Source organism: Nesoenas mayeri (genome assembly GCF_963082525.1).
Source record: "Nesoenas mayeri genome assembly, chromosome: 1".
Taxonomy (NCBI): Eukaryota; Metazoa; Chordata; class Aves; order Columbiformes; family Columbidae; genus Nesoenas; species Nesoenas mayeri.
Window position 1 is genome coordinate 144,395,203 of NC_137541.1, and position 121,896 is coordinate 144,517,098.

Below are 121,896 nucleotides of genomic sequence, written 5' to 3' on the forward strand. Positions count from 1 at the left end.
AAAGTTCTAAAAATGAAATATCCTTACCGCACTTTACAGAAAACACGTGCAGTATATGACAAAAAAAAAACCCCACACAGGCCATGTTATTCTAAACCTACTCTGTATCATGGTAATGTTTAAGTGTTCTTACTTGTTAGTCATCATGAAAATCGTTTTGAGAATAGCAAGTATATTTACAGAACTGACTGGTTCAATTTGCCTTTGATTTCCAGGAGTTTTGGGGAAGTTCCCGTCTAAGAATTCACATCATCACGTGGTGAAGTAAGATAAAGCACTTGACACTTTGGATTTTACTACTAGAAAGTCCCTCTGGAGAGACCAGATGATGTGCATTACTCATAGTTTTAGATTTTGAGCATCAGGCTTATTTCATATGACAGCATGTGCTACACATTGATTACATTGTACTGTCAGCCGAGAAACTTGCTGTGTGACTTCAGCGTACTTCCCTTTCTATGCAACAGCACTGCTTAGTCAGACCGAAACAGCAGGAGAATAAAGCACTAGGCTTGAAAGTGCCGTTTCTGGATTACACTACTTTGACGAGGAACCTTTTTGACCTTTAGGGCAGCCGACTTCCAGAAGTGCCGAATGATCTCTCCTTTGCCCTTCCGCGCGTTTCTTCATGCGATGATCAGAGTTGTGAGTTCCTTTCCCTTCCCTTTACCGATCATCAGCTAAATTAGTTAAATCAGATTAATTTGTTTGTTATTATAGTTGATTTAAAAAAAAAAAAAAATTTACTTGAGACAGGATAACACAGAACCCACCACATTTCTAAACACACAACGGCGTTGTTACTACGACTTTGATTCGAAATACTGCCATCCAACACGCATCTCGGGCACCGAACCGGAAAAGAAGCCCATGCCCCAAGTAGATGCAAGGGAGGGGTCGGCGAAGTGGGGCTCAGCTTGCCCCGCACGCCGGGCCAACCCCGCCACCCAGGCCCCTTCTCCGCGGCACCCCCCCCCGCTTTCACAGCGTCGCCCAGCGGGTCCCGGGGCAGCGGCGCATCCCCCGGGCAGCCAGGTCCCCAGCGGCAAGGGCGGCTGCAGCCCAGCTGGGCGGCGGCTGATGCTACCGGCGAGGCTTCCCCCCGCCCTGCTGCCTGCGCGCCGTGTGGGGGGACGGCGGGGGCGGGGGCACGGGAGGGCCGGGCCAGCTCCTCGGCGGCCGCCCGGCTCCGCCTCTCGCGTCGCAGCTCTCAGTCCTGGAGCGCCGCTCGGCTGCCAGAGGGTTGCCACCTGCTCGGGTGCGGAGTCGCTCCTCGCTGCGCGCCGGGAGGGAGGGAGCGAGCAGCCGCTCCGCCGCCCGCGCCCGGGAAGTTACCGCTCCTCCCGCCGCTGCGGGGTAGCTGTCGCCGCCTCCCAGCTTCGGAGGGGATAAGTCGCCGACCCGCTCTGCTGCGAGAGAGAAGAGCCCCCAGGGGCGCAGCGGTCCGTTCCGCCTCTGCTTCCCGGTCCCGCCGCGGGCAGGCGGGATGATGGAGCCCTCAACCGCCGCCGCCTGCGCCTCCTGCCGCCGCCACCCGCTGCCACCGTCGCTGCTGCTCTGCCTCCTGCTCGTAGCCCTCTGCCTGCCGCCAGGTGAGCGCCCGCCCGCGGAGAAGGGCGACCGCGCCGTCCCGGCCGCGCGTAACTTGACGGAGGGGAGGCTGGGGCCGCAGGTGGCGGTGTCCGCCCGCGGCTCGCTGCTGCCGGCGGGGTTTCCCTCCCTCACCCGCCCTTCTTTTACTGGAGCTCCCCGACACCTACTGCGGGGTCCCTGTGCGTGGCCGTGTGTTACTCCCGGCTGTTGGCGCTCTCCGCATCCCATTTTGCCTCGGCGGGAAGCGGGCGGGGGCCGGTCCCCATCTGCCCCCGCCGCCGGCCCTGGGGAAGGCGGCCGAAGACGGCCGGCGAGGCGAGCTGATGCCGCCTCTCCCGAGGGAGAGGCAGGAGCTGTTCCAGAGGTGCGGGCAACTGAGCGGTGGCGGTCTCGCCTCTCCCCGTGGAAAGTGGCCGTGGGGTCCCTCTGGGGCGTTGTCACCGGCCGCCGGGCAGCGGGCGGGCAGAGGCGACGGGGCTCGGCTCGGCGCCCGTTTCACTTCCAGGCTGGGCGGCACGTCTCCGCAGCGAGCCGCCTCCAACTTCGGCAGTACAGCCTCTTCCCCTTTCCTCTTCTTCAGTGCCGCCCGTGGCTGAGCCCGGCTGCCCGCCGCTTTCGCGCTACCGGGGAACTAGCGCCGTCCGGGAGCCGGTGGGTGCCCGGGCATGCCGTCGGCGTGGTGCCGTCCAGCAGCCGGCCGGGTGCGGGGAGGAAGCGAGGGGGAGCAGCCCCGCTGTCGGTGTCCCCTACGCGGGACGAGGCTGCTCCGGCGGATCGGGTTCGCGTGGGTAACTTCTCTCCAGCCCCGGTTCCGTACAGGCACTTTCGAGGCGTTAGCCAAGTGAGAAGGCGCAAGGAGTGCTAAATACCCTGATTGTTCTGGGAGTATTTTGGCCATGAGGTGTTTGTAGGCTTTATTTTGTAAATATTGAGCGTGAAAGTGAAGTCTGAGGGAAAAGCTGTGAAGTGAGGAGTTCTGCGTTCAACGCGGAGTCCGTCTCATTATTCTTGTAGAAAGAGCGTCAGCCTGTGGTAACGTTTTGTATTGCTTTAAGAAATGGCTTTGCCTTTACGTGCCTGCCTTTGCAACAGCGAAGGGTTTGCAGAAGCGCTGGAGTTGGTGGTTTTTCATTTCTGGCCTCTGCCTCGTTATTACGTGCTCTCCAGTTAACCATTTACAGGCAGTAGGTTGTCATTGGAACGGGAGATAAGAAAAGACCTTTATCACTAGATGTATTCATGTTTATTTTATGCAGGCTCTAGTTAAGTAGAAAACGAGCTACAGCAATAAAGTAAGGCTGCCAAAGCTTTAATTTCAATTAGAATAGTAAAAAAGCTCCGAACAGAAGCAAAAGCAATATTTGAACCGTAAGCAATATGTCAGGCTGTTCTCCTAGGCTTTTGCTTTGGGAAATACTGTGTATAATCACTGTAGGACATAAAAAATACCAGTCTTGGTGGCAGTTTACAAAGAATACTGTTTTCTGTCATGTAGAAAAAGTCTTCAGGAAAGATTACTCATTTTAAGAAATCTAAAAGGCATGTAGAGTATCCATAGAGATAAGCACCTCAGCTTCTAAGAGGCACGACTTGTCCCCCATGGTGAGATTTATTCCAGTAAATACGAAATGATCTCACTGATTGTGTGACTGTCTACAGTTTCTCATTCAAGGAAATGTGAAATCATAAAATATTTTATCTCAAGGGTTTTGATGATGGAAGTCTATAAAAAGATGGGACTTAACTGCCCATGATCTCAATAGGTTGGAGGTAAAACCATTTACCCGATTCTTTCTGCTTTTCATATCTTCCTTGCCTCCTCGAGGAGAAGCTCAGGCAAACTGTTCAGAGTGCAGGCAAATGTGTGTGGGGAAGTAACCCAGCCCCACCTCAGCTTAGAGACTTGCCCTGCAGTATTGAAAATGCCTGGAACATCTAATACAGGACTTAAGTCTCTACTTCTCAGTTTATTCTTCAGAGTATAAAAGATAGTTAAATATAAAAATATCTATAAAAAGGTCTTGATATTACTGTGTACTTCACATTTATTTCTCCTTGCTATCACAGCTATTTCAGATGATAGGTAGTTTGCTATCATCCACAAGAAATTCTGAATATATTACTCTATCATGGTGCTTTGCTTTTGGGAGTTCCATTTCAGGTTTGCATATCGAAAGCAATAGATAAGCTATTAAAAGCGTATTAAAAGTTTATGTGCATCAGGTGTAGATCTCTCCAGCAATATTCAAGCTGACTGGAGATCCCTGTGAGAAATTTTGTGTTTCTTTCTTCACTGAATAAACTGCGTAGGAAGATACCCATTGGTGGGGGAAAAAAAAAAAATAGGAGGGCATCCAAGTCTGTATCTGGTATTAGGAGACTAGCTCTAGATCAGACTAAATGAGAATATCAATTAAAATCTCATACTTTTCTAGTGGATGTGACTGGATATGAAAAGGAAGCTAATTTTTAATTGGGACCTAATCATGACCTTTGTAAAGTTTCTGCCTCCCCTTACCTTCTTGTGTATCATAACTAATTTCAGAGCCTCTCATTCCATGTTTTATTACTAAAGACTTGTTACATATTGCTGTATTGCGTAAGCCTAATGAGACTGTAATATATAGTCTTATTCACAAGACACTTACTGTGTTCTCACTCCTGACTACCTGTTTTCCCTGGTATATCTGGTGTGACATTGATCTAGGGAAACAGTTTTTCTATATTAAGATCAGAAAGTTCATGTTTATTTTTTCTGAGACAAAGTCAGCACATGTATTTACCATGTACGTATATTCCGATATGCTATGTGTCTGTGGTGCAATGCACAGGTAGCAAAGTCAGACTGAATTTTAAGTGAGCTGTAAGTAGTTAAATCCTTTGCTTTGGAAAGTGTTTGATATACTTATTTTTTTTTTTTTCCCCCTCTTGGTATGAATATGCTAGAAAAGTCTCACAACATGGATTATTTTTCTTCTTGTGTTCTCCTCTCTGTTGGGTTTGTAGCAATTCTCATAAGGCAGAGGGCAAGAGCAGAAATCATCTAGCTCTGTAAATCTCTGAAATTTCAGCCCATTGATTTTTACTGGGCAAAATATATGTTGTTATGTTCATGAAACAAATATCTCTGTCATAAGTCATATTTAATTCTAAGATATCTTATTTCCACTTTCCAGCCTATGTAAGAGTAATGCCCTTCCTTACCGTACCACCCGTTCTCCTTGCTGAAAGTAAACTGGGATGCTAATATGTAATCCCGGGGTAAATAGTTTCAGCTGTCTTCATAGTAGATGTTAAGCTATTTGTTGGCTTATTTCCAATGGAAAGTTTTGGGAACAGAATCTAAATATTTATGTGAGATGACACATGAAGAGGAAAAATAAAGAAAATAGCATTAAGAGTTTTACATAATGCAAATTACATCTGTGCGATCAGGATAAACCTATCTTCTCTATTTTTTTACAGATATCCTACATCTGTAGCATGGTTTATAATCTTAAGCTATAAGAGTGCTCACTGCAGATTTCCATAATGTCATATCTGATTACATAAGGTGCAGAAGGACCTCATACAAACCCAAGTATTACTGTAACGACACTAGCTTTAATGTCTTGGCCAGTCCGTATCACACCACCACGGGCTTTTCTTAGCTTCCTGCCACAGGGACTTTCTGGACTATTTTGTGTCCAAGTAGTTTTTGGACCAGTTGAGTGAAACAAAATAGATTGCAAGATAGGAAAACAGCTAGGGAGGAATTGGGCTTACCTGTATATGTTTTGAGCCTATTAACAGTTGGGAAACTGAATGTGCTAACTTTGTAAGAGCTCTAAGTTGTAACTGGATCTTCTAACACAGGATGATCAATATTCCATTTCCTCTTTTTGTGACCTGCGCTATGTGATTGTAAGCATGATGGTCACAGATAAGCTGGCTGAAGGTCTGGTCTGCAGTACTTGTTCTACTGCTATTTCACACATGGGAGGGTTTGGGCTTTTTTGGGTTTTTTGTTGTTGGGGGGGGGTGTGTTGTTTTATTGTTGTGTTTTATTTGCTTGTTTTACATATATATATATATATATATATACACACTCACTACCATGCTGACTGTGGAAGCTGTTTTTCATACCACTAGTCTTGTGCAGTTCTGCAGACTCTGGTGGAGGGCTAGACTTTATGTACTGGTTTTCGAGAGCTACTACCGTATCTAAAAACTGTAATCTTCAGGCTCTTTGTTCAGTGCTCCTGAAGGTTCCTCTGGTTTGGCTAGTGTATAGCTTTTTTCTCTTGTAACTCAATCATTTTTTTAATAGAAAATGCATGGAAACTGCAGTACCACACTTGCAAGAGAATTGAGGACCTGTTGCAACATGCTGATTTCTCTCAAGTTCCTCCGCTTTCAAGAAAAATAGTTATGCTTCCATGCACCAATGCTCAAATGAGAGACTCTTAAATGTTGTGGGGTGATAATTAGAATTGTCTCAAGCAGAATGGGATTCTTCCAGGAAAGCCTGAACATTAATGACACCTCTTGATTTGAAAATGTTGAACGTTATCTTCCCTGAAGACAAGGCTTTGACATACACATTCTTTATCTTGGTGTCTTTTCTTTAATAGGAACAGGATGAATATTAAAGGAGGCTGTACATTCCTGTCTTTAGTACACTTCAAAATGAATCTCATCTTTTAGCAAGGAGATTGCAGTGTGACTAGTATGCTGACAATCCACTACCGGCAGTGATCGGATCAAGTTTCTTCCTCTTCCTCTTTTTTTCTCATTTTGTTTTGAGTTTTATTCTTCCCCAATGTGTTCCCATAAGGATGGCCTGAAAAGCAACCAGTCCTACCCTAGTGGATGTTAATCCGCTTCTCCAAAGCGGTGGCTCTTTTGACGAATATCTGCCTAGCTGAAGATTAAATTGCTTTTCTTATCATGCATATAGGTCTCCAGAAAGGCAAATAAATATTTACTTATTAAAACAACTGCTGCTTCTGCTGAACTAGTATTTTTGTTGTTGATAAGAAATGTGCCTCTTTTGGGAGGTAAAAAAGGGGAGAAAGTGATAAAACAGTGGAGAGAGTGTGCCTGCAGCTTTAGGTATGATTTTTAGAGGTTATCAGGGGTTAGAACAGTTCTGTAATATTTGGTTAGAAAGCATTTGAAATGCTTTCAATGGAAGTGGAAATACTAAGCTGTTCCCTTGATAACAAGCAAAAAGCGTTTGGTGATTTAATGAGTGTTTTAGCAGTCTATATATCCATATCATCTGCTTTCAATTAGGTCATACTCTGTATTGTTAACCCCTTATTGTGAAGAAAAACTTAAATGCTTGAGCCTCATTCATATGTTGCATTTTGTGCTGTGGTAGCTCCTTTTATAGAACCTCCTGGCATTGTAAAACATGGGTCACAGCAGTTTTGGTCCTGAGGTAAAGTACTTGAACATCATTCAAATTAAAAACATCTTCTTGGGTCTCATGGACAGCAGAAGTCCCCAGGGATGGAGCCCTAGCAGACTGGTGACACTTCGACATGTGTGAGAAGCTCCGTGCATTGGCTGCACCCTTCCCTCGGCCTGTTCTCTCATGGAGTGTACCTGATGGGTGCGTCTCAGCTCTTTGAACTGCCAAGTTTTGGGTTTTTAACAGAACACTGATGCTGACCGTAGTTGGCATCTTTAAAACTTGAAGAGATATTGGCAGCTAATTCAATAGAGGGAGCTCCACTACCTTACTGTTAGAAGCAGCACATCTCTGCTTCTCCCAGACCTCTGGCTTTAGCTTGAACATAAGTTAAAAGTCTTTGCTGCCTTGGCAGTGTTCTATGGTGCCAGGTGTTGTTTCTGAAAGCATCTTATTGTCATCACAGGCTTTCTGTTGCATGAAAGAGAACGAAGGGCAAATCTGAATCATATAATAGGCAGACTCAAAAAGATGATTCAATTAGAGATATTTCTCTTTTGCAGCAAGGAGTTGTATGTGTTTTAAATTGATATGTTACAGAATCATGTTTTTAAATGTCGTTTCCTTGTCTGGAGGAGACTTCATGGAGAAACACAAAAAGAACTGGAATCAAAAGAAGGTACTTTCCATAGATGAAGTGGACCAAGAGTGGCACTGCATGAAATAGGGTAAAAACATGATAAGGGCATGATTGCACTAGATAGACCATTGTGGTGAGATAAAGCTAAACACGTTCAATAAGATATATTAAGTAGGACCTTTATTTAACAAAATTGATTCTTTCAGCAAGTTCTTCTAGGATCACAAGGGAAAACTGGAATATGTATACTGTTCTGTAAACAGTCTGGATTCTGGGCTATTGTAAAATAAAGCCAGTTTAGGTATGTGCTGGTATGCTTTTAATCCCTTCTGTGTCTCTAATCCAGAAACACATACACACAAAAAGCTGTTTGGCTTATTCTAGTTGTTTTGGAGAGCAGAGATTAACTTAATGGCCTTTACCTACAAAGCCATACATGCAACAGAAAAAGACAGATGAAGAACATGATATTTAGGCAAGATTGGGGGAACTTCAGTGTAGCTGTCTAAGTTGAGAAGAGAGAAGGATTCTGAATTGATTCCTTCATTCTTGATACTGCACACCGGGTTTTCTAACAAGTGCTTGCATGTAGAGAAGATGATAGGATATTAGCTTAAAATTCACTCATTGACACAGCATTATGGGATTTGCTTTCTCAAATTGGGGAAGTTGTAAGTTTTTGACACTGCTAACAAAGTGGTGTGCTGACAACTGGTGATGTAAATCAAGAAACTATTTGCATCTTACACTTGATAGCTTGAAAGGTTAGCAAGAGGGTAATTTTTCCAGCTTTAATTCACAACTGAGATTTTTGTCAAGTTTAACATTACTCCTCAGTTCTCGAACTACTGCACAACTTACTGCTAGTCTTGAACCCTACCTACACACAGGAATAAAGATGAAGTCAGTGTAATGAATGTCCCACCAGCTTCCACTTCATGTAAGTAAATTACATTTCCTGTTGTTCTGTTTCCCCGCAGACAAGTAATGCAGAGCTTGCTATGCAGACAGTTCTGTGGTTTGAAACAGTCACTAATATATAAGTAAATAATGAGAGTGACTTCATTTTGCACAACTACATTTTGCATCTTTGTTGCCAATATGAGTGTCACTTTCTTATTAAATATTTAAAACTTAAGGAAAATATTTTGCTTTAGTACTTTAGATCTTGACATAGCTTCTGTAACAGAGCTTTGCCTTTTGGAGGGGCAACTGTTCAACAGTTTAGCTTGACCTTGCTCATCACGCTGCTGTTGAATGATGCAACAGGTTCTGTCTCAGCTTTGAAGTTTAAGTCCTTAGTATAACCTTTACTCTAAAGGTTTAGCCCCAGTTAATGTCCAGTGCCCCAGAGGAGCAAATTCCTAAGTGTCTATGTGAATCTCTGATGTCAAGTGGGGCTTCTGAAAGTTCACCTGCAGGTTTGGTAAGGGTCAGGTTCTGGTATTTCATCCCGATTCAGTTGTGTCTGCAGGTAATTTCTTGTCGTTGCTTATCACTTTCTTAAGTACCCTGCAGTGTTAAATCCAAAACTTCTGCACAACTTCTGAGAGCAGTAGGGGGAGGAAACTAAAGCTTTTGAGATAGTAGAAAAATAGTGGTATGTTGCAAAGGTCATAACCATGGATGTACAGGAAGCAGGTGAACCATTTTTTTTAGTTGAGGTGCACAGAAGCTATGTGGCATATTCTGTTCATCTTAACATAGTGTATGCTTGCTTTGTTAGAAAGTTATTTACTTATCTCAAAAGAGCTGTAAGCCTTTAATGTCTGCAGACCCAAGGAAGCTCCTAGAGGATTGAGGAATACAAACTTTCTGGCCTATGTATCCAAATGTTGGTGTATCAGAGGGCCATAAGAGGGATGTATTGCATCTGCCTGAGAGCCAAAGGGGTAGGAGTGGTGGGAATGAGAGTAGTGGTTTGTTGTGTTTTTTTTTCTCAGAGGTCTTGTTGTAGCTGGGTGTCAGGGCATGCTGGCAGCATTACGCTCTGCAGAGCAGAACTGTCTGTCATTGTCCCACAGATGGGAACCTGGAGCACTGTGGCAGCCACCATGGCAGCAAGGCTTGGTGGGGGCAGTTTGGAGTTACTCTTGGACAGCATGCAGTTGAAGAGCCAGAGGTCAGAAACTCTCAGTAATGGTGGTCACCTATAGTGGACATGGTAGCTGCTTCCTTTCCACTGAATAAGAAGGGGAGGGAAGGGTCTGTATTCCTCCCAAGCTTGAGAAGTTACCTGCTTTTGCTAGAGCCATACTTCCCCTGTGAAATGCTGCAGAAAAGTATCTGCTTATTTTAGGAGTGTTGATTTGTTCTTCTGCTCTGAATGGTGTGCAAAGCATTCTGTGGATCACTTTTTAATCATTATGTCCATCTGCAAGTACAACAGTGATAAAGAAGGATGAGCTTCAGCATACTCGGTCACGATCTTTGGCTCTCTTTCCATTGCATCAGCAGCACAGGGCACAGAGGAATGAATAACACAGTGTGTTTCTTTAATGAATGCTGAATGGGAGAGTGTGAGCTGCCAGAAGCTTCGTCCAAAAAGAAGCAGGGTGTTGTGAGGGGTGATATCAGCACACAAGGGAGGACATGCAGGTGAATTGCTTTTAGCTGGAATTCACAGTCCAGTTTTATGATATGTGGGAATGGTTTTGAAGACTGAAGTGGTTAGTTCACCCTAAAAGCTTGTTATTTTTTCTGGGCAGAAATCTTGTGTTTTAACTGTTTATTGAAACGAGTTATTGTTGAGATTTCTTATATGGTTACTCCTTAGTGCCACACATAAGCTCCGCATTTGGAAAGTGGTTTGTGTAAGTACATATAAAAACCTCTCCTTCTTGGTATGGTTGGTTACCTTATCTTAGGTGTGGATTCTAATTCACAGAAGCTTGTAAATCGCTTGCTTTTTCTTGCCTCTGAACTGGTCGCTAGTCCTCCTTCAAGATGTCCTCATCTGTAAACAGCAATCATTGTTCTGAAAAGCTTTTCATGTAATCGTGAAAGAGCAGCGCCCTGAGTGTGCTGGGGACCATGACTCCTTGTGAGGAGGCTTTCTTCGTGCAGTACAATAAATATTTGTTACTTTTTTGGACCTAATGTACAGCTGGTTTTTCATACAGTTTTTTCGTAACCGCAGAAGGAGCTTGCTGGCTCATAGTCTGGAAGTTCTGTGACAGAACATGGTAAATGCTACAAAAATCTTGAGGGACCCTGTTAATTGGAAATCAGTAATAGAAGCTTTAAGGGGCAGTATTGTGATGAAAATCTTTATTTTCTTGCTAAAACTATTTGTAAAGTTTGGATGAAGGTATTTTTCTGGTGTGTGTGTGGGCTTTTTTGTTTGTGTGTGGTTTTTTGCTGTTGTTTGTGTTTTTGTGGTCATTGTGTTTGCTTGTTTTTTAAAGACGTACCATGTCTCTATCTTCAGGAAAGGAGGGAAAGATAGGAACTAAAAAACCAGAAGTTTATCCAGGCTTGCATTAATTCGAGGCTTGAGGTTAACACCTAAATCTTCTATCTGCTAATAAAATACATGGCTCAGCAGTTTCTTAGTATCTTCCACAATGGAAACTTAAATTAAAAAATACAAAGTGTCTTTGATTTCCTCTGCTAAAGGAAGACTGAGTACTTGAGGTAGGTTGAGGGTTTATTGTTTGTGTGGTGCTTGGTTTTCTGTTTATGTTGTGGGGTTTTTCGTTTGTTTGTTTTGGTGGGTGGTGTATGTTTAGTTTGTTTGTTTTTGGTTTTTCTTTTTTTAAGAAAAATTATATATGTCATTTTGTGACGGAAGAAATTCATCAGCGGTCTGTGGAGTAAGTCGTGCTATATGGCTTTTCAAACAGTCATGTTTGTAGGCAGAAGGAAACCTTTGTGAACTGGAAATGACAGTGGCTTGGGAGAGCTCTCTTTGCATGTTGGTTCTTTTCCCCTTGGACATACCAGTGCTCTCAAGGTGTCAAGTCAGGGTGGAAGTACCTCGGTATGCGCTTCATGTAAGAGGATTTCAGTGGTCTAACTTAAACTCTGATACTCTGGTGGCAAAATTATGATTGAGTTTTGTTTATTGTGGCATTTGCTCGAGCTAAACTTCAAACATAGCGAGCACCTTGTGGTCTTTGGCTGCTCAGTAATGCTTTAGTTGCAAATGCAAGACTAGAAAATTTTATTTGAGCTGCTTCTGCAGTGGACACACATCCTTGGTGATTGCTATTGCTAGCACGCTGATTGTGAATCCACAGTGCTTAGCCTTGTACAAATTATATTTGCAGAAGTAACAGATGAATTGTATGTTAAAGAGCTCTCTCTGTGTTGGGGGTAGCCAAACCTTGCCCTGGGAGGGTCAAAGGGTGGGAGTTGATGTGTAATCTGAACAGCACTTGACCAAGTCACAAAGCCCAGGGAGGTCCAGCTCCTGACAGGACTCAGAGCAGGGACAGTGATTCCTTTGAGAGGGTATTTCTTCCCTCTGTTATAGGAAAGGACTAGGCTGGGTGTTTGAGTCTCAGGGTAGCCAGGCAGTGTCATCCAGCACCAGCAACTGCAGCAGCTGAGGAGCATCAGTGGCTGTGTGATTTAGCCCTAAACCCTCATGTGGGCTTTAACTGTGTCTTCTAGGTGCTGTATTTTGTATTTTGCCAGGTGTGATCTCTCATACTCATGACACATGTGAGTGGAGGCTTAAAATTTTGTCATGTGAGGTGACATGCAGATTCAAAGTGAAAAATCTACTGCTTTCTGCAATTTTGTTGTGAGTGAAGTCTGAATTTGTCTTTCCAAGATCATAGAAAAGGGAAAAAGATACAAAAACGGAATACTGAAATTCACTGATTTTTATTCTTTTAACATATGATGTTTAAGGAAAAAAAAAGTGTAAGATCTTTGGTTTAAAGAAAACAAAACAACATAATAGAGTCATTTTTGATTTATAAACTGCACTTGAACATCAAAAGATATTTGGGAATGTTTCAGGCTGAGAAATAGAAAATATTTTCTGCTAGCATATTGTTTGCTAAACTTCACTGTGTCATTGACTAGTATATGTCTCTCCGATTTGTAGATTTTGGAGAGTGAAGGTTTTAGAGATGAGAACAATTAAGGAAAGCAACAGTATTTAGAACTGCAAGAGCAGCACTTTGAATCTTTGACAGAGTGTATTAATGTGAAAAGGAAGATGGATTGGTTTTATGCTTAAAAGTTCAGTTTTTTTCTCACTGCTCTGTAAGCTAATGCTTTTAACTGGAGCATGTATGGACTAGCTGAAAGAGAAGTTTGCTGTCAGTAAGTGATGACTGGGCCAAAGACACGGATCAGCATCTCTGCAGGGAGTGGCATACACAAATAAAATGCAGATAGCTTACTTCCAGTGTATTAAACCAGGCATAGCCATAAAGTCTGTGAAAAGAAATATGGCAAAACCATGGGAAGGAGTCTTTGCAACAGAGACCAGAAATGATGGCATGTTGTTTGGGAAGGCCTGTAGAAGGTTGGTGCCTGGACAGGGCACATAGCCATTTTGATGGCCAGGAGAAGCTGTAGCTGGCTTGTTTCTGTGTGTGACTTGCACATCTCACAGGTGTGAGTTTCCAGAGAACAGAGTTCAGTTTCCTGAAGCTGAGGGGAACCCAGCTTTTTGGATCTGGCTGGTCACATCCACATTGGCTGATGAGGCTGTGGGAAGTGGCATTTGCGGTGGGGAGCTGGGGGGGTTTGGGCAGGAGGAAGGAAGCTGAGAGCTCCAGCCACAGGTCTGGGAAGCCAGTGGAGGCTGCAGGGGTGCTGACTCTTCCCCTTGTGTGGCTGGCAGGCCTGCAGAGGTAGAAATCTGGAAGGAGGAGGCGACTCATTTGCATGGTAGTGGCAGCTGGATTTTTGCTTGCAGGTGAAACAAGTTGTAGAGGGAGAACAGAAAACCTTCTGAAGGAGCTGTCTGGAAAATGGTGGGGTTAAGGAGAAGCCTTGGTATAGGAGTATTTTGATGAGAGAGGAGCAGAAGCAAGTAGAAAAGGTACTAGCGAGCAGGGGAAAGTCAAATACCAAGACAAGTAGTGTCTGCTTTTCCCTCTCTGTATCGCCTGCTGTAACGAGCAGCCCACCCTCCTTGGTCAAGACTGTGTACTGCCACGCCACCACACTCGACTTGTCATGTTCCCCTTTTGTCAGCCATATATAATTTGGTGGTTTTTCCTTCCTCAGGAAGACTTCTGCTTCCCCACAGGGGTTTCTCAGAGCTCAAACGCCCCTACCCTGGGCTTACATGGCCTGTGCTTGTAGGGCAACCGCCTGGACCAGTGCAGCCTTCGTGGGGCAACCTCCCCTCTCTGTTTTTGGGTCAGTATGGATAGCCAAAAAGCTGTCCATGCTAACAGTATTCTGGGGAGGAAGGGAGTATTTCTTCTAGTCTGCATAAGAGGCTTGGTGTATGAGGTAATGTGTTGGGGAAAGAGCATTGAATGCTGAGCATAGTCACTGCGTGACCTCAATGTCCGTCTCTGTCATGTTGAGCTGTCAGACTTTCTCAGGAGTAATGCACACCTTACTGTGTGGTTATTCAAGGTGATCAAGAAACTCACCTCTGGAACAAAGCAGCTCATATTCTTGGAATGCATTTTTACCAATTCTGAAGAAATATGTTTGTTGTTTAAAATGTAATGTTAGTTGTTTACTATGAACACTGTAATAAATGTAGCTGTACGACCCGCTGCTGCTGAAATTGCAGCTGTCAACCACTTCTCAAGTCTGACCTTTTTCATGGTCTGTCTGTGACTGATGTGGGGAGCATCAGACTCTGGTATTTGACAGAAAGTGTAAACCTAGAACAGCAGTGTGTTAAGTCACAAAATCCAGAAATTAAGCTAGCGCGATAGTTTTGGGCCATGATCAAACAGCATGTGTTTGAACACCCAGCTTCAAAATTATTCAAGTATTTAAATATATTCTTAAGGACATAACATTTAGGCTAGAGACAGCAGAGTCCCTGCAGAGGGGGCTCAGGAGGACACACTAAGCCATAAGTGATGGCACAGAGGCTGTTAGGATGCTGGATACTGTCTGTGAGTTGTAGCATCTTTCTGCTCCTTGCAGAGGATGTTTGGCTAGCGCAGCTTGCAGAGAAATGGCTTAGGTTGCTCTGCTTCACTCTTCCTGAATATGATGCAAGTTCACCTCTTCAGCTGACTTTTTAAGCCTCTGTTTTTAAATGGTGCACACATGGTTTTTCCATATATAAAATATATGAGAGGATTTATATTTTTTTTTTGTGCCTGTCAGCAGGGAATATGCAGCTTACTAAGCTTTCTTGAGTATAATTTTAAATAGAGAAAATGCTTCTATATACACTGAGATTATCTCATCACAATATTTTTATGATTGTTAATTAAAATTTGAGGAAATCTTTTAGAGCAGATTTGCAGTTTTGAGAGTTTTATGAGATTTAACATGAGAGATCTATTTTTATAGTTATGCTTTCTTATTAGTTTTGAGATTAGGATATGTTTAAATGCATGGCAATCAAATCCTGTGATGATTACTTGTTTGTTTTGCAGTGTGGACTAATTTAGTTATGGTCCCATTAACTGTTGTTGGTGTTCCACTTTTCAAAGAGATATTCTAGTGCTTTATTTTTATTGCTATTTAAAATAAACTCCAAAAATAGTATTAGTTTGAGCTCTTTTTTTTTCCAATATTAACTTTCAGTGAAGCATATTTTCTTATATTAGTGTGAATGATTACCATTTTGGTTGTTGCAATTCCTGGATATCCATTTTCATCAGCCTGAAAGATTGTAAAATGTGAGTAAAGGATCAGCATAACTAGCTACAAGAGACTGAAATAATTTTTAAAAGTCTTGACGTAAGTGGAAACCTGAAAAACCTTGACTTGGAGTGCATAAAACTGTGATTTTAAGTTTACTGGAAGAAAGTGAGAGTTAAGAAACACCAGTGTGTGTGCTCTGTTCTCTTTGCAGCAGACAGGACTGTCAGTGGAAGGTGGTTTGTATTGTTTTTTGGCATGATGCTTTGTACTTTAACTCTTTAGCTCAGGCTCAAGAAAGAATTGGAGCCAAGATCTGAACAGGGTTCCAGAAGTTTTTTTTTGTCTTGCTCTAACTTTGCCTATTATAACATGACAACGTGCATCTTTTGATCACAGGCTCATTTGTCATCTCCGGCAACACCGCGGAGCACTTTGATTGCAGAATTTCCCAGTCTAGGAATAATTAAGACATGTTGAAAAGTCATCAACTGTAAATTGTGAAGGAAGTCTGTGTCCATCTGAAGTGAACGTGATGAGGATTCAAAGACCTCTGCTTTGACCTATTTGTATTGAGTGACCATGTGGAGGGCCTTGTGCTCTAGGCCAGCAGGAGGCTATGTAGAGGAGAAAAGGATGCTCTTCTTTTCTCCCTGTGGGTCATTAAACACAAGCTTAGTTTTGGGTTTTTTTGTGAAGATTTAGAGAGGCAACACATCAGATAAAGTATCAGTTGAAATAATCAGGGCTAATTATCTTACAGATTTTAAAGGGAATATTTTATTAGGGGATCACATTGCTCAAGAATAAAATGTATGTTTCCCTGATGCTTCTATACTGGCCCAGGTGGTAGTGTGAACGTGCTTATGTGAGCAGACTTGACTGTCAAAAGCAAAGCAAGGGAGAGGAAGGAGGAGAGAGAATTGTTTGCTATGCTGGCAGGAATACACATGCTGATGTGAGCTGTGTTTATATTAGCAGGCTATTCTGAGACAGCTAATTAATCAGAATTTGTCTACCAATTTATGCATCAGAGACTATAGTCCTTTTGCAGGTGTTAAAGGAGAAAGCAGAGAATGGGTGGAGTTTCACTGTTGGTGATGTTTAATAGAGGAAATGTGTTAAAGGACTTGTGGCTTTTGTTTTTCTGTAAGCACATGGAGAAAAATGAGAACAGGAGTTGAAACAAAAAAGAAATTAGAAGGGAAAGCAAAGATCTTTTAAGAGAATAAGTGGAAAAAGTAAAGACTGGAGTGTTTTGTGTGTGTCTTCTGAGAGAAAGTTATTGAAAGGTGATGGGGAGGTGGACATCTATCTGTGTCTTGAGAGCTGTGGATGTAGCATACCCTTTCCCTTTTTGGACCTGCCTGAGCTATGGGTGCTCTCACCAGTGGCAGTGCCAGGAGAAACACAGGATTACAAGATCTGCCAGATTTCTGTGACACAGATCTATTTGGGAGACTTGTGGGACTCCTGGATTCCCTCCCAGAAAAGTAGTTCCTTTTATTTTCATTCTTGCACTGGGGAGAAGTTTATTTGCAGTTTTGCTTTCTTCCTGGAGGGACTTTCCCATCTCCTGTAGAGCTTCTACCTATCAAATTATTTTGGTTGTGTACCTGTTGACACAGATTTATGACTGCTGAAGTCATTTTTATCTTAGACCAAGTAACTAACTCACTCTGGAATTTTCTACTAATAGCCATCCTTCAGAGGTTTCTGGTGTAAATTAGTGATGCAGCCTGGTTTTGCATATCCCGTGTAAGAAGTGCTCAGTTGAAAAGGGGCATTTGGGGTGGGGGGTACTTTGCCGATTTTGAGGCGGGAAAGGAAGGCAGTACAGCTGCTATTTTTATTTTCAATTTTTGTTTAATAAAAACAATGTTACACAATATGGCTTATTCTTCTATCTACCTAGTATTAAAACTAGGTAAGAGTAACTTCTGATAACCTTACATTTCATTTTGTCTTGGGTCATTTACCCAGTAATAACACCAAATGCACTGAAGTAGTCCATATCATTTTTTGTGGTGATTTTAGTTCCTTCTTTACTCATAGAGGGAAAGTAGGCAGTGAAACAGATGAACTGTTAGATAAAATATCAGTGCTCCACATACATACCTTCATATCAGTGCAATTGGATACACACTGAAAATGAGAATCAATTATATAGCTGCTGCTTATCAGAAGTTAGCAAATGGTAAACACAGTTTCATTTTTATAATCAATTACCTAGCCCTGGAACTTGTTAGCAAATGTTAGAAGCTGTAATAATTTTCAATAAATGCCTACACATTATCTCAGTGTATTTCTACACACTCTGTTCTGGGGAGATGAGGGAGAAATTTTCTCTTCCCTGAAAACTTTTAAACTGGCTTGTGAAAGATGAGGATCAAGCCCTTCTAATTTCTAAGCACAATTGGCATTCAGCCTATTGTAAAGATTGTGGTATATACCTTCTCATTAGTCACATACTTATTTTTTTTTTCCCTTGTAAGCATAGATTACTTTGAGTTTAAGATTTGTGTCCCTGTGTGGTTAGTTTATCCACATCATCAGTCAGAATTAACAGATAAGGGAGGTAGCAATGAAAGATAGCTCTTTTTTTTGTTGTTGTTTTTATTTTCCTCTTTCTCTACAAGTATCTAAATCCTTTGAGTGCAGAAGTTATTTGTTGCTGGTGACAGGCTATGAATGTATTGTGCCAGAAAATTACCAATCTTCCAGTCCTACTGGCCCATTCAAGACAGCATTTGCTGTTCATACACAAGCTTTCATGTTCCTATTCTTGAAGTACCTTCTTATCAAACACCTTTTTATTTTTGTTCAAATGGTATAGCATCTTTCTTTACTTATTGACTCTACTCTATGATTGTATTTCTGGAGGCTTCTGCAGGCTTTTTCTGTTGCTTTTCTGCTGGATATCCTGTCATAGTTGCACATCTCCGCATTGCTTCTTTCACTGAAGTGTTTTTAAAAATAAGATATTGTGCGCAATGTAACCCTCAGTTCTTTAAAGTTCCTAGTATCTGGAACTGTGGCTACCAGAAATGGTGGGATCAAGTTGCTTTGCTAGCCAGACCAGAAAGGCTGGCATTATTGCCCTTAGGACATTTAATTGATTTGTATTTGTCTGTTATTTTTCTTAGGCTAAAATGAATTTTTGTTGAAATTGGTGGTCTTGTACCACTAAAACTGCTTATTGTGTCTGAGTTTTGCTCATTTTAATTAAGAAAAAAAAATGTCTTTCTTTATGTTAATTTATAGTTATTTACCAGAACTTTTAGTTACCTCTTGTTCAAGGCTAGCATTTGTGGACTATTTAGTTTCTGAATCATGATGTCTTGTGGCCTCTTATTTTTTGATGAACCTTTCATTGACAATAGTCAGGATCTTGTTAACTTCTTTTTCTGTCTCAGCATGATCATATATATATATATATATTTTTTTTTTTTAACTGAATGCTCCTCTGCTTTTAAAACCGATGGATAACATTTATTTGAATATTTGTGGCAATGATGAGTCTATCTAAGCCTGTAGACTGTTGTTTTTTACTTCCAAGTTCTCATTGGGAAACTCGACTGCCAGCTGCAGATTGCAGCAGCAATGAAAATGAAAGCATTTTCTAGGTACACTTCATGTCTTTATTTAGCCAGAAATCTTTATTTAACTGGAAGCAATGCTAAGAATAGCAACCTCTGCTAGCCTGAGTGGCTCAATGCTCATTTAGTTTTTGCTATCTGTATCTAGTGGGGCTGTTTTTCTCTGTTCTCCAGGATTGTGCAAGCCTTCTCGAGTTGCCTCGATGTTCTGCACGAATCACAGTAGGGAATCCAGATCAGAGAGGTGATTTAACAAACTCTTTGGTGGGCAGCAGATTACAGGGCAGGGCAAGTTTCTTCTGGCAGTGTTTTTTCTGGGGTTCTGAGAGCTGCCTGGGGCTGTGCAAAGATCTTTGAACAAGCCCAGTGTCTGGTGTGGTGAGATGGTGGCTGCGTGAGTGCAAGGCTTTGCTAAGAGTTGGTTTGTGGAGGTGCTGCACATCTGCATTGTCAACAAGGGCAGTTTTCCTTCTAATTCTGTTGCTGCCTTGTTGAGCACCAGCTCAGAAGTTCCTGAGATATGCAGAAGCCATTGAAGTCTAACAAGACTCTTCCCCAAAGTCCTGGCTCTGCACTGTAAAGAGAAGGAGGTGAGCGGAGGCTTTGGGATTTTGCTGCAGTTCAGCACCACCATTACCACCTCCTCCTCATCCCACCCAGGTGGGGTTGTCCCACAAGCAAATTTTGCTGCTGGAGCAGTGCTGCTGCAAGGTGGCCTGGGGGAGCAGTAACCAGCTGGCTTGCTTCAGGCCAGGTAGAAGACTCAGTGGCAGTTGTTCTTATCATCTAAAATGACAGAATGAAAGAAATTAAGGAGCCTGTGAAGGACTCTGTTACAGGATGAAAGGACAAATTAGATTGAAATGGGAAAGCTAATGGAAAGGTGAAGGAAAGGCAAAGCAGAGGGAATGAGGGCTGCTGTAGAACTCTTTCATAAATAAAGGAAAATGTAAAAAATCTTTTACAGGCATTAAGCAATAAAGCCTGCAAATAGTTTCTTTGCTTGCTAGTTTAGATTTTGCACAGCTTATAAAAATGATAAACTTTATTTCATTTATGTCTATCAGTACTGAGACTGTAATTAAGGCTTTATTACCAATAAACCCTTGTGATTATGTGTGCAGTGAATATTATTAAACCCCATTTTTGTTATAAATTTATACTGATGATCAGTTATGGAAGTATTTTTTTAATTTAAAAATCAATGAAATAAAGCATTTTGTTGGCATATTTTTTTTTTTTTTTGAGAATGCAGAGCAGTAGAGAGCAATACAACAGAGATGATGATCCAAATACTGCGCCATCTCCTTTTTTTTTTTGGTCTTGTTAAGGAAACAGAAATGTGGGTTTAGGCATGCTGATGGAATGTGTTTTAAACTGTCTCTAACGTTACTACATACAAATGCTTTGTTCCTCAAAAGCTGCACAAGTTCAGATGCAAGGAAAGCAAGTTCTACTAGAGAATTTCGTAAACTGATGCCTACAGATTAACTCGGACTTCTGCAGATGCCACCTTTTCTTGTCCTTAGTTTGGGATACAGGCTTACTTGTATGGGAGGGAGTGATGAAAGATGCTTTACAAACAACTGAATGGCCACCTAAACTGCTTAGGAAGGCAGTCATGCACCTTAAAAGGACAATTCAATAAAAACCACTCACGTTATTGATTTATATAATTTTCCAAACTTTCAATTTCTTTTGACACTAATGTTCTAACAGGCATTAAAATACGTAGAGAGCAAGAAAAATGTAGTTATTGTCTAATGATGACAGTTTGACTCAAAATAATTTCCAGATTATCACCATTACATAAATTTGGAATAGATGCAAAGAAAGAAGATGCAATTGGAAGAATAATAATCTTGGTAGGGGAAGATAACCTATTTTACACTTAAAAGACCCAATGTGTTATAAGTAAGCATAACTAAAATGCAGATATTATTTTAATATTTAAATTTTCATTCACTATAAGGTCACTTTTTGATTCGTGAAATAGTTTTGATGTCATTGTAGACAGCCAAGTTGGAACCAGGAGATAAAATAGTAGTAAGTTACACTATATAAATTTATCCTTTAATCTCTCTGTTATTTGTGAACTTTCTGATCCATTTGCCTAGTTTGTGCTCTAATGTTTTTATAGCATAGCAAAGGCAGAATGACTGACAGAAAAACCTACATGCTTAAGCTCAAGAGCTCTACCAGGAAAAATGTTTGGTGTGGATGCAGTTGTGAAAGCCTTTTGCTGCCGTTATACCTTTTTTATACAATTTTTTTTTAATACCACTTTTGTTTTTTATACCATTTCAAACCTATGTTGAAGCTGTGTCCAGAGAGGAGGATTCATTACAGCAGTGCTCACAGCCTCCAATCTGGACTTGATGCTCTGTGCCTTGTGATGTGCTCTTCTGTGTTTGACTGTAGATGTTGGAAGGTGTGGGGGAGCAATTGTGCTGCTCCTCTCCTGCTGCAGCTTTCCCTCGGGTGTAGTTGTGCTTCCTCCTTCAGGGATTATTTCTATTACCATGTGTCAGAGTAATGCCAAAAGGTACAGTGATGTCAAGGTTTAAAGCAAGGCGACAATAAACCATGGCAGACGCTCTCTGTTACCGCCTCACCCTCCCTCCACCCTCTCCTTTAGATTGGAAAGATGATAAGGAAGATAAGAAGGAAGGGAGACTTAGACTTCAAAGGTTTTAAAGGGTTTTACTAATGCTACTAATAAATATAGAATATATATAAAATATACAAAACCAATCTTGAATGCCAAATATGGAGTTGGCGTCACTTCAGCGGCGGCAGAGCTGGTGTGGCTCCAGCAGCTGCAGGGCAGGCACTCAGAAGTCATGGGTGGGACTCCACAGCAAACCAGAAACTGGATTTCAGGGATGCAGGGCCTGAGACCTTCCAGATCGCAGGCAGACAGACAGGGTCCTGTCTAGATGCTGGCCGTGGTTGAAGAGGGCGAAGACCCTCGTGATCTCCATCTTATATAAAGTGTATGATGATTATGGGATGGAATACTAGGTCAGTTTTAGTCACCTGTTCCATCCACCCCTCCTTCCAAATATGTCCCATTATCAGTTAACCTTTGTTACCATAGTAATAAATCTAAACATGAGCTTCTTCAGCGTTCTGTTGCTCCTCTTATCAGCACAGTGTCCGAAAAACATGCAGGCACTTAGAAGGCACTTAGCTGAGAGGAAAATTCATTAAAAGAGAAACTGGTCTTGTTTTAACAAAGCCAGGACAAGTGACTTGACCATTTTGAACCACAAACAGCAGGTGGGAAGGACAGAACAGCCAGGTCTGTGATGTTGCATATTGCATCATGATGGACTGGAAAAATCTAATCTGTCAGTTGCCCTGTCACCTTGATGTGAGAGGGCATGAAGGGGTTCTGTCCTGCCTCTCAAGCAGGTGAAACAGTCTGTTCCTTAGCTGGAAAGCATCTCTGTGAATGAGAATAGTAGCTTGTTAACTTGGCCTTTGCCTGCAGTTACAGGTAGCTTCTTCCTGAAGTAACCATGTTCCTTCTCCTGTAAGCACTTTGGCTTTCTTAGATGATGGTGATCAGTCGATAGTAAGGCACAGTGTCAGAAATGCCTGGGCGGTTCTCCGTCAGCTCAAAGAGAGACAGAAGGTTATTTCCATGGCCATATTAAGAGATTGCACAAACGGTGGAAAGACAAGCTTAAGTTCTGTTTCAGCTATCAGTGGAGCTTCTCAAAGATCTTCGCAAGTGCCACATCTGGGATAGGCCTCTCACGAATAACTCCTCAGAAACGAGAAATTACTTAAGAAGGTGTTGCTTTATTTTCAGAGTTTTAGATGTTTGACCTCTAATTTTACTTAAAAGTTATCAGAGAGTCAAAACCTACTTTTGATCAAATCAAAAGTCAACTGCGGATCATTTGGTTTTTGATTTATCTGTATAGCAGTCATGTCAGCTACCTGTAGATGTGTAATAGGGTTCTATTGCAAGAAAGTGACTGAAGGAGAAGAAATTTAGTTTCATCTGAAGTTTTGGGTTTTTTTCCTTCTAAGAATAAGGTACCTAAATGCCTGGGGAGGGAGGCAGGGCCATTATACGAGCTCATTCATTTTGCTGTTACCTGCTGTTGTCCAATGAGTAGTTTTATGTGGGCTAAGAATATGTTTGAGCTGTTGGGGTTTTTTTTTTGTTTTGTGTGAGGTTTTTTTGGTGGTGGGGGTTTGGTTTTTTTTTGGTTTTTTTTTGTGTATTTGTTTATTTGAGGGTTTGGTTTTTTTTTTATATATGCTAATAGAAAAACGTGTACATAGGAACTGTCCTCTTTTAATGTGCTCTTCATCTGGTACCTACACAGCCTTCCATGAAGCAGATGTATTCTTGACATATTAATGAAGCTAGAAGCTGTCTTCTGTCTATTACCATACAGTAGAAACGTTATAAGGAGGGGGAAAACGTAGTGGTATGAGTGGACTCCTGATCACTGTATTTTAATGTAGTGCGTGACTTATTTCCTGCATACCTGATGGTACTCGTAGTTTACTTTTGCTGTCTGCATTTTTTATTGAAAATATTAGTTAGATGATATTTTGAATTGGAACTTGACGAAGCAGAACAGACCACTGCACAGCAATGGTTTCTGCGCCAGCATGGTCTGTCCCTTGACATCCTGAGCTTTTTTTTTTCTCCTACAGAGTGACTTGTTACCAAAGTTGGACTTACCACTTTGAAGACACTTGTCCTTAACAGCATACCCGTGCTTCAGACTTTTTGCTCTTTCCCACAGTTTGGGGGAAATTGATAACCGAACTACTTTTTCCCCTTGCCCTTTCCTCTCTTCTCTTTCTTCCCCTCCCAGTCACCAACAATCTTGCTGTCTTATTCCCTTCTTTTAGTACAACTCTCTTACAGCCTTGCCTTGTCAGGCAAGGTAATGAAGAGGCACGTCAGGCTGCTCTCAGGATGCACAGTTTCCAGCTTATTGTGTGCTCTTGAGTTGTCCTCTTAAGAGATTTTTTTTTCCCAAGGTGAGCTATATGTCCCTTCACAGCTGGTTTCAAAGCTGTCCAGTACCTTCTCTTCTTTTACATGCTGCAAAAGTGGAGCATCCTAATATACACCTCATCACTTGGAAGGTCACTTTAGCAGCTCTTCCAATTAAGTTGTCCACATCATTAAAACAGGATATTTTTTTTTCTTTTCCAGATTTTTATTTGACTAAGACTAGAGTCTCTTGTGTCCTTTTGGCAATCATTGTAAAACTTCAGAAAGTGAAGAAAAATAGTGGCTTCCTCGTGTAATATACTGTTCTTTCAAAACTACTCTGATGTCAAATTGCAGGGATTGTTTATTGTAGGTAGTGGTGTCCTTAGTAGAAGTTAGGTGGTGTGTAGCTCTGTCAACTGAAATCAAATCACCTTGCCTGCTGAGGTTTTGCTTGTTTGCTTTGTTTTATTTTCTTTTATGTCCCAGTAAGAACTTGTCTTAATTCCTTTTGCTGATCCTAGAAAGTATTTAATTTTTGTAGCAGTGTGAATCCTCACAGTGGAGTAACTCATGCAAACATGCCAATTAAGTTTCACCATTTCAAATAGTGGGAGTTCTTTGTATTTAGTTGTTGTCGTTGTTGTTCATGCTAAATAAACAGGTAAGTCCCTGTGAGTTTCAGGTGCTGGTGAACTAAATCTGTCCCATTAGAAGGTGGCAGCTCTGCCACCTTGATCAGAGTGGCCTGATACCTGCTTTGTATGTTGCATGTTTAACTTATCTATTAAAACAAAACATTAAACTAGTGAAGTTCTGTACTGGCATATTATACATGCAAAATTACTCTAAATTATAAATTAGTACAACTGTTTCCATCTCTTCCCATCTGACACGAGAGCTGTCCTTTACGTTTTTTAGTCCTTAGAGCTGAATACCCTGCTCTAATACATTCAAGAAAATGTCTTGGTGAAAGCTTGGTATATTTGTGTAAGATTGATCTCTATACTTTGCTCTTGCTCTTATGTTCTTATGAACATTCATTTTAGTTTTGCCCTTCAGAAGTTTTACTAGCCTAGTTCATAAGTGACAATATAGTACCTTAAGTGGGTGTGTTAAATATTTCCAGGTGCTATGGTGCTTATTGATGTTTGCAAGCTGCACTAAATATTGTTACAAAAAAAAAATAAAGCTAAGTACAAGCAATCTTTATGAATAATTGTATGCTTTCAGAAGTGTTATGCTTAGCTTAATGCACACTTTAATTCTCCAGAAAGCACCCAAGCGAAAGATACAATGCAACAAGCTTAAGTTAATAACGTTGCTCCACTTTGAATAATGTATATCGCAGCATCTCTAGTTTTTCTGGTGTTTTTTAATGCCCAGAAGGTGTGTGGAGATCATAGACCCGTGGAAAAAATACGAAGTGTCATACAGGAAAACTTGTGATAAAAGGACAGAAGGGTGAAAGGACATAAATAAGGTGGTGATGATATTGGTGCAAATACATGAAGTATGGGGAGCAGGAGAAGATATCTCAAAGTACATTTATGAAACTGCTGCTTATATAAACTAAAATTTATAGGGCAAAGTATATCTAACTGTTCCGTGGGAAATCTGGACCATATAAAACTCTCTTCCATCAAAGCGTAATTTGCTAAAAGCTTGTGTTTGGTATAGGGTTGAGTTTGGCTTGTGATGGTGTTTGACTAAATAGAAGGCTTTATTTACCTGTTTAATCTTTACCCAGGTCTGTTGATAGATTTTTAGATGATGTAAAGCTAAAATTAGGCTCATGGTGGATGGTAAAATGCCATCCATTCAAATGCTGTATGGAATTTCTTATTTGCTTTTCTGTTTTATGTTTAATCCTTGATCTTTGAAAATCTGCCAAACTGTAACATTAGTCTTCCATGGTTACAGGTCAGCAGAGACCACTGTATTCAAAGTCTTTTAAATTCAGCCTGTGTGTAATACTGTAAGCAGGAGCAAGATAAGTATTTGTGTGCAAAAGGAAGAGATGTATGTATTTTGCTTTTGATTTAGGTGCCCTTTCTGAAACAAAATGACATCTGTATGCTTCCTGCACAAGATCAGAGCATCTCTTTGGGGACCTGGTGAGATGTATCGACCTGTGAGCACACAACCTGGAACAAGATTCACAGATTTTTAGGAGAAGAGGGGCCAATGATTAATTATTTAAGCTGCTGCATTAATTTGGCTTGTCACTGTCAAAGCACACAATACTGTGTTGAGGGAGCTCTGCTGCCCATGACTTGCCTGGGCTACCAGTGGGTGGCATCCGATGAGTGGTGCCGGTGGACACACCTGTGAAACGCTGGTTTAAGTAGGGTGAGAAATATTGCCCAGGAGAGGGCTGGCTTTCTGTGGACCAGCCACCTAACCTGTGGGAAGGATCTGCTTGCTGTTGAGCTGTGGACACCTGCCAGAAATGGAGGTATGGGTTGCACTTCTAAAGGTTTAGGGCCCTTGAGTGTGTTGTGGCACTACTGGGGTGGCTCAGTGTGTCAAACTGCTGCAGAGGCTGCCCAGTTTGGTGCAGGGAACAAGCCTCCCAAAAAACCTTTGACTTGGAAGGAGTGATTGTTTGAAGAATTTAACTCTTAATTAGATGAAATTTGAAAGGTGTTCACAGAAGCTGAGAGCATGAAGTAACTTGGGAGTAGAAGCTGCCATAGTTAAGATTAAGGACCTCTTCTGACCTTCCAGCTACCTATGGTCATACGGGGAATACCAGTCCAATACAAGATCTCTAATATCAGATCATTGCTCTGTGCTGGCATGTGGGGTTGTAGTTCTCTCACTCAGAGGAAAACTCTTCACAGAAAGTGACAAAAATGATCATGTCTGTCGCTTAAAGATGTTCTTACAGCATTTGTGGGGGGAAAAAAAATTCCCAGAGCTCCTCTTTGTCTGCTCTTTTTGTTGCTTATTTTAGTTTATCATATGCATCAAGGACTATGAAGTCCAATTTGCATATGCCTCGTCAGGGTTGGTTTTTTTCTGTCTAGATTAAAACGTAAATACATAAGTATAGGAAAGCATCCATATTAAGAATTCAGCAACTGCCTTGTTATAATTGAGTTTGTGTCTCAGACTGGGCATTTGTGCTTTAGCTAGTTAAATTTGCATTTGAATGAACATGTAGAAACTTTGAATTGGATACCCAGTTAGAAAATGGTATGCAAGTACATTCTTCCTTATTGTGACCTCAAGGAACATGCTATTTATCTGTGTAAGACCAAGCTCTAGATTTCTTATTCAAAATTTAAGGGTTGTTTTTTTTTATGTGTCATTGGAGTTTGGTTTTTTTTCCTCTTACCAATCTTAAATCTAGAATTTCCAGACTGAAATTAGAACTTTGTCCTTTGCATTGATGTGGAGGTTAATAGGTTTGGTATTTTACTTGTTAGTGGTCTTGAAAAACAGTAATATGTGGTATACGAGATATGTGAGTTAAAGCAGAGATGGTGCACTGACAAGCCCCAATCCACAGAATAAAATTAGATTAAATTTACTCCAACTGAGCAAAATAAATGTTTCTTTATATTTTTAGAACATGTAGGAGAAGATACATAGAATTAAGTATTCAATTTGGAAGTTAGTTTAATGCAATTTGGAAGGGGGAGAAACCTTACAGTTTGGCAGCACCAGCATCATTACTAACAAATTGCAGGTGGAAGATGCAGGAAAATGAATACTTGCTGTTAAACAGGCTTATTAAATGCTAAAAAAGTAACAGTGTGTGTGGCTTCTAAAACATCAGTTCAGTAAACTTTTCTTTCAGACACGTATTTCAAGGTAAAGAATGAAGAACAGGAAAGGGGGAGGAGAAGGCAGCGTGTGAAGCATGACCCAAGGTTAATCCCCACCTTCTCAGGCTGGTGGTGTGTCCCCAGTGCAGCATGGAGAAGCACTGGGCTACCAGGCACGTAACGTGCTCCTGGTAGCCTCTACAGCTTCTACTTGAAGTACTACACTAGAGCATGATGTTATAGGCTCAATAAATTCAGAGGGGACAAATAGATATTTTAAACAAGAAAACATTGAAGACACGGGATACAGGCAAAGTTCAGTAGGTCTGTAGTAAATGTGTAAGAGGCTATAGGCAGCAAAGAGTTCCTTATAGGGGAATTTGTTTGAAAATTCAGCAGACTGGAAAATGGAAGTAGGCTCGGAGGAGTCTTAATGTTTCCAGTTCAAGTGCTTGTTGCTAATTTCAGGCCAGAGGGCACGGCGTGTTCAGGCAAAACAAGTGGTTTTTGCCCACGTTGGAATTTCCGTTGGGAAGATTTATGGTGATGTTAGCAAGAAAGAGGTGCATGCTTAAGACTGGAAGGTGCATCTTGAGTCACTAAGTCCATGTCTGCATAGTCACAGATGGTACTATAAAGTCCATTTTTTAATTGACTGACTCTTTTTGAAAACAAACTTTTCTGACATTGCTTCTTCCTTTCAGAAGGCTAGAAAATGTTGCTTGTCAGTACGCAGTGATAAGACACTCAAGTTTTATGGCAGTGTTTGAACTGTAGCTTAAACAGGTCTATACCCAATATGTTTATAGAACAAAGACTTCTTAGTCTTCTCTCATATAATAGACTTTCCCTTTGTGTAAATAAACAGTCTTTTTCACTTATTCAGGTTAAATCAGGGCTTCTTGAAAATAATAGGAGCAGAAATGTGCTGTTGAGATGAGACCTCACTATGGTTGTTATACAGGGAAATTAATATTTTATATCCCCAGATATAATTTAGGTTCCTATTTCTGTTTCCATTGAGCTGTCAGCCCATAGTTGCTGTGTCATTATCTGTCATGCCTAGGTTTGTCTGCTTGTGTAGCACTTCCAAATGAGGAGTCTTGAAGGCCTTGCAATTCTGTAACTTTCATCCCATTTCTATTACTCTCCTCCTAAGGTAATCAAAGATCTTTCCGTATGGTGTTCTCCTTTTTCCTGATGGCCACGTCTCTCCACTCTGCTCAGCCTGTGGATCTTATTAGCACACTGCAAAGAGCATTGATGAGAATTGAAATAAAGCATTTTGGTGTCAAGACAAATATTTCAAGAAGTCCACTGATAACCTCCCATTTGTGATTAGACTTCATTTTCTATGTGATTAACTTAGTGTTCATCCTTGTCAACTTGCTTTGAGAATGGACATTGTGACAGGAGTAGCAGAGCTGTTGATTTGGTTATGCGCTGCATAGCACCATTGCCTTGACTAAAGCTGTGATAATTGATGCAGTGTTTTCTTCATGCCTTAAGTCCTGAAGCATGCTTTAGAAGGTTAGTTCATTCTTCTAGTATCAGACACTCTCTAGTGTAAGTAGAAATATAGTGCGGTTTGTGGACAAAACATTTTATTAGAGGAGAAAAATGGCTGATCTGTGAAAATGTCATGAATATAGCAAGATGTATGTGGATAGGAAAACTTGACGGCTATTTGTTAAGGCACATGGAAGTGCTTCACTTTTGTTCTGAAGACTTAGTTGCATCTGTTTACACATGATTTGCCCTGCAGCTCCATTTGTCTTACAGTTTCTGTTTGTCATCAGTAATTTTTTTCTGCTAGTTTGCATGTGTGCAAGATTACATACTTACTGTAGCTGATTGAAAGGAGCTTATGAATGTACAGCTGGCTTCAGGTAGGAGGAAAGAGTGTCTGTCTTCCTACCCAAAGACATCCTGGGGTCTAGGATATTAGATCTCAGAGTCAATACCTGACACCTCAAGGCACAATTCAGCTCACTGTGTTGATGTTACAGTGTCCAAGATGACCTTTTTTTTTAATTGAAAATGGGAGAAGAATTCACATGGTTGGAGGTAGAAAATATTTTTTGAGCCCAAAGAACATAAAAGAATTTTGAAAGTAGAGGTGTAATCATTTTTTACAGCATTTCAAAAGTAGGAAATAATTTCGTTGCTCTGACTGTATAATTTAAAACAATTTTTTAAAAAAATAAAATATCAGTTATATTAAGGGCTAAAATTAATGCATGAATGTTTTATGGAGTGTAAACTTGATAGCCAAGGTAGCATAGTGAGAGAGATATGAGGTAGGTGAGATGGGAAGTCAGTAAGATGTGGTTTCCTATATTTTACCAGTGTCAGATCTGCTGATTCCATAGTCCTACATACAGCATTTCTGTAGGACAAGAGAAGAGATCTGAGCAGTCTGGAGGCCCAAACGGTCAAAAAAAATCAATTGTTCCTTATGTTGTTGAGGGAGCAGAGCAATGAAGTGCTGCTGTAGGACAGGATGGCTGCATGATTCACCACAAGGAGGCTGGACTGAAGGATGCCCAGTTTCTTGAGGGTCCACCTACTCTTTTTTTTCACAAGTATCAGGATACAAGTATCAATAACAGCTGCTTGTCATTTAAGGAGGGAGAATATTTGAGAAAGTAACAAGACTAAAAGACAGTGAAAGAATATTCATTCCCAGCCAGCATCTTGTGAGCGCAATGACGCTGAATGTATTTCCTCCAACACTCACTAGTTATTTTGTCCTTGGTTTTACTGAAAATACCCAGTCATTTTCCTGAGTGCCAGTAAAGCAATGCCCTGCTCTTTCTCACTTAGCTGGAAGAAAGGTTGCTCATTTTATGTACTTATGAGCCGACATAAAGAGCCAATTCCAAACAGCCAGGGTCTACTCCCTTGTAATTATGAAATTAGGACTAATGGCTTTCCTTTTCTTAACATGCATCGTTTCTTGCTGCTACCCACACAGTCAGTGTAAATGCAGTGATAAAATGAAAAAGTAGGGGAAAAAAATGCTGTCTGCTAATTGATTTAAATATTGGATAAGTATAATTCTTTGGAGGAACACACAGCTAGACATAACTTTTAGAAATGGTATTGTAATGAGAGTCATGCTAGCTTTAGGTTTGCCTGTCTGCAGTTTATTGCAAAATATTTTTTATCATCTATTAATTCTACAAAGTATTAGCAGGCCCTGGCTGTTTTAGTGTTTATAATAAATTGCAAAGGAAGAAATTTCTTCTTCTGGATTTCTAAGGAGAGGGAAAAAAAAACAAGCCAAAACAAACAAACAAACCAACCCCCAAAACCAACCAAGCAAAAGCAACAAAACCAAACAAAAATACAAAAAAAAACCCAACCAAAACAAAACAACAACAACAAAAAGCAAACAAACCCAACAACAACAAACCACAAAAAACAAACAAACAAACACCAAAAAAACAACACACAACCCCAAACGATACTGTAGTTTTGTTGTAAGGCTTACTGCTTTGGAGTTTGATGTTTGACTTGAGTTAGCAATCAAAACTCATGTTTTTTCATAAGACAAAGCAATATAAAAGATAAGTAGAATGTCTTGCTTTTATATTCGTTTCTCCCCAGCAGAAGGAAATTGGTGTTAGGATGATACAGGATAAGGCAACCAGCGATGGCTGATCCTGCTTAAATCTCAGCCTTCTTGGTTGTAAAAGCCAGTTTCCTGCAGTAGCAGGCAGTGACCACCTATGCATGTAGTATTTCTCTCATAAAGCAGATAATGTGCAGTCTTGAAGTGCTAAACTGGTTTATTTTAACTTACCTGTTCGGCATAGTTTTTTGTTGGTTTAATGTGTTTTTCTTAAATAATAAAGGTAACCCTGAAGAAGTGTAGAAATATTTTGAAAATGCTGCACTGGCTTTTCTGAGGCATGGTAAATATCACTCATTATGAATAAAATATGTATATAGTGGGGGGGATTTTTTTTTTTTCCCCCACTAGCAGTTTAAGAAACAAGTCGGGAGAATCCTTAAATCTCTTTATTTTACGTTCAAACACTGAGCTATAACATGAACAGTATAATATGACTTGAGTTTTGGTGAGTAGCTGATAAATTCAGTTCTTGCGTTTTTCCTTGTGCTGAAGTAAATTTTCAAGGAAAGATGGGGTTTATACTGATTAAGTGTAATGTTAATGCACTAAGTTTCCAAATTGTGTTTAAACAGAGCTTAGAAACCTCAAGGGCTGAAACTGGACATCTCTTTCATGTTTAACATGATTGCAGGATTCTTTTTGACAAGTCTTATTCAAATACGGAGATTATAAACTGTGTTTTTATGATTGTGTGGGAAGAGACTGTTACAAGAATAAATAGCATGTCTTGCTGTCTCTTTTCCACTCCCACCTTGTGTGGGAGGAACATGGAAGGAAAGGACAGATTAAGTGATCAAATAAAGCTGGCAGAAAGCACGCATAACACAAATGGGTTACAGATCTCCCTGCTAAAAAGACTATGTCTGGGTGGATGAAGACTTTGGACTTCAGGTATCTAACCCAGAAACTAAAAAAAATTAGAGTTTTTCACCAAAATAAAAACTGATGTACTTGAAACAAAAGTGTGAGCAAAACCAAAGTAAATTACTTAACAAATCACAGAATGTTAGGGACTGGAAGGGACCTTAAAAGATGATCTAGTCCAATCCCCCTGCTGGAGCAGGAACACCCAGATGAGGTTACACAGGAATGTGTCCAGGCGGGTTTTGAATGTCTGCAGAGGAGGAGACTCCACAACCTCTCTGGGCAGCCTGTTCCAGTGCTCTGTTACCCTCACTGAGATGAAGTTTCTTCTCATATTTAAGTGGAACCTCTTGTGTTCCAGTTTGAACCCATTACCCCTTGTCCTACCATTGGTTGTCACCGAGAAGAGCCTGGCTCCATCCTCCTGATACTCACCCTTTATTTATTTGTAAACATTAATAAGATCACCCCTCAGTCTCCTCTTCTCCAAACTAAAGAGACTCGGCTCCTTCAGCCCTTCCTCAAAAGGGACATGCTCCACTCCCTTTATCATTTTTGTTGCCCTGCACTGGACTCTCTCCAGCTGTTCTCTGCCCATCTTGAACTGAGAGGCCCAGAACTGGACACAATATTCCAGATGTGGTCTCACCAGGGGAGAGTAGAGAGGAAGGAGAACCTCTCTTGACCTATTAACCACCCCCCTTCTAATACTCCCCTGGATGGCATTGGCCTTCTTGGCCGTCTGATGATGCTCAGCAATTAGGGTGATTGTTGTTTAGTCTGAGAGGCATGGTGTAATCTTCTGAGGAGCTGGAGATGCAAGTCCAAGTCCCCTTGGCCTGCAGCGTGGGGAGGGAGATCTGAGCAGCCATCCCAGGTACATTCATAAGCATTTGCTGCAGCGGAAACAGAGCCTGCAAATGTCAACACCTGGGAAGCTTCTCAACCTCCAGAAAAAGTCATTGTCCATACAGGAACAGCACATCAACAAGAGACTGAGATGGTCAAGGCTTTTTGTGGCTTTCTGGGCTTGTTACAGTGATGTGCCAGTGTTGCTCTGTCCAGCCAAAGAAACTGAACCTGAGTGTCTGAAACACCTCCAAGAGTTGAGGAAGAAATAAAAGTGTATGCTTTTACCTTTTTGTGATTGGTATTCTTTGTAATGGGCCTGTAAAAAATTGGTGGAGAGTGGGGGCTTTGGGGTGTTTATGTGTTTTGTTTCGCTTTGGCGTGTTTCTTTTTGTTGTTTGTTTGAGGTTGTGTTTTGTTTTTGTTAGTTTGTTGTTTGTTTTGGTTTTTTTTCTAATGTAGCAAAACTAGCAAATTTGGTTGGGGGAGTGTTTACTTGTTGAGTAGGCTTCTACTTGAAGAATCATCAAAGCATGGAACAGCTACTGCCTGGCCCTAGCTCCTCTCTTTCAAACCTTCTGTTTGTGCCAACACACATAGTGCTCTTTTTTCTAAATTGCAGATTATGGCTGTGGTGTTCAGCACGCTTGCATGAATCTGACATGAGAAAAGAGATTTCTGTTGGAAAGCAAGATCCTTGGAGGCATGAGCCCTATGCTTTGATTTTTTTTTTTGTGTGTGTTGTTTTGTTTTTTCTCCTTACTGCTTTTCTGTATGAAGAGGAGAGCATGAGCCCTTGCTCGCTATACTGACAATACAATGTGGAGGCTTCTTTGCCCCTGGGAGAGCCCAAGGAGCCCGTATGTTCCCATATGGAAACACGGTCTGACCTAATATTTGAACAGTTTATTGTAGCCAGTATTAGATTAACAAATTGCTGTGGTTTTCTGATCTATTGCTTCAGTGTCAGTTAATTGTCTTGTCTGTGCTTATAAAGCACAAAAAAGTTTTGGAAGTGTATCAGAAAAAGAAAGAAACCGCTTGTTCACTTTTTTCTAATTTCTTCTCGATGGGTAGGCAAAGACTAATTTTTGGATGCTGTTAAAAAAGCAATGACGGAATGGGAGGATATTTCTTCTCTGCCACCTGAAAGTTAGAGAAAAAGCTCTTTGTAAAACTAAAATCACCACTAAAATCTTAATAAATTGACATCCGTCTCTATTAGTGAGCAAAGGTGGCAGGAATTATATAAAGTTATTTTCTTACTGATAGGATTTTTTTTTTTTTACTCAGAAGCTGCTTAGATTACTCTTTGGAAGTCCAAAGATGTAATCTTTAGAATATATAGGTTGTGGGGTTTTTTTTGTTTTATTTTTTTCTTTTTCTCCATACAGTGGAAATCCATTGTATAAAGGCAATGTCAAGATCCAAAATGTTAGGCTGTTTTTTATCTGAAGTATGAAGTGTTAATACTCATTTTAAAAGCTATTGCGAAGCACCGTTCATATCCCACAAAGGTTAAGTTTTATAGCTTTCCGAAAATGGTGTGTGCTTAGGTTTATAAATGCACTTTGAATTCTCTAGTACCATCGAAAATGTTAGTGTGGTGAAAGATACTGAATCTGAGTAGGTCTTTTCTGACTAATGTTCAAAACAGTGAAATGTAATTTTTCTCCATAGGCAGTTTCTCCTTTTATTATAAAAAAGTAAAATATGTGGTTTTGAAGAGAGGAAATGGACACTGGTGTGCAGACAGATCAAGTATACTGTGTGCTGTGAATTAAAGTACTTGAAACCTTAAAAGTTATATGAATGAAAAATTGTAAGGGGGGAGAAGATTACAGGTGTACACTTGCAGCCTTCTGAAAGATATGCGGTCTGATCCCTCGACATCTGTATCTGACTGAACGGGATCGTGTTGGCCAGTTCTACCTGGTGAATGACTTTGGAATTAGCAAGAAGTGAAAGCAAGCACATAACATCTGGCCAGCAAGGAAGTATTTGTGTATCTCAGCAGTTCTTTTTGCATTTTCCTTCTGATAATGCCTCTCCGTGTGTTTTTGCATAGGGGGTTTCATTGGGGGTGAGCCTTGACCTTGGACAAAGACAAGGAATTCTGGCTTTTGTCACTTGTGCTCCTTATGTTAAGAAATGTACAGCTTTGGCTATAGTTAAGGGATGTGTTTGTGTTTGTTTTTTTTTTTTTTAACTACGTACCTGTGAAAAATAAAGCTGATTCTAGGTGTTTTTGTCATCATTGGTGTTCTAGTATTTTTCCTAGTACATACATATGCAAGATAAATAAAAGAAACCAAGACAAATGTTTTAAAAGCCTGCTGTCTTTCTTGAGCAGAATGTGCTAAAAGCCACAATTCTGGTGGTGGGGTATTGGTCGGGGTTTTTTTGTGTATGTGTGGGGTTTTTGGTGGTTTTTGTTTTGTTCTGTTTCTGTGTGGTGTGTTTGTGTGGTTTGTTTTGGTTTGTTGGTTTTGCGTTGTTGTTTTTTTGTTTCTTTGTTTGTTTTGAAGCACCAGAATGTGAATAGTGGCTCCTGACAACCTACAGAACATTTGAGAAGCTGTGACTTAACTTGTTTTATGTCACTATTCTTCTTGCCTATCCCAGTAACTACAAGTGGCTTTGCTTCTCTAAGGCTGTGCAAACAATTGAGTTTTAGAATGCAAATGGGTAACAGTGATTAAAAATAAAATCTTATCTGTGTGTGCAATGCCTAATTTGATTAGCGAAATTCTTCTTGGAAATGTTACCCTAAGAATTTCATCAGTCTTCATTTAGTCAGCGTTGTCATCTGCCTTGCAGAGTGTGTGGCTGATGATGACTGTGAATGATTAGCCCTTTTGAAGGGCAGGTTAGCAGTAAAAGATGGGGATATTTTTTGTGTCTCTGAAAATGGGTGCATGTAGAATCTGGCAAACTTTGGCAGAGACCAGCAAAGAAACACTTTCTGCTATATAGAAGCAGCTTTTCTGGTACAAAAAGTGTGACAGCTTTTGTGTCCTCTCTTGACCCAAGGCAGATGGGCTGAAGCTAAATCTTTGCGCAGTGAGAGATGTCACTTGTGACACAGAAATAGGGGAGCAAGCCCTCAAACAGTGTTGCTGGGCTTCCAACAAGAAGTGCTGCTCTTAATCCCTCTAACTTTTCTATCCCAAGTGTGTGTTTTTGTTGTTTTATTTTGGATTTTTTTTTGTTAAACTTACAAGCTGTAGATAAAACTTGGATTTAAACTGTCCTGTCACATGTTAGGGAGCCTGCACCAAAACAAAAACAAAAGCCAAAAAAAAAATTAACGGGGCCTGACTTTCTTAAAAGCAACTGTGATTATATATAGTGTAACTACATACAAATGACTGTGAATAACCATCTATTTGAACAGGTTGTGTGTTTGTAACAACAGATCTGTTCTTTTTGTTGGTAACCATAGCGAAATGCCATTCAACTTTTCAGAACTTCAGAAGAAACATGGGAGAGATCTTTTTATGGCTAAGCCATTTGTGTAACATAATCTTATGATCTGAGCAAGATTAAAAGTCATATTTAGCAGCATGTTTTGTGATGCAAAACATGCTCCAGAATAAATTGTTTTGTGCTTTTTGATGGCTGACTTGATGTAAACTAGTATGGTGAAACTTTAAATAATATTAATGTTGTTGCTTTGAACAGATTTGGAATGCCTTTCTATATAATATTTAAAATGAGTGTTGTTTCATAATGGTATGGACTAGTCCAAGCACTGGGAGGAAATTTTCCTAGTTCAGCATTCTCAGATGCCTGCGTTTAGTCACTATAATTCTGTGTGTGATAGCAATTGGTTAGTTACAAGTATATGAGAGCGCTTGTTTTGTTAAGAAAGATGGATTGGTAATAAGCAGACTTTTTTTTTTCCCCCCTATATGAGTCAAATTACAGTAGGTTTGAGAGTTTTTAGTGTTCAGTAAAGCTGTGGGTGTGTTGTGATTCCCTTGTTAAAAAGTGTACAGTAATTAGTAGAGCTACAAAGAGAAGCACTCAAGCAACATAACATTTAGTTGGAATTGTTAAACATTTAAAGGTAACAATATTGGAAAGTGCTGGCAATTTTGTATAATTCTAGAAAATGTGGGGTCACAGAAATGTTTTGGGTTACTTATCTCCTTTTATACTTCTGAGTTTTTAATTTTAGCCCAGTGAAGTATTTTATAGTTCATTTTAAGTTGTGTTGTAAAAGAAACATAAATAAAATGTACTTCACTTTTCATTACATGACAATTATTGTCAAATCTGTAGAAATTGGAGAAAAAAAAAAATCTCTTAGGCCTGTAAAACTTCTCCGTATTAATTTATGCCAAGTCTAGAAGTTCAATAAGCCCTACTTATGGGAATACACAAAGATAAAGTCGTCCTGCTAAGAAGTTCTCACTGTTGTACTTACGAAGCAGTAATTTAAATTGCAAAGTAAATATGTAGATTTAGTTTATGGTTTGTTACAAAAAGTGTAGTTCAGTACATCTACATTTCACAGTTTTGTTTTTTCTTTATTAGCTCTGAACCAACCAGAACTGAAGCCATTTTGTATTCACATGAAAACAGAGGGTCGCTGTGGTAGTGTTCTCAAATTGGATAACACCTATTTTTCCATTTTAAAACTCAAAGACCTGATGGATTATATGACAGCGTGTAGAAGAATGTAAGATTTTTTTAAATTCTCTGAAAACTGGATTAAAACATTAATGTGCAGAGGTGAGGAAGGAGGAGTCTGTTAATGATCCTTAATCTCAAAGATTAAATGTTTGAGCTCTCTTTTCCAGCAATTCACCTCTGCTGTGGTTTAACCCCAGCTGGCAACTGAGCACCATGCAGCCACTTGCTCACTTTCCCTGATGGGCTGGGGAAGAGACTCAGAAGAGTGAAAGAGGAAAAACTTGTGGGTTGAGATAATTTAATAGATATAGCAAAAGCTGCACACACCAACAAAGCAAAACAAGGGATTAATTCATTCCTTCCATTGTCAGGCAGGTGTTCAGCCATCCCCAGGAAAGGTGAGCTCTCTCATGTGTAAAGGTTACTTGGGATGACTATCACTCTGAATGTCCCCTTGTTGGAACGATAGAGGACTCAGCATTCTGATTCAATGTGAATCACGCAAAGCCATTTATTACAGAAACAAGCCTCCTTATATATGCAGCTATTCTCTGATCACGTGTCCATGCTCCAAGCATGCATTCACTGAATAGATGTAGGACATGCAACTAAACAGAATTCTCAGAAAACGTTATTTGAACTTACAGTTTACTTAACAAATCTTGACCCAAGAGAGGTGTAGGACTTTCTGGCAAATACAAGAATTCATATGGTAAAACTTTGTCCTGAATTTGGCATTCCATTGGTCTCAAAAAATGGCCTTTTTTTCATTCTCTCCCATGACCTCAAAAACTAGCACGGTGAATTTACTAAGAAGTCTTCTACAACTAGTTACCACAGAATAAGTCTATTAACAAATTTTTGGTTTAATTTCCCAGTTTCATTAAAACTACAGATCTGCTAGGGATGCCTTTAACTCAGCATTCTGATTCAATGTGAATCATGCAAAGCCATTTATTACAGAAACAAGCCTCCTTATATATGCAGCTATTCTCTGATCGCGTGTCCATGCTCCAAGCATGCATTCATTGATTGGGTATCATCTATGTTCATGAGCTGTCCATGCACTGGAGTCTCACTGCTGATAGGTCCATTGATTTATGTCACGTTGAGACCTTGTTATTGTAGAACTGCCTCTCTCCCACAGCAGATCGTGTTTTCAGCTTTCCAAAGTGACCTTGAAATTCCTTTGGGCCTGGCTGATTCAATAACAAATCTCCATCTAACCAGAAACCCCTCCACATCCCCTCTTCCTTTTACTTCCCCAGCTTTATATGCTGAGCATGATATCATGTGGTGTGGAACATCCCTTTGGTCAGCTGGTGTCAGCTGTCCCCGCTGTGGCCCCTTCCAGCTTCTTGTGCGCCCCCAGCCTACTCACTGGTGTGAGAAGCAGGAAAGGCCTTGGTGCTATGTCAGCACTGCTCAGCAAGAATTAAAACATCCCTGTGTTACCAACACTGTTCCCAGCACAAATCTAAAACATAGCCCAATTCTACCTCCTATGAAGAAAATTAACTCTATCCTAGTCAAAACCAGCACACCCTCCTTTCCCCTTTTTTCTTATTCTCCTTTCCCTAGAGAGATTGTTTCCTAGCATCTGCCTTTCTGCTTCATCCCCTGCCCTCTGTTAGGGTTGGTGCAGTCTTCTCTGGTTTCCTTGCACTCCCTCCTGCGGCAGGATCAATGGTGGCCCATGCAGAGGGCAGGCAGTGGAGCATGGTGTCCATCCAACAGCCAAATATCCTGCTGGGAGCCAAGTTTGCCCAGTGAGGTTTTGCCTGACTGGTGCCTCGGCACAGTCACATTGTGCAGGAGCGTGGGCAAAGCTGCTAAAAGGCACATGGGCAGGAGAACCCTGTGCCCTGGTCTGCTCACTGCTGTGAGTGTAGTCTGTGTAATCTCACCCTACTCTGTCCTAATTTATCATTAGATGGTTACAGCAAAAAGAGGAGGAGATGTCTCCATCAAGCTGTTGTAAAGTAGAAACTTTTAGTTTTCAAAAGATTTAGCCAGAAGGTAATTTCACCTTCGTGGATCCAGTGGTTTTAGACTATCTAGTTTGGATATCACTATGTGACCCTGTTCAAGTATTTAACCTCACACACATGAGCAGTAAGCTGCTATTCAGAAAAATCTTTCAGTTTATAAACAGGTTGGGGTTCTGAGTTCTCACTGAGACCATTGAACACAAGTGTATGAGCTTACTGGTGTGTGTTTGCAGTAGTTACATAGATGTCCAACACATTTTTTTTTTTGTCTTTACAGACCCATCAGTATATAGTCTTCTAAGCATGAAAATGAAAATCTGACAAAAGCTTGAAACTTCTAAAATTTCTCATAAATATGCCTTGTACCTAGGACATTAGGTGTTTTGGAGAGGTTACCCTGATGAACAGAAGTTTCTTGCTCACAGGTACTTGGTTCTAAGTTCAAACTGAAGCAAATTCTATTGGAAATAGCAAGACTTTTGTTATTATTTCAGCCCTCCATTACATAAGATGCCATGTTTCTTTCATTTTTCTGCAACTCCTGTTTACAAGTTACTTTGCAAATTGCAAATACCTTCTAGCTTGTAGTGGGAATCTAGCACCAGTATTAGAGGGGAGGGGAAGGAAAATGGGAGGGTGAGGGAAGGCTAGAAAATCTAGAAGACGCTTCTATTTTCCCTGACAGTAACCTCACTGTTTGGATGAAGATAGTTGTAGGCAACAACAGAAACAGTGTATTTAGCAAATACACAAATGCTGTATAGTTTTGACATTGTGTTAGACATTTTTACCCAAGAGTAATTGCCCTAATCATCTTTATGTAGTTCAGATATTTACTTTCTGAGGCATTCACCCTCTAAACCTACAATTAGAGCACTTAGGCACTTGCACAGGTGCAATTTAGAGATGATACAATAAGGATAAGAATGAAGCTAATTTTGTGTTCAAAGGGTATTTTAAAGTAACTGAATTTCATAGGAAGACATGCCATTCTATCTGTTATTGTCGGGAGAAGGTTTTCAGGGTAGTGCCAGGTTACAGTACACTGAATTCAATGATCCAAGTTTTTGGTCATTTTTGGATAATGAAAACCACAAATCTTGAGCTCATCTGTAGTTTTTTTTCTTAATGTTCTGCTCTTTGTGATACATAATCCATCAAAAAAACCCCACTGCTCTTTTGAAATTGTGTGGAATCGTCAAAACTTTTATGCTTTAGCATAAACAGCCTTACCCGAAATTTTGCCTTTTGATACATGTGAATGTCATCATGAATGTCTCTTGGATTTAATATTTGGGCGTTGTTTTTGGTGCAGAGTATGAAGAAGGTATGGCTTTGTTGAACAACAGTGACAACTTCATTGCTGCTTCTCAAATGAGGATTGTGAGGAGTCTGTTTGTAGTGTTAAGATTGCTGAGATTACTTACACCGTGTGTTTTGTGTTGGTTCTTAAATAAGCAACCAGCTTCTTAACACAAACCCTAAAACTGGGGATTATTTTCCTTTTTTTTTTTTCTGATTATGTGATACGGGGATAATAACCTTTTCAGATATTTCATCAAGAAGCAATGTATAGCTGCTTAATGCTTACTGCACAGCTCTATCTCATTCATGATAAAATGTGCACACAACTTGTTTCTTGTTAGGGGCTTGTCCAGGCAGGTTTGCTGGGGAAATTTAGGGCAAGTCAGTTTGAACAGGTTAGCTCAAGAGCTTAAAGCCATTCTCTGCTCCAGAATAGGAAAAATACATGGAGGTTTGCAGTTGTCTGTAGCAAATGCACTTGTTCAGTTGTTTCACAGTATTCTTCCCCAGGAAACAAGCCCTTGAAAAGTGCTTTGAAACCATGGAGCTTCACTAGGCATTTGAAATAGAAATGAACCACTGTCTGACACATTTTACAGGGGCGGTACTGACAGAGGAAAGAGCTCTGTTCTCCATCTCCTGACTGCAGGTGTACACTCGTGTAGTATCTGGGTATCATTTGCTGAACCGGTGAACTCCTACATGACTGTTCCATGCTCTTGGTTTGGCATGTGTGCTATGAGAACTGTAATTGGCTGTAGGGCATGTTAATACAGCCTTTTTAAAGTGCCTTGGCTTGGCAGTGTGAGTGATTACCTGAAGCCCATTTACTTTTAGTTTGTGCGAATGCTCTGACAAATTCAGTGGAAAGCTACCTGGAAGAATTGTGGTGTTGCAACAGAACATCATAGGAAAGATGGGAAAAGGTGGTAGAGAGTAGTATTAGCCACAGAAATCTGCAAGATAAGTAATGTTCTCTTTTCCTTAGCATATTTTAAAGAACTGCAATAAAAATTGCTACATGATTAAAGAAAGAAACAAGTATGTTTGGTTCCTATAAAATTAGCTTACTTTTCTGTGTCAAAATTAAGGAAACCAGTTAAACTTGCAGTACAACAGTAGCAACTACAATAACAGTGTAGGAGACTAAATACCTATGCTAAATCAATCCGGAGGAAAAAAGTATGGAAAAAAACCCCATATAATCTTTGCATCTGGACTTGAAGCAAATGTACAGTGAGATTCTTTTTTTAATGCAGAGTGTTGATAAATTTCTGTTGTAACAGTGATGGCTGCTCAATGTCTTTTACAAGTAGCTCTTGTCTGCCTTTTGGTTGATTAAATACATTTTCTTTTAGTGAGTGGTAACAGCTGTTGAAGGTAGGCTGCCTCCTTTAGCATGTGCAGAACAGGTGTTCCAGATTCAACCTCCTGTGAGCATTGCATGGGAGGGCAGACTCTGCTAACACTTGGAAATCCAGGGTGGCGAAGAGAACTGTGCTCACATGGATCCAACAGCGGGTTTGAGAGTTTGTGGTTGGAAAAATGCTGTTGGTACGTGAGCGTGAGGTCCGTCTTTACAGGGTTGGTAAATACATGAATGAAACTCAGCGTTCTTTGGATGTTCCCACTGTTCTGCTGTGTGAAAATTGTTTTCGAAAGGAAACAAGCTATTGCACATTTAAAGCTTCTTATGAAAATTAGCCTTCCAAAAGACAGTTCTTCAGTGTTATGTAATTAACCACTTTTGGAAACAAGCAAAGACAGATTTTTGAATGTGTAATTTACACTAATGTCACAGAATCCATAATTCAGGAGATAAGGGATGGGATTGTTTGCTCTTGATTGATTGTAATTGCAAGCAGATTTAAAAAGAAAAAAAAAAGGCAAAGAAAAATTCTAAAGGTGATTTTAACATTTTAAAATAAGACCTTGGCACTAATATAAAACTTGTTACTTTTATCAATATAAATTAACCAAATGTAACCAAATCTTAAATTTGATTACAATATTTAGTGGTGACATCAAGCAGCCTTTGACCTTCTCTCTTCATGCTGATCCACTCTTCCTGAGACTCTTGTGTTTTCAGCTTCCCTGGGCATCTTCAAGAAGTAGTTATTTGAGGGTGGGAGAAGTTGAGTGTGCTGGAGCGGTCAGATCCCATACACACCAGCTCTGTGGAAAAAGCGGGATTCGCGGCTTGTTGTGGATTCTTGTTGCGAACTGGGGAAGATGTGTAGTTAGAGGGCACGGCGTTAGCTGCCACAACATGCTGGAGCCTCTTGTCTTAAACCAGTCTCGTGACAGGGAATCCTTTAAAACTAGTGTAATATAGATGAAGAATGGGTCTGTTTAGATACAGAGGGAAAGTTTGAACTGTCTCACTCGGAGCTGAGAAGAAGTTTAATGGGAGATTTGATTGTGGTTGTACTGGATATACAGTGGCTTATAACAAAAGAGAAGTGCAGGACAAGAATAAACATTTCTACTTGGACAGTTATACTGACTATATTTAGAGCCTGACTGTATTTAGAGCAGACTGACAAAGTCTGCCCATTAAAATGACTAATAAATCTTTCTATGGCACAGTGGAAATCCTGGAGAAAGTACCAGGGGTTGGGTAATGTCATTGGACTTTTTCAGTAATTGTTGCCTTTGAGGCAGAGATTTTTTTTATTCTTTCCTTTTCTCTTCTCCAGAAGAGATGACAGACATAAAAAGGGAAGAATCTTCTCATTGACCTCTTGGTATGAATCAGATAGGGTTGGCAGATCTAAGAGGAGAACTGATGACGTTTCTACAAACTGCTGTTTTCAGTGACTTAGGGGAAAGTAGTAGTGATTCTGGAGTTTCCTTGTTTCAGAACCCTTCCTGAAGCATTTTATTTGCAAGACTTCTCTGAACCATGATAAGAGTAAGTAAACTTGCCCCAGTGCTTACAGGAGATATGGGGTGAGAACACATTTTAGTATTCATCTTTTGATATTGTCAAATGGATAAATGAGTTATGTGATGATTTAGAGGAAGCCATGAAAATAACCTTACCAGATGGAGAAGTGCTGCAGTTTTGGGACTGGAAATTCAAACACTGAAGCAAAGATCCCTGGAATGAGAGATTTGCTGTTAGACAGAAGAGCTTGTAAATTAGAGAAAAAGGTGTTGATTATCTCTGGGTCTGAAGCGTGTCCTCTTATAAAGCTATAGTGTTTAGAGTCGATTGCTTGCTTTTTTTTAATGAAGGCTAGCAGCTGTTTGCAATGCTGAATTAAGCCCTTGGAGGCATGCATTAGCAAGCAATAGTATTCAAAAATACATGATAAATGAAGGTATGGCTGCTCATTCAGCGTATATGCCTATGTGATGGCCATGCATGAAGCAAGATGTATAAGAATACATTTAACTTATAGGGAAAACAGCAAGTGGTCCTGATTACCTTCCTCTCTTATTTATTCAGGTTGAAGTCTGCTGTGTGGCAAGCAAGCAGTTAAAAATAAAACTATGAATAATTGTGTTAATCAGTGTATAATTTATCTTTGTATTTGTTTATTGCCTTGGGTACTTGATTAGACAGCTCTAACATACAATTAATCAGTAACCTTCAGTGTTAACTTCTCAGCACTGTTTAATTAATCGGTTCTGTTGCAAAGGCTCTGCTGGCTAGGAAAGCCAGGAACTGTGCCATGTAAATACTTTTGTTAATGTCAAGTGAAGGTTGAGATATGCCTTATTTTTTTTATTAGCTTAATTGAACTAATCAACCTTTCAGGGCATAGGGGCAGATTCTAGGTGCAGTTGTAAAAAACCGACAAAATACATCAAATGTATGTCATTGTAGTGGGTTGACCCTGGCTGGACACCGGGTGCTCACCAAAAGTATCTGTCATTCCCCTTCCTCAGCTGGACAGGGGAGAGAAAATACAATGAAAGGCTTGTTGGTCGACATAAGGACAGGGAGAGCTCACTCACTAATTACCATCACAGGCAAAAGAGACTCAACTTGGGGAAATTAGTTTAATTTATTAACAGTCAAATCAGAATAGGATAATAAGAAATAAACCCAAATCTTAAAAACACATTCTTTCCTCTCCTCCCTTCTTCCCAGGCTTAACTTCGCTCATGATTTCTCTCCATCTCCATCCAGCGGCATGGAGGAAAATGGGGGTTGTGGTCAGTTCATCACACATTGTCTCTTCTGCTCCTTCTTCTTCAGGGGAAGACTCCTCACACTCTTTCCTTTGCTCCAGTGTGGGATTCCTCCCATGGGAGACAGTCTTGCACAAACATCTTCAACGTGAGTCCCTCCCATGGGCTGCAGTTCTTCACAAACTGCTCCAGCGTGGGTCCCTTCCACAAGGTGACTTCAGGAACAGACTTCTCCGGCCTGGGTCCCCCATAGGTTCACACGTCCTGCCAGCAAACCTGCTCCAGCATGGGCTCTTCTTTCCATGGGGCCACAGGTCCTGCCAGGAGCCTGCTCCAGCATAGGCTCCTCAAGGGATCACAGCCTCCTTCAGGCACATCCACCTGCTCCGGCATGGAGTCCTTCACAGGCTGAAGGGGAATCTCTGCATCACCATGGACCTCCATGGACTGCAGGGGACAGCTGGCTTCACCATGGTCTGTGCAGAAATCTCTTCTCTGACACCTGGATCACCTCCTTCTCCTCCTCCTTCAATGACCTTGGTGTCCACAGAATTATTCTTCTCATGTTTTCTTACTCCTGTCTCCTGGCTGCTGTTGCACAGCAGTTTTTTTTTCCCTTAACTATGTTATCTCAGAGATGCTATCACTGTCACTGGTTGTCTTGGTCTTGGCCAGTGATGGGTCTATCTTAAGAGCTGGCTGGCATTGTCTCTATCAGGCACGGGGGAAGCTTGTAGCAGCTTCTCACAGAAGCCGCCTCTATAGCTCCCCCTACCCCAAACCCAATACAGCTGTACAAATGCTAGAAAGGTTTTGTGCCATAGATTTCATCAGAAGTCTTTTCAAGTGTACATCACATGTTTGTTAAGTACCAGTACAAGGTAAAGACCAAAGTGAAATCATTTGTACTATGATAGTTCTTTATTTCATTAACACTGAAAATGTGAGGATTATTTTTTTTTTTTTAACCTCTTCTAGACATAGAAAAAAGCTACCTGCAGATCTAGTAAGTGTGGAGGGTTTTCATCTTGGCACTGCAGGTAATTGCTGTAAATGGAGGTACTGATCCATTTTGGGTATCGAATCTATGTGAAAGAGATTTAAAAATTCTTCCTTGGGTTTCTAGAAGAGAGTGAAGATGCATTTTCGAGTTCTGAGGTTTTACAAAGTAGCCATCGGTCAGAGTTAAGCCTTGCACACCTACAGTGTTATTCAGACCTTCAAAATACCATGGATGAAACAAATACTGTTTCAAAAGTGAGAAGTTTTGATTACCTCGTAACTATATGAACTTGTAAGGAAAATTGCACATTTCAGTCTTACTATGTTGAATTTGGTTAAATTTATGACCTTTGTAGGAATGAAGTACAAGTGGAAATGCTGTGCATACCTGTGTTTTTTTTTTCTGTGAAAGAAAGTCCAGGATAAAGGCTGCAAGGAACAGCCTGTCTTGATAGCAGCAGACACAGTTTGGGGATACTGCTTCCAGGACACCATTTCTAGTAGTAAAATTGAAGAACATGGCTTATATCAAGACCAGAGGGCTTGAACTCTGATAAGACCACAACCTAGATGACTACTCAGAACACCATGTCTTTTGCTGGCAACATGACAATGATGCTGAAGCATATCACTTCTGTGATTTTTCTTTCCTGTTAGCTTGCAAAGAAAAAACAAACAGATTTTAAACAAAAAAAGAAGAAATAAATCTTAGGAGGGGTTGCTGCTCATTGTTTATGGAAGCTGCAGTGAGCAACATCTTGAAGCAAAGGATGGTGTCGTAGAGAATGTTAACCTCAGCTGGTCACATAAAAAGGACTTTGTAGCCAGCATCCTGTATTAATTGTGGTGCACACAAGAGATCCTGACCAGACAACTTGGGCACATGTACCTTGATACTTCAAAGTCTGCAATTGCAAGAGCATGAGTGAATGAAATCTGAGAGAATGGAGGTGATAAAATCAACTTAACGATGCAGTAAATAAATATCACTTCCTCTTTCCATATGACCTCCCATAGAGTTATCTTGCAGAAATTTTCCAATGATAGTTGTCAAGGATGGTCTTTCCCAGACTTCACAATTCAGGACATGTTACTGTGCATCTTGATCATGTTGGTTAGAATATACTAGTTAACAGATATTCCCAACTCAACATGTTCATCTGCAGACACAAGAAATAGTGAAATCTGTTTTCCTACAACTTCCTGTTGTTTATACCACACCTCTTCTCTACCTCCTCAAACTGCTGAAAACCTGAGGTCCTCTCAACGACAATTCTGACTCACTTCCAGAGAGAATCATCCAGGCATGGATTCATTTCTGCAAAGGGAGACTAATTAAAATGGATTTGGGCTTAATATAGTCTTGCCTGTTAAGTGATAAAATTGTAAGCACTTAATATCCTTGAGACTGGTAGCTGTGTAATGACTGAGATTTTTTTCAGGGCAAAGTAACGGGGGCTCAGCTGGCGGAAGGACAGGTACACAGCTCCCTATGATGCCATAGGTTTTGTTTCCATAGGATACTGGGCTCCAAATATGGCAGTGTTTATTGTAGGTGAGCAAAACCTGTTGTGGCTTTCATCCAGTAGGATGATAGATGGGAATTCTTCACAGAAGGAGAATGAGAAATAAGTGGCAGTACTGACAAAAGTGCCAGATCATGAACTGAAACAGTGAAAAGGTGATATTGCAAAATCAATGCAGCTCTCTCACAGGGTAATATAGAAGGGTCATCTGTCTTCTTCCTAGCAGACAGTTATCTACATCAGATACAGCTGAATATGTTAAATGGAAGCCTCATTCAAAAAAAAGTATCAAGGATGATACTGCTAAAAATACCAGTGTTACTTGTTGTACGTGAAAGTTAGCTTGGGCTGGACTAGAAAGGTTGTTCTCTGTCACACAAAAAGTCAGTGCTGTCTAGAGAAGGGAGGGAAGCCTTTTGCTAATAGTAAACTAGATACAGAATGCTTTACCTGTGAAGGAAATATTCTCCTTTACCCTACCTCATTCAAAAGTATGTTGTGCAATAAAAAAGGAGAATCAGGCCCTTCTTGTGTTTAGCGTGACCTACAAATCTACCATATATTCAAAAGTGGAATTCCCTCTGCCAGCATTTATCTTGTGTAAAGTGTATATTTTTCTAATATTTGCTGAGATGCTGTGAAGTAGACATTTTTATTCATTGCATGCATCTGGTTACTTTAGATAAATAGAGTAAAAAGAGGTGAAATACTGATAACAGTATGTTTTAGCTTAGTCTTTATTTCCGTGTGCTTTGCCATAAGCTTCAGTACCAAAGTATTTCTTAGCCTGGAAGTTCATATTACATTGTTTTTCTAATACATGCACTAATCTCAAGACATTGAAAGGCTCATTTCTGCTGTGTTGATACAGTGACCACTGCTATCAAGTGCAGCTCTGTGTCTGAATTCTTATGGTCCCAAGGAAATAAATGAGCAAAGTAGCTAAAATAAATTGCTCAAGTATTAAGAGACTTTAAAGTCTAGAGGCAGCTTAAATGCATTTTTCACAAATCTATCATTTACACAAGATTTAATACCTTAGAATTATAAAATTGATATTGTAGCAGACTTAAAATTCCTTTTTTTTTAAACATGGACACTAACAGACCATGTAGGGCTAGTGTTTTCCTGATCTGTGGCTCATGAATAAGGAGAAACTGGTTGGTGATGTAATCAATAACTGTAGAAGCCATGAAATGTTTAAGCTCAAGATCCAGAGGGATCTCAAGTGACCTGGCAAGTCCTTAGGGCTGACATCTCCCCCTCCTCCAAGCATGAAAACGTTTCACTGGGGAAGAGCATGTTGCCTGGAGAGGCTGTGAGTGCTTCATCCTTAGAGGTTTTAAAGATCTACCTGAATAAAGCCTTGAGCAGCCTGATGTGATATGTCTGACCCAACTTTGAGCAGGGAGCTGGACTACAGACCTCCTGGGATCCTGTCCAACCTGAATTACTCTGTAATAATTCTGTAAAATAGGTTAATCTCTGGATTATTGTCCTTACTTTGCTTCCTTTTGGAACTCAGAGTTTTGAAGAAGTTTATGTAGAAGCCCTTCCAAGCTTAAAGGGCAAAGCCCTTTAAGGAAGGGCAATTAAAGGGCAATTACGCCTCCTTTGTTCATAGTCTTGATATTTGATATACATGAAGATTATGTCCAATGTGTTGTTAGGGGAGAAAAAGATCTTTTGAGACACTGGTTTGGATGGTTTGTCCAATAGTAAATTGTGTTTGAAAACTAAGTAATGCTGATGCAACATGATATGCTCGGAGTTAGTAGTCTGAATTGTGCCTTTTTGTTCCTAATGGCAGCCTGTTAGCAATATACAATCCCAGCACAATTCAGTGATTTCCTTATGTATTTGGGCAATGTATTGTGTTCCCTTCTGACTTTTCTCTGCTCCTATAATTTACTACACAGGCTTATGTCACAGCATACATTTCTTGTTGATACAAAATAGCAGGAATCTAATACCATGTACTTGATAGGCTGTGTATCAGAAGTATTAGATACCAGACACACTGGTGCCAAACTAACAAAATCATTTATCAGATCACTTTAGGGGTTTTCCTGCGTTTGCTCTACTGCTCTTTGAAGAGTGATGTAATAGGCACTGACTGACTTCTCAGTGGGGAATATACAATACAAAGTCTGGCTTTTGAAATCAAACCTCCAAGGGTATGCGCTATGCAGAGAGCTGTAATGTAATTCTTGAATTCTCAATATCGACAAGTCCGCTTTCATAAAAAGACAGTTTAGTATGAATGACAATGCAAAGCACTGGAACTAAATGTCCAGTATTTTCCCCCTCAGTTTATCAGGAACCATTTCTCACCTGTGTGTCTTTCACAAAAGGAATGACTTAGGCCAGGTCACCTGAGTCATTTGAAGCAGATAAGGTGGAGAACTCTTGTATACTGTATATGCTTATATACTACTATAGACAGTTGTTTTCTCAGGAGAATGCTCTAAATTGTTGATCTTTTTTTCAGCGTGGCCTCTATTTTACATATAAATGTAGAATCGTAATGTTGTCCTAGCCAGCCATGACTTCTTTGTACCTACTGTGTACCTCCCTCCAACAACGTTGTATGAAAACATCAATATAAGGAAAACTGTATATATCTTTTGTTGTATTTAGTCTGCAGGAGCCCTTACCTTCACTTACAAATAGATCATCCAAGTAGTTTCATTGAAATAAGCCATTATGCTGGCCTGTATCATATACTTTGTCCTTCTAAGAAAACAAAACAAAACACAACACTGAATTGCCAATTTCTTTGGTGTATATTTTGTTCTGTGGGTTTGTGACTTCCGTTCTCGAACATTTCTTCTTTGGGCAAAAATAATTTAGAGGGTAGAGTTTGAGAGTCTCTGTTCTGGAAAGCTTGACAAATTTTACTTGCAAGTTTTTAATTTTTCAATTGTTTGATTTCAACTCCTGAAACTTTTATTTTTAGATCCTCCTGAGAAGCTGTTGGCACTAAAGGCAGTAGTATTCAACATTCTCTAAATGTGCCAGTAACTCTTACCTTACTGTTCAAGGGTATTACTTTAAAGAAGTTCTTAATTTCAGTTGATATATCCCACTCTCATCTGGATTCAACATCAAAATAAGGTACCAAGTGTTGTACTTCATTTCTAAAAATCTGCCAAAGCTGAATCATGATGATTTTGAATAACTGGAGCAAAATTTTCCTGAGGGCTCAGCAGTGTAAGTTGGAAGATTAATTTGGTGCTATAGATGGATTTATCACTGCCTGGACATGTATAGTCCGGAGTCTTATACCAGCCTTACTTTCAGAGATCTGTAGTTTATCCTGAGGATGTAAACCTGTGTTCTCAAGTTCTTGGGCTTTAATCTAGGGATTATGTGATCTGGACAGGTTAACTAAGTATTCTGGGTTGTCATCTTGTTTTTTCTTTTTGAAAAGAAGTTTCAAACACCCTGGGGGGTAACTCTTGTGCCTACTTAGAAAGCAATACATATCTTACTCCATCTGAAACAGTATGCAGTTAAAGGATCTGAAAATTGCTGGAACTAATGCAGCAAGGTCAAGTCCCATTACCTTCGTCTTACAAATTTCAGTCTGTTAAGTAACATTCTTAATATTTAGCTTTTGGCAATTACAAGCAGAGAGGGTCACCATTTTGTAGAATCATAGAATGTCCTGAGTTGGAAGGGATCCACAAGGATCACTGAGTCCAACTCCTATTCATGCATATGACAACGCCAAATTTCACACCATGTGTTTGAGGGCGTTGTCCAGTCTCTGCTTGAACACTGTCAGGCTTGGAGCTGTGACAGCTCCCTGATGAGCCTGTTCTAGTGCTCCACCACCCTCTGGGTGAAGAACCATTTCCTAATGTCCAGCCTCAACCTCCTCTGACACATCTTCCTGCCATTCCCTTGGGTTCTGTCATTGGTCACCAGAGAGAAGAGATCAGCACCTGCCCCTCCTCCTCCCTTTCTGAGGAAGCTGTAGCCTCATACACCTTCCCTTCTAAACCCTTCACCAACTTTGTAGCCCTCCTCTGGACACTCTCCAGTAGCTTTATATCGTTTTTATCCTTGGTGCCCAGAACTGCACACAGTGCTCCAGGTGAGGCCGCACCAGTGCAGAGCAGAGTGCGACAATCACCTCCCTCACCCGGCTTGCAAGGCTGTGCTTGATTCACCCCAGGACATGGTTGGCCCTCTTGGATGCCAGGGCATTTCTTTTCCAGCTACTTTGGAAATGGGAAGAGCTGAGGCTACCCAAGCTGCCAAGAGATGCTGCCTCCCTGGGCTGTGTAGCCTGGTACTTCTAAGGTCCTTCAGTTGCACCTCCTTTTCCTTCTTGTTGGTCCCACTGATGTCAGGCTGGTGACTAGAGATGTTTGCAGAAATGTTTGTGTGTCTGTCAGGTTGCTGACCCTGTACATAAACACCCTGAACCATGGGACCTTTAATGTTCCATGTTCAATTGCAAGTTCATTACTCTGCTGGATATGAAGCCCAGACTCTCTAAGCTCAAACCTCTGTTAAACAGTTGATTTTTCTATTTTGTTCAGCTTTTGTGCTTGAAAAATAGAAAAGGTAGTACTGTTCATTTTAGGTATTTATATAGATGTAGGAAAAATTCCTGTAAACGGGATCATTCAAAAAATCTTTGTAATTTAAAAATAAAATGGTATGAAATATGTATCAAATACACGGAAGTCCTTACATTTGCAAATTTTTATATTGACTTCAGCATTTTTACAGTACAGTGGTACACATTTTGCAATTAATTTCAAATGGAAAAAGGATGAAAAGGCAATTTTTTCTCCCTTTGTCAGCTAATTCTTTTTTCCAGCATTGTCAAAACCTGTGTAGCACATGTGTCATGTTGTCTACTGGATTTATAAAGCAGGGTGTAATTAATTAAGATGAATCTCTCCACAGCTAGTTTCTAGATCAGGTGAAACCTCTGGCCTTGTCCTCTGCTTTTAATGTGTGTATGCACCTTTAGTGGGTGAAACAGAGACATCTACAAAAAACTTACCAGCTTTCATTTTGTTCAGAACATCTAGTTGGCTGCTTGGGGAGGGCAAAGGGCAAGAGGAAGAGGAAATGTGGCTGGATGAGCTGTGTGGTCTTGCTTACTTTTCCCCACTTTAGTTTTGGAAACTTTATGGTGACAAAATATGGCCTGGGCTTATCTATAGGAAAGAGGTAGAAGGCAGATCAATATGATATAAGGAGCTGGAAAGCAAGACTGGGAACAAAGGACTCACCACTGAAGCTCTTGATGCTTCTGTGACCTGATGGTTTTCCCCTGTCTCTTCCCAGATAGAGCTCAGCAGGACACTTTTAGGGCCTTTGGACAGCTGTCTCTTGGAGAATTGATCACTTGAGTAGTCCTATTGCATCAGAAAATTAATTTTGACCAGATCCCATATTAGTGAGCTAGTAAGTATGTGGTTTTTTCTTAATTTGCTTTTTTGCATCTCTCGGGGAGCAACCAGTGCACTTAAAATTGCCCCCAAACTTTTTTTTTTTTTTTAAAATTGCCTCATAAAGTTAAATTTCTTTTAGTCTTGAGTTGTTATGTTAAGAGAAGACAACCATGTCCCAAGTCTCTGTAGAGTACCGTATCTTTTCTGACTTTGTTATGCATTTCCCATGGTACTGGAATAGAAAGGCAGGGGAGTGGCAGTTAGCCTCCCATCTGTTTGCTCTTGTTTCGTGTTCAAGAGCATGTATTGTGATCTTGAAATAAAATGTTTCATTTTGTTGACCATAAAGAATTGACTACGAAACAGTTATCTATCAATAAAAATTAAAAACCTATGCATACCCACTGTATCCCAGTCTGTTGACCTTTGTGAGTATCTTTTCTCATGCACTCAAGAGATTTGTCCAAGACACAGAAGAAAGAGCCAACTCTGCTCTCTGCATATAACCCTTCTGGGAGAAACTGCTTTTATGCTGCACCTCAGCTACTGAATTTAAAATCTGAATGAGGCTGTGGAAGACAGCCAAAAGTAAAGTCACAGCCCTAAAATGTTACAGTCTGTTGTCACATACCTTACAGAAACAGCTTTCATACTGCAGAAGGGATGTACAATACAATGGTCATAACAATGATCTGTTTGCTCTTGACTTACACACAGTTTCCACAAAACAACTGTGAAGGTATAAAGCAGAAGGAAATAAAACTCTGGAGAGAGGACTTGTCCAGCGCTCTTAATCAGTACGTTCGTATAATCTGCACCAAGTCTGCTTTTTTCCAGCTTTGATTCTTGGGTGGCAGCACACCTTATGCTTAAATAATCTTATTCAAATGTTGCTTCTTTTTGCTGTAGGAAGAAAATACAGACATAGGTCAGGGTATGTAAAATCCGTTTTCATCCTGTTAGTATTATTATTTACCATCAATTAAACCCAGTTAACAACACATGGTACCACATAAGTTATCCATGTTTGTATGGAGGGTGGAGGGAGAAGGCAATCATTCCTACATGTCACTTTTGTCATGTCCCCAAAGAAAAAGAATGGCAGCGCTTATCTTTCCCTATGAAGGGCCACATATTGGTTAATAAAGTTCATGAAGTTACTGATACTAGTGACAACAGTCAGTCACTCCATGCAGATATGTGAGAAAATGAAAATATCAGCTACTTTCCCTGGTTGGTAGAGCAGATAGATATCCATCCAAATATCTAATCCTGGTATTCTGAGGAGGCAAAATAGCTGGGTAGTAAATAATGCAGATACTTAATTTCTTTTCCCGAAGGGCCAATGATGGTGACTCAAGTAATACTGATTCACTAGCAAAACAAACATATTTAGGTGTTCTGTTAGCACTGTCTACAAAAAAGGATCTATTACAATCAGACATCAGTCTGAGAGAGATGGTAGCACATTTAAACATTGAAACTACAAGTTTCTTGGCTATGACTCAAAGCAAGTTCCTTCAGTTCTTCACCACTTTGAAAGTCTTAGTCATAATCAGTTGAAGTGACCTTTTCTTGAAGAAATGCTAGGAAATCTGAAAAATCATGTGTATTGAAAAGGAAGTTTAGGTCAGGAAGAGATCATCATGAAGAAATCACAGAGTCAACAGCTCTGTACAAGAGTAGCAGCTTAGAATGCTAAGTATGTGGAGAATGACTGTTGCTTGGGGTGGTAGATAGAAGCAGGTAAATATTCAACAGTTGTGTTGAAATTGCTAGTCTCACCAAAATGTTCCTTGATAAACTTGGTTTCAGAACAAGGGAGAAAAAATTGGGATTCTTATTTTAAAACAGAAGCTAGCTCTGTCCTTTCTGTGAGATATAGACAAAAAGGATATTATCTTTTTTCCTGTGTCGGAGAGTAGTGAATAGGAGAAAGGACTTGTTTTATTAATCCTATTTTTATCACAGGAGCAGACTTTCCTTTGAAAAAACAGCTGTTCACAAGTTCTTAATTGTTGCAGTCTTAAAACTATGAACTGATTTTTTTTTTTTTCCTTATTTATTTTACAACAATTATTTACTTATTGTCAGGGCCAAATCTGCAGTGTCACGACAGTTCACTAGGACATTTCTTTGGTATTTGCTAACAGCAAATTCATGTCATTAATTGTTGTTGTTAAATTAATTTGAAGAAGTAAAAAAACCCAACTTTTTTATGGTAATAGTAATATATTTCAGAAATTATATAGGTTTTTTAACTGAGATATCTAGAGTATATATATATATGCATTGATCTATATGAATGTCTCAATTACAAAGTTTTATATATTGTTACATCTTCTAAATACTTTGAATGTTTTAATACCACAGAAATGCCTGTGTAGTGTTATCTTCTGTACTCAGTGTCTGTGAAATAACTACTGGTCTTTGGGGAAAGAAATCCATCTTATATTATCTGTGAAAAGCTGTATTCTTAACACTGATCTATTACGTGATTTTGGAATTTTTTTTTTTTTTTTGTCTAGTTGTATAACTTTAAAGATACTGATAGCACTTGCCGCAAGTTAATGTCAGCATTTTTACTAGAAACCTTTACTTGTTGTAGGCAAAAATTGCAGAATATTGAAAATGCACATTCAGCATTGCAGCTTGCAGACAAGTGACTCTAGAAAATCCAGCGTATTTGTACCAATGTGATAGAAATGAGGATGCTTTTTTACAAGCATGCGAACCAAAACTTGGTAAATAAGTGGACAGTCATCCAGGCTCCATAATACCGTGTTGGTATTCTGTGTATGTGGACCTCCTCAGGTGCCCAGCATCACTTGACTGCACAGCTAAGGGGGAGGTCTGCTGCACGAGTAGGCTCAGAGCAGTGGGGAGCATGGGTTTGCTGGGTACCCCACCTCTGGAGGGAGGACTTTGGGTATGTAAGTGGTACCACCTGAGGCAGGGCTGGGAGCAGCTGCAAGCTTATGCACAGTATATTTGACAGTCACTTTCTAGTGAGAACTTTATAGTGACTGTCTGGCTGGTTGGGTTTTGAGTACAGTAGTCATAGGAATTTATCTGACCACTTAGGGGTGAGTACATCTGAGCCAGCTGTCCAAATAGTATTTGCAGTAAAGAGAAAAAGGACGTGATTCACCTTAAAGAAGACTATTCATTATTAGTTCCCTAGAAGTGCCATTTTCTCTCATCTGAACATAAAGGTGATTCTAGAGTGGTATAAAAGCCCATATTGAAGGTAATTACAGTTAGGTGAGAAAGTCTTACCTGAGATTACTGCTCTATTAATTTTCTCAGAGTAAGAAAATAGCTGTAGAGGGTTCTGTTGGGGCTTGCAAGAATATAGTGTGATAAATGTCCTGAGTTTGAGTTCATGACTCTCTGTGTTTTAATAACAAATTAGTTGGTAAGCTTTATGTCAGCATATAAAAAAATCAGTGAACTTTTCGAAATGCATACTTAGCCCTGACAATATTTACCTTTTAAAGTGAGAAAAGTAGGTGTTGTAGTTTAAAGTAGTTGTTGAGGAGCTGAAACAGCAATTTTGCATCATGAATATAAAAGGCAAGAGTGATGGTGTGTTTCAGCTGTATTTTTGTTGTAGATTTTGTGTATGCTTGACACTGGTAGATGCAACTTGTACAGCTCAAGAAGGACTGTTCATGAATCAGGATTAATTTGCATGCTAATAAAAAAGAGGATTTTGACATTGCTAAACACGCAAACAACCTTGACAAAACCCACATCACTAAACCACATTTTTGACAGATACACAAAAGATGTTGGTCTCAATAATTTAAAAACAAAACAAAGCAGAATTTTGTAATGTCTTATAGTACCCAAAAGTCTCTTTACACATTAGGAAGCTTAAGATACTCAAAGTATTTAGTGATTTAACAGAGCCAGAAGAAATCAGAGTTCTTAAGTTTTTTCAGTGTTCTTTGAAATTTTGTTTTATAGCATGAAACATTTTTTCATGGGACTTGTTCATTTTGCTACTGCTTGGTATCAAATCATATTCAATTAAAAATTCACCATTACATTTTTTGTCATCTAACTTCTCATTATCCAGCTGCTTCTGCTTCCTCATTTTTTTTTAAGGATATTTTTCTTGCTGATGCTATATTCATATTTGCCTGTTGCAGTGGTCTTTATGGAAGGAACCTTGAGTCACAAAACCAGCAAATTTCAGATTGCCTCAAGAGTGACATTAATTAAAGAGTAAATCAGCATTTTTTTTTCCTCATAATTATTTTGGAGATGTGTTTCATTTGATTTGCTTCAGATCATGTTACAAGAAATGCTATTTCTTAGCGTAATAAATGCCATGGCTAGTGATAGGTTATGATATTTATCAAGTGAGGCATTTCTTGAAGGTATAGATTGCATCCTGTCTGTATATTGGCAAGATAATGATTTCTTTCATGATCAAGTGTTAAGTTCTTGACTTCATCTTTTGGCTTAAGAGTCTATTTCTCTTGCTTCCTAGCATCAACTTCAGAATAGTTAATGACAGCCTCAGCAGATGAAGTGCTCTCCCAGCTTTTGCTCATGTGTTTTGGAGACTGGCAGTCCAGGCGTATCTCTTTCACATCTGGCATAATTCTTCCTAGCAAGTAGATGGTGATCCTGATTCCCTACTAAGAGTCTTTGATAAAATCCATAGACTGTAGAGATGGCTACTTAAAGTGCAAATAGCACCTATTTTAGCAATCAGGTGCAGAGTTCAGTGGAAAAAAAAGCCTTCTTTCACAACTTGAAGTCACATTTCTTTCTTGTCTCTTTTTTTTTTTTTTTTTTTTTTTTTTTTTTATATTAAAATACTCCTTTTAACACAAGTGACATTCAGAAGATCTTTCTTCCCTGTGGTATTAATCGGACATAGAGTTTCTTAATGGAACCACTCTTTGAGCCTTCCAGTCTTGATTGGAATTGATACTTGATTGGAATTCTCTTTCCAAGTGCCTTTCCCGTAGTTATTTGTTCTGCTCAGAGGGTGTTTCAGATCTTTCTGTAGTCTTCAGGAGACAAATTTTCCTACTTCTCCCAACTGTTCTTTTTCTAGTGTCCCAGGATTCAGAGGAAAAGTTAACTTGTCCATGAGTTAATCGAGGCCATATTTTGCTTTCATTCTCATCGATATCCTGCACATCCTAGCTGATTAGGAAATTGTTTAAACAGATTAACATTAACTGTAGATTAAGGACGTAAAATGTTTGTTCTAGTCCTGGAGGGAGAGCTTTACAAGTTTAAGAGAAGAACCTGGCCTCTTCAGTTAATGGCCAACTGCGTCTTGAACAAACTTTGAAATTGACAAAGCCTTAATTAAATTGCTTTAATTCTCGGGTGTGAATCTGATCCAACACTCATTGAAGTTGATTGATCTCAGCAAGCTTTAGGTAGACCTAAGGTCTAACACGAAGGAGGTATTCGAGTACCATCTAAACTGTCTCACAATAATTATAAAACAGCTTAGCTGATTCTTTCTGTGTCCACCTTGAAAACGATGTGGTGGCTTCGGTTTTGCACTAAATGGCACCTGGAATACAGAACTGCTGGGAGGTTTTGCTCAAGTCTGCAAAGCTGTGTTTTTATTGATATTGTCATTATAAAGCCTTGGAGCAGGAGTATATTGGGTGGTTTTGAAGCAACTTTTTAACATTACTTTTAATTTCTGTTTTGAAGTTATGTTTAGAAGTTGTCATTCCTTGACTGAAAAGACTTCATAAATGGAAATTGATCAGGATGAAAGGCCTCCATGGAAGTCAATACCTATCTGGTATTTGACCATTCTTCTTATACTTGTTACCTAATTTGAAAATAAGAATTAGATAAAAATGTAGTATTTCACTGTAAATATTTAATAATTGGCTTGACAGAGCCATAAATAACCTGATTCATGCCCTCTTTTTAATAGAAGGTTGGGTTAGATGATTTCCAAAGCCCCCTTCAACCCAGACTTGTCTGAGTCTGTGATTCTGTAGTACTGCCAGGTGCACAGTGGGTAAGTATCCACCCAGAGCTGGCTGATCCTAAAGTTGTATCTTTGATTCACTTTCTGCTCATGCTTCTTCGTGCTCCCACGTCTTGCAAAAACCTCAGTGTCAAATGAAGTTCCAAGTGATTCACATGAGAAGAACTAGGAGAGCTGCTTCTGTACTTGGCAAGAGCTAGCTTTTCAGGGCTCATTACTGTGAGCATGTTAGGCCTGCGAACAATGAGTAGGAAACCAAAGGAGCCCTGGAAGCATGAATGGACCCCCTAGCAGACACGACAACAAATACAGCTAAGTGGGAATAAAGAAATACTTTATTACTTTGTTCCTTTTAAAAATTTTGTGATGAGCCTCAGACTGTAAGACTGTTTAATATGACATAGGGGACCTCCGGCATGTTTAACAGCAAAAAAAAAAATGTATATTTATACAGCTTACCTTTGTAACATTCCATTTTTAGCGTGCAGCGAGATCATGCAGGGAGACTGACATTAGTGAAAAAGCACGTGGATTGGGTCTTTAATGAGTCCCCTGTGGAGATTTTTCCCCTGTAATGTCCTGTCATGTGTTCCTTCCAGATGGAAATGAGTCCAATTCAGGTTAGTTTTTTAGCTGGGGAAATGCAGGCTGAGCTTTTATTTTTATGTGCACAAGGAGAGAGCACCTGGCACTCTACAATTCTCTGTGACTGAGCAGGAAAAAAAAGAAGAATGAAAAAAGTGTGGGGATTGTAACTATCAACAACTTGTCTTGTGAATCCTGCTGTGGGTGGGGAGTTACCTGGCAAACCTTTCAAAATCTAGGGAAAATGCTTTATGTACCCTGAAGGGCCCACGCTCTTCAGCAGGCTCCAATTGTCTTATTTTCTGAGATGTCTAAGTCCCTGGAGCAAGCTGAAGAACTCCAGAACGAAAATTAAAATATAGTTTAAATATCTTATTACAAACCCTGGTTCAAAGATTTTGATTCCAAAAAATGTAGTTTCTAAATGTGTAGAAGAGTTCAATTTTCTGCCCCTCTAGTAACTCAAGATATCTTCAGATAGTAAAAAAGAATGATGTATTTGTTCACAACTTGCAACTTTGAATTTGATGAGCTGGAATGGATTTGGTATTTTTTTTTTCTGTCTCTAAATATATTAATTTGTAATTTTAATATAATTAATAGAAGACTCTATGGTTTGCAAAATTTTACTTGTCCATGAAACTGAATTTTGGGAGCTGTTATGTTCTGTAGAGGCATAATAATAAGTAGCTATGCAATTGACTGTGCTTAACCTTGGGATGCTGAGCTGGATATCTTAGAGTGTGATTGAGGGGCAACTTCATTAAATCAGATTCCTCCATTATATCTCACTTTGATCATCCAAAAAGCAATACCGACTCTGAATTTATGTTAAAGGCTGTGCTGACATGCTCATACAGAGATATATTTCTGATTGAGTTAATGTTTTAGAGGAGGAGTCTGATTTATAAATGTTCTTTGTTAATTATTAACTGTGGCTTATTAAGGCTTGGTGTTGTGTAGTTTCTGCTATTTTTACATGTTCCTCTCTATTAAAAAAAAAAAAGTTTTTGTCTAGGAACAGCTTGATCAGCTGTGCTTCCTTTTTGTACACTTTTCAGGTGGAAAGCATAAAGTTGAGAGGCATGTGACTTACAAGTAGTGTGGATACCTGTGTTAAATGTTCAGACCTGCAGAGCAGAACAGTACATATCACTGTGTGTTCTATTGAATCACTTGCTTACAGCTGATGATCCTGCACCAAGGGATGCAGACTGAATCCTTCATAACGCTTCATTTTTCAGCACCCGTGGTGGTGGCATCAATGGGGGTTTGCTAACAGGAAACCTTGCAAGGAGGCGTCATTTGTGCAAGCCATACTTAGAGAAGCATGAAGTAGCTATTGCTCTTAGTCTTAATTTTGTCTGACTGGACTCCTCCAAAGCCAGCCTCTGTGCTGTCGCAGAGCTTGTGGCTGCAAGCACTGGGTGTAATGGGTTTTCAGATCCCTTGAATCTGTGAAATGTGCTGTCCCTAAGCAGAAATCTGTTCTTGCCTCTTGCCCCTTCCCTTCTCCCTCAAAATGCCTTTTTGCCATTTTAAACAAACCAACCAAGGCACCACACAACTGGCATATGCAAAATTGAATTCCTGAGTTACTTTGAATTGGATAAGGTAATTTCAGTCGCTGCCCCTTTCTAACAGGCAGGTCTGTTCTTTTGCACAATTTCATGCCTTGACTTGAGGAAAACCTTAAAGAGTGAAGTTTCCCACTTACTATCTGCAGATGAGACTGTTTGTGAGAAGCAATGTGACCTATTCTGCAATGATGCGTATGTGATGTGAGGTCTCTTGGCAAACCCATAAGGCCAGTAGCAGTGGCACACACTGTGCCGTTCCCAGCTCCACAATTTGAAACCAAGTTGGCATCTGGTCTTTGGATCCTGATCCCTGGCTGCTTTAAGGGTAGGGAGGGTGTGGGAAATGGGGAGGAGAGAGGGAAGAAGAAATGTTTTACCTTTAATCTTTTCCTTCTGCCATTTGCATGTATGACAAGATGTTTGTGTCAGTCTGCATCCAGAGATGTGTAGCACCTGGTACAGTGAAGGCTGAGTCTTCAGATTGCTTCGTGCTGCTATAATAAGAGCCCTAACAACACCAACATTTGAAATGCAGAGACAAATTGTAGTACCTTTTATCTAAGCAGTATGAAAAATTATGAATCTGTAATAATGGATAAAAAATATGCTGACATGTCTATAAAATCAAGTAGACTATATGTGTGTTTTAATACTTACTCTGCTGACTCCTTTTTACTGTCACATAATCTTGGAACAGAAAATATAAAAGCAACTGAAGAGAAGTAATTCTGATATTTGCACACAGTGATTTTATGTATAAGTAGAATAGCATTAAGTTGTTAGAAGACCTGATCGATGTGCTATAGTGGAAATGTTTTGAAATCTTGCTTTCCATAAGTTTGTGACAAGCAGGTCAGTCAAATTAAATTGTGTTTAGAACATGAAGTTAATACATAGGAGACCTGAAATTGCGTTTGTAATAACATTTATTATGGGTTTAATTTTTTAAGTAGCCATGCCTACAAGTGGCACTTAGAAGCAGCAGTTTAAAGTTGCTTCTTCCCACCTCACATTTCATTAAGAATGAGCTGAAAACAAAAATCTATTTTGTTTTCCCAAAAAAGAAAATGGCTTTTTGTTTTCGAAGTTCAGCACCAAATTATAATGTTGTTTTTCCTTACTGCGATTAAAGATAGAGGTTATAATCTGATAAATAATTTGTATTTCAACTTACAATACATATAGTATGACTTAAAGAATTACTAGAAAAATTATGTCTTTTCAGTTTATTTATTCTCCAGATATATAGTGTTGCTTTGTCTTAAAATCCTGGAAAAGTCATGCAGAATTGTCACTATCAGACCAGTTTCAGATTTTTCTGGGGAAACTGGTGAGTTTTTATACTATTTCCTTATACCATTTTGCAATATCCATGGAAGCTAGATTAAATAGCATCTTTCATGGCAGCTATTTCTGTAGTACATATCCCCTGAGTGCAAATACAGATCAGCCGAAGCTATGATTGAGTAACAAAGGATTGGATAAAACTTGATGTGAAGGCAGGAGGAACCTTTGGGCAAAAGATGTATTTATTTATCACGGGTTTTTTGGTGCCAAATTGTGTGGACACTAGCAAATTATTTATTGTATAAGTTTAGGTAGATATATTTTAAAAGCGACCTGTTTTAGAGTTCGTTTTGATCTTCAAGATCCAATCTTCTTCATCATCTGTAGGTAAAACCAAGACTCAATAATGAATAAATATATCTAAGTGGACTATATACATCTGAAAAGAATGGTGGATGAGAAAACTGCAGTCCAACTTCCATCTTCCAACTTGGGCACCTGGCTTAGATAGGGATACACTTGAAAAATGCAAACAAATAACCATATACAGGCAGAGTTTTCAGCTGTATTTTAGAAATACTCTCACTGTAAATTAGAATTGGTTGTGCGTCTTGGTTCACCTAAACTTCTTATTGTAAAATACTTAGGATTTGTTGGGGGGCTTTTTGTTTGGTTTTTGTCTGTTTTTAATTTTCACTTGACCATCGATGTGCACTTACACAAGCCTAGACAGCTGTGTAGAAGCTGTTCTCCTAAGTGGAAACTCTCGCAAATGAAATGCACAGGATCTAAATTGTGTGCAGTGAAAAGCAGACAGACCTCAAAGGTGACTACATTAGGTAGACGTACTGACCTGTAGCAAACTCTTCATGCACAGCAATTAAAAAGTTATTTTCTTAAATGTGGCAAAGAGATTCCCTGTTGAGGAGTTTCACCATTTGCCTAACTCTATTAACACATTACTTCTCACACAAGACTACTTTTATTTTCATTTTTTAATTGCTCTTCCACTTTTGTGGCTCACTGTGGGTGTCACCATTCTACTACTACTGCTAAGCTTTTAATTTTGGGGATATGTTGTTTTCTGTATGTTAACTTGGGACTCTTTACGCATAGTTTGTTATGAGTTGGTTTTATTGTGACCTTCATACTGAAACTCTAATAATACAGAAAATAGAGTAATTATTTCACATTAATGAAATTCAAGTATTTGCCTTTAGTTCAGAATACTTTGTCATCATTTATTGAGTATACAAACTCAGTGTTTAACATAGCAAAGTTTAAAACTAAATATTTAATGGAAACCAGAACTGCATGTATATCAGTAATCAAGTGTTAGATTATTTTGCTGTACTAACAGAGTAATGATTTTTAATAGACCGTTTTATTATTTAATCACAAAATACTACATAGTTGGTTTAAAAAATGTTTGAAAGCATTTTGCCTGAAGTGCTGCATGCACAGTGATTCATTTTTTCATGGCAGAATGAGAATGTGAGTGTCCTTGTTCCCTGTTAAGATCTTTAGGCAAAGTCCTTTCTTTCTGTAATACTCGTTCATTGGATGTAGCCTTCTGTTGATATTCCACTTGTTACTCTAGATATATGATATAAAATTTTCCTCGCAGTAATTCTTTCAAATGAAGATATTTGGCTTACATAAAGTCTTTCTCCCTGCTTTGCAAAAAACCTGACTGGTGCTTAAGAGAATTAGTTTGAAAACAGAATGGAAGAGGATGCTGCAGTGTGCTCTATGGCTTGAGCAGTCATGGATGCAAGGACATACAGATTTGAAATACTTGGCTTTTAATATCAATGGGGTGGCACTGAGGACGCCGAACTCTCCTGGAACTTCCTTGCCACCATCTCATTGAAGGGATCCCAGGCAGGGGATGAGGAGGGGCTGGAGCCCAGGGCTCACGAGGGGAGGTGGAGAGCAGTCCCGGTGCCCAAGAGGCAGCCTTTCTCTCGGGAAAGCAACACGGCAGGTAGGAGCAAGCACGAGGAAACAGGTCCTCAGAGCCCACCACCCTCCTCTTATATTTGGGCATCTTTCGGGCCACAGGCCCCCACGCCCAGACCCTCAGTCCATGACCACACCCATCCACCACAGTCACAATGGCCATCACAGTGGCCTCGTGCTGTCAGCGCTCACCTCACTGCCCTTTGTTCCGGCCCTATAAAAGCAGGGGCCTGTGCCGCTGGCCCCCAGTGCGAGGCCCTCGGACGCCAAGCATGCTTGGGAGGAAGAGGAAGCTGAGCAGCCATGTGGGTGGCTGCCCACCTCCAGGTGGGACGCCACAGAGCAGCGTGCCAAGAGCACAGAGGAGGGAGGCAGCTCCCGGGAGGAGCAGCATCAGCCCTCGGGCCACAAGCGCCATCGACATCGATTCTCTGGTCGATGGCATGCAGCGCATGGCTATAGGCCCACCGTGCCATGCTGAGGAGCCCAAGCGGGTCTGCCTGCCGGGGAGCAGCCAGAGCAGCCAGCTGGGTGGCTGCCCACCTTGGACCGGGACACCGCAGAGCCGCTACGCGCAAGGGCAAAGGGGCAAGAGACGTCACCGGAGGAGGAGGCGGCGGAGGCAACGGAGGCGGAGAAGGAGGAGGAACAACAGCTTCGCCCCTCGAGCCACGACCGCGATCAGCCTCGATTCTCTGATCGCCACCATGGAGCGTTTGACTCTCAGCCCACCGAAGACCGGCGTGGAGCCCCAGGCTGCCTGCCTGCCAGGGAGCAGCCCGAGTAGCAGAGCGGATGGCTGCCCACCTTGGCGTGGGACAGGACACAGACGGTTCCTGCGACGAACAAAGACGAAGACACCTCACGGGAGCCTGAAGAGGACGAAGGAGCAGAGGAGGAAGAGGAACATCTCCTCTCGCACCATGAGAGCCATGGCCCGCACTTATGTGACCGATGTCGTCCAGTGCGCAGCTGTGGGCACACGGGGCAGCAGCACAGTGCGCCGGCACGTCCATCTGCTGGGGCACGGTGTGAGGCCCAGGCCTGCCAGCCCACCAAAGGCCAACAGGAAGCCCATGGAGGTGCATGTACCAGGGCACAGCATCGGGGCAATGGCTCATCGTCCACTTGACAGCAGCGTGGAACCAATGGAGGTGGACCCACCTCAAGAACAACCGTGCATGGCACCGGGTCCACATGCCAGAGGGATGACCTATCACTTCCCCAGCCATCCAGGCTCTGTTGTGCGAGATGCTGCCAAACAGCGTCGCAGGAACGCGCGACCGGCTCCCTACCGGCGGCCCGGCCGCCGCAGCTTTGTGACCAGAGAATAAATGACATCAAAGAATAAAAATGCTTTTGTCCTCTCTTATTTGGCACTGTGGTGCCTGCATCTGCACTCTTCTGTAACACCTTCTGGTGTCTTCACTCGGAGACTCTTTTTGGAAACTTTATTTCCATGCCCACCTTCCTGCTTTGGTGCCGCCTTACCTTCTGGGGCTTTTTTTAAGCTGTATCATCAAGAATTTGACAATGGATTTTTACATGGAGTAAAATGATCCTGGTAAGGGCATTGAATGCTACGAATTTCTGGTTGTGCTGGTTTGACTGAAAACAATTTGATTTTCTTCCTGCAGTTAGTAATGCGTCTTTATCTTAGCTGACATCGTCATTGTTTGGATCTAGTTTGAGAACAAGGAGGTAACAATTTGGGACAGAGTTAATGTTCTTAATTCCTCTGGTCTGTGAGTTAAGAATGGTTCTGAGTGCTCTGCCCACAGGTGTGAGGCAGCCAGGAAGGGGGGCATGGATGGGACAGAGCTTCACTGGCATCCAGGCTGCCCAATAAGAGTATTCCACCTCGTTAGCATTGTGCTTTGTATTTAAGGAGAGTCAGGATCTTCTGGCTGGTCTCTGTTGGGGCCAGGACAGACACCTGTTTGGGGTAGTTATGTTTGGGACTTTCTTTAGTTTGGCCTTTTGCCGTCCTGCCATTTGCAGAGGCCTTTGGGACTTTCTGCCTTTTTTTTTTTTTTCTTTTCTCTCTCCCTCTGGACCGGGGTGCTGCTTCCTGGGACTGGCTACTCAGTGCAGATGGAATTCATGAGGAACTGCATTGAGTATCTCTTATTTATATTCTATTTCCATTGTATGTGTATTTGCACTAGTCGTAGCACTGTATTAGTCTTGTTTAGTTATTTTACTGAACTCTGTTTATCTCAGTCCACAGTTTTCTCCCCTTCTGATTCTCTTCGCTGTTCAGGGTGGGAGTGAGTCAGTGAGCAATCGGCTGTCGTGATTACATTGCTAGCATGGCTTAAACCATGACACTGGTTTCCAAATTATCCATCTTGTTTCAGTGCCAGGTAAAATTATGGCTGTCATTTTGGGAGTTATTGAAAAACATTTGAGTGACAAGGCAGTCTTTGGTCATAGCCAACACGGGCTAAAAAGGGGGAAGTCCTGTTGAATGGAAAAGAAAGTCTATGGACTTGGTGTAGGCTCAACTCCCACCAACAAACAGGTCTTTTCTTGATTGTCAAGGGTTGTGTGGGCCCTTCCTTCCCACCCCCCATCACTGCCCCTCATCCTGTGTTCTGCAGATGGGCAGGGACACTGACAACCTTGTCAGTGGTTGAAACACGTTATTCTAATAGAGGCTGGTGTGAAGCATGGGTGGAGAAAGTGAAGTGCTGAAATTTAGAGAGCTTTTCTGTCCCCTCTGCTGGAACACAAAACTAAGGTTGAATAATCCACACCAAATTCCATGAACTTAGTTTGTATCTTTGGAAGGTGACATAAACAAATCCAGCATTCAATAATATGTCTGGTCCCTGGTGTAAACTGGACTATCTAATTCTAGTGGGATGCAGGGGAAAGGAGGTGATGTGCAAAAGACACTTAGAGACGTAGATACCAGCACTGTTAGTAGTTAATACAGTTTATTTTTTCTCCTGGTGCCACCAATTCACTCTTAACTTGCGTCACACCCATGATGTTGGAGAGTGTTTCTTTTGTACAGTTACGTGCTGTTGCTATGTGGAAGATGGACTTATTCAAGGTGTTGCAAAGCTTCTCTTTTGCACGTCTGTATAATCTTCAACTTTCTAAGGCCGTGGCACCCAACAAATCATTCCACAGCTGTGTTCTTCTATTAACCTTTTGGAGCTGCAAGTAGATAACTTTAATTATCTAGAGTCCCGCTAGTGCATAGACTATGTAGCTTGGCCCTTAGAAAATTATCTCCCAAGCAAATACACAAAACTAAATAGCTGAAGCTTCAAATCTTAAAGCAGAAAAAATTCTGCATTGTGGTTTAAGCTGTGCTTTAATTCATCTGGCATGTGTATGCCGAAGGCCAACAATCTGGAAGGTTTTTTTAAATCATCATTTACCCAGTTTAGCTTGTCTTTTTTTCTTCTGAATGTTCCTTTTGGATTGACTGTTCTTATCACTTGCGTGCTTTTAAGTGGTGTTTAAAAAGTCCTTCTCTTCTTTCATGTGTCGAAAGAAAAAAGAATAGCAGAATCACTGCATCTGTCTTGGTTAGCAGATTGCTACTTTGTGGTTTTCATTCCCATAGTTTGTAAGGAAAAGTACTGCAAAGTTATCTTAATGTTTCAAATTCAAATGTAAATATTTTCTTATTCAAAATCATTGTCACTAAAAGGGGAAAAAATATCCTTGGAGATTGCTGAGGTAGAATATGGCAGAGCAAATCGAATGTTCCTAATCTTTTGAGCGGGGATGGGGAGAGGATTGTATGTTTTGTTTAGCTTTGCTTTGGCTCCAAATGATGTGGGATGGGCTCTATCCCTGTCTTTCTGTCAAAGCTTTGCAGAGCCAAGGGGTGTAGGGAAAGGCACATAAGACTTCGACATGGAAATAAACTGCTTTGAGTCCACAGCTTTGAATGCCTACGGAGGGCAGGGCTAAGGAATAAAGCGCCACCACTTTTTCATTGCTCATTATTGGCATAGCTGTAGCACTCTGGTGGAGATTTAAATAGTGGCTCACAAGGATTAAGAGTTGATATTTTTCATCAGTAACTTTTCCCTAACAAAAACTGTCAGAATTGTGCGTACAGTTACAATGAGATACTACTCAGTTACAAGCTTTGTGCACTTCTGCCTTGTATTTAGCTCATGTAACTTAGTATTTGGTTTGGAGAGTTTTATATGGAGAAGTATGTCTTGGTGTGTGTTGGTACAAAATGGGTGTTTTCTGACAACTTTTATCTCTGGCAAGACTAAATAGAGGAAAAAAGGCAAACAATATTGAACAAAACACTAAAGCTGTACACTAGTAATGCTTGGGTGTACCAGATTTGTGTCTGTCAGCCCACTCTTGTGAAACATCCCTTAAATCATTTTAATGTCTCTTTTTTCCATTCTTATTAATACACTGTTGTTCCCTACAATGCTGCCACATTATCTACACATCAAATCTGCTCTGCTCTTCTGTCACCTCTGGGTCTTTTCCAGCAAGAGTACTGTCTGTGTGTATCCTCGTCCTTTCTGCTGACACTTCCTTTGGATTATTTTTCCCCACAATACTTAATGAAGCTTTTTTTCTCTGGGTATCATCTAATCAGGATTTAAATCTCATATTTGAAGTACTCAGAATAGTTCAGCGTTGTGATGTTAGCACCAACACTTTCCTCATTTTCTTTTATTAATGGAGGCTACAATAGTATCTTGACAGCTTTTTACTTTTTCTTAAAGAGAATGCTGAGTAATACCAAGTTTCATACTACTGATAGCCACCCTAAATAAAGTAATGCATTACCTTTTATGGGCTCTAATATCCTTTGACACAAATAGATTAAAGTCTATAGTGTTGGAAGTTTGCAGTGTTTTACTTAAATAATTTAAGAAGAAAACTAAGCAGAAATCCTTTATCAAGGCCTAGATTTCTAACAATCTCTAAAATAATTTATAATGTGCTTCGTGTGTGAGTTTTCAAATTTGAGTGATTTCTAAGAGTGATGCTTTTTAACTCCATTAAAAAATTAGGTAGCTTGAGCTTTGTAGTCTCAAGTCATGAATGTTGAGTAAGAATAAAAATTGTAACCCACTTTAACATAAAGTGTGTGCTTTTTACAATTCCGCACGTTATCTTGACAAAATGAATGAGCTTTCATTAGGAAAGTACAAGATTAAGGTTGATGAGCTAAATCAAGGTGTCCTGCTTGGTTGATTTAAATCCATGATTAAAATCAGTGATTTGATTTAAATCAATCCACTGTTCTTTCAGCCAGCCTGAAAGGAACCGTTCTTCATTTCCTGCCTAATTAGAATTACTTCTGTAAGATTAGTTAGGAATTGTGTCTTGATACAGCAAATCTGCTGCACCCTCTGAATTCATTGAGTGTCTGTTTGGGGATTGAAGGCCTCTTTTCCTGTTGTTTTCCTGCTTTTCAAATAATAGCTTTAATGAAGTGATACTTCTGCTAGAACAGTATACCACTTATATCACTATCTTGTCCCTTAATATCTGGGGAATATAAAAACGGGTCTGCAATCATAGCTCACCTTGTCTGTTAAGGATCATTTCAGCTGGATGACTTCTTCATATACCAGGGAAAGGGTTGATGCTCTCATCAATCTTCCTTTCCTGCCATCTGTCCATTAGCCTGGGACTGATGTTCCCGGGTGCCTGCCTCCCCGAGAGCTACATCTGTCCTGCCTGATGGCTGGTGCCAGTTACTCTTCTGCACAGAAACAATGGAAAATAGAGGTGTGGAGAGGTAACTAAGTAAATGAGTAAATGAGCACAGCTAACAATGACTATTTTTTCCATGGCTTCATGCCCATTGGTGTGTCCTCTGGAGACAAAATTGATGGAGTTTCCCATGGAAGCTTGTCTCCTCCTGGGAGCCATCTCTACAGGATCGTTGCTGGCCACAGTCTTTTTTTTTTTTTTTTTTTAATTTTCCCCTCCCTGCCTTCATGATGCTTCTGGATACAAAGTATCTCCAATTTCCCTGTGAGACTGTAATGGAAATCGTCAAATTCTTAACACATTGGCTTCCTATGGGGGCACCCATGAGCAGTAGTGTAATGCGAGCTTTCTTTACCTTAGGTAAAAATAAAAGCCTCTGTAACAGAGCCCTAAAGAAGGTGTATTGTACTGTGTTACAGTTGTTTTTAGAAGTACAGAGGCATCCTATGATGATAAACTACTTTGTTCTATGAAGTGTAACTAAATAGCAATTTCTGTTGTAGTTATTGTGTCCATCTTGAGAAATAAACAAGTGATTTCAGCCTGGTTCCAAATCCAGGACAAAACCCAAGTATTTTACTGCATTTCATTTGGCCCCATAAGCTGATTTATTCAGAAAAGCCTTTAGTTGTTGATTTTCTTACCTTGGTTGATCTATGAGACAAGTCCTAGGAAGGATGGTGTTCTGTAGCAGCAGAGAACCCAACCCAAAGCAACCACCTTGCCAAATGCTGCCAGCCTGGCCTCCATCGATCACGAGAGATTGGTGCTGCAGCTTCTCCATAGACGAAAAGGGTTTTCAGTAAGGCACTTCTCCTCCTTTTATTTCTTACTTAGATTGCACAGCTCTTTAAAAAAGAGATTACCACATATGCAGATCTTTGAAGTGCCTAATATCATGAGATATAGGGGAGGCAATGAAGGCACCTGTGAAATATTACTTTATCAATAATGTGCAGACGTACTATGCTTGAAAATAATACTACTGCTAGTTCTAAAAGCTGAAAATTTTACTTTTATGATGAAAATGATAAACATGTAAAGGCTTGCTTATACTTATGACAAGAAAACAATGTTTTGTTAGATAGAATGTAATTTAAAATATGTTATGAGAATTTACATTTTCTAAAAAAGGAGCTGCCAAATCAAATTAGTTTTGAATTCAGGAAATCTCTGTTGAGGGATTCAGACAAGCCATATGGTACTCTCTTCAAAACATCAAGGCAAGGGAAGTATTGTGTGGGCTTTTATCACATTTTAGTCATTTTGCGAAGAAAATATGTTTTAATATTATTATATGTAAAATTGATCATATTGCAATTTAATGAGAAAGAAATTGCGTATACCTAAGATAAATCTAGATAATGAAAACCTACTCACATGCATTCAGCTTGATTTAAGGTGCCTTGTTTTGACTGTAGAGTGCTGTATATATTGAGGGCTTTTTAAAAATAGCTATGATGGGTATTAATTTTCTGTTGGACTCATTTCAGTACTGCAGCAGCCAATTTCAGATACTTACATGGACTATCCAGAGAGGAAAAATAATTCTTGGAGCAGCTGTTGGTGCACAGAAGGCAGGTTCAGGTGTGATGCTACTTTCAGGGACTTGTTGGTATTTCAGCCTCAAAGCAGAGGCATGATGCTTACTAAATGGTGCTTTAGGATAGCGCCAAGGGTATAACATGAATGGTGCTGCAGAAGCCCTCTTACAACTCTGCAGCCTGGTGGTCTGTCACCCGATTCAAAGCTTCTTTGTACCAGCTGTCCATCGCTTCTCTCTACCCGTCTGCCACAGCTGGCAGCCCTCCTCACTGTGGTGGGCAAGGTGTTGCATGTCTGCTGACCTTCCCTGTGCTGTTTTAGAACAAATAAAAGCAGTTACATTAATGGGAAAGTGCATTGAGATTCACTGGTGAGAACAGCAATCTGTAAGTGCAAAGTCTGAGATTTCTAGGCTGTTACTTACTTCTTTTAAAAAAGATAATTTTGAGCACTGTTTCTGTAGGTCCAGGTTCACAGTCCCTGTGTGCAGAAGCTGTGGGTCCCTCTTTAGGTTGCCGTCCTGCTCTTCACAGGAAGGAACAGCTGGAGACCAGCTGGTGAGCAGGGCCTAGGCTGAAGACCTGCTCTGGAAGCTATACCTGGTGCCTGCATCAGGTCTCAAAACCCAGCCTCTTCACTCTTCTGTGGTTTGGTTTAGGCTGTGAACATCTATCTTTCAGACTGAATTTGCATAGCAAAGGCATGTAAGAAAAAGAAGAGCATATAAGAAAGTTAAATAAAACAATTCAGCCTAAAAAGCTGATTTGTACCTGTGAGAAGCTAAAGGCAGCTGCTGCTTTGCTGGAGGGTACAACGGGTTACTCTGGGGTTTGTATGTTTGCATATGTGATGAGACTGGTTTGGGGGTTTTTTTAGTGTGTTTTGTTGGTTGGTTGGGGTTTTTTTGCTTTTGTATTTGTATTTTTGCAAGACCCAGTTAAGACCAACCTAAAATTAGATACGTTATCCCAAATACGACTGGTTCCCCCCATGCACACACAACTGATACAACACATGTTGGGAGGTCACACACATGCCGTGGCATCCCTCCGTTCTGTCAGACAAGCCAATAGTGACATTTCTGCAAGGTCCCTGATCTCTTAAAAGAGGCACCTTCTAATGACTAAAACTTTGGAAAGTCACTTTTATCTTCCCTGTGCGACATTTGTTTCCCATTAATTTAAAGTAAAAAGGCTTGTTGTCACTATCAGGGCATTAAAAACATACATCATTCCCTGAGCTGTTCAGACATGGTCAAAGCTCACATAAATAATTCTCTAGCCTTGGTATTTTAGGAAGGGCACCATCTGGCTCCAAAAAGGAAAAAAAATATTCCAGAACCAATAATTAGTTTTCAGGATTTCTTCAGAATAATTAGGTATAGGAGCTTGTTTTTAATATGTGTGCTAATTAGTGCATGTTTTTACAGAAGCTGGAGACTATTAAAAAATGTTCTGCTTCTTCACAAAAGACACAAGAATAAATTTTTGTCTTTGGGGAGCAGATCCTTTGCCCCACTGAGCCATCCTAGCACCTCTCCTGATGCTAAGAGATGGCTTGAAGTAGCTGTGGGGTTGTTTTGGCCTTTCAGAAGTGTTTCCTTACGGGTACTCAGCATGATCTCATTCCTCTTGATACAGAGTAGGGGTTAAGGAGTTCTGTAGGTGGTGGGTGCTTTAGGAGTCCCCTCAGACATGATGAATTTGAGAGCCACAGCACAGCTGGACAACTTGTGACCGAATGACTCAGGGATGCTTTTAACTTTCCAAAACCTGAAGGAGTCCCTTTCTGGGTCCTGGGCAAATGCTGTTTCTCTGCAGAAAACACAAGATGGCTCATAGGAAAGAAGTAAGGTGCCTCTGATTTGCTTTGCAGTACTGTGGTATAAAGCTGCGCAGGAAGACTCTGCCCTTCAGTACGTGATCTGCTTCAACCCAGCACTGCGGTAGCTTGTGTGCTTGGCCAACATCTGGACTATGTAGCAAACACCTTGTCTTCGATGGCTGTTGCAAAATGGTAATGCTCTGAGTACATAATTAGTGACAAAAAATGGATAACTAGCAGTGTGCAGATAAAAGGTCCTGCCACAAATTACAATAACTCAGGAGACCCATCTTTGTTCCTGCTCAGGGAGAAGTGGTGATCTGGGTGGCAGCAGTGCCTAGATAAGAAATGGGTAATTATGGCCTAAATATGTAGGTCAAAGCAGCATGTTGAACCATACTTAAAAGTGCAGTTGGGCATTAATGCCATTTACAAGAGCATAATCCACTGCAGAAGCTGTCATGCTAACTAAAACACAATTGCCTTCTCCACAAAGAGTTTCTGACAGGTATATAGAGAAAGTGGCTGACTTTCACACCAGATACGTTTACAGAGCGTTTCAATGACAGTGTAAGTGTGGCCGCTTGGAGCTGGAAGCCACACATCTAACTGAGATGAGTTGCTCTGAAGGAATTGCTGTCTACTCAACCATTCACATAGAAATCTAAAATTACAAGTATCTAAGTCTGTGCAGCTGCTATAGTTTCTGATATTGCTGTTCAGGACTATGTCAAAATGATTGGCATGTAGCAAATGCATTCCCTAAAGCTAGCGTAGTGTTTTACCTGGGTGTTCAAAGTTCCTCTGTTCCTGCAAACCATGTGCCAGGTTTTATTTGTGGCAGAGGCTTGTGCTGCATGCCTGGAGCTAGGGGCTCGCTGGGCAGGGGTTACACTCTGGAAGTAATAGTGGCTCCACGGGGGTCCTGAAGTTCTCCACTGAAGGCTTGGCTAGGCTGAGTCACTGGACGGTCAGTTGATCCTCCCTCTTTATTTTAGAAATGGGGTCCTGGATTTTCAGGAAGTTACTACAATATATATAATAATAGGGAGGGAAGCCTAGACGGCACAACTGTTTTCTAGTAGTAATGCTGATGTTTTGTGCCCCAGTCCTCATGTTGTAGGACTGTTTGTTCTTGAAGGTAAATATGTGCATAAATATTTGAAAATTTGAACTTCTGTATTGTTTCTGTTTGCACACACTTCCAGTAACTCTTTGGTACCTGTTTGAGTGTAAAAATGTCTGCTGCTGCTTTTAAACTTTATAGCAATACTATATTGGCAGAAAGAAATGCCTACAGTTTAAAATTCTAGAACGTAACTCGCATATTAATTTAAAAAATGAACAGGAACCATACTTGGCATTTTCTAACCCCTTGTGGTTTTCTCCAGAGGGCAGCTGAGACTTACAGCAATTTGTTCAATAACTGGATAGTACCTATATGTTCTAGTGTTATATTATATGGGAAATCCACCAGATTTGAGCTCAGGTTGAGTGATCCTTTTGAGCATTGTTTTATATATGCAGCATTATATTAATATTAAGCAATGGGAGATTTCTTTGTAAAAACAATAAAGAATTTATGCAAAGAAGAAAAGTATTAGCACATCAGATGCTAGCTTATATATGCATGTACATACGTAAATACGTATGAGGTGGAAACAGTCCCTGAGGTTTGGTAACATTTCATACCATCGCACATGTCAATAATACGCACAAGTAGAAATGATAGGCACTGAAATCACACCAGCCTTACATATTTCCATATCCGCGAGTCTGTGTTTCACCATTGAATAAGAGTTTGTGTAATGTTAACTCTTTTTATATATAATTTACAGTTTGTGCTGCTGACACACCCGTTAATTTTCAGCATATTGGTTAATAAAGGCAGGCAAAGACAAAACTTTTAGAATCAAAGGTGATGCTGATTTCTCCCGTTGCTGAAAGTGTACATCTGTTTCAGCTCATCCTCCTACAGCAGGAGACAGTTGCCAGTACCAGGGCTGGCTACAGGCATCTGTGAAATTCAAAAAGCTGTGTCTGTGAGGAGCCCATTAAATCTAAAGAGAACCTCAGAGGAGCTGTCAGTCACTTATTTTAGCATAAATCACAACGATTTATAGAATTATACTTTCAATGAGCTTTTCCCCCTTGCACCTATGTTATTGTGCTATCAGGGAAATGATAGGTCTTGTCTCCAGGTAACAAAGACCTGTTGATGATTTGAGGAGGCTATATTCATCTCATCTGCGTCGCTTTGTCCTCTCTCTTATCAGTAGGGAACGCAGTTGGAAAACAGACGGAGCAGCCAAAAGCCTGTCATCAGCTGAGGGGGTGTCCATCCAACCAGAGCCATCTGATGGCACATAAAGCTGATGCTTTCCATTTACCAATCTACTTCCCTAATTCGGAAGGGCTGGACGTTTTCTGTTGAAAGCATGTACAGCATTTTCCACCCACTCAGCATTATGGAAGGATAAATCTGTCCTTTATCTATGCCCTTTAAAGTTGGAACTTCTGTAAGGCTTTTTTTTTTTTTTTTAAGAGGTGATTAGTGCATGTTTTTCTCCACAAATACATGAAGCTCGTTCACTGAAATTAATATTGTGTACACATTACACACATTACAGTCACAGGTTATTATTTGCTCTGTTGGTGTTTTCTAGCTGATTTCCTTGGGAATAACAGCTAAAACCAACAAGCAGCACATCTGGTAAGTGTGACTGCAGTAGAGAAGTGTGGCAGGACACCGCCTGTTAATTAACTGTGGACCCCACAGCCTTGATGAAGAGTAGATAGGAGGAACATGTTTCTGTGATACACAATATTGGATCCACGATTTCAAGTGCCCATCTCGGCAGAGTGTCAGTGGAAGCTGCATGGTGCGCTTCTGCAAGTTGCCCGTCACGCTTGCATTCACCAAATATTTCTTATTTATTGGAGTGTACAGTATTATTACAGGAATACAGCTGAAGCTTCTGCAAATGTTTCAGGGCACTGATAGAGAAGCAAAAATGGTAACTTTTCCCCACAGATTCATCTCTGCTTGCTGGAAGCCCTGTTTGCTGTGGAAGGGGATGCTGATAGCAGATAGCAAGCCTGTGGCAGAAACTGGGGATCTGAACCTTAGGATAGTTTTGCATGAGTAAGCAAATGCCCAGATGAATGTACAGGTAATGGAGAGGGTTAAGTTTGCATATCTGGAACATACTCAGTAGCAGAGATCTGGCCTTTTTTGTTTGTTTTAGGATTACTTGACAGAGCAAACCATGATTTGAAACAGAGGAACAACAAGCATGGTTAGAATAACCTACATTATTGAAAACTGTCAGGCACTGATTTTCAACTTGGAAGGATCCTAGACAGACAGAAAGGAAGTGCTGCTTTCTGTAAGGAGGCTTGTGGGCAGAACACAGACAGCTCACAAGAGGAAAGTGGTCACAACAGCGTCTGCTGCTGAGATTCCTTTGCATAGGACTGTGGCAGCATTGATTTAACTACATTAGTTTTTCTAATTTGTTGTGTTACCTTGTTTTTCCTGTTTTTTTCCATTGCATATATTTACTTTTAACTAGAGTCATCAGTGATTTTTTTTCCCTTACTTATCAAGAAATTTAGTATTTTTTTAAATTACCTTCGTAGTGGGAGGTGTGGATAATTCCTGTCTGCTACTGTAATGCAAGCCTTAGATTTGTTAACCACGCAATTTTCACTAAGTGGAAGTAGAAAAGGTGCAGAAAGCAAGTGAGGAAAAACAAGTAGCTTTAATGCTGCTGTTGGCTCTGCCAACATGTCCATGGAGCCTTTCCATGTATTTGAGCAGGTGCGTTCAGGGTCAGACTTTCGTATTATGCTGTAGTCTTTGTGTGCACCCTTGCATCTGGCTAGTGCCAGGGGGAAGAAAATGCTGTTTATTGGCTGCTTTTCTAAAGCTAGGGTCTTGCTTGTACTATTTTTTGCTTTGTTTTGATGCAAGATTTGGAGCATAGATCAATAAGGCATGCATTTTGTAGTGCCTAACTCCTGAAACAACTGTATATGGAAGGTCCATCAGCTCCTTGTCCTCTTACCTGGTTATGGATCCTCACAAACCAAAATCTAAAGGGCTGTACTTATAAGAAATACGTGTATATAGACAAGCTAGCATATACTTTACTAGGATATGTGGACCATAATGTGTGTGAAAGAAAACTTTTCTTTCCCCTCTGTTTTCCATAGCTGGAGGGAAGCACCCTGGGTCAGAGATTCAGGTGCACTACTGTTTTTTGTCAAATGGTGATCACGGTGATGTCGCAACATGGGGCTGAGATTGCACCTTCCCAGAAACAGCAGTTGACCAAGTGGGATGCACCAACCACCTCCTTGTTGTCTTGCGGTTGGTTCTTCTTGTTGGTTTAGTCCTGTGCCGGCTCATGGGAAGAGATTAATGACCATGGTAGGAAGGGAGCCCAAGTGTCTCACCCTGTGAGAAACAGTCCATTTGCTTCCCAGTGTTCCTGGAAGGAGCCAGCAGGTTTGGGCTCCTTTGCCATTTCCACTGCGGTGCCACCAGGATCGTAGCCCCATTTCCCAGGCCTCTCGCTGCATTGAAGCAGCAGGATACACAAGGGGAAGGATACAACTGGCAGAAGTTCAGCCTCCTTTCTCAGAAGATCTTCTCCCTTGGTGCACTGCCAGCTTGGCATTGACTTAAAATCTAGGATGAAAGGGCAATACACTCTTACTTAGAGTACCAAAACAAAATCTCTCGTAGCTCTGATATGAAAAACATATGCTGTTTAGCCTTTTATTCAGCATTTATATATAAATCATGTGGGTTTTTTGCACTGGTAGCCTGTGGGGAATATTGATTCATGCTGTCAATATTGAGTTATGAAAAAGCAAGAGGAACAGCTCTTTGTTTAGTTTGCTGTTTACTGAATTTTTTTGTTTTAAATAAAAAAAAAGGATTAATAGCGAAATATAATGGGGGATTTTAGATAATTAATTTTGAGCTACAGGTTTTATTTGACTTAACAGAAACTTTTATGTCCCTTTAAGCTATTTGATACACAGAAGCATTGCTGACTAGCATAACGAGAAGATAAAAAACAATTGGAGTAGTTAGCAAACAGCAAAGTGCTTTGGAAGGGCAAATGAGAAGCAACAGAAGAACACTGCAGGAGCAGCCAGAAGCTAACCTCTGAAAGAGTGAGAAGTTTCACCAGGCTACAAAGGCTTTGTTGATCCCATTTTGCCTAATTCGGTATACCCTTTAAAGTTGAAACTCGTTGCAGTATTGACTCAAAAACTGTTTTCCCACATTTGCTGCTCATCTCTTGGCAGATAGCTTGTATCATCAGACTTTAGTAAGCTACAACTCATTTCCCTGGCAGATGTGCTGGACCATTTGTAAAAAATTGCACCATATGTTGGTAACTATTTTAATAAATTATTTTCAGTTTTCCAGTATGTTTAAAAAAATTAATTATACTTGCTTTAGTCATGGCTACATCTTGAATAGAAGTATTTATAAGAAGATATATTGGCCATCTTAACTCTTCCTCTGAATTATGAGAACTATTCTAAGCAATGTTTTGTAAAAAATTGCATCAAAGTAAATCAACAATGGCCTTTCAGCTGCAGCATCAACTGTGGGAAAGAGCTTTTTTTCCCACCTTATGATGCTTATAAAAAACACAACTAGGTTTTCTGATGCTGAACACAGTGTCTTTTAATGTAGTTCCACCCAGATCTCATGGAAATATTCTCTTTGCTAGCCTTACACTAGTTCAAGCATTTTTTAAGTAGGTAGATTTTTTTTTTTTCTCTAAGTCCTATTTATAAATATTTGCTTGGAAATGCACTACATTTTTTCCTACTTACAGCAACACTGTTATATATGTAACTTTTTAAAACCTGTAAGATTTACTGAAAGGACCTGAAAATTTAAACCTGTGAATCAGCCTGGTTTTGGATTAGCACCAAATGCAGGAACGGAGTTACATAATTCTGAGGCAAAAGCTAGGATTTCCATTAAATAGTGCGACTGGAAGGCCGTTGAAATCACAAGTGATGTTTTGGGATGGTGATTTGTGGAAAGAAGCTTAGGACTTTCCCTTTGAAAGGAAAATTTTTCTATAACGAAGTCCACGCAGTACAAAGGCACTGGTGGCTTTCATGAGTTTTCCCTCCAGTTCTTTAGTAGATTTTGGAGCCTTCCTGATTTAAAAGAGACCGGATTAAAAAGCAGAGATGCGCTTCCTGCTGCCAAACAAACCAGAGCTTTGCTGGTCCCATTTCAGGGTATTGGTCTTAGCAGTTTCCTTTGTCTTTTTGGAGCTGGACATTGGAACAGAGGCTGAGGTAGGAAGGTAGGAAAGCTGATGTGCTGACGCAAGTAATTCATTTTGTGGTAGCGTTTTGCAGCAGTTACTGAGCTTTGAACTGATCATTTGGTCTCAAGCTTTGCAGAAGCTGATGCTAGGAACAGCTTTTTTATGTAGTTTGAAAGCTTTGCTGACTTGGAAAGGAGCATCTCTTTTACTTTAAATGACAACGATAATGCATTTAATGATGGGCATTTGAATTTTAAAAGAGTATGACTATGTACAAATTTCTTTTGCATACCTATCAAAAATTCTAGAAACTTTTTATGATTATGATTACTGCTGTGATTATTGCTTTACATATAATATTTAGAGTTCCTCAGCTGATAAAAGGTTATTACTCATCATTATTTAGATGCAATCTAGGTGTTTTGGTACATTAAAACTGAAGCAACTTTTTTTTCTGTATGTTCTCCAGTGTGTTCCTTTAGCAGCCAGGATGATGTATAGTATTCAAATAAATGCTCAGTGTGAACCTCCCTAGGGTAAAGCTTACAGTAATGATTCCCCCCTGTAAACCATGCACTGTAGCATCAACCACAAGCCCATCTGCTCTTGCAAGGACATAATTTTCTGAGACCTCTGCCTTACAGATTGAAATTTCTCTGTGTCTTTTCAAAAGCTTGTGCTAAAATCATTCCAAATCAAGCTAGAAGCAAAGCTTACAGGAAGGGAGCGTACAGATGTGAAAGCTGTATTCTGGTGTGAGAAACAGCCCCTGAAATACTGAAACAGCCGGATATTTTGAAATCTTAGAGCAGAAATAGCCCTCAGTGAAATAAACAGAATTTGCGTAGTCTGGTTTGTGAACAGGCACACAGCACCCAATGTTTTAATTTGGTCATGTTGTAGGACCTTGAAAACTGTGGTTGAGGTTCTCTCTAGGATTTTGGACCTGAACTCATGGAGGCCCCAGCTTTAGGGTCACACTTGGGTCATGCAGAAAGCCACGCTATGTGCTTCTGTGGGAAAACTGCATGACTGGTTGAAATATAGAGCAAAATTCCAGTGAGAAACATGCATTGTCCTCTGTCTTCTTGACCAGAGATGGAGGAGGTGGCTGAGGATTTCTTTATTGATAAGGCGACAGTGCCTATGCAGCCTTGGTCAGATGGGACAAGTTATCTCAGCAAGTTTCTAATTATAGCCCGTTTCTTTGTACTGATAAGGAAAACATTAGATTTGTGTGGAATTTAAAAGGAGTAGAAGCATATTAGTTGTTCAAGTTCATAGGAGAGAGGATTTCCAAAATGTTGATGTATTTTCTTCATTATTTTTTTTTTCTCACTTACAAAGAGATACTCTGGGTGTTTTAAACAAGCATAATGCTTTGCGTAGAGTAACAATAGCTGAATTCTGCTGGTGTTTAATGCCTGCTCTCCGGCTCTGGTGCTTTCAGTATCTCTTTAGCTTTAAATACCCTTCCTGTTTCCTGATTTGTACTGTCTCATGCCTTGATGTTGCTGAGTGCCAAGCCCCATCTCCCTAATCTGCCCAGTACTTGCCAAAATCTGTGTTAAGCACATGAGTGCTCCTGTTTGTGTGGATTTGGCCACTTGCGTCTTTGAACTTAAGTAGGTGTTTCTTTGGCTGGATCATCAAAAAAGAACTCAACATCTTCAAGAGTCACAACCATGCTTTGAGTTGGATCTTAAAAAACAAACAAACAAACAAACAAACCCTAATTGTGCATTCTCATTCAGTTGTTTCACATCTCCAAAGAGCTCAAGTTAGCAGTGATGATTTGAAAGGGTAATTGCTGTCCATTGCATCAGTACTTATAAAATGATAAAAGGTTGTGGGTTTTTTTTTCCTTTAGTATTAAAATTGCCTGCACTCTAATATTATTCAGGGTTTAAAGCTTATTGAAGGAATGCTGAGATAAAGTGTAAGAAAAAACCCTCAGCAAGTTCTGTTATGTGTTATGTTGTTTTACAAGTGTATGTTGCATTAAATACTGTTGAATATGTTTGTCTGCAGTTAGTTTCTCTCTTGGATACTGTTGGCGATTCTCTTCTAACTAATAGTCCTTTGGAAGTCCCAGTCAGCCATGTGTGGATTTGTTTCACTATTTAAACAAGTAGAGATAAGAAACAATACACTATTTATATAACCTGTATCAGATAACATATCCATAAACACACACTCTTTTGTCTTTAATCATATCTGTTTGATGAAGATAATCAATGTTTGAATTTTCTTGGAAGTGTTTGCCCTGCTTCCCAATTTTGATACCCAGCATATGAAGCAAGGAATGATTGTAACCACCAAACTGAGATGGGGTCTGTCATATGCATGAATTCTGGTGACACAAGCATTAGCATTTTTTTGCTTGCTTTAACCAGTCTTTTAACGTCCTGAAGTGTATCCTGTGTTTTCTGGGCTATGTCAGAAGATTAATGACCCAGAACACATCTGTGTGAGCTGTGTGTAAGAGTACCTGTTGTAGCTTTTGCAAAGAGGCTTGTTTTCAGGAAAGTGAGCTGGATCACAAGGCTTACTCAAAACTGAGCAGTGTTTGGCTCCCAGGCTGCTGTGGCTTAACAGAAAGGATTATTAAAGTCCCATTACATCCACACAGGACTTGCTGTTTTTTCAGCTGACTTTGTCAGGCTCAGGTAGGGAAACATGAGATCCATTACGTTTGCTGTATTTTCTCTTCTCTACTCTCATGACCAGTGTTGTGAATGTCTTGAAAGTTTACCAGATTTCTTACCAAAAAAGCCATTTTTGCCAGGCAAGGAAAAGAGAAGGAGAGAAAGTAGCTAAAAGCCGAGTCCTGTCTGAAAAGTCCCATTTCCATGAAGCATGGAAGGTAGCCAACTAGCTGGAAAGCAGCTTTGCAAAAAAGGTGTGTTGATGGACACCAAGTTGAACATGAGCTGGCGATGTGGCCTTGCAGCAAAGAAGGCCAATGATAACCTCAGCTGTATGAGTGAAAGTATTGCCAGCAGGTTGAGGGAGATGATCCTTCCTCTCTGCCCAGCGCTGGTGGGGGCATATCTGGAGCAGTGTGTCCATTTCTGGGCTCCTGAGTACAAGAGAGAGGTGGACATACTGAAAAAAAGTCCAGTGAAGGGCCATGAAGATATTGAAGGGCCTGGAGCATCTCTCACGTAAGGAAAGAATGAGAAAGGTGGGAGAATGCAAAGACAGATCCAGTCTCTTTTCAGTGTTGCCCGGTGGCAGGACAAGATGCGATGGGCACGAACTGAAACATAGGACATGACTCTGAACATCAGGAAACACTTTTTTTCTGTGAGGGTGACTGAGCACTGGCACAGATGGCCCAGAGAGCTTGTGGAGTCACCATCCTTGGGGATATTCAAAAGCTGTTTGGTCATGGACCTGGGCAACTGGCTGTAGGTGGCCCTGCTTAAGCAGTGATGTTAGACTAGATGACCTCTAGAGGTCCTTTCCAATCTTAACTACTCTGTGATTCTGTGAAGTCTCCTATTTTTTTCTCTAAATAGGTCTTTTAATCAAATGGAAAATTTTTCAGTGTTAAAATCCACCTTAAGGCATTATCAGAATCAACAGCTGCAACAGTATATACCTACTGTCGGGTGTTGTCTCATTTATTCAAAGCTGGATAGTTTTTTCTAATATGTTTTGCATTGCACCAGCAACCAGCTGTCATTCATATACCGCTTTGTCCTTAAAAAAAATAATAATTAAAAAAAAAAAAGAAAAAGAAAAAAAAAGCTACAGAAAAATTACTGTTAGTAAAAGGTGACTTCCTGATGTAACACAGTTATTGTTTTTGTGAAATGCTGATGTTTCCTGGCTGATACCTAAATGGATGCTCAAGAGGACCTGCATATAAGTTGTATACCTGAAATCCTTTTAGGAAGTTGTAGGGAGGACAGAAAGAAAAATCCACCTGTTGCTACTTCAGAGCTCGTAGTTTCCAAAGTAGGTGCTAAATAGACATAATAGCTTTTGGGTTTGGACACTTCAATTTCAGAAGCTGCTAATTGACCTCCTTGGTTTTCTGCTGATGATTGCTGTAAAGAACAGTAGTGGCCAACACGTTCTGCTGTGCTCTGGTCATGAGACCTTGCTCCTTGGGTCCAGAAAATGTAATGGAAAGCACCATTGCTGAACCCGCTGGGGCAGAAGCATCAGCAGTAAAAAATTAGGTGCAGAAGGAAAATACAGGACTTCTTTGTACGTGTAAAACACCATTTAAATCGTTGGACTCCAGGGTACGGAGGGAAGCTCAGCTGCCCAGTATTCCAGTGCTTTAGTAAGTGAAGTAAGCTGTGCTGTGAGGCACACAAGCTGGGGAAGACGAATTTCAAGCAGTTACCTCGGGTGGTAGTCATAGTTTTCAGATACAGGTTTATAGTCTCCATTGGATCTTCCATCTAAAAGATGTTTGTCCTGTTTTACATTTGTTACAAAAATTTTACTCCTAAGCACTTAAAAAAGGTGTTTCCAGCAAGAAAAATATTCAGTATTTCAAATGGCAGGCAGAGGAGAAAAACATGGCTACTCTCCACACACTTGCTACAGCTTTTGTTATTTCCTTGGAGAAAGAAAGAAAGATCAATATCCTGATTTTTAGATATTCACCTTCTATCCATTACTGTTATATGACCCTGTTGACTTAAAAGTAATAGTCTAAATTATGACCTGCAATCATATACTCTTGGCAAGGATCTAAAATAACAACAGCCCCTCGTCTTTCTTTACACCTCTGATCAAGTAGTCAGATCTTTTTGTCACACAAGACAAAGAAGGATGCCAGTTAGCACTGCCACGAGGACATGAAAAGTAGTGTAATTAACAGCATTAACACTGAATGCTGTCTCAATTTGTCAGTGTCCTATGAGGATTTTTCTCTGAGTCATAAGACCCCTAGTGCTACTGCTTTCTTCCTGTGTCTGAACCTATGTGGAAAGGTTTAATCTGATTTAAAACAGAGTTTCTTCAGCTCTGGATCAAGGAGGAGGAAATTAGTTAAGTCACCTCAGACTGCTTGAACGTGTATGTAAAGACAGAGAATCATATAATGTCCTATGTTGGAAGGCACCCTCGAGGATCATCAAGTCCAACTCATGTCCCTGCATAGGGACATGTTTACAAATATGTAAAGGGTGAGTGTCACGAGGATGGAGCCAGGCACTTCTTGGTGACAGCCAACAGTAGGACAAGGGGTAATGGGTTCAAACTGGAACACAAGAGGTTCCACTTAAATTTGAGAAGAAACTTCTTCTCAGTAAGGGTAACAGAACACTGGAATAGGCTGCCCAGGGGAGTTGTGGAGCCTCCTACTCTGGAGACATTCAAAACCTGCCTGGATACCTTCCTGTGTAACCTCATCTGGGTGTTTCTGCTCCGGCAGGGGGATTGGACTAGATGAACTTTTGAGGTCCCTTCCAATCCTTAACATTCTGTGATTCTGCGTGATTCTGCGACAGCCCCAGTAAGCTGGATTAACCTGATAAGTATCTGTAAGTCATAGAATCATTTTGGTTGGAAAAGATCTTTAAGATCACCGAGTCCAACCACTATCTAACTGCCAAGAGCACCTCTAAACACTTCCAGGGATGGTGACTCCACCAGTTTCCTGGGCAGCCTGTTCCAATGCCTGACAACCCTTTCCATGAAGAATTTTTTCCTAATCTAAATCCAGCCTAAACCTTCCCTGGCACAGCCTGAGGCCATTTCTTCTTGTCCTATCACTTGCTACTTGGGAGAGGAGACCAACATCCTCCATGCTTTCAGGCAGTTGCAGAGAGCGATAAGATCTCCCCTCAGCCTCCTTTTCTCCAGGCTGAACAGCCCTAGTTCCCTCAGCTGCTCCTCATAAGACCTAGTTCAAGTGGAGCTTCTTCCAGTGTATGTGGCATGAGATCCTGCCTCGGAATTAGTGTCGTTATTAACAGCACTGGCTCAATTTTAGAAGACAACATCTGAAAATCATGCAGGAGAGCTGGCTGAGCTCTTAATTAGCTACAGAAAGGTACATCAGAAATACAGCAAGGCAGGGCATGATGTCTAGAGATGACTTGCAGTCATCTACAGAGGCCTTTGCACCCTCCTGCAGTTAATGAGATACAGTGGCCTTTGCATTGACCCTGTGTTGTGTTAGGGCGTGGAGCAATTTGTTACGTATTTGTACATCCCGCTTTCATTTTCCTTTTCTTAGAATGAGCTGGAAACTATGTAAAGGGCTCTCAGAAAATGATGGTTGATGGTAAACACTGTCCTATAGTTAGGTGGTAATTTTCTTCCATTTTGCTCTTCATCCCACCATTTTACAGATATATCTAATAGCAACAGATAGGGTAATTTCTGAATTTTTTTAAGATATTTTTTTAGTTTTGTTTCTTAATGTATAGGTTTGCAAAGTTGTTTTGTGGAGGTTGCTGCAGTTCTTGCTGTGAAAGCCTGCAGTAATCCAACTAGTTTACACTCTCTAAATGTAGTAGATTTGTTGCTGCAGAGGTGGGAGGAGGAAGTTTTACAGTAGGGCCTCTTGTATGCTTCTAAGGACTATTTCTCTGTACTTAAAGTAAAACCTGTGCCTTTCTGGTTCTGTGTTAACAAATCCCTAGAAGACTGTATGATTTTAGTTTAGGCAGAATTTATGGCAAGACATAACTTTGAGGGAGAGTTGTCCATATCAAGGAATGCTCTTCAGATGAAAGAGTTCTAAAATCAAAGGCCTCTCTTTATCAGGCTACTCATCAGTAATATGTTCCAAATGTTAAAAATGTAAATCCTTTCCAGAAACAGTTTCATTCACTCTTGTGAGGCAGTTGTCTTTGCTAGTGTATACTTGTTAGTTTAGCAAATTGCAGGGATTAAAGGGGTGTTTAGGAGAGAACAACCTTACAGATCATACAGAGTCATTTTGTTTTCCCCTGATGACAGGGAAAATCTTCTAGCAGGAGGAGTAGTTTCTCTTTTCCATGTGGTGCAAAATACTATTACAGAATTTCAAATTACTAAATGACACTTTACTGGAATTTGAACGGGTACTAACCAGCTTTCTACTTGAATATATGTTTGCAAGTCTTTTGTAATTTTGCACCCATGGGAGAAAGGAACCAAAAGGACTGCTTTTTCTAGTTTTAGCAGAAATAAACATTTGGATTCAACTTGCAAAGCCGAAGCTTTATTGTCCCCCTCCTGGAGATCAGAATGAGGATGAGTGCAAGAGAGGGCCAAGGGAAAAATGTGCTCCAGCTTTGAATTTCACTTCCATTTATAGCTTGACTTCATGAAACATCAGCGCTATTTGCATAATATTGAAGATAGCATAGGTCTTCAAAAAAATTTTTGTTTCATTTTTAGAGATTGCACTTACTCAGCACCATCTAGTGGACCAACTGCTCTTGTCATTTAGAAAACAGCTGATCTTCGCAAACCATACAGCAAATTAGATCATGCAGTCCTTATAGTGTGAATGATCCACCTAAAATATGTTTGTGACTAATTATGTAACAGAATCAGAAGAAGATATGACTTTTTCAGTTGAAAAGGAGTGGTGTGAAGAAAAGAAACTTTAAGATATGTGTGGCTATTGCTGCCTGTTATCTCCTGCATTCCTTTAGTTCCTCAAGCTCCAGTGGCTCCCTCAAGACTTGGGAAGAAATAAGGGGTCTGTGGTTCCAGTCTTTTGGGGGTCCATGGGGACAGGTTTGCTTTTTCCAGCTCTAGCAAGAGGGCTAAATCTCTGGAAAAATTAATGTCTCTAGAGGCCGAGGTGTTTCTGCAGCCCTGGCTACATTACTAACACGCTACTGCTCTCTCTTAAATAAGGTTTATTTGGCAGTAAGCCTTTAGTTTTGTAGCTGCAGTTGCAAATGAAAGGAAAGCAAAGGGGGAGATCCAGTGTCTCCGGCCAGAAGACCCTGACAAAAGCTGCAGATGAGTGGGTGAGAGCAGGCAGCCACTTGCTCAGTGACACCAGGCAAGCACCAGAGGCAAAACATCCCTCTGGTGTAAGGAGCAGCGAGCATCACCAAGAGCAGGGGGAACTACAGAAAACAGGAGCTAAGCAAAGTTGCATTATAGAAAATGCATAGAGTTGTAACATCTTCTTTAAACTTCCTTGCATTTTAATGTTCATCACGTTAGGGCCTGTTGTTTTCATTCAATTCACATGTTTTGGACAATGAATATAAAGTGGGTCAATTTTATTCTGTAAATTTTTATGTATTAGCACAATAACATTGTGCTGAGTTTTCAAAAAAAAGCTGTTCTTAAATAATTCGTAGAAGTATTTTACTTTATTTTTCCAAAATCTAAATGTGCGGACTACTTTGTTTCTGAGGTTTAAGGGAACCCAGCACTTAAATAAGTCTCTCTTTTCTATGAAGTGCAGCAGTCAGAACATTGCTTGTCTGCTGGCCTCCTCACAATGCTGTGCTGCAACATAACCTGTCCAGGCAGAAGCGGCTGTTATTTTCAGATGAAGAAAATAAAGGTTTAGGGATTTTCCTTTTCAAGTTTTAAGTTTGGGATAATAGCTGTGGATATCGATTGTAGCGTACATGTTCGTCCAGTTGTGCAGATGCAGTCCTGGTTGAAAATCTATTTGGTTCCCACTGACTGCAGCAGAAAACATGGATTCAAAAAGATCATAATGTTTAGGTAAACAAATCCTGTTTTGTCAGAGGTTTGGGGATAAATTCTACATGCAGGAAAATACCCATTTACAAATGAGGTGGCTTTGCTTTTGTAATAGCTGTGAACCAAACATTAGCTAGTATATAGGAATTCAAGAAAATGCTTCATTTTTTTTTCCTCTCTGTTTTTCCTCTAGCTCTGGGATTGTACACAGTAAATGCAGTATATGGAGATACTATCACTATGCCTTGTCGTCTAGAAGTACCAGATGGTCTTCTGTTCGGAAAATGGAAATATGTAAGTATAGCTTACCTTTACATACACTAGAGCTGGTATAAGGAGACGTGTATTTATTCTTAGTGTGTGAGATTACAAGACTCTAATCAATAGGATTTCTGACTCAGATACAAAGACATTCATTCCTGTGTTTTACATAAGACTGCAAGACTCCAATCTGCACAATTTCTGCCAAGCATAGATTAGAGGTTTGAGGAATTAATCTCATTGTTCAAGAGAAATAATTATTTGGGAGTTCTCTGCCAACCTGTATTACAGATCTGGCATGTTACCCAGTGGTGTCTTACTTGCTTGACAGAGTCGTCATTGTACATTTGAATACTTTTGAAGCAGGCTGTGCTACGTCCCTGGCAAAGTGCTGTCCCTGGGTCTGGTTGATCTGAGAGTCACAGAATCACAGAATGTTAATGATTGGAAGGAACCTCAAAAGATCATCCAGTCCAATCCCCAATACTGCTTCATGCTTCAGTGTGTTTAATGCACGATGAAGAAGAAAGCAGAGCTGACCTTAGTAGAGTTGCTGGTGGTTTCACTTTGCCTTTTCTAGCACATGGAGAACAGAGGCAAAACTGGCAATGCTCTCCTGGTTGTCTTGGTCAGCCTGCAGTGGAACACCGCAGGATGCACTTCTCTGATATGCCATCAGTATCCAGGGCCAAAAGGAGAAAAAGTGAATCAAGGTCAAATGAAACCTGGAAGCATATGTGGAAGAAAACATCAGGATACCAAAACCTTTTTGCTTCTCAGACTGATTTCAGGACAACTGGTTTTCCTGCTACTGTAAAGTTCATCTAAATCTCGTGCTCAAACCCAGCTGTTACCAGCAAGAACAGATGATGTTTACTCTGACAGTGGATCTAAAATTACATAGTTCTCTCTTTTTAAATGGCATCCTCCAGCCTGTTTTACAGCAGGCTGATCTGTCACTAGGGATGTTTCATAATCCCACTGGCTCCTTCCCTGGGACCTGGAAGTTTGCAACTTCTACAACCCTCATCCATTCAAGAGTTCCTGCTCCACAAACGTGTTTTGGGAAACAAAATCAGAAGTCTGTGGAGGATGTTTCCTTAAAAGAGACAGTGGAACTATTTAATATAACCATTCAGAAGATGCAGTGCCTACATTTTGCAATGTGGTTTTTAGTCTGCTAACTTTTTTTTGGAAGAAGCCCATCTGTATGAAGATGCAAAGCTATTTTGAGAAAAATAAATGCATTATCTCTTTCTGGTGCATTTGGATTGCTCATCTCGGACAAGTACCAAGCAGCAAATGGAGACATTATAGCCTCTCCTAAATAGAAAGGGACATGAAACGTGCAGAAAAATGTCTCCAACTGGCATTGTATGAAATTTTTGACACAGCCCATACAACCAAGTGAAAGTGATACCCATTCTCCCAGGGCAGCTCCCAACATAACAACATTTTTTTTTAGCAGCTGTAAGGTTTGGTTGTGGTTTTTTTTGTTCAGGTGATTATTGCATTGGAAGAAGGAGGAACTCCCATTTTCTGCTCTGCTGCCTTGGGAGTAGGAACTCGGGTTGCTGGTGGGAGCCCAGGAGTGTTGGGAGACTTGCACCATGCCAGGAGCCGGTGTTGCTCCCTTCAGCATCTACCTGTGTGTGCTCGTGCACTGGAAAGGCTTGTGGAGTTAAGAGCTCACTTGCGCTTGAAAGCCAACTTTGCATGTATTGAGTCAAGGCAAAGCTTGCTTTCTGTGTGCTAGACATCTAGAGTAGTCTGAGAGTGAAAAGTGAGAGAGGGTGAAAGCCTCCTGCTCCCTTCCTGGCTCTGACATCACTAGTCTCTTGTCACAGCATCGTCATGCTTTTGTGGGCTCTGCGGTCAAGCTGAGGTATTGTACTGGGAACACTACTCACATCAGTGCTGCAAGGTGCAAAGGATAAAAGGGAATGAAAACCCCTTCCAGCCCCCAGCACAATACTGTACGTGAAGATGGAGTCAACCTTTCACCTCAGTTTGTTTAAAGGCAGACAATGTCTGTCCCTGCTCTGGTGGTGGCAGGGCAGGGGAGGATGAAATCCTGCAGAACTCAGCCTGTAACTTTGCCTCGCATGAAAAAAAAGTATTTTATATGGTAGGTTTGTGCAAGGCTGTCAACTTCATATTCCTTCTTAGGATGGCAGCTGCATACTTATTAATATAAGGATGATGTCTAGAAAATTATATTTTGCAGATTATCCTGAGACGCATAAATAACAACATTTGATTTTATGTATACTCCCATGACACAAACTCTTGGGTCCTTTAAAAAGAACGAAAAAAAAAAAAAAAGCTGAAAACTAATTTAGAATAAAATAGGCAGTTGTGCCTGATTAAATCCTGCATTTGCAGTGGAGTCTGAATATCCCAGACAAACAATATGAATATGTAAAACAATCATGAAAAAAAGGAAACTGGAGCTTTTGAGCCTAGCTCATGAATGCTTCTATTTCAAATACTTTTTCATACACAGAGTGGCAGGTGGTGCCAGAACCACTAGCTTTCATCAGAGAAAGCCCTATGCTTTGCTGAGATTGAGTCAAAGGATCGAAATTCTTTCTACTGATGATATTCTCAATGTGTAGCACAGCAGTCCTAAACTAGCTCTTGTATTACACTGAATTCCTTGTTTATACAGCAGAAGGTAATCGGGAAAAAAGCCATCTGATGTAGTTTTCACATTTTTAAAAATTATTGATTTGTGCAAATTGCAGATCTTCAGGAATTTCTAAATGACTGTTTATGCAAAATAGAGGTGTTTGTCCTTTTATTACAGGAAATGCCAAATGGATCTCCAGTATTTATTGCCTTCAGATCATCAACAAAAAAAAATGTACAGTATGATGATGTACCAGAATACAAAGACAGATTGATTCTCTCAGAAAACTATACATTATCTATCAAGAATGCAAGAATCAGTGACGAAAAGAGATTTGTATGTATGCTAGTTACAGAAGATGATGTTTCCGAAGAGCCAACAATAGTCAAAGTCTTCAGTAAGTAAATCTAGTTGTTACTACCCTTAACAGTCATCAGCATCTGAATTGTGAATTACAGAAACTTTTGTTTAAGGGAGAGATTAAAGGCAAGAAAGTAAGTTTGACTGAGTAAATCACTAAGACTAGCAAATTTCTGCAGCTTTCAAAAATGTATTCTACTGGTGGCATTTACGTAACAGAACTGCCTGCACTTGCAGTTTATTCATGATAAGTGCTGGCTCAAAGAGAATTTTAGGCTTTGATAATGATTCACTTATGTGATGTCATTTGGCCTTGGAAATGAAAAATGTAAAATTAGTACTGATTATTTTCCATTTGTTCTCTGAGCGAGTTTCTTCTGCAGGAGGGAAGTATTTAACTGTGTGCAGTCTGCAGGGGTAGATCAGTGGAGAGGTTTAAACCAGCTCCGAGCAGCTGGGATGCAACCATATGAGCTGTGAGTGAACGAGTGAGAAGCTGGAAAAGAGGTTGCTAGCCGCAAATGCTTATTTTGTCCCCTGCTGAATTATCAGGAGGAAGACCAGTCTGCAGTTCTGTTTTAGAGCACAGAGAAGTTGATTAGCATTTGATATCACTACAGACCGATCGCAAGGCTGATCCGCGGTGCAAACCCAGGTGCTCAGAGGCGCAGCCTTGCTCTGAGCTTGCACAAGAGTATGGACAAACCTGGCTCTTCCTAGTGCTGATGCAGAGCAGACATGTAATACCTTGAGCCCTGGCTCAGCTTCTGGAGGTGTCTCTTCCTCCATTTTAGGGGCACAGGTCTGCTGAGGTTAGTGTTTGTAACCTCAAGTTTGTATCCCCGTGACTGCAGTGGATTTCTTCCTCAGCTTCATGGGTTTATATGGCTTTTTTTTTGGGTTTTGTTGCTCTTCAGAGGTGTATTTACACAGTCAAAATAAGCCTCTGTTGTGGGAACGCGTTCCTTGCAAGAATGGGCAGTTTCAAACAGATCACACTTCTGCTTGGAAAACATTAATTCATATTTTTGAAGGGCACCCTTACTCTTCTCTCAGGGAGAAGGTGTCAAGGAGTTAGTTGGTGGTGTCTAGGCAGAAGTTTGTCCATGGCATAAATGAGCTTGAAGCTGGATTAGGAGTTCCTTTCCCTCATTTTGCTTTCGGTTTGGCTGCAGGAACAATGGGATTAATGACAACAGGGAGGAGTGTGCTCAGAACACGCAGTAAACACAGTGCTTCAGAGGAAATGACAAAGAATTATCTTGTTTACTCACTGCATAGCAGTAACTATGTAGATGAGACAGTGGTATATGGTGAAACAAAATGCTAAGTGCTTGAATTACTGCGTACTGTACTAAATATTAACACAATGCTAACTCAGCCATGGAGCACAGCTTGTATGTTTTATTGTATGCATTAATACTAATAGAGAAAGCTTCTGTTTACTAAGGAAGACAAGAATAGAGGATGCCACACATGCAATATGGCCAACTTAGGACTGCAAGAAAAAATTACCTTTGCAGTTTTTCATTTTGAGTTCAGAACTTTATTTAAGGTTCTCTTAACATTTCCTTATGTTTAACTTCCTTGAGTCTGTTTTTTGAGGTTTCATTTTTTGTTATTGCTTGCTTGCTTGGTTCTAATCAGGAAAGAGTTAAGAGTAGCCTGCTTCATGTATTTAACCAGTGGAGTTTCTAACTCCTTGAATCACAGATACGGAGCTAGGCTGCAGCAGTGCAAACCCTCATAAACCAAGAGTCTTGTGTACCTGACACTCATCTGTGCCCCAGAAGTTGTGACTGAAGATGAGTTTCACTGGAGCTTGTCATGTCCTCAGCAGTGCTACCTGATTAACTCAGAACTAATGAGCTGAAATGGCTCATTGCACAGGTACAGCCTGCTAGTCCCACTCGCTGGACTACTTAAACAAGCTCTACCAGCTTTCCAGATGGATCCTGTCAGTTATTTTTGTTTCTGGAGTTAAATGGCCGGTTTCCAAAGTGGAGCAGCCCAGCAGACATGGCTGCTGTCCTGCTACACTAATGCTTGACTTTTGCAGGCAGTGAGCTCTTTTCCCCCCTATTATAGGGCCTATAGAGAATTGCAGAGCACTCTGGCAAGCTCTTAAGCCAAGAGATAAGCAGTGTGCTGAAGTTGCAAACCCACCAAAGTGGGCTCTGCTGCTGCCAAGTTTAAATTTTCTTCTCGCTTCAGATGCTGAGCTAGTAAATGCTAAATAAGTCTTTTATAGTGAATTACCTTGGTGCATATGCTGCGGCTGTGGAAAACTGGCGGCACGCATCTGCTTTGGGAGGCTGCTCCGAGGGAAGAGGTGGTGGCCTCTCAGCGGGAGCACAGGTTCCATCACCAGAGCGCTCATGCAAAGAGGTTCCTCCCCTTCCCTCGGCAGCAGTGTTGCAAGGGGTGTCCAAAGCAGAGAGCAGGTCTTCTCAAAGCAGTCCTGGGGGAGATGAGAGATGAAAGGAAGCAATGCCAAGGTGGGGAAAGGTGTTCTGGTTTCATCAGGTGGTGACTGTGACAGGCAGCCTGTTCATGGGACTTGAAAATCTGAACCAGAAGGCCTGTTAATGGTCTTGCAGAGCCTCATTCACTTGAACTGACATGAAAAAGCATTGTTCTTGGCAGATTCTTAGAGAAAATAGGTTAAGCTTTTTCCTTTAAAACTAACAAAAGAGAAATAAACATGCACTTATCTTTGAATAAAATAATCTTTATTAGCCCTTTGAAGAAATTGTGATGGGTTTTGTATATGGCTTTGACTTTGGTTTTGGTTTCTGCCACAGGCAAAGTTGTTTGAAAGTGTCAAATGAATAGCTTCTGTTATTGCCTTTTACTTTTGGGCTCTTCTTATTGCATCCTGGTGTAGTCTTCCAAGTGAAGAACAACTGTGCATTTGTGTGCACACAAGCACAGGTGCACACACGTGTGCACATGTACACAGAGCGGGATGGACTAGTCTGGAAACATGTGGGCTTGCTGTCCTGGTGACAACAGGAGCAGTACACATGCACGTTAGTAACTTCATCAGTGTGTAGAGATTTTGGCAAGATGGTGTCAAGTTCACTTTGTGCTGTAATTGCTGACACACATCCATTATTTCATAGGGAGCTTGATTTCAGAAAAAGGTTGTGTGAGCTGACATGGTTAAGGATGTTTCAGTCTGGAAAAGTATATACCGTGTATGCTTATTTAAGCAAGCAGCATAGCTAGGGTGTAGAGACTTTCTTTGACTATATAAACATTGATTTATTTTTTCCCCTCACTCTTCCCCTCTTATTTTAAAATTATGGGCAAAACTGTCTCTTTTGGAGATAAAAATTTGCATTCTGGGCTTCAGGCCAAACTATTTTAACAGACAAGTTATATGGTCTCTAGAAAGTAGTTTTTTATGATGGAAACACTGATAGATTCTCCACTTTGGCAGGCTAAGAGGTCCATCTACCATAATAAAAGTAAATAAGAGGACATACTGGCACTGAAGAAAAAGTTACTTTTTTTTAAGAGAGTCATAACTATCTCAGAATCAGTTGAAGTAATTATACTTATCTGTATCATCTGAATTTCTTAAATGTAACAGGCCCAGTTAGGAAAAATAAACATTGGAAGAATGATTAGGTTGAATTTGTTCCTTTATAATGTGACAGCTCAGCTACAGTTATATCCACAATAAAGCCACTTTTCTGTTGCTATAGTTTCTGCACCACTGGTTCCTTCTCCAGTGTGTGTATCATATAAATCAGACAGATCAGATCAGGTTCTCTCCTCCCAGGTGCTGAACTAGTCTGCCTGGCTAAAATATATATTGTCAGAATGCATGGAATCCATTATGGAAGGTATGACAGATTTTAAGATGATGATTTTTCCTTTTCAATCCGTTTGTTAGAAGTATCTCACTTTTTCTTCTTTTAATGGCAAAGTGTAAGTAAGAAGACTATACCAAGCTAGATTGTTCTATTTAATCTCAAAGTCCATGTGTCTTTTAGTAACTTGTTTTTCAAACAGCTGTTTGTGCTCCCCACTAGTACTTTTATCCTATTTATGTTTTAGAACAACCCTCTCAACCAGAAATCTTACATCAAGCAGACTTCCTGGAAACAGAGAAGCTACAAATGGTAAGAGCAGTGTTCTTCCTCAAAGTTATGTGCCTGATGGTTGCCTGAAGTCCCTTTGATGGCAAGAGGTGATGGGGTGAGGCTGAGAGCAGAGGGTGTGTGTGTGCACCCCTGACTGTGAGAGATCACGATCTGTAACCAGGCTGAGTGCAGAGCAGTTTCCTTCCCACTACTCTGTTAGCCCTGCCTGATTCCGCAAACATCCTGATCTTAGACCCACCACCAAACCCTCTTCCAAATTTAACCTAAGCCTTACTGATGGGATTTGTCCTATTTTAAAAAAAAAAAATGTTCAGGCTAAACATTTGAACTTTCTAGAAATTTTTACTCAAAGCAGCATAAGCAAAAATAGAATTGCAGTAAAACATAGTGGAGAAAAACTGACTAATTCCTATGTGCTTTGCAGCTCGGAGAATGTGTTGCAAGAGATAGTTATCCCAAAAGCAATGTTACGTGGTACAAAAACGGCAGAGTTTTGCAGCCAGTGGAAGAAGGTACGTTTCAGTAATGGCCAACGTCCCTGAATCCAGAGAGCGGTGGGTGCATTAAGAACTGTGTGTGTACGAGTTGCTCTAATTTAGTCTAATGTATTGCGCCTTTGAGGAGAATTACTCATATGGAAAGATAAAACTGGAGGGAAACTTCTAGGACTTTCAGAGCACCCAGCCAAACCATATGATTTCTATCAGTTTCGGCTTTAAAACCACATCATGGGGAGGAGGGTTGTCTTGGTTAATGCTATTGCAAAGCTATTATTGAGCCTATGTAGCTAGTAGAAACCTGTATCTAATTTCCAACTTGTTATAAGGTATTAACTGTCTCAGTTTCACACCTGTCTAATATTATGGCTTGGACAACATAGATCATTGTCTGCTTATACAGGTATTTATTTTCTAGGATATTTAGGAGGAACACTTTTTTTCCCCCTGTTGCAACCTTTATTTTGACAGGCTGATAAGACTACAATATTTTACCTTCGATGAAATAGAGAAGGGTTACAAAACTAAATTATAAATATGATTCTAAAAATTGGTTTTGCCAGTACTTTTGGCCTTTATCTATCTCACAAATTAAGCTGAGATTTGTAATATAAAAATGCACCAGTTTTCAATTAGTTTTTTGTTTCAATTTGATTTAAAATGTACAGTATGTTAGAAGGATGTTGTTGATAAAATGTTCCTGGTATATGTCTGTGGCAATACTAGAGGAAAACTGTTTGTAAAGTCTCTTGTGTAATTTGTTGTGTTGCAGCCTGATAATAACTACAGAACAGGCAACAAAATGTAGGAAAAAAGTTGCAAATTCTATCTGTGTGACACTGAAATGGTATTTCCTTTTCAGCTGTGGTCATAAATTTGCAAAAGGTTGTAGACAGATCAACTGGACTCTTCACCGTGACATCATCTCTTCAGTACATGCCAACAAAGAAAGATGTGAATGCCAAGTTTTCTTGCACGGTGACATATTATGGGCCATCTGGCCAGAAAACAATACATTCTGAACCAATTGTCTTCGATGTTCACTGTAAGTTATTACAAAACATCTATTGCTGTATGAAGTCTACCTAGGGGGAAAAAGCAAGATCAGAGGTAGTTTACAAAATTAAAAGAGACATTGCTGCTCAGCTGTCGAGACGGTTTCTTCAAAGGTGGTTTGCAGCAAGAGGTCCAGGTACATTGTCTGTGTAATTTTTACTTATCTTCAGATTTATCTGAGATTTATTGCTTTCCAACAGTGGAATACTGAATATTAAGATTCCATTGACAAGAGGAAAGTGGTAACCACTAAACGTTGCAGTGAAACAGGCTTTTCAGAACTTTGACAGAAGTTAGAGTGGCTGATTAGTGACTCTCTGTGCCCCCTGAATTATGCAATAAATACACAATACAGTTTTTAGTATACTCAAATGTTTTTCATTTTTGCAAAATCAGCACCAAACAGCTAGTGCTGGCAGACTACCTTCCACAAAATATAATAGCTTCTCTACAACTGTAAGATGCTGATTTTTACATTTAAAATGTAGCGTTTGCATATTTTATATATTGATAGTACAGAATTTGTATAAATATATACAGCTTGCCTAAGTCCTAAAGCAACTCTCTTACTGTGTTACTGACTGATGTGGAAATCATAATTCTCCTTTGAGTAAAGAAAACAGACGGCTGTCAAGGAAAGGTCAGAGAGGGTGGTAGCAGTTAGAGAAGGCGGAAGGGGCATTTCAAAATCTTGTAAAATGACACTTCTGAAGGACTGTAAAAGGCAGCAGGTCACAGCAGAATGAAGAGGAACAGGAGATATGCGTGATGCTCAGTCAGGTGTTATCTTTCTGTACACTTCAGGTGATATCTCAGCTTATAAAAGCCTCTGTTTGGGGAGTGATGGGCTCTAATTATGCAGTCCAGACATCTAATAGGGCCATAGTATACACTGTGTAACAACTCTGTAATCCATTTGAATACAAAGGGAATTAGCAATGCAGACTGGATTTCTGCAGCCAGCAGGTGTGCTCCATTGCCTTGAAAACTAAGTGGCAGGGTATGTTCTACCTACATGATTAGTTACTTCTCCTTCACATGTAAGGTTTGTTGAGCAGCAGAATAGGGGATCCGTTTTGACCTTGGTCAAATCAAATCAAACCCCAGAGCAGCTGCTGCTTTGTTTCACCTGGAAAAAACAGTGAATTAAGGTCACCTTTTCACCAGCTGTTTCTCCACAATGACAACTGGCAGAACTAATGGAGAAGAAAACCTCTGGGGTAGTAACATTATCCTTTGAAATAACATAGCTTTCAAGCCTGAAGACACCAATCCCATTGCTTTAAAGCTAGAGATTATTTTTAGGTTTTGTTTTTGTTTTAAAGTTGGGTACCAAATTTCACCGTTTTGTTTTGGGTTTTTTTCTGCCATCTGTGGAGCCCCATGCCCATGAATAACTCCTGATGTGAATGGCAGATGTTCACAGTAATGTCACAGAAGGGTAATCACCAGAAAACACTTGTTGCTGCTACTTGCCAAGAGATGCTCTGCTATCTCCATTTCCCCACCACTTCCACGCATTAGGCTAGTTCACCCGTTGAGGATGAGGCTCTTGCAGATTTCTGTGATGCATGTACTATGTGCATTTGCGATTAAGAACTCCTCAACGTGAGGGGAAAAACAAGGCTGCAGAGCACTGCAGAATAGTCACTGCACCAGATATTACGTGCATTCTGTATTAAAGATTAATGTTTGCTAGACTAGCTCTTTTAATCCTGGTCTAGGAACACACAATTTCATTAAGATAGTTCTTTCTCCAGAGATGGGCAGTATCTTTGTACTGTTAATTAGCTGACAGTGGGAGGCAGGCCCACCTTTCAGTAGCCCTTCAGTACTGAAAAGGCCTCAAGTTTATCAACTGTATTTGGCTTTAAAGTATAGGGTTACCCAGTTCCTCGGAGTATTTCCATTTGCTGCAACTTCTATTCCATACTCTGCTTAAACGCATATCCAAAGTAGTTTTTGAAACTCTTTATTAATAGATGTCCAGAGCTTCAACAGATGGATCTCTTGACTGATATTAGTTGATGATGACATTTGATTTGGTTTAGTTTTTAATTTGGTTCAGTGATCCTAATTAGTTTATTTCTCTGTATATGTGGTTTTTTTAATGAGTAAAATGTAATGCAGATTACAAAACAAAAAAAAAGGCAAATTCCAACTCTTAAGAAATGGAAGAAGATTTTCTTTCAGACTTTTTTTCAGATTGACTGTCAAAACTATATGTTTTGCATCTCTGAAGCAAATAGAAAAAAAATCATAAAGACAATGTGCTGTTCATACTGGTGTTTAATAGCCAGTTGACATGCTGGAAGCAGCCAGCCGCTGTAACCTAGCATAAGAAGAGTAGTGAATTAGCGCCTGCCATGCTGGGTGCTAGTTGGAAATGGATCACTTGGCTCAGCTTGCAGTAGTTACCAGTGCTTGACCATGGGCTCTGGTTTGCAGCTGTAGCAAGCAAGCTTCTAAAAGTAACATGAGGAAAACAAGAGAACTCCTGGAGCTGGATTGTTAGATGGTATCTCAGATATCTTAATTATTTAGCCTCCAGTTGTATTGGGCTCTGCTCAGTGTTAATCAATCTAAAAAGATAATGTTCATCAGGCAGACTTTCCAATCATGCCCTGTTGTTAAGCATCTGTCTTGTTATGAATAAACTCATTTATGTAACAGGTTAGACTCAAAGACACTTTATATTCGTGCTGCTTCCAACATTGTAATTTTTCTTGATATTATGCAGAATTATGTCAGTTGTGGCCGTAACAGGTGTGGGATAGCAGCATCCATTTACTGAATAATTGCCCTTTGGTGCTGGCTCCCAGAAATTTGCTCTTGCAGAAAGCAGATACAAAGTCTCAGGTTTACAAAAGCACAAGGTAAGATGGGCCAAGCCAGGGATGTGTGCCACTGGGAGGCAAGATATACCTGCACCAGGCTGCTCCTGTTTAGTGAAAACAGGGAGCACATTACTCATGCTAAGCAGCACTCTGCATTGCATTGAACACTGTGTCTCCCTGTCATCAGGTTTTGTCTTCCCCAGAAGGGTGACTTGTTCAGCTTAGAGAACAATTTAATTAGTCTTTTGCTATTTACTTCTGTAGATTCATTTTTCTTTTCCAGTTTAGAGAATTAAATTAAAAATTTGCTCCTGGTTGATTGCAGTAGATAGAAGGGTAAGATATTCTTACAAGAAAGACTGGTGGTTTGCAAGAATGCAATTCTTGTTTAACTGTGTCCATTTTTAATTCATTTCTGTTGATCTCTGTGGGAAAACCAAATAAAAGTGCTGAAGTCTTTCTCATTATAATTCGTCCCTTTTCAGTCCTGAGACAAAGCCTAAGCAATTCCAGTTTATATCTAGACACCCTTTTTCACACTTGCTCACATACACTTGACAGAAGGAAGGGCGAGTTTCTACAGCAGACTAGCTTACCAGGCAAGCCCCTGAAACTAGTTTTTTGGCTCAGCAGCCGCCAAGAGTGTAGGTGATTCCTGGATGGCTACTTCACAACACTTGTTGTATTCCACACTGGAGGAAAGGCTGGACTTCCCTTTCCTTTGCAGGTAGAGCTGTGCTTCAGCGTTGAAGGTAGTGAGATGGAAGGAGGGAGGATGTGGCTTGTTGAGGCCCCAGTACCACTCTTCATGTGGGGAGGAGTGAGATGCTGTGCCAGGGCTCTCAGTCATCGAGAGGCCACAGCAGAAAGCAGCTCCTGTTATTGAGAAACCTTGTAGCAGAAGACAGACGTGATGAATGCCTTAAGGGTTGGAAGGGCTGTAGAGTGCACACTTCACTAAACATACAAAATCAACTGTCAGGCAAGGGTTTCTCTGCTGTGTAGATTTTTTGGTGTGTGTCTAATAAGATGCACTGTACTGTGTCTTAATGCAAGACTGGCATCTTTGGTGGAATCTTATTTTTTTTTGGTGGAATTTAATTTATTCATTGAAATTAAAACACTGAGCATTATCTGTGATATTATTTGCTTTAATTTTGTTCATTTTACTTCATTTTCGAACAATTCTATTTAGGCTTCTACTTAGAAAGAACAGCGTCTATTAAGGTATACTCTGCCTTAAAAAAATTACCAAAATAAAATGTAAGTTATAGTTCAACTTCACTGAACATGACAGAAGTACGTTACATTTATAGTTATGTTGACTATGTTAAGGGTCCTATTATGCTCACCAAATTCATCTTCATGAAAGCCCGTAGTGATCAGCATATAGAATAGGCTGAACACAGTTGCTTGGTTCATATTTCTTTCTTTTTAATGCAAGAAGGCTATTATCTACTACTAATGTAAGGCGTTGAGAGCTTCAGTTGTTTTTCTGATTGCTGCAGTCCTCCAAACAATGAGCTTCACAGGGGACAAGTTAATCCCTCATAATGAAATCATACCATGAAACTGTTCAGGGTTTTTTCTTTTAAGCACATGACATGGTTGTAATCATTGCTGTCTCAGTTACAGGTATTCTGACAAAGAAAAATGAATTTTATATCATATGTCTTCTTTGCTCTTTCTTTACTTGCAAAAATACATCATTTCTTTTATAAAAAGATCTACACATGCAAATACCTTCACTTGCTTGATGATAAAATCACATACTCTTCAGCAATGAGTATCATATGCATAGCGTAACTGTGTATTTTGCAGAGGCTCTTATATATGTACATTATTTTCACAGATCCAACAGAGAAGGTGACTATTAAAGTGCTGCCACAAAGTAGTACCATTAAAGAAGGCGATAACATCACTCTGAAGTGCTCAGGAAATGGCAACCCTCCTCCACAGGAGTTCCTGTTTTACATTCCAGTAAGTCCTGCCTTGCTGTCACTGCGTAGTGAAATATTCTGTATCATCCCTTCCTACTGACATTGCTGTGTGTCAGTGTATACGTGATTTTATAGCAAATGAAGGAATTTAATGCAACTAAAACTGAAGATAGACATCAGCCATTACGTCAGACTCTCTGAGAACACCTCAGCTGAGTTGGCAAAATATTTTGAAAGAACCTCTCCTTTGGGTGTGGTTGGGAGTAGATTTTTGAGGTTTGGACCTACTAAAAATTGTTAGGCTTCATTTCCCTACATCAGATGCTTTGCTAAGAAGCAGTTTTGACAACAGGGATTAGGCAATTTGAATAAAATCGCCTCGTCTGTTGTCATAAGAGCCAACGATCCAGCAGTGAAAATACGGGAAATTCAGTCTTCTGGACTTTCCCTGGTGAATCTTTTTGCAATGTCTTTTAATTTTTTTACTTTTTTTTTTTTTTTTGGTTGCATAACAATAAGATCCAGTGCAACAGCACAGGAGAGAGCTTAGGACAAATCTGTCAAATGTGTAAGATGCAAATTGAGAAAAATAAAGGCATTGGTTCCATTAAGCTTCATAGTATTGGTGAAACCCACAGACAGATGTGGCTTTACATTCTAAAATTCCTGGTCCTGCTTGCCATATCTTGCTTCTCTCTCCTGTTTTCTATCCTTTTTTTTTGTTCCTACTTGCAGTAGTAAGCAGAGTTGATCTTGCCAAGAGAGAGGCCAAAAGCAGTGGCATTCTTTCAGGTATTTCAAAAACTGTGTATTGCCCTTTGAACATATTCCGCATCTACTTTGCACTCCTGGCATGTTTGAATTGCTGAAGAGCAGCGAGGGAAACAAGGTGCTGAAGTCCTCTTATCTCAGAACAGATATTTAGATTCAGTGAGTCAACTTAGGAACTCACTATATGCCAGGGAAAAAAATGTCTGGTATCTGTCCGTGCTCTACAATCACAGTGGGTGAGCTAAACACCCACCTTTGTCTTATCTTCAGTCCCCTTGCTACCTGAGACCAGCCCTTTCTCTCAGGGAGAGCTGGAATTGGTGATTTCTTTGCAAGACTCAAGGGTATCATAAACTTCTTTCTGGATTCAGAGACATGAATTGAGGTTTCATTCTGTACTTGTTTCTAAGTCAGTCAGTTGTAGTCAGGTGGGAACTGGACAGCCAGAAAGCAACACTTGCTAATTCAAAACACCAGTTTCTGTAGGTCATGTACATCAGTGAATACACTATATGGAAAGAGCAAGGTTTGTTTTTGCTGTTTAAAAATGTGTAGTGCAGCACACTTCGTTTCATGTTTTTTCCTAAACTGAATATATCGTTTCAGATACAGATTTAGAAACATAATTTTTTTTACTGTTGTGATTACTCTAACAGTCTTATCTGGAGCCTGTTTCAGTCTTTTGCTTTCTTCCTCTTTTCCTTCTGCTAAACTTTAAGATTTTGTATTTTAATGTCCTGTTAAAATAAGTTAGTCATTCAGTTAAATAGTAAGCTTTTAATTGTAGGTGTTTTCTAAAAATATGTCGTTACGCAGGAAATAAACCTTAAAATTACGAATAGGCAACTACAATTCAATGATACTGTGTCTATACATATTTTGGAGTATTTTAGGATCCTTATAATAATAAAAAAACTCAACAAAAATGAAAGTTTTTAGGGGGCTTGTTTACAAGAAATATTTTGTTTTCCATCCACAGGGAGAAGCAGAAGGTATAAGAAGCTCAGATACTTATGTTATGACAGACGTGAGACGAAATGCAACAGGAGAATACAAGTGCTCTCTGATGGACAAAAGCATGATGGACTCCACCACCATCACTGTGCACTGTAAGTGATTGCATTTTGCATTCCTAGTTAGGCAAGAAACCTACCTGGTACTGTCTGAGATGGCCTCTCTGCTTGACTTAGATCAGTCCAGTTAACCTACAGAAGAACTGAATGATGTGATTGATATAAAGCGTGTCATGTCTTTGGGTTTGTTTTGTTTGCCTTTTGTTTGTGTTTGGGTTGGTTGGTTTGTTTGTTCGTTTTGTTGTTTGCTTGGTTTTTTTGTTTTGTTTTTTTTTACTTTTTTGAATGTATTTCTGTTTGAAAACCTTAACTTTCTCAACTCCATGGCTTAGATACAGATTCACTTTATGTAACCTTTGTATAGTATATGGTATTACTTTACTATCACATACAGTGAAAATTCTGGTGTTTTGTGTTTCACTCATGTGAACATATGTATGGAAAATTATTCTACTTCCGCTGTGTCTTAGAATATGCTCAAAACACACAAGCTGGCTCACAGTCGTATTGCTGAAGGTCATCATTCGTAGTCAAATTCACATAGTCTAACATGTTTTCATCTTGCCTCAATGAGGTTAACATGTAAGGAGTCTAGAGAAGAGTCTTAGGAATTTGTTATGTTCATATAGGACAAGTTGCTTTTTTCACTTTTCCCAGAATAGTGAGAGCTACAGAGCTCAGTAAAGTTCCTGTAGCTAGATACTAGAGTATTTACACTTTATCAGCACCACTTTCAAAGCAGCCATTGAACTAGCTGAACCATTGGAAGCAACGGTTGCTTTTCAAGGGTTGATTTTCATCTCTTTATGTGAGAAAACAAGAGCAGGAACTCTTTCAAACTTTGTTCTACTGTCACAGGCTGTGACATGAGATCCAGGCCAATGCTACCACATTTCTCGTAAAAACATTGATGGTCTGAAGTCTTCCCAGTAGCATAAATACCTTTAATAGTTTACAGGTTCAGAGGGACATGAGGGGTAATGAAATTTAAAGGCTTCCACAGTAGTTATACTCTACATAAAAAGAAATGCCAGGTTTGTATGCTTGTTTTTGATTTGTTTTTCTTAAAATATGTACAATGCATTCAGAATATATCTGTACCTGAATAATTACACTATTACATTTAATGGATATTTTGCATTTAGTATGTCATCTGCTGTTTTCCTACCCACACCTTCTCTTTGCCAGGAGCCAGGGTATGTAAGGTCTGAAGGGAGCTCTGTACTGCTGCCACTAGCTGCCTAGTATCAAAGGCAGCTTGCTGGGAGTTTGCTGTGATATAACTGACCCTTTTATTTTACTCCAAGTGGATTGCATGTCTACTTGTACTTCCATAAATAGTTGCTCTAAAGAACGACTTCCTTAGCTCCAAGTTATTTATAACAAGCCAGTTTTCCTTTCTCTACTATTTTGTCTGCATGTCAGAAGAGCTTTACTACACGAGAGAACCATGTATTTTCTTGACAGAAGTCTTTCCAGTGTTGGCAGTAGTGCAGTTATTCAGAACTCATAGGTACAATCTAGTATCCTACTGCTTCTCTTCACTTAGAGTTCATTTTGTTTTGTTTTCTTAAACACCTCTATCTGCAATAAATCTGTGCTTAAATGAGGTACAGTGGCCTGGAGTAGTTCTGTAATTCCTGAATGCCCAGACCATGACCTGTCTTTAAGCTACTTCCATGTCTTGACTTACGCTTGTCTAAAGTGTTTCAGCAGCGTGTTTAGTTGTGAGAATTCCTCTGAAAAAGTCATAAAACTTGTGGATGCTTTGTAATATTTGCTTTCATCTTTTGCTTGCTTACTTTATATTAATTTTCCAACATAGCTCAGTAATTTTTAGTGCTTTATCCTTCTAATGTACTTAGATATTTTTCATGTTAGATCATCAGATTTTTTGGGGCCTCCATGATGTTTTTTGTCCTTCAAATACTACTTGTTAACATCTATCAAATCCTACTTTTTCTCCCTCTTCTGCTATACTACTTACCTTTTCACATATGGATGAATATTCTTGTCTATGCCATTGTGCTGAAAAAGCTTTCATTCTGAGTCAAGGCTTTTCATTTCCTCATGTCTCATCTTGGCACTTCAGATTTTTTTTTTTTATTTTCACTTTAAAAAGAAAAAGCAATACAATATTTTTAATTTAAATATGTGAAACGATTTATAGTATTTTGTTACATTTCAACTGTAGTGCTTTTTCCCAAACAGATTTTATTGAGCAGTATAATTACACTGGTTCCTTTCAGTGTCTAGGTAGGGAAGGCTTCATGCTAGTATGAAAATGCATTAGGATATTATAGCCTTTAAGTATTTCTGTAGCAGAAAAATACCAAGCTCTTTTTTTCCAAGAGGAGTGTAAATTATGAGATTCATAGAAAGCTGAAAATTAGCATTAAAGTATCTGAGTTACCCATAATGTTTAGGGAAATATGTTATCTATAAAACAAATTGCGGTGGGAATAAAGAGTTTCTTCCTTACCCACAGAATATAAGGGACAAACCAGAAAAACTGGGCTCTTGCCCCTCAGAGCAGGTACAGAATCTGTGCAGCAAGGTCCTGGTTTAAAGTCCAGCAGAACTGAGTGCTTGTAGTTGGCATGATTTGTCCCTCAACAGAGGGACCAACAGAACAGGATTTATGTTGCGTGCTTGGTTTTTTACACTAGGTTGTTAATTTTCTGCCACCTCCATTCCTTGAGTGATTTTGCCCAGTATCAAATGAGCAAACCTGGTAGAGGCCAGGAAGGAGAAGACGGGCAGAATCTGTTCACAACCACTTAAACTGCTGTAGAAGTACAACCCATGCAAGGCAAGGAAAGTACCTGGAAGGAAAGGACAAGTGTATCTTGCCTCAGCTATAATGAAGCTGGTGACTGTTCCAACTCACAGTCCATTTTCTTTATCTCTTGCTATAATTATTTCTGCAGGTATAACCCCATATAGAGTAGGTGTCTGGAACTTCCTCTTTGTGATGCTTTCTGTTCTGCTAAAATGTGTCTTCTGGGGAAAAAGGTTTGCAAACCTTCCAGTAAATTAAAGGTTTTAGTTTTTCTCCATAGGTATTTTTATAGTCTTTTCTTGTGCTACAGACACACCGAAAATACAGAGGAAATCACATCTTGAATGTTCCATGAAAAAAAAAAAAAAACAAACTATTTTCAATATATTAGAAGTTTCTGGTTGCGGGATAGTACGGGGTGTTTCAAAAAGATGGACCAAATTTGAAATCACCATGCTTTGAAGATGGGTCCATCTTTTTGAAACACCGGGTATTTTTGAGGAGTTCAGACTACAGACAAGTGCTGTGCATAGTTTTCCCAGTTGCAGCACAGTATTTTACTACAGGCCCCCTTTAAATGCTGTATGTATAATAGAGTTTCAAAACTGAAATGTTTGCTCCAGTCTTCCCCACATTAATTCCATACCTCTCTCCCATGATGTGGTAATACATGCAGAATGCACTCTTTGCCTCTTCCCTGTGCTATTTGGTATGCAAAGACAGCACTGAAATCAATGTAAGACTTCAAGTGAGACCACACTAAGAACTAGCATATATTGAAAATGGTGTCTGATGAGAAATTTGTTTATGATGAACATTTCAAAGACAAACGGGAAATGTATGGAAAACTCTTGCAACAAAGTTTTTCTTTCAATGTCAGGGAAAAATTAATTTTGACAGTCTTCTGTATGCAGGAAATATTTTCTCCTCATACTTCTATACCAAGAAGAGATTATTTACTAATGAAGCATGTAAGTTGAAAGGTAAAAGTATCTACATCACATTTCTTTATGGACCCTACAGATAAGCTGGCAGAATATGACTCCAAATCAAAATAGAGTTCCTAGAGGGGATCCTATGTCAAACATTAGCTTAATTCTGTACTTGCCTCATAAATCACCTTACAAATACTGCTCTGTGCTATGCAGTTTATCTCATGCACTGTAAATTTTCCTGAATTTCTACAGCAACCAAGACTACTGTGTGAGAGGGGTTTACTCCCAGTTATAGCACAAAAAGGGTAGGCACAGAGGGGACACAGGCATGCTACCCCAGAGGAAGACTGGCTTAAGGATTGATCTGGGCTCCATGTCAGCCTTGCTTAAGATGAAAGCCAAAAATCTAATATGTGAGAGGAATTCCTCCTGTATGGTCTTTGGTGATATCTTGGGTTTGAGGTGCTACCTGGCTTCAAAGAACAAAAGGTTTAAGTAGATGTTGAAGGAAAGTCAGCTTGAGGAAAACCATAAAATCTTAACTGTTTCTTCAACCACCCATCTGCCTTTGTAGTATGTGCTCAAGAGCAAGAAGAAACACATCCCATGCACCACCTGAATCTATATACAAATGCTTACTGGCTGAGTCTTGTCTTTTTTTACCTTGTCAGTTGGGTTGCATTTACTTGTTTGGGGAGGCAGGGGGAGAAATCCCTGTAGGAATACAGAAACAAAACATTATACCGTTTCTCTCTTTGGTAAGATCTTTGCTTTACTTGTCCACAGATGAAAGTATCATTCCTGTGACCTCTTGGGCTAGGCATTAGACTCGCGACACAGATGATAATGCAGACTAATAGTACAGGATGGAGCCTAGTTGTTTCCTGAAGTTCTGCCTTTAATTACAATGGTGTTCCCAGGGCAACCACTGAATGAAGCCAGTAGCTCAGTTTGCTGTTTTGTTAAGGAAAACTCACTATTTTCCCTTTCCCCTAACAACTGTGATTTTGCCCTAAGCTTTTTGTAAACTCTGCTTAAAAGCCAAAAGGATGTTTCGCAGTCCTTTTCCAGCAAGTACTGTATTTGTAATAAAAATCATACAGGCTTGCCTTTTGAGTCTGTGTGCGCATCTGTGATCATCATTCAAGCAGGCAACTTGGCTCACAAGCAAGGGACTGTGAGAGGGGAAGCAAAATAGAGGTTTAGCTTGGCAAACTCTGCTTCAGTGTAGGATTTTTTTTATTTTTTTTTTTGGGGTTTGTTTGTTTTGGTTTTGGGTTTTTTTTGACAAAGAAATCTCTAGCCTGCCAAATCCATATACTAAGAAAAATCTAGAGCAGTGTTTCCTGACCTTCCTGTTACTGGCTCTCACCTTGCCTTGTGTCAAACACATCTATCACTGACTCTGCAACTTCCCTGGAGCTAAAACAGGTCAGGCAAAGCTTGGACTCTTGAGTGACACAAAAATGGCTTTTTAAGTTACAAATTAAAACAAACAAATGAAAGGCCCTCATGCTCAGCTCCCCAACCCTGTAATTCAGACCCCTCGCCGCTTCAGTCAGTATGATGTCTCACACACCCTGTATTGACTATCCTCATCCTGTCCAGATACTGAGTCTAAAAATCAACTTGTTTTATGAGAGTTGAGAAAGTTACCACTCGTCCTCCTATCCTTTTCTCCACACTTACAGTTTAGGTTAATCTGTCCCACCTGTGCAAGTCCTGCCCTGATGTCATTTCTGCTTGGCCCTTAGCAAGCTGCCCTCACAGCAGTCTGTGCTTCCCCTTTCAAGATGCACATGCTGCTGTCTGAAGTACCCCTTCAGCTTCTTGTACCTCCTCTGTCATTCTTTCAGCAGTACAAGGGGAAAAAAGTGTATCCATTTGTCTAGTGATTAGTGACTTTTTGCTTTTCCTTTTAGCCTGTAATTACAGTAAAAATGTGAATGTTCTGCAGTGCCTATTTTAGAATAATTCTCTCTTCTCCCTTACTTGTAAAATTGATTTAGATTTTATTGAATAACTGAAATCTTTAATTTAAGGAGTGCAATTAGTCACATTTTCTTTCCTGGGTAAGCCTTTGAAATGGGCCAAGCATTCTGAGATTAACATTTGACAAATGTTCTTTTCACCCCAGATTTGGATTTGCAGCTTACTCCAAGTGGAGAAGTCACAAAACAGATTGGAGAGGAACTGCGTGTGTCATGCACGATTTCTTCTAGTAGAAATGCAACCGTGTTTTGGATAAAGGTCAGCAATTCATCTCAGTGTTCACCTCTTCATATTACTGCTGCTACTTCTGTGTTTTGAAAGGAAGCAGTAATTCATTGGGCTTTTAAAGAATATTGTTAAAATAAGTCTTACAAATATTGCTAAAATGAAAGCTACTCAAGCTGATGAGTGAAAATCAGTTACTGTAATTGATCCAGTTTTCAAGTGGAGAGAAGTAATGCCTACTGTGATGCCAATATAACCTTTTTAAAATGTTCTATACAAGGCTTGAGAATCAGGTCTCTCTAAGAAGGAAAGCCCATTTGGAGGAATTTTGATTCATAAATTATTTTCTCAGAAGCAAGGCATGTTGAGAAGCTGGATGTTAGCAACCGGTGTTCAGTGGCTGGTAGAAAAGGTAGCTACCATAGAAGGTGGGGTTAAATTAAACTTATACTGCTGGAAACTAAAAATAATGATACCTGATGGTTATTTGGTAGCATATATTGATCTCATCAGCCTGAGCTGTCTCTGTCTCAAAAAACTTGTACCACTAGTGGTTTTTGCCAGCCCACTAGAAAAGCTCAGAACAAACAGTTCATCCCATCTATGCCCTTGATTTGAAAGCAAATTTTTTCAAGAGGGGGGAAGGTGGCTTATATAAACCTCCAGTAGCTTCCACTTTTCCTGCTGTTATGTTGCTGTTGGTTATTTCAATATAGTTATTAATGGGGGAAAGCTTTCAGAGTGAGGCTCTAATCTACCAAAGCATGTGAAAAATTCTGTTGATAGTAGTCACATTTGTAATTTAGAAGTTAACATACTCTGAGTTAGAATTCACAGGGATTAACTCCTTACCTTATCAGGACAATATGAGAATGCAAACAAGTCCATCATTTTCAAGTCTTCAGTATCAAGATGCTGGAAACTACATCTGTGAAACTACTCTCCAGGAGGTTGAAGGGTTAAAGAAAAGAAAGACACTTAAACTTATTGTTGAAGGTAAGGAAGCAGGTAACTGTGATTATTAATTGTCTTTTTCAAACAAAATTGTTAACTGTAATATTGTTCTTGTAGGAAAACCTCAAATCAAAATGACGAAGAAAACCAACACAAATAAAATGTCTAAAACAATTGTCTGCCATGTGGAAGGTTTTCCCAAACCAGCAGTGCAATGGACAGTTACTGGTAGTGGAAGCATCATAAATAAAGCAAGTATCCTTCTTATGACTTTATTCGCCAAAAGATAGTGCATAAGAGGTGTGATTTAAAATTGGGGAACATTTCCCAGATAGTGAGATTACATAAAAAAAAAAGAAAATGTCTGTTTCATTTATCTAAGAGGTTAAGTGGCAGCTGTAGTTACATGGTACTTACATGGATGATTTCTGACTATAAAGATCCTTTGAATGGAGCAGGTGAAGGCGCAGAAGATCCACTGGCTACAAGCCAAAGCTGGAAGGAAAAAGAAAAGCTTAAAATTGACATATGCATTTTTAAGTGAAGGTACTTAGTCGTTTTATCTGGGTAATGTGGTGATTTTGCCATTGCATAAAGAATTTACAAATAATGATGGAACTATAGAACTTACATTTGAAAGCAAATGGGTACTTGATGTAGGCATTAACTGGGTGAAATGTAATGAGATGTGGCAAGTACAAGTTAGAAAATACAGTCAGTATAGTTCCTTATGGGATTTGCAGTTTTTATCCTAATTTTTATAGTCATTTTTATACGGTTATAAAACTTTTTATATGGATAGCAGGAAAAATACCTGAAAAATAAGCAAAATGAAGTATTTTCATATTGAATACCGAATGATGTGCAAAGCATTGCCGCATTTTGCCTCAGTAGGCAAAATAAATGAGGCAGCTATACAAGCAGTTAGAGACTGGAAGTACAATGCACGGCGCTCCTGTAGATTTAATTATTCCATTAGGTTTTGCTTTAATCCTACAGGTATTATGTATGGCTGTCAAAATTTGTCCGTTTATTTGACGTTAATAGGGCAGGAATTGTCTTGAAGCTATATAAATGATTGAAAATAATGATGTGCAGCAAATTTAAGGAATAACTTCACATCCTTATTACAGTACAGATACTGCACGTACTACTAGATACATGTAACTTGGCAAAATAATGCTTAGTGTGGAAACAACTTGGTATTCTGGAAAGCGGAAAACTTTACAGTGATTATATTTCCTTATAAAGACCTAAGTGAAAAAGAGCAAGCTGGAAATAAATGAGAACTTAGAAGTTTGGGGTTGTGATTTTCTTTAAAAATTTTGGCATTCAGAATATTTTAAAATAGTCAAAAGAAGCAAAAGCAAATGCAGAATGTGGTTAACTTTCTCAAAAATGCCTTACAATGCACACTATACAAATGTAGCTCTAACTGGATATCTTGGCCAAAGTGTTTTCTTGCAGATATTCACATTAACAAAATAATGCATTATTTCTATTGTTATTGTTCAGAAAACTGAAATATTATAGTTGAAAGTTATTCACCTCTGAACATTTTCAGTGTGTAATACAGGTAATGAATGTGTTCCTTGCATTTTTCAAGAACGCTAATCTTCATTTTTTGCCTTTTCAGACAGAGGAGACCAAATATGTTAATGGCAGATTTTCCAGTAAAATTGTAATTGCTCCTGAGGAAAATGTGACTTTAACTTGCATTGCAGAAAATGAGCTAGAAAGGACTGTGACCTCCCTGAACGTCTCTGCTAGTGAGTGTCTTGTAGAGACCTTTTCCTGAACGTTGTAGTTTTCACATAAAGTGCCCACACTTCACACTCATATGAAAAGTAGGTCTGCACTGTAATGTTGATACTGAGATATTTGACCTTTTTGTCTTAAGTCAAGCAGTTGTAAATCCACTCTGGATCAGTAGTACATAAAATGTAGTGATTGCCTTCTGGATGAAGTCACTTAGTCTCCATGACTTTCTTAGCTAGCTATCTTATGTGTGCCGTATATTATTTAGAAAAGTAAATAATATTACAAAATGATACTGCAAAGTAATAGTACAAAAATATTGGGAAATAATACATTATTTTTGTAGACAAAAGTCCTAATTGATTACTAAATTAACATCATCTTTTGGGCCCCAAATTCCGGTCATTATTATTATTGGTATGACTTGATTCGGAACAGTGATCAGCCATATTGGGCTTTGATCAAATGCCAGTTTTCAATGATCAAAGGTGGTGAGAAGCTACAGTTTGTGGAAGGGTAATACAGAAATATTCAGTCAGAAATATTTCTGACATTAATATTATGGGTTTTGAATAAGATTCTTCAATTGGATATATTATAGTTACAAAGGAAAGACTTCTGCTTAAAGATTAATTACTTTGTTTGGCAAACACTGCATTAAGTTTCATTGTTTCTGTCATTGCTGCAAATAGGCAATTAAAGGTGATATCCAGGTATAACACATTTTGGTTTTAATTTAATTTTAACATATTTTTGTTACAGTAAGTATTCCTGAATATGATGAGCCAGAGGATAGAAGTGGTATGTATGGTTTTCTGTCTCCATAACCCCTTGTGCTGATTGTCTCAGCTCAAGACCTATGTAATGTTATTGAACAATTTCCACAGTCCCTCGAAGTTGGACTTGATTTGAAATAATTGGTGCCATGATTAATTAAGAATGTGACTTTCTTGAAGCTTTAAATATGTTTTTAAGAACAATGCCTGCTTTTTTTTTTTTTTTTTTTTACTTTCTGACCCCTTTTTTTGTTTCTAATGGAAATTCTTTAGAAATGGTGTAATGCTTTACTTTTATCATAGGTGACCTCATTAACTTTTCTTCTTTGCTTCAGATGACAATAGTGAAAAGGTTAATGACCAGGCAAAGCTAATAGTTGGGATTGTAGTCGGTCTTCTGCTGGCTGCTCTGGTTGCAGGTGTTGTCTACTGGCTCTATGTGAAGAAGTCAAAGTAAGAATTTATGGAAAACTTGATACTGAAATGAAAAAAACAATTCATAAATGGAAAAGTATGCTTACCTGTTTTCCTTCCTGCAGCATTCCAGTAGTCTGAGTGGGAAAAAGTTGTTACAGTAGGTGAATTTAATAGAGAAAGAAAACTTGGTACCTCTGATGGGCTTGTCCCAATATTTAACAGGACTCATCCCCTGGAGGTTGGGCTTTGAGACTTTTCCTAGACCATCACCTGTAATGAGGTTCTGTTTCCTGACAGCCAAGTCTGTGCTGATTCTTGCGTTTAAATATAGTACCTGCCACTTAATTGTGGGATGTTACCTCTGTGTGGCTTTACTGGTACTAGTAACTGTCTTCATTTAGAAGTCGGGTAGTTCATTTGCTTTAAAAATGGAATAAATTGCAGAATCAGACTAAACCATCTCAGTGAGAAGACAGATATTTAATTCATTTGTTCATATATGCTTTGAGATAGCTGAAGTAAAATTGGTAAAGACCTTGTGTTGCTGAAAAACTAGAAGCTATCATCCAAATCAATACGTATTAGCCATCCTAGGCATAGAACAGGATTTGGCAGTGAGTCCTGCTTGCTTTCAAATTTCTTTATTACCACACAGGCTCACTTTAGAAAATAAACTGGATGATGTCAGAAAGTAACCGTGTTTCTCCATCCTTTTAAAGTTGGCCATGACTATATGCCATTTGGCCTTATCCCCGTACATTTGCCTCCAGGGAGAACTGAGGACAGGCTTGATCTCAGAAAGGTTGCTTACAGCTGCTTCTTAACAAGAAAGATTAAGGCAGTTATGCATAACATGCACAAATCAGTGCAGGTATAGAAGCAGTCTTAAAGTTCAGTTGTTCTTTCTCTGACCTTTCATTAAAATTAGGTCAAATCAGGTCTAAAATATACCAGCAGGATTTTACTATGAACAAATGTGTTTTCATTGATGTGAAAGTACAAGAAGGAATTCTCCATCTGCTTGCAAATATTCTTTTTTGGATAATACATAAGGTTTTTACTCCAGCCATAACTGAGCAGATTTCGGAAGTTTTTCAAATAAAGACTTGCTATAAATTACCCAAGCACAGAACCATGTTCAGATATTATACAGGAAAAGAAAAGATTGCAAAGCTTACGCTTCTTTTGGTAGAAATTAAAAAGTATTGCTAATGTTGAGCTCCTCCTCCCACACTTGGCTACCAGTGTAATAATGCCTAGAATAATTTTATTTCCTCTTTCCTTTTGAATGTGAGAGCATGGAATCACAAAGCTGTGATTCACTGGTTTGGGTTTTTTGGAAGAGGTGATTTGGGGATACAGAGGGCAGGGAAGGTGACTTTTTCTGTACCATTGTGTAGTGTGGGGAGAGCTAACGAATCTTGGCATATAACATATCCTTTGTGGAGCTGAGTTTGACTTTTTCAGCTTCAAAGGTAGGATACAGTGTATTCTAAATGAACAACGACTTGTTTTTCTCATGCTCAACTTCTCATCTACAAGCTTAGGGTGAAAATTAGAGCTCGAATTAATTAACCAGGTTCACTGGGAACAAAATAAAAATCCCTTTATAGTTAGATAATAGTCTTTATATTTGAGACATGGTTGCTGGCCTCTGAAACCCTTAATTGATGCATCATCACTGACAATCACATCTTCTCAGCATATATTTAAGTGGACCTGTTGTTACCCTCCCAGCGTTTTGCACACCATACGTGCAAGAGGAAGCAGAGTGTCAGTACCCATTCTGATAAAGTTTTCAGCACCAATTACAGCCAAGAAATCAAAGTAGACCTTGCAAAAAGCTCCTTACACTTTTAGACACAACCTGTGTCTGATGACAGTCCCTCCATCTCCACACAGGCCAACAGTTAGTAGTGATTCTTTGAACCCACCCTTGAACAGTAACTCACCTAATCTCTATCCACAAAGTGACGCCAAAGGAAAGTCTGAGAAGGCAGCAGCACAGAACTTTCCAAGTCTGCCGAGGCAAGAAAAACATTACTTTTTTTCATTATTGGTGTTGTGGTTTGTATAATCTTCTATTGTCTTGTCATCACACTAAGTAGGAATTATACTTGTAACCTTGAAATACATTCACAATAACTCACTTATGTAGTTATTCATTTCCTCAGCCCCACTTGATGCAAAAGCTGATAATTGCCACATATTCTTTTCACTATGAATATTAGCCCATAAATGGGGGACTCATCTGTATTCCACATCCTGCAACCAGCCCATTTGAGTAAAGAGTGGAGGACACCTACCCCAGCATGCTATGTTTCTCCTTCATCTGAGCAGAAGGCCAAAAACTTTTCTACAGCTTTCTCCTTTTTCCAAAAAGGATATTTAAAACCAATTTGTGCCAAGCAGAATATAACTTGCCACTTCAGAATCTTCCTAATATTTTTGTGTCAAACCTCACTCAAGTTATTCTAGGACACCCATTTTCAGTAAATCCTTCATATATATAATTTTCACCTTGCCAGAAACAGGCAAGAACACAGCATAAATTATATGTTTAGAATTAAAATAATGCACCCAGCACCCTGTATCCCTGCACTTTTTGCAAGTGGATTGGACCTTTGTCCCATGTTTGCTCCTTGGGTCTGGAGGTGCACAAATTGCAAGTCACATGAGGTTAGATCAAGGTTAAAAATGGGGTGAGGGAAAATTCAGCTGGGCATATTGAAGCACAGTAGCTGTCTTAAGATTGTTCATACTCTGAGCACACCAAACTCTTGAAATTCATAGGTCAGAGTAATCAAGAATGTTACTAGTATCTCTAACACTGAACACTTGAGGCATAGTAATTCTGCTTTTCTGATGTTTTGTAGGAAACTAGCATATGAATACAAATGTGGCAGGCCAAACACATAGGAAACTTGCTGTATGTTTCCAACAAGACTCAGCATTTGTAGTTTTTCATGCAATTCCCTTGCAGAGAAAAGAGTTTCAAATATCGCTGAAAGTGCCAGTTTATGTCAGAAAACTTCTATAAAAGTGGCACAAATTAAAAAACACTCACTCATCTATTGATAAATGGAATATTTTTCTAATATCTCTACCTTTTTTTTTTTCCTACTGATGGGCATTTAAAAATAATTGGAGGAAGTGGAAGGCAAGATAAGGGTGAATAGAAAGAGCCTGCAGATAATCCAGATTTGGATGCGTAAGACCTTTAGTTCCTTGAAGATCTTTTGCAACAGTGTAGTTGAATGTCTAATACGACTTTCAAAAGTAATGCAACCTTTAATGAAATTCATGGCTCTATTGGGTATTCTCTTACCCATCATTATCACAAGCTTGGGGAGCAAGGACAAAGAACACTGCAGAACTTCTTCCTTAAATAGTATTGGGGACTGAGGCCTAGACTTGTGAGAATTAAATAAATCAGGATTAAAAACCAATAACAATTTCTGGGTCATCTATATGCAGTCTATATTTACTGTACAGTAGGCAAAAAAATGGAGATGGAAAATGGTCTTTATATTAAAAACAATGTTATGAACAGCATCTAAACAAAATCCATTAAAATAATGGCCCCTCAGCACACACACACACACTAAAGAAAACTAAAAAACTCACTTGGATACGAGTTACAGAGAGATTTTGATTAGGATTCCCTGAGGATAATTATTTTCCTGAAGAGCAAGCATAGATAAATGTAAAATATGAGCCATAATTTTAGCAAGAGCTTGGAATGATCCATGTTTTACAAATGCATTTAAAAGAAACAGTTGAGAGACATAAGTAAACTCACCTTTGCAAAACCAACTTCTCATTCTTCAGAACAATATACCCAGAGCATGCTGAAGTATGGGCTCTGTGGAGCTGTAGGTAATGTTGAAGTGTGCGAGATGGCCTGGGCAAAGTGGGCTGTCTTGCCCTTTTTTGGCAAATCCTCAGGAATATTTCATCCATTCAGACCGAGTTGCCCAGCTGCTCAGGTATCAAATTGCTCTTGAGTTGCAAAGGGAGCAAACTGGCAGGAGTTAATGCACCAAAAAAAAAGTACGAAACAACAGTTGTTGAGTTGTTAAGCTCGCAAAGGACCATTTCTCCTGTGCGTCGAGTCACCTCAGGAAGCAACAGAAACCACCTTTTGAGCCATTTCTCTGTTACAAACCCAGACCACGTCTGTGGAGCCCTGAGGATTGGTGCCGTGCCAGGGCGGCCAGTTCCTCTGCTTCAGCAGAGCGCTGCCAATGGGTCACACTGCTGCAGCTCGGTGTAAAATTACTCTTCTGTCTCTTAATAACACTATTTATATAGTACTAAAAAAGGCAGCACTATCGCTTGTGCTGAGGTGGTGAATCTGCCTGGATGTCAGTATTTGGGGAACCAAATAAAAAAAAAAAATCAGCAAGATCACTGAACCACTAGAATTAAACTGCTGTATTTCTGTCTCAGGCACTGAGAATCTAAATCCGTCTGATTGTCAGACATGAAAAACTGCTCCTCTCATTTCAAGCAAGCAGTATACACCGTCCTCTAAAAGAGATCTAGATTGCCTCCCTCTTGCCAAGTTTGAGTGCTGCCTTTTAAAAATCTCCCATTTTCACCCATTTTGGCTTTAGGAAAATAGAGCTGACATTTAGTGAGGGGAACAGTTCATTGAATGCAGAACTAAAATAGAACACTTTAATTAGGCTGAAATTGTTCAATGCCTAAACCTGGGAGGTTCTGCAACACAATCAGGTTTTGATTTTTGAAGACCAGTAATGCCAGTTCCCTCCACTGTTAAGTGTCAGGTCATGTGAAATTCAGTCTGCTTGGCGCACTGTAAAACTCTTGATAAGAGACTAAAAAGGGAATCATGCTGAGCCATGCCAATAGTCTATCCAGTCCACTCTCTTGTCTCCAAGATCAAACATCAGCAGTTACACGAGGGCAGACATGCATGCTGCTGCTTTCTCCCATCCAACTCATTTCAGCTCAAGGTAATTGCCCAAGTCCAGATTCTTTCAGCTTCTGATCTCTTTCCCTACTATCTCAAATTTTGTAAGACTTATTTATGGAACAGATTCATCAGCCACATGACAAGCCAAATCTTGTGCTCTACCTAAACCAAACATATTTTTTTTCATTAAAAAAAAAAAAGAAAAGTTTTTTAATTTTCAAGAGATTTATTTATTTGGAGGGTTGTTTCTTTTTTACTAGGATTAAAGAGATCTGGGAAAGATTATTAAGATCACAGAAAGTCAATCCCTACCAAAGCACTGAGTTTTCTTCTTCATTCCATCTTACAGCCTTTCCTTTTGTGCACATCACGTGTTTTAGGTTTTGAATACCAGAAGAAAGTTACTTCACAATAAAAATTTACCACTGTAGAACAAGTTACTTTGTGATATCTCAGCATTTTATCAACTATATTTGCCTGCAATAAGCAGGAGTTCAGGTCTCTTCAGTAAGTGGGTTTTCAGCACAGATACCTTCCTCTCAGCCACACAAACATAACAGAGGCATTCTAGAACCAATAGTATAAGGTAAATGCAGCTTTGGAGCGTTAAAACTTGTAGCCACTCAGAAAATAGCCTACACTAAAATCAAAATGATTTTGGAGTGATCCCAGTCAGTATAATCGCTGGGATTTTGGGCCCGGAATCCCTTTTTCCCCCCTGGCACTCCACCTCCCAGGCTGCTCCCCAGCCCCCAGAGCAGCATTTCAGCAGCACTTGCAGAGGGGTTGAGGGTTAGGTGCACTTGCACCCCATCAGCAGCTCTCCTGAGACAAGGACTAAACCGGACTCTTTCACCAGTACCCATCAACTCAGGGCACAGGTGGTGCTGAGCCACTGCTAGCGGCCTTTGCTCAGATGGAGGATGTGCACAGAAACACCCCCCCCTAACAAACATTCGGCTCAGCGGTTTTGGGAGGTACATACCTGCATGGTGTCAGCGTGACATGTCACACAATCTCACCAACCTATGTCTTCATTGTATTTTGCAAGTCAGTGTCACTGCGGGTCTATGCCCTGAAGCAAAGGTGAGAAAATGCATGAATCTGTCACATCAGACGTTACTTTTCTGTAGAGGAAACAAATTGTGCATCAAGAAAATGTGTATCCGATAATCTGCTTTGACACAAGGGATTTACTTCGTCCCACACTCAAACACATTTGCCCATTTACATTTTAAAAATTGTGGCCTTCAAAATGTTATCGCAGCGCTGCAGGAATCTTTCACCTTGGCAGACAGTAAGGCTTCTCACACATTAAATGAATGGCTTAGTGGTTTTATTGTGCTAAGCTACACTAAGCACTTAACAACTCATTAATTCATCTCCACTACTCGTATTAAGGAAAACCTGCTATTTTAAATGAGGCATACCTTTTTTTTTTTCTTTTTCCTCCCCTTCAAACATTTACACAATCTCTTCTTTACCCAAAGCTTGTCAGTCATAGCCAGCACAGATCTGGAAGCCAGAGTGGGGTTTTTTTCAGTGTTGCCAGAATTTCCTTTATTTTCTTTACAGTTAAAGAGCTTCCGCTTGGCACAGGCTCTGAAAGTCAATTACTACAAGTACACAAAAGATTGCTATGTTGATCAAGATATCTTAGCCACATTTGTAACGTTTTAGTATGCCTTAAAGCAAACTGTTGTTTATTGAAGCAAGCTACACAGTCAAGAAATGTGAATCTGCACAACTGGTCTAACTTTACTAAATGTCTGCTAGCTCAGAATGATTCTGAATTCCCCAAGAAGTAAAACAAACCAACACAGCCCTACTGCAATACTGACTGTGGTACCAACACCAGTGGGAGAACTGGTTCTGTTGCCCTGTTTACAAACACGCAAGCCTATTGCTCTGCTCAGAACAGACGTGTAGGAATTTTCGATATTACTGAGAGGGCAGGAGACAGTGTCATTAATGTGAGGATGCAACAAAGCACTGCAGGCATGCAAAAATGACCTGTATTTTTCATTATAGGACAGCATCAAAACACGTAGACAAAGATCTGGGAAATATAGAAGAAAACAAAAAACTAGAAGAAAACAATCATAAATCTGAAACTTAAGAGAAAATGTGTCAGTCATCATTCCAGGTAAGTGTTTCGTATTGCAGTGTTTAATCTTTGTCCACCATTTCTCTATAGGAATCATAGTGGCAGCTTGGAGTCTGTTGCTTACCTTTCAGAGGTTAGGCAGCAGGGTGATTTTAAGTGGTGTAGTATTAGGACAGACAGACTCAAGCTCCTGGCCAGTTAAGAATTCATACCTGCATACTTAAAGAAGCCTGACATTCAGACCTAAGTTAGTACTTGGCTTTATTTTAATCCACACACCTGGGATAAAGAAAATGCGAAGTTGTGTAGTATTTCACCATGGTATATGTTTGTGTATGCATATATGTATGTGTAGAAAGAGTATGTTTAGGTATAGTTTAGAAGGTTTTGAATTATTACTCGAAACATTCACAGTAACTTTCTTCCCTTACTAGAAGCAGTAGTTTCTAAGTCCTTTGTCAGCTTTATTCATCATTACCGCAAGAGGCATGAAACTTTCCTTAGAACAAAAATCATTCTTTCACTCAAGATTTCACATACTCATACTACTATCGATTTTATCTGGAAAGGACACTGAATATTAAGTTAGTAGCAATGCAACAGGTATGAAAGTTCCCCAGCTGGGATCCATAGGAAATAAACTGGATACACATAAATAGCTAGATGCAGAAGTTGTATTAGGAATTCCAGGAGCATTACAAAGCACCAACAGCACCACCCGGTGTTCACATATATATACACCACTGCTACATATTTACATGCCACTGCTGCGTCTCTTCCCTTAGTACCTGAAGTGGGGGTTTAGACCATTTTTCTGACCAATTAAGGCCATTTTAAATTAGCACTGTGGTAGCACAACAGTGTGGAAACAAGGTAAGCGTATTGGGATTTCCTGAGTTAGTGGT

General features: G+C 39.9%; 1 protein-coding gene across 1 annotated transcript; it reads left to right on the forward strand.

Annotated features, from left to right (window-relative positions):
* Positions 1-1,486: 1,486 nt before the first annotated feature.
* On the forward strand, positions 1,487-121,003 carry ALCAM (activated leukocyte cell adhesion molecule; the record flags this gene model as incomplete). Its single annotated transcript, XM_080363400.1, has 15 exons — positions 1,487-1,592; positions 88,755-88,855; positions 91,632-91,851; positions 95,883-95,947; positions 96,354-96,441; positions 97,289-97,471; positions 102,172-102,299; positions 104,010-104,139; positions 109,958-110,070; positions 110,898-111,033; positions 111,109-111,246; positions 112,632-112,760; positions 113,512-113,550; positions 113,861-113,978; positions 120,916-121,003. The coding sequence occupies 15 exons, from the start codon at positions 1,487-1,489 to the stop codon at positions 121,001-121,003; spliced, it is 1,782 nt and encodes a 593-aa protein (XP_080219526.1).
* Positions 121,004-121,896: the final 893 nt, after the last annotated feature.